Source organism: Salmo salar, chromosome ssa22 (assembly GCF_905237065.1).
Source record: "Salmo salar chromosome ssa22, Ssal_v3.1, whole genome shotgun sequence".
Classification (NCBI taxonomy): Eukaryota; Metazoa; Chordata; class Actinopteri; order Salmoniformes; family Salmonidae; genus Salmo; species Salmo salar.
Genome location: NC_059463.1, coordinates 28149111 through 28253552, shown reverse-complemented (window position 1 = coordinate 28253552; position 104442 = coordinate 28149111). Strand labels below are relative to the sequence as shown.

The 104442-nt window shown below is 42.4% G+C and overlaps 4 protein-coding genes across 8 annotated transcripts; 2 read left to right on the top strand and 2 right to left on the bottom strand.

Annotated features, from left to right (window-relative positions):
- Positions 1-2040: 2040 nt before the first annotated feature.
- LOC106583082 (S-adenosylhomocysteine hydrolase-like protein 1) lies at positions 2041-69308 on the bottom strand. Of its 3 annotated transcripts, none has more exons than XM_014166876.2 (17): positions 68786-69308; positions 26192-26303; positions 25906-26049; positions 22351-22451; positions 17665-17767; positions 15682-15776; positions 15442-15548; positions 15234-15350; positions 10255-10318; positions 9826-9914; positions 9435-9505; positions 9195-9289; positions 8903-9001; positions 8757-8825; positions 8019-8097; positions 5277-5397; positions 2041-5085 (listed from the first exon to the last, which is right to left on the bottom strand). In XM_014166876.2, exons 1-17 carry the CDS (start codon positions 68972-68974, stop codon positions 5079-5081), a joined length of 1662 nt encoding a protein of 553 aa, XP_014022351.1. In that variant the 5' UTR covers positions 68975-69308; the 3' UTR covers positions 2041-5078. The 3 variants fall into 3 exon arrangements, with proteins under 3 accessions (XP_014022351.1, XP_045561396.1, XP_014022352.1); XM_045705440.1 differs by lacking the exon at positions 68786-69308 and adding an exon at positions 38477-38580; XM_014166877.2 differs by lacking the exon at positions 68786-69308 and adding an exon at positions 32978-33439.
- Positions 69309-70779: 1471 nt separating this feature from the next.
- Positions 70780-79752, bottom strand: LOC106583083 (nuclear transcription factor Y subunit alpha). Its single transcript, XM_014166878.2, is given in 9 exon segments — positions 70780-72200; positions 72421-72597; positions 72682-72824; positions 73000-73108; positions 73314-73409; positions 73411-73446; positions 73581-73727; positions 76715-76839; positions 79482-79752. Coding segments are annotated over 8 exon segments (996 nt in total). The 5' UTR covers positions 76796-76839; positions 79482-79752; the 3' UTR covers positions 70780-71993.
- Positions 79753-83854: 4102 nt separating this feature from the next.
- On the top strand, positions 83855-89337 carry LOC106583084 (serine/arginine-rich splicing factor 3). Of its 2 annotated transcripts, XM_014166884.2 has the most exons (7): positions 83895-84128; positions 84986-85050; positions 85338-85548; positions 85991-86131; positions 87975-88013; positions 88276-88362; positions 88535-89337. In XM_014166884.2, exons 2-7 carry the CDS (start codon positions 85044-85046, stop codon positions 88560-88562), a joined length of 513 nt encoding a protein of 170 aa, XP_014022359.1. In that variant the 5' UTR covers positions 83895-84128; positions 84986-85043; the 3' UTR covers positions 88563-89337. The 2 variants fall into 2 exon arrangements, with proteins under 2 accessions (XP_014022360.1, XP_014022359.1); XM_014166885.2 differs by lacking the exon at positions 84986-85050 and having other exon boundaries at positions 83855-84128.
- Positions 89338-90445: 1108 nt separating this feature from the next.
- LOC106583085 (cyclin-dependent kinase inhibitor 1) lies at positions 90446-103531 on the top strand. 2 transcript variants are annotated; one of them, XM_014166887.2, is made up of 3 exons: positions 90446-91008; positions 100836-101323; positions 101476-103531. In XM_014166887.2, the coding sequence occupies exon 2, from the start codon at positions 100854-100856 to the stop codon at positions 101304-101306; it is 453 nt and encodes a 150-aa protein (XP_014022362.1). In that variant the 5' UTR covers positions 90446-91008; positions 100836-100853; the 3' UTR covers positions 101307-101323; positions 101476-103531. The 2 variants fall into 2 exon arrangements, with proteins under 2 accessions (XP_014022362.1, XP_014022361.1); XM_014166886.2 differs by lacking the exon at positions 90446-91008 and adding an exon at positions 99476-99683.
- The last annotated feature ends 911 nt before the right edge of the window (positions 103532-104442 follow it).

Genomic DNA, 104442 nt, shown 5'->3' with positions numbered 1-104442 from the left:
CAACTAATCACATCTACACTCTCTCCAACAAATATATGGATTTGGAGGTAAAGAGTTAAGACTGCTTCCTATCCTTCAGGTGATCATAAATCACCCAAGAAGGGAGATTTCCTCTGCCGTATTTGGAGGGCAGTGAAGCGAGTTAACCTATGGCTGCTGTAGACGTATCAGGAGCTAGGACTGAAATACAGTCATTGTTGGCCCAGTCTTACATTTTTTGAAACAGCCAAATCAAATATTTGTTATACTTGAATCTATATTTTGTCATTTAAAGCATTGTTTACATGAATAAAATAGTTTATTCATTCCATTTACTGTGTTTTTCAAATTTTCTAACAGTGTGTTAGAAAATATTATGCTACAGTGAGGGAAAAAAAGTATTTGATCCCCTGCCGATTTTGTACGTTTGCCCACTGACAAAGAAATGATCAGTCTATAATTGTAATGGTAGGCTTATTTGTACAGTGAGAGACAGAATTTTTTTTTTTAATCCAGAAAAATGCATGTCAAAAATGTTTAAAATGATTTGCATTTTAATGATGGAAATAAGTATTTGACCCCTCTGCAAAACATGACTTAGTTGCAAAACCCTTGTTGGCAATCAGAGGACAGACGTTTCTTGTAGTTGGCCACCAGGTTTGCACACATCTCAGGAGGGATTTTGTCCCACTCCTCTTTGCAGATCTTCTCCAAGTCATTAAGGTTTCGAGGCAGACATTTGGCAACTCGAACCTTCAGCTCCCTCCACAGAATTTGTATGGGATTAAGGTCTGGAGACTGGCTAGGCCACTCCAGGACCTTAATGTGCTTCTTCTTGAGCCACTCCTTTGTTGCCTTGGCCGTGTGTTTTGGGTCATTGTCATGCTGGAATACCCATCCACGACCCATTTCCAATGTCCTGGCTGAGGGAAGGATGTTCTCACCCAAGATTTGACGGTACATGGCCCCGTCCATCGGCCCTTTGATGCAGTGAAGTTGTCCTGTCCCCTTAGCAGAAAAACACCCCCAAAGCATAATGTTTCCACCTCCATGTTTGACGGTGGGGATGGTGTTCTTGGGGTCATAGGCAGCATTTCTCCTCCTCCAAACACGGCGAGTTGAGTTGATGCCAAAGAGCTCCATTTTGGTCTCCTCTGACCACAACACTTTCACCCAGTTGTCCTCTGAATCATTCAGATGTTCATTGGCAAACTTCAGACGGGCATGTATATGTGCTTTCTTGAGCAGGGAGACCTTGCGGGCGCTGCATGATTTCAGTCCTTCACGGCGTAGTGTTACCAATTGTTTTCTTGGTGACTATGGTCCCAGCCGCCTTGAGATCATTGACAAGATCCTCCCGTGTAGTTCTGGGCCGATTCCGCACCGTTCTCATGATCATTGCAACTGCACGAGGTGAAATCTTGCATGGAGCCCCAGGCCGAGGGAGATTGACAGTTCTTTTGTGTTTCTTCCATTTGTGAATAATCACACCAACTGTTGTCACCTTCTCACCAAGCTGCTTGGCGATGGTTGTGTAGCCCATTCCAGCCTTGTGTAGGTCTACAATCTTGTCTCCGACATCCTTGGAGAGCTCTTTGGTCTTGGCCATGGTGGAGAGTTTGGAATCTGATTGATTGCTTCTGTGGACAGGTGTCTTTTATACAGGTAACAAACAGATTAGGAGCACTCCCTTTAAGAGTGTGCTCCTAATCTCAGCTCTTTACCTGTATAAAAGACACCTGGGAACCAGAAATCTTTCTGATTGAGAGGGGGTCAAATAATTATTTCCCCTCGTTAAAATGCAAATCAATTTATAACATTTTTGACATGCGTTTTTCTGGATTTCTTTGTTGTTATTCTGTCTCTCACTGTTCAAATAAACCTACCATTAAAATTATAGACTGATAATTTCTTTGTCAGTGGGCAAACATACAAAATCAGCAGGGTATCAAATACTTTTTTCCCTCACTGTAAGTGGAAAACCCCCATACAGTTAGTTACAGAAATGGGACTTAACATCACACTTGGTAAAGAATGACTTGAACATTTTTGCACTAGCAGTTTAATTTAAACACAGAAACGTTTATTAAAGGGATAGGTATACATCAACCAACAGAAAGCAGAAACAGAAATAACAGCATCAGAGTGCATTCAAGTAAATCAATTTGAATTGAGACTCAGCCAGACTACACCAAATAATACACAGAAAAATAATACATAGTACTGTATAATCTAACACTATGATTTCATTTGCAAAGCTCAAATAAAAATCCTAAGGTAAAAAGTTAGTTTTGTCGAAACCAGAGATACATAAGCGATTCTCGCATCATGTTCGTCTCAGTGATCCTTGCTTCATAAAGGGTCAACATTTCAGCTCCTCACGCATCACTTGATTTTGAACACGGTTGTCAACAAGTGAAACTTGTCACTTGGTATATGGTATTTTCGAGATGAAATTATTAAAAATGATTACAAATCAATCACATAAGCATAATAAATGTATGTCACAAGAGTTCTTCACTATTTATGTCGGTTGAAGTGAAATTGCAGAGCACTGTTGCATACAACAGCCAAATGACCCTGGACTTGAGAACTAGTCAGATAAGAACTCTCTCCTGTTAGACAATGTTTCATAAACTGACTATTTGTCAGTTATTAGGACATCCGGCTAGTCCTTATCATTAGGACAGTATGAATGAATAAAAAATATGGAAGATTCATTTAACTAAAACTGAATTTGATAGAGGCATTGTAATCAATGCAGTGCATGTAAAGGAATTCTGGGAGATTGAGTCATTTTACTTCATGGCATGCTTTTGGTAGTGCTATACAGACAATACCCAAGGGAAAAAATTGAAAAATGTACTGTACTTTCAAAAACAATGGTATGTACAAAACAAGTGAATTCAAAGTACTTTGTTAACTCACAATGGAAGTAACTTTAAAATGTTGACACGTCAAGCAGTTTTGGTACCCCCCCCCCCCAATAAGTACAAATCTTTATAAGAAACCACTAGATTTATGCACATCTTTGTGCACAGCGATTATATTGCAGAATCAGAACACTGTTGGACAGCTTCCAAAGAGGAAGAGAGCAGACGGACATAATCCTACAAGTGATGAATATGTACAGTAGCAGATGAGTCACAAGGCACTGTCACTTGACCAGTAACCAACGTTACGACGCCAATACCCCGCCAACAATGTTCTTCTCACGCATATGTCCTTGCTTGTAATGCCCAACAGCTTTAAGTAGTGCAAAGATGAAAGCGCTTTCTCACAGTTGCATTAGCTAACATATACACAAATAAAATAGTATCTGTTTCACACAGCTAAAATGGTAGGACAGAGAAAAGCCTGAAAACCTCAGCAAAAACTAAAATTGTATGCACAGATGTGGTCTGTATTCAATGGACTCGGTGTCCCATGTTACTCAACTGAAAAACAACTCTCCCTTATGGAGAGTTGGTTGGCTGTGTAAGTTTCTTCTTTCTGCAAAAAACTGACAATAGTGACCATGTGATGGTGACATGAAAACAGGCAGATATGGATGCAGAGAACAGAGAAGGACAACATGGTGATTAGGAACATTAAGAGAAAACAGGATTCACGACACAAAAAATGATACCAGTAACAATAAACTATCAGCCAACTACAATATTTAAAAAATAATTTCAATAAACGTATTTCCACATAATTAGGACCAGAGTTGGAGAAATGTCAACTCCACTATTGTCATTTGAGTCCGATAAGACTCCTTTAATGCAAAACATTTCAGTGTTATTACCCTATAACCATGTGAGACTCAATCAAAATCAGTGCCACATTGGATAATCGCTCTTCTGGTTACACATACCTTTCTGTATCTACGTGTTGGTGAAGATAACTACATTTCTGTACTGTACATGCATACATGTACTATACAGAAAATACAATAAATGTCTGCCTTAGGAGGTTTAGTCAGTCAAAGTAATCATCTTTTCAATTCAATCACATTTCAGCTCTGTTTCAAAGGGAGAGAGATAGAAAAATGTACAGCTGGTAATAAACATCTATGTGGGTATCATGTTTCCAGTAGGAAACGTGACAATGTGTTGGCCCAGTGCAGTCAAACACTTGATTTCCTGTGATATATATATATATATATATCTAGACTGAGGTTGGAATAAGGCTGTAAAATTGTTAAAATTACAATAATGCCCTTTTAGTGTAAGAGCTGTTTGAAAAGACTGCCTGAAGTTTCAGCCTGTTTTGGTGGGATGGAGTTTTGGCCTGCCTGATGACATCACCAGACGGTAAGTTAGTCAATAGACCAATAAGAAAGAGTTCCAAACCTTTCTGCCAATAACAGCTAGTTTTCAGTTTTCCCCTCCCCACTCAGATCACTCCCTGACAGTCCTAGCAAAATTCTTGCTTGAGAAATTGCTCTTTGCTAAGAAGCTGTTTGCTTTCAATTAAAATAGTTTAAAAAAAAAGAAACAAATCACAGTAAGGTACATAATTGTTACCCAGAAATGATTAGATAGAGATAAACGGCTGCATTGGACCTTTAAAGGGAACATTTTGCGGTTGGGACTTTCTATTGTAGAGGCCATTTCTCCCTGTTCCCCTGGCTGGAATGTAATTGTTTGAGAAGCGTGTAGCGATGTCAATGCAGAAAACAAATAAAAATCTCAATCACAACTATACCCTTCCCTACACAATCATTTGGCACAATAATATAAACATAAATCAAGCTACTGATAAACCACCAAGAAAATGTCTATTCTAGTGGAGTGGGTATGAAATCAGACTTCTGTAGAAAACAAATACATCTCTAGCAGAGTTTAAGTGCTGTACTTTCAATTAGTCATTCATGGCCAGTGGGATCCTGCATGTTGGTTTCTTAGAGGTGTATATTTACAGAACTGATGGTGAAACTAAACACACAAAACAGCAAGTGAAACAGGGGAACATTTACTGAAGATGATGACGGAATAGAGGTTGATTTGAAAACAAAAACAGTGTCTCTAAAAAATAAAATATAGATTTCATTATCTTCTGGTCATCCAGGCCTTCTCCAAGTCAAGGAGTGCAGAGTTGTGGTCCGTTCATGCAAGCTAATACCTGTGAATACCAAAAATTAACATAAACCTAGCAGTCAAATGTTTGTACTGAATAGCATACCAACCTTTACTTAGCTCGATTGGACCAATGAGAACATGTATGTTGTGGCTGTGGGGATCCATTGCAGATAAATCATACATAAATCTGACATTTGTGTGTCATTTAAAGGGATCTTAGATGGATGATTGTACCTGTAGTAGTTGGGTTTGAATGGGCCATTCTTGTTGAGGCCCAGGTACTTGGCCTGCTCATCTGAAAGCTCAGTCAGGTGGGCATCAAAGGTGGGCAGGTGCAGGCTGGCAACATACTCATCTGAGACAATCACAACACACATACAATTATAGAAGTGATAAACAATGTTATATTTCATTGAATGTAACGATTTGTGTCAACGTAACGGAATGCCTCATTCATGTCATCAGAGGGCATAAGTAGGGCTTCAGAAACCAGTCGACGTGGTTTGAACAGCTTGTCCAAAACAAGCACTTGTGAAACAGTATCATTATGTCCACACTCTCAGAGGGAGTGATTAAACAACTAGAGCAGGAATTGCTGCGTGCTGTCAAATCAAATTTTATTGGTCACATACACATGGTAAGCAGATGTTAATGCAAGTGTAGCGAAATGCTTGTGCTTCTAGTTCTGACCATGCAGTAATATCTAACAAGTAATCTAACAATTTCACAACAACTACCTTATACACACAAGTGTAAGGAATGAATAAGAATATGTACATATAAATATATGGATGAGCGATGGCCGAACGGCATAGGCAAGATGCAGTAGAGTACAGTATATGCATATGAGATGATTAGTGTAGGGTATGTAAACATTATATAAAGTGGCATTGTTTAAAGTGGCTAGTGTTACATTTATTATTAAAGTGGCTAGAGATTCGAGTCAGTATGTTGGCAGCAGCCACTCAATGTTAGTGATGGCTGTTTAACAGTCTGATGGCCTTGAGATAGAAGCTGTTTTTCAGTCTCTCGGTCCCAGCTTTGATGCACCTGTACTGACCTCGCCTTCTGGATGTTAGCGGGGTGAACAGGCAGTGGCTCAGGTGGTTGTTGTCCTTGATGTTTTTGGCCTTCGTGTGACATCAGGTGGTGTAGGTGTCTTGGAGGGCAGGTAGTTTGCCCCCGGTGATGCGTTGTGCAGACCCCACTACCCTCTGGAGAGCCTTGCGGTTGTGGGCGGAGCAGTTGTCGTACCAGGCGGTGATACAGCCCGACAGGATGCTCTCGATTGTGCATCTGTAAAAGTTTGTGAGTGTTTTTGGTGACAAGACAAATTTCTTCAGCCTCCTGAGGTTGAAGAGGCGCTGTTGCGCCTTCTTCACCACACTGTCTGTGTGGGTGGACCATTTCAGTTTGTCCGTGATGTGTACGCAGAGGAACGTAAAACTTTCCACCACTGTCCTGTCGATGTGGATAGGGGGGTGCTCCCTCTGCTGTTTCCTGAAGTCCACGATCATCTCCTTTGTTTTGTTGACATTGAGTGTGAGGTTATTTTCCTGACACCACACTCCAAGGGCCCTCACCTCCTCCTTGTAGGCTGTCTCGTCGTTGTCGGTAATCAAGCCTACCACTGTAGTGTTGTCTGCAAACTTGATGATTGAGTTGGAGGCATGCATGGTCACGCAGTCATGGGTGGACAGGGAGTACAGGAGAGGGCTGAGAACGCATCCTTGTGGGGCCCCAGTGTTGAGGATCAGCGGGGTGGAGATGTTGTTCCCTACCCTCACCACCTGGGGGCGGCCAGTCAGAAAGTCCAGGACCCAGTTGCACAGGGCGGGGTCGATACCTAGGGTCTCGAGCTTAATGACGAGTTTGGAGGGTACTATGTTGTTAAATGCTGAGCTGTAGTCAATGAACAGCATTCTTACATAGGTATTCCTCTTGTCCAGATGGGTTAGGGCAGTGTGCATTATGTAGTGTGATTGTGTCGTCTGTGGACCTATTGGGGCGGTAAGCAAATTGGAGTGGGTCTAGGGTATCAGGTAGGGTGGAGGTGATATGGTCCTTGACAAGTCTCTCAAAGCACTTCATGATGACGGAAGTAAGTGTTACGGGGCGATAGTCATTTAGCTCAGTTACCTTAGCTTTCTTGGGAACAGGAACAATGGTGGCCCTCTTGAAGCATGTGGGAACAGCAGACTGGGATAGGGATTGATTGAATATGTCCGTAAACACACCAGCCAGCTGGTCTGCGCATGCTCTGAGCACACGGCTGGGGATGCCGTCTGGGCTGGCAGCCTTGCAAGGGTTAACACGTTTAAATGTTTTACTCACGTTGACTGCGGTGAAGGAGAGTCCGCAGGTTTTGGTAGCGGGCCATGTCGGTGGCACTGTATTGGCCTCTCAGCGAGCGAGGAAGTTGTTTAGTTTGTCTGGGAGCAAGACATTGGGATCCGCGACGGGCTGGTTTTCTTTTTGTAGTCCGTGATTGACTGTAGACCCTGCCACATACCTCTCGTGTCTGAGCCGTTGAATTGCGACTCTACTTTATCTCCATACTGACGCGTAGCTTGTTTGATTGCCTTGCGGAGGGAATAGCTACACTGTTTGTATTCGGTCATGTTTCCGGTCGCCTTGCCCTGATTAAAAGCAGTGGTTCGCGCTTTCAGTTTTGTGCGAATCCTGCCATCAATCCACGGTTTCTGGTTGGGGAAGGTTTTAACAGTCGCTGTTGGTACATCACCACCGATGCACTTGCTAATAAACTCGCTCACTGAATCAGTGTATACATCAATGTTGTTGTTCGATGCTATCCGGAACATATCCCAGTCCACGTGATCGAAGCAATCTTGAAGCGTGGAATTGTGTTGCTAGCTAGACCATAACATAATAATTATAACAACTACCACAACAGCCACTATTTCTCTGTATTCTCATGTAACGCTCCAAACACATGAGGATATAATAAAGACTCACCCATCTTCTTGGGCAGCAAGTAGACATCCTGTTTGTAGCGGCCCTCTGGAGCATTGTACAGCTCAATAAGGGCCAGAGCCTGTAGGAGAAATGAAGCACCATACACAATCATCGGTATACACACACAATCTCAGGAAGAGACACATATCAATAATCACATTATACAATGTACTCGTGTGAACACATAGAGCCCCCTTACATTCAAACAACATTTTATAAATACCCACACCGTTCCTGGAACCGTTGAATAACCACTGAACCTTTTTAGAAATGCCATGACAGCAGTCTAAATATACAGCTGTGCATGTAAATGTACTTTTCTTAATGTGCCAAATGAAAGGTGTTATTCGATGCACAAATTGTCACTGAATGAAATATGCACTAGGGGAGATGGCTACACTATGCCATTGCTTCCCCTGTCCTAGCTTGGTGTTCTACACAGTGCTCTGAGAGTCTATCTAATCTACATGAGACATGCTCAGTTCAGATCAGATAAGCCCTCCTTAGCCATTCCCCCCCCCGGAGGTTTATTATTAGAGTTGACACTGAGGTCAAGGCACACTCTTATCATCTACCATGGTGGCCTAATTCTGGGAGGGAATAGACCACATAATAACCCATAGACTCTATCTGGTAGCTAGTGTGGGGTTGGAAGAGGCAGTGAGGGTCTGTATTACCTGCTGCTTTCTGCAGCACTACTCTGTCTGGTTGTTAGCTACTGTGGGGAGTGTCTTTTACCTGGGTCGTGGCTGTGATTGACAGGACGAAGGTGGGAACTGTGGAGCAGCTGAGGTTCAGTAGACGACCCTGAGGAAGACACACAAACATGTAATTTGCTATGTGGGAGTATATGTGCATGCGTGTGTGTATGTGTAACTTCCCACCTCGGCCAGCAGGATGACCCTCTTTCCGTCAGGCCAGATGACGTGGTCCACCTGAGAGCGCACTCTCTCCCAGGTCAGTTCTGGGGTCCGCAGGCTCGCCTGGTTAGCAGGTCACACACACAAGGGTCATGGAAACACACTACGCACTCTCACTCACACTACTAAAAGTCTAAATATGCAGTACATTTTAAATCATCATCACAAACTTCATATTCCAAGAAACTTCAAAGATACCCTCCCTTGATTTTTACGTTTTACTGTAGCAACAAATTGGTTTGTCAAAGTTCCTCACCACGTCAATCTCAGTGTTGGAGTGTCCCATGTTGCACACGATGGAGCCGTTCTTCATGCGGTCCAGCTGGTCCCTGGTCACCACGTTCTTATTCCCTAGGACACCAGAGAAGAACACCAGTCTAAAACCTCCATATAGGGCTTAGCACAAACCCTCAGGGTGATTAGGTGAAATCATATATAATTGTCCAAAATAATATCACTATTGATTACATAAACACAGTAGTTTGATGTTGTTTACCAGTGCATGTGATGATGACGTCCACCTGGCGGATGACCTCGTTCAGCTTGACCACCCTGAAGCCGTCCATGCTGTTAAGACACACATGGGGAAAGAGCGGTTAGTCAGAACCGAGGGGGAGAGACAAGTGCTCTGCCTACCGTAAAGTGCCATTCAAATAATAAGGCTTATTGTTATATTCAAACGTTTATTAATAAATTGCTGTCCGGTTTCTATCGTTTTATCCTGAATTATAAAAGCCAGCTCAGGTTTTCCATTTATATTTTGCTGGAGTATTTTATGTTTCAAAGGTTTCTCTCAGAGCAGGACAGGGCCACGTTATTGTGTCATTTCTCTGGGTCAGCAGTGCTTAACATTTGGTACTTCCTGCTTCCTACTTGCTGTCCCTCACCAGGCCTGCAGGGCGCAGATGGGATCAATCTCTGTGACGTAGACGATGGATCCCATGGCTTTCAGTGCGGCAGTGCAACCTTTCCCAACCTGCAGGGAGAGCACATTGCATTAGCATTACATAATATGACCACATCACATTGACCTTGATAAACAGAAAAGGCCACAAATTACCCACTACAGAACATGCATACTGGTAAACCTTGACGTCCACATTAGACTCTTTAGAGGAGGATTACATTAGACTAAATACACAATAACTTAGCATGAGATGGCATTGAACTCTTATGTATATTGATGTACTAATATGTACTGTACAGGTGATAATCATTACACTGAGTGCACATATTCTCATTATAGCAGGTTTAGCATAGCCGGAAAAGACTGACTATTCAAACAGAACTAGATGTATATTATGAAACCTCCTTACCTCTCCATAACCACAGACAACAACCTGCTTTCCTCCAAACATCACATCTGTGGTCCTCTTCAGGCTGCAGACAGAAACATGGAGACAGAGACAGGGGAAACAATAGGATTCAGGATGTCAGCCTTTCTGTGGTGTGTTAAAACCCCAGGTTGAGTGAAATGGGCAGTAGCCGTCTATAAAAGCAACTTCCCAGGCCACTGGAGGCCACACAGGCCATGTTGTTACCCTGATTTATTGGCTTACACAGGCCAGAGATGCTTTGGTTGGGACACTGAAAATGCATCATATTTTGCCTTGGGGAAAAATTCAGCAGAACAGGACTTGAGTATATCAAATCAAATTGTATTTGTGGCAAATACAACAGGTGTAGACCTTATCGTAAAATGCTTACTTACAAGCCCTTAACCAACAACAGATCAAGAAATAGAGTTAAGAAAATATTTACTAAATACAAACATTTACTAAAGTAAAAAACATAAAAAGTAACAAAATTACATAACAAAAACGAGGCTATATACAGGGGGTACTGGTACCGAGTCAACATGTGGGGGTTCAGGTTAGTCGAGGTAGTTTGTACATGTAGGTAGTGGTAAAGTGACTATGCATAGATATTAAACAGCAAGTAGCAGTGTAAAAACAAAAGGGGGGGGTCAATGTAAATAGTCCGGGTGGTCATTTGATTAATTGTTCAGCAGTCTTATAGCTTGGGGGTAGAAGCTGTTAAGGAGCCTTTTGGACCTAGACTTGACACTCCGGTACCACTTGCCAGGCGGTAGCAGAGAAAATAGTCTATGACTAGGGTGGCTGGAATCTTTGACAATTTATGGGGCCTTCCTCTGACACCGCCGAGTATATAGGTCCTGGATTGCAGGAAGCTTGGCCTCAATGACGTATTGGGGCGTACGCACTACCCTCTGTAGCGCCCTACGGTCGGATGTCGAGCAGTTGCCATACCAGGCGGTGATGCAACCGGTCAGGATGCTCTCAATGGTGCAGCTGTAGAACTTTGAGGAAAAGGTGTTGTCGTGCCCTCGTCACGACTGTCTTGGTGTGTTAGGACCATGATAGTTCGTTGGTAATGTGGACCTGCCTTTCAAAGCACTTCATGGCTACTGACGTGAGTGCTACGGGGTGGTAGTCATTTAAGCAGGTTACCTTTGCATTCTTGGGCACAGGGACTATTGTGGTCTGTTTAAACATGTAGGTATTACAGACTCGGTAAGGGAGAGGTTGAAAATGTCAGTGAAGACACTTGCCAGTTGGTCCGCGCATGCTCTGAGTACATGCCCTGGTAATCAGTCTGGCCCGCGACATTGTGAATTTTGACCTTTTTAAAGGTCTTGCTCACATCGGCTACGGAGAGCGTGATCACACAGTCCTTCCAGAGTGCTCTCATGCATGCTTCAGTGTTGCTTGCATCAAAGCGAGCATAAAAAGGCATTTAGCTCGCCTGGTAGGCTCGCATCATTAGACAGCTCGTGGCTAGGTTTCCCTTTGAAGTCCGTAAATGTTTGCAAGCCCTGCCACATCTGACGAGCGTCAGAGCCCGTGTATTAGGATTCAATCTTTGTCCTGTATTGACACTTTGCCTGTCTGAGGGCATAACGGGATTTGTTCCGGATTAGTGTCCCGCTCCTTGAAAGCGGCAGCTTTAGCCTTTAGCTCGATGCGGATGTTGCCTGTAACCCATGGCTTCTGGTTGGGATATGTACGTACGGTCACTGTGGGGACGACGTCGTCGATGCACTTATTGATGAAGCCGGAGACTGAGGTGGTATACTTCTCAATGCCATTAGATGAATCACAGAGTATATTCCAGTTTATGCTAGCAAAACAGTCCTGTAGCGTAGCATCCGTGTCATCTGACCACTTCCGTATTGACCGAGTCACTGGTACTTCCTGCTTTAGTTTTTGCTTGTAAACAGCAATCAGGAGGATAGAATTATGGTCAAATTTGCCAAATGGAGAGTGAGGGAGAGCTTTGTATGCGTTTCTGTGTGTGGAGTAAAGGTGGTCTAGAATTTTTTCTCCTTTGGTTGCAGATGTGACATGCTGGTAGAAATGAGGTAAAACTGATTTAATTTTGCCTGCATTAAAGTCCCCGGCCACTAGGAGAGCCGCTTCTGGATGAGCATTTTCTTGGTTGCTTATGGCCTTATACAGCTCGTTGAGTGCAGTTTTAGTGCCAGCATCGGTTTGTGGTGGTAAATAGACAGCTACAAATAATATAGATAACTCTTGGTAGATAGTGTGGTCTACAGCAATACCTCGAAACGTCTTTAATATTAGACATGGCACACCAGCTGTTATTGAAAAATAGACACACACACCCCTGCCCCTCGTCTTATCAGACGTAACTTCTCTGTCCTGCCGATGCATGGAAAACCCAGCCAGCTAATTATTATCCGCGTCATCGTTCAGCCACGACTCGGTGAAACATAAAATATTACCGTTTTTGATGTCCCATTGGTAGGTTAGTCTTGACCGTAGATCATCAAGTTTGTTTTCCAGTGATTGCACGTTGGCCAATAGAACCGATGGTAGTGGCGATTTACTCACTCGTCTCTGAATCCTCATAAGGCACCCCGACCTTCTCCCTCTGTATCTCCGCGTTCTCTTCAGGTGAATGACGGGGATTTGGGCCTGCTCTCCGGAAAGCAGTATATCCTTGGTAACGGACTCATTAAACTTCTAGTTGGACTCACGAACTTCGTCCAGTTTGAGGTGAGTAATCGCTGTTCTGATGTCCAGAAGCTCTTTTCGGTCATAAGCCTCCGGCGCCATTATATTGTCTAGTGTATATGATTTTATGTATGTACAGTAAATCAAATCTAATTTTATTTGTCACATACACATGGTTAGCAGATGTTAATGCAAGTGTAGCGAAATGCTTGTGTTTCTAGTTCTGACCATGCAGTAATATCTAACAAGTAATCTAACAATTTCACAACAACTACCTTATACACAAAGGTGTAAAGGAATGAATAAGAATATGTTCATATAAATATATGGATGAACGATGGCCGAACGGTATAGGCAAGATGTAGTAGATGGCATAGAGTACAGTATATACGTATGATATGAGTAATGTAGGGTATGTAAACATTATATAAAGTGGCATTGTTTAAAGTGGCTCGTGATACATTACATCCATTTTTTTTATTATTAAAGTGGCTAGAGATTTGAGTCAGTATGTTGGCAGCAGCCACTCAATGTTAGTGATCGCTGTTTAACAGTCTGATTTCCTTGAGATAGAAGCTGTTTTTCAGTCTCTCGGTCCCAGCTTTGATGCACCTGTACTGACCTCGCCTTCTGGATGATAGCGGGGTGAACAGGCAGTGGCTCAGGTGGTTGTTGTCCTTGATGTTTTTGGCCTTCATGTGACATCAGGTGGTGTAGGTGTCTTGGAGGGCAGGTAGTTTGCCCCCTGTGATGCGTTGTGCAGACCCCACTACCCTCTGGAGAGCCTTGCGGTTGTGGGCGGAGCAGTTGTCGTACCAGGCGGTGATACAGCCCGACAGGATGCTCTCGATTGTGCATCTGTAAAAGTTTGTGAGTGTTTTTGGTGACAAGCCAAATTTCTTCAGCCTCCTGAGGTTGAAGAGACGCTGTTGCGCCTTCACCACGCTGTCTGTGTGGGTGGACCATTTCAGTTTGTCCGTGATGTGTACGCAGAGGAACGTAAAACTTTCCACCTTCTCCACTACTGTCCCGTCAATGTGGATATGGGGCTGCTCCCTCTGCTGTTTCCTGAAGTCCACGATCATCTCCTTTGTTTTGTTGACATTGAGTGTGAGGTTATTTTCCTGACACCACACTCCAAGGGCCCTCACCTCCTCCTTGTAGGCTGTCTCGTCGTTGTCGGTAATCAAGCCTACCACTGTAGTGTTGTCTGCAAACTTGATGATTGAGTTGGAGGCATGCATGGTCACGCAGTCATGGGTGGACAGGGAGTACAGGAGAGGGCTGAGAACGCATCCTTGTGGGGCCCCAGTGTTGAGGATCAGCGGGATGGAGATGATGTTTCCTACCCTCACCACCTGGGGGTGGCCAGTCAGAAAGTCCAGGACCCAGTTGCACAGGGCGGGGTCGATACCTAGGGTCTCGAGCTTAATGACGAGTTTGGAGGGTACTATGGTGTTAAATGCTGAGCTGTAGTCGATGAACAGCATTCTTACATAGGTATTCCTCTTGTCCAGATGGGTTATGGCAGTGTGATTGCGTCGTCTGTGGACCTATTGGGGCGGTAAGCAAATTAGAGTGGGTCTAGGGTGGAGGTGATATGGTCCTTGACTAGTCTCTCAAAGCACTTCATGATGACGGAAGTGAGTGCTACGGGGCGATAGTCATTTAGCTCAGTTACCTTCGCTTTCTTGGGAACAGGAACAATGGTGGCCCTGTTGAAGCATGTGGGAACAGCAGACTGGGATAGGGATTGATTGAATATGTCTGTAAACACACCAGCCAGCTGGTCTGCGCATGCTCTGAGGACGTGGCTAGGGATGCCGTCTGGGCCGACAGCCTTGCGAGGGTTAACATGTTTAACTCACGTTGGCTGCAGTGAAGGAGAGCCCGCAGGTTTTGGTAGCGGGCTGTGTCGGTGGCACTATATTTCCCTCAAAGCAAGCAAAGAAGTTGTTTAGTTTGTCTGGGAGCAAGACATCGTGGTTCGCGACGGGGCTGGTTAACTTTTTGTGGTCCGTGATTGACTGTAGACCCTGCCACATCCCTCTCGTGTCTTAGCCGTTGAATTGCGACTCTACTCTGTCTCTATACTGACGCTTAGCTTGTTTGATTGCCTTGCGGAGGGAATACCTACACTGTATTCGGTCATGTTTCCGGTCACCCGCCTTGCCCTGATTATGTACAGTATCTACAGTATTTACAAAATAAATCTAATTGATACATTGTTATGTAGTGCAAAGAACACTGTTGTAGTGACAACATTCACTTCACTTAAAGGTTCATTTAACACCTACCCATCCAGGATAGACTCTCTGCAGCAGTAGAGGTTGTCAAACTTCTGCTTTGTCACAGAGTCATTCACGTTCATGGCTGGCACACACAGCTTGCCTGCTTTGGACAACTGGTACAACCTGAAAGACAAAGAGGTGACTAAGTAACTTAGCTCAGAGTTGCCCGCTGGTCTTGCGTGTGTGACTGTGCTGTAATCAGAACTAAAATTACCTGTGGACCCCAGTCACACTCTCCTCCACAATGCCCCTGATCTTCTTGAAGACGTTGGGGTATTTCTTATACACCCAGTGGGTCAAGTCCCCTCCATCATCAAGGATCTACCACAGACACAGCAAGAAGGGACAACATTCTCAAACGGTGACAACAAACAGACATCAGTAACACAAAATGGTCTACAAGGACATTTGCCTTGTTGTTAAAGGAGGATAAATTATAGACTTATATGGGTACCATGTTAGGCTGCCAGCCCTCCATGTTGACGCACTTGTCGATACACCACCAGAAGTCATCCTCCGATTCCCCCTTCCAGGCAAAAACTGCCACACCTGCACAAATCACAAGGTAGTTAGGAGAATAGAGGGGTTTAGAAATTGCTATATTTCTCCAGATCAGACAGATATTACAAAACAGAGACAAATCAAAATCCCTTTTTAAACAACAGCACAGGGTCCTGAACCTTTAATATAAGCAAAATCATTGATTTGTGATGCAAAGACCCTTCATTCCAGAGAGCAGAACTGATCACCTTTGAACGCACGGTGCTCAACGTCCGTATAATCTGCTCTAAAGCCATATTAATATAATGGCCTGCAGCTTAACTCCAGATATCTGGACCTGCACAACAATCCAACCACAACACCACATAGCCAAGAACAGTGCTGTAGGCTCCTCCAGCAGGCAGAACACTTACACAACCCTGCTCACTAAAGACTTCAGCTCTCTAACATTAAAGCTAACTTCACACACTCATAATCATTCAGGAAACAGCTATCAATAGCAGCCATAACAATATTGACACGAGTACTGAATGATCATGTAGAATCGCTACTGTAGCTTATTAGGCTTAGTTACACAGTAGTCCTATACTGCTATGTGTCTTCATGACCAATTGTGGTGAACTGACCTAACATTTTACTTCCTTTCTGAGATGCTTATAACATCATAATGCAGGCTTTATAACACAGAGTCAAACCCTCTGTATGTCTGTTCTCTAAACCTAGAGGGGATAATAAGCTGGGTCTCTTGTCTCAAAAGCTGTTATCCTGTGATTTCTAGAAGAGGACCAGACATCAGGTGATAGCTGCAGCAGGACAGAAGGCCTCCTGGTCATTTCCACCCCAGAGAGAGTAGAGCAGACCAGACCAGACAGGCAGAAACGGAAGCTGCCAGAGGACACAGCCCTTTCATCTGTTAGCAGGGAGATTTCTCTCCATAAAAGACCTGGACCAACTGTTTATTAGAAAGAGATAATCTGACAGATGGAGCTTTACACAACTATGTGGGAAAGGGAGAGCTTATGTAAAACAAATAAAAAAATAGTGGTACACTAAAACACAATTCTGATTCCTGCTATTAGGTAGATTTTGAAGGCTCTATGGTTCCTCTGCCACGCTGCTCATCCTGTATGACCATACAGCTAGAAACACGCTATACAGCACCTGGGCTTACGATCTCTATCCCACTGACTTTTTCTTAGTTAACCTCATACCTAGTCCTCCAACCTCATCCCTGTAAGTATACACCTACGTACTACTATCTACTCCTTTCATCTGATCAAGTCTCCATCTCAGTAGGTTTCTGGCAGGCTTGCTGTATGGTATGAAGATTGCTGGCATAACTCACTCGTAGAAATGTCAACACTGCTGAGTGGGTTGTAAATGGTCAGAGGATACTGTGTGCGTAGGACAAGTTAATCAGCCCACAGCCTGTGTGCCAGTTCCTCTCCCAGCTTGAGTGGTGTGACTACTTTAATGCAGTCTGACTCTGTTGTGAACCTAACCGTCTAACAGGCCATGAACAAAGAGACCCCACTACGGAATCACATATACTTAACAATCACCCAGCAACCCAAGAGATATGCGTGTCTTGGTTCTGTAGTTCAATGACTAGAGGGCAAGCCTGATGTTCTGTGTTTTTCAGGACTTTATTGAGAACATATCGAAAAACGTCTCCTTGGTTTCAAAGGGCACAGGGAAGCAAATCACCCTCAACTCGTAGCACCCTTACAAGAAACACCCATTTAACAATCATGTAATTCATTACATATTAATACAAGTTAAAGTATGCATAGTACGCAGAAATAGTACTAATTAATATGAATGTGATGTACCACAACTTTCAAAAACCTCTTATGAAGTACAATCAGCCTCTCATTCTTTTCCATATAGAAGCTCATACTGTAACAAAGCAGTAATGTTGAAAGCTTTTACTTACCGATCTCTGAGAGGGCAGCTGCCACCTCGTTCTGTGTGGAGTAGATGTTACAGGCTGTCCAGCGACACTGGGCCCCCAGGGCCACCAGAGTCTCAATCAACACCTGAAGGCAAGAGAGAGAGGAGGGGGTTGAATGAGAGAGGAACAAGAAAAATACAACATATTACTTGTACATCTCTGTATGATAAATAGCCTTAGCTTTACAGTACACAAAAGAGAGCAGTAAAACTCAATATATTTTGTCTTCAGAAAATATTCACACAGAGTTCTTGTTTCACAAAGTGGGATTAAAATGGATTTAATTGTAATTTTTGGTCAGTGATGTACACACAATACTCCAATTTCAAAGTGGAAGAAAAATGTAACAATATTATTTTCATTCGTTTATGGTTATTGTTCTGCTGAAAGGTGGATTTGTCTCTCGGTGTCTGTTGGAAAGCAGACAAACAGGATTTCCTCTAAGATTTTACCTGTGCTTCGCTGGATCACATTTATTTTGTCCTAAATAACTCCCTAGTCCTTGCCGATGACAAGCATATCCATAGCATGATGCAGTCGCCACCATGCTTGAAAATATGAAGAGTGCTGGATTTGACTCAAACTTAACGCTTTGTATTCAGGACAAAAAGTGCATTTTTTGCCATATTTTGTGCACTATTACTTAAGTAGTGGCAGGTAGCCTAGTGGTTAGAGCGTTGGACTTGTAACCGAAAGGTTGCAAGATCGAATCCCCGAGCTAACAAGGTAAAAATATGTCATTCTGCCCCTGAACAAGGCAGTTCCTAGGCTGTCATTGAAAATAATAATTTGTTATTAACTGACTTGCCTAGTTAAATAAAGGTAAAATAAAAAAATAATTTTATAAAGTGCCTTATTGCAAACATGATGCATGTTCTGGAATATTTATTTTCTGTACAGGCTTCCTTCTTTTCACTGTCATTTAGGTTAGCATTGTGGAGTAACTACATCCTCAGTTCTCTATCACAGCTATTAAACGCTTTTAATCACAATTGGCCTCATGGTGTAATCACATGTGGTTTCCTTCCTCTCCGGCAACTGAGTAATGAACGACACTGGTATCTTTGTAGTGATTGGGTATATTGACACACCATCCAAAGCGTAATTGAGAACTTCAACATGCTCAAAGGGATATTCAGTGTCTTTTATTAATTTTTTTATCTAGCAACAGGTGCCCTTCTTTGCGAGGCATTGGAAAACCTCCCTGTGCTTGAAATGCACTTTTCGACTAAGGGACCTTATAGAAAATTGTATGTGTGGGTACAGAGATGGGGTAGCCATTCAAAAATAATGTTATTATTAAAAAATCATGCATCTTATTTTGTGACCTAGTAAGCTAATTTTTACACCTGAACTTATTTAGGTTTGAATACTTACCGATTTAAGACATTTCAGCTTTTCCTATTATATGAATAAAAAAAATGTGTATATTGGGTGTAGATCAGCGACACAAAATCTCAAGTTAATCCATTTTAAATTCAGGCTGTAAGAGGTGTGAATACTTTCTAAAAGGCACTGTAAATATATAAAAGCTTATTCACAGCATCAATATACAGTGAGGAAAAAAAGTATTTGATCCCCTGCTGATTTTGTACGTTTGCCCACTGACAAAGAAATTATCAGTCTATAATTTTAATGGTAGATTTATTTAAACAGTGAGAGACAGAATAACAAAAAAATCCAGAAAGACGCATGTCAAAAATGTTATAAATTGATTTGCATTTTAATGAGGGAAGTAAGTATTTGACCCCTCTGCAAAACATGACTTAGTACTTGGTTGCAAAACACTTGTTGGCAATCACAGAGGTCAGACGTTTCTTGTAGTTGGCCACCAGGTTTGCACACATCTCAGGAGGGATTTTGTCCTACTCCTCTTTGCAGATCTTCTCCAAGTCATTAAGGTTGAGGCAGACGTTTGGCAACTCGAACCTTCAGCTCCCTCCACAGATTTTGTATGGGATTAAGGTCTGGAGACTGGCTAGGCCACTCCAGGACCTTAATGTGCTTCTTCTTGAGCCACTCCTTTGTTGCCTTGGCCGTGTGTTTTGGGTCATTGTCATGCTGGAATACCCATCCACGACCCATTTTCAATGCCCTGGCTGAGGGAAGGAGGTTCTCACCCAAGATTTGACGGTACATGGCCCTGTCCATCGTTCCTTTGATGCAGTGAAGTTGTCCTGTCCCCTTAGCAGAAAAACACCCCCAAAGCATAATGTTTCCACCTCCATGTTTGACGGTGGGGATGGTGTTCTTGGGGTCATAGGCAGCATTCCTCCTCCTCCAAACACGGCGAGTTGAGTTGATGCCAAAGAGCTCCATTTTGGTCTCATCTGACCACAACATTTTCACCCAGTTGTCCTCTGAATCATTCAAATGTTCATTGGCAAACTTCAGACGGGCATGTATATGTGCTTTCTTGAGCAGGGGAACCTTGCGGGGGCTGCAGGATTTCAGTCCTTCACGGCGTAGTGCGTTACCAATTGTTTTCTTGGTGACTATGGTCCCAGCCGCCTTGAGATCATTGACAAGATCCTCCCGTGTAGTTCTGGGCTGATTCCTCACCGTTCTCATGATCAATGCAACTCCACGAGGTGAGATCTTGCATGGAGCCCCAGGCCGAGGGAGATTGACAGTTCTTTTGTGTTTTTTCCATTTGTGAATAATCGCACCAACTGTTGTCACCTTCTCACCAAGCTGCTTGACGATGGTCTTGTAGCCCATTCCAGCATTGTGTAGGTCTACAATCTTGTCCCTGACATCCTTGGAGAGCTCTTTGGTCTTGGCCATGGTGGAGAGTTTGGAACATGATTGATTGATTGCTTCTGTGGACAGGTGTCTTTTATACAGGTAAGAAGCTGAGATTAGGAGCACTCCCTTTAAGAGTGTGCTCCTAATCTCAGCTCGTTACCTGTATAAAAGACACCTGGGAGCCAGAAATCTTTCTGATTGAGAGGGGGTCAAATATTTATTTCCCTCATTAAAATGCAAATCAATTTATAACATTTTTGACATGCGTTTTTCTGGATTTGTTTGTTGTTCTTCTGTCTCTCACTGTTAAAATGAACTTACCACTAAAATTATAGACTGATAATTTCTTTGTCAGTGGGCAAACGTACAAAATCAGCAGGGGATCAAATACTTTTTCCCCTCATTGTATGTTAGAAGATAAAGCAGATTGTGTTAATTTCACCTGTCACATTATTTACATGATGAAGTTTTCTGTAGTTCCCCAGAACAGTTGAGCCAGTCATGTTGTTGTTTGTAAATAGCACAACTGGGGAAAGTGGGAGCAGGTGAGTCCAGCTGTGTATTGACAGCGGTTGTGTTTTATATGGAAAGTTAGTGTTTCTTTGCTTCAATAGAGTGATCAGGGACGTGCAACTATAGTTTTCTTTCACAGAAAATATATTAGTGAAACACATTCGGCAGAAAATAGATACATTTTCATCAGATGACAACAGAAGTGAAACGCTATTTGACTGGCAGCCACACAAGTAGGCCAAATGAGCTTTCAATGAAAAAGCAAGGTATTTTCTCATCATAGAAATAATGTAGCCAGATACATTTCTTATTGTTTTTAAAGTTCATCTTGCATTTTACCAGAGAAAAGGATTGTGGCTACACTGAGAAAAGTACCAGAGAAAAGTAGCTTCTTCATATCAGTCAGAGCGCTGTCTGCTGATAGAATGCCAGTTTGTGAATTCTCATCCGAGTGGAGAACTGCAACTGAAGCACAAGATTTGTCTGATGCCAAGCAGAAATTACAATAAGAAGCATTTTAGGTTTGCGCTTACAAAACACAGCAAGATATTGCTTATGCATTTACTTTTTTCCCCCCTGCGTAGAAAACTAAGAATTCTGCATTAACCCGACCCCTAAGTTTAAATTGCTAGCTATCTAAGTAAGTGGCTGAATTAATAAGGTGATGGGGCATCATTGTGTTGGCTTTCTGCCGTGTTTGAGAAGTCAAAGCCCTTCCGACGAACCATTGTGATTTCCTTGCGTTTTTTCTCCTCTCCATTCTCTGCCCATCTGCTTCTACCCCAACTGCTCCTTACCAATCTTCTCAGAGCACGCAGGCCCATTGCCCCAGACTCCACACAGACAGTGTATATACATTCGGCTCCAGTGCCAGTACTGTTCATTTGATCAATCTTTCTTTCAAATTCTCATAAAATGTCCAAACACACCAAAAATGACATTTGGTAGCTCCTACCTATATATGTATAATTTTAGGAGCTGGATTGCCTGTCTTTGCAATTATTTTTTCTCTCCTTTGCGCTCGTTAGTTAATTTTGTTAGCATTCTGGTAATATAATTTTTCCGCCCTTGTGTACTAAGCTAGTAATACCGTAAATCCCGGGATGAGAGAAGAACGGTACGAAGATGTGAAAATCTGTATACCGCACAACCTTATTCTGTAGTAGCGATACTGTGGGGAAGGGTCTTGGCATTGATATTTGGGTATGTCAGAGGGAGAGATGTTTCATTGCAGCAAAGCTTGGGTATTGGAGACAGTGTAAATTAGTGTAAACAACAGGGCCAACTTGGTTACTGCAAAAGTCTGTGTACGCTGTGACCTTCAAATCCTACTTTGTAAGGAGAAAAATGTCCTCCTGTAGCCTTGGCAGAGATATTAGGATAGGTAAGAAGACAGAGTTTTCTTACTGCAGTCTGGGCAGTGATGTGAGTGCAGCCAACAATTTTTGCCCCAGCAAGTGGCTTCTCTCCCTGGGCTCTCTTCCTGAGGGAGATTAATGCTGACATATCTGTGGGGAAAGAGAGAAGTGGGGTGATAGAGAGTGAAGGAGATAGAGAAACAGGGAAAGAAAGAGATTCCAAACGTGTTAGCTACATTCAGAGAGTAGACAAACAGAAAAGTGGTCTGAATATAAAGCCCTTCCAACTCTCCCATCTTCCACACAAATCTCTCTCAAAATTAAGGGACTCCTGCACCAAAACCTGAGCGCCGTAAAATTTAAATAACCGCAAATAAGCTATGACTTTGCAACCTGCCAATTCATATTGGACAAGGATGATCACTCCATATCAATCTCTGGAGTTGTTCTGACAGTGTTAAGGGTGTAGATTCAGCTGCCATGCTGCACACAACATTTAGGCCGAGGATAACACATCAAATCTAAGTTATTTGGGGAGTAATGTCTGAAATCAAACAATAATGATAAAATGAGAACTTTAGACAAAGAATTTGCTACATGGCAAAAACTGAAGGTTAGCTTCATCAAAGGTGTCAACTGGTGGTTAGGCCTAGGGCTGTTAAGGTGACCGTATTACCACAACACCGGCGGTCAGGAGTCATGACCTCAGTCAAATTCTACATGACCGTTTAGTCACGGTAACTAGGATTCTCCAAGCTCTGATGCTGCTAGTCATTAGTAGCCTACCAAACTTGCTAACTGCCTGGTACTCAGCACTCTATTGTCCCTGTAATCACTCTGACAACAAACATAATCGAAAATCAAACACTTCATGAAAGCCCATAAGCTCATGTTGCGCAACATTTCTATAGGCTATGCAATCGCGTGAGAAGACAGAGTTTTGATGGCCTCTATTAAAAATAGGAGGATCCGATTAGCTTTCTATAGGCCAGGCCTACTATATTTATTCGTCAACTTTCCTAATATTAAGCACATTGCTTCGCTTTACAACAGGAGTACAGCCTACCTGGCTGGCATGAAAGTGAACCATGGGAAAAGCGTCCTCCATTCGCTATTTTAGTGCATGAATAACATTTATTGTTTTTCCCCTGCCCCGAGACAGGTGCATGATAATGGTCCATTCTAAATCAAAACTAATTTCACACATATACACTATATATACACAAAAGTATGTGGACACCCCTTCAAACAAATGGATTTGGATATTTCAGCCACACCTGAAATGTATCATCACTTATGAATGATGCCCAGCATGCGCAGTAAGGCAATAATTTTTTGTGTGTGACTTTTTAAAATCATAGTCACACTTCTCATGTAGCCTAGCCCATAGGCCTATATGTTTTGATAAGGTTTGTAGCACAAATAAAATGGGCAAATAACTTTACAACCGGTGAAGAGCCTAACTGGCACACAAAGGCGGCGCGTGAGTTTCAAGTTTGGTGTAGATAATTTTCACCAGAGAAATGCACCTTTATAATAAAGCATTACTTGCATAATCGAATTTGCGGTTACTTTTGAGAACAGTGTTTTCCCGCTAATTGTGCGCATTGCTGCGTTTATAATCTGAAGAAATAACCTAATAGTTAATCAACATTTTAAGCTAAATGTTCTGATCTGTTGCATCAGCCTCATTGCTTTAAAACATTTTTTGATGCGAATGGTATTCATTTGGGATCTATCGCATCCAACAACTGTCCCAGAGTATATTTGGAATATTTATTTCTCGCACAGAAGGACAAGTTGACCAATAGAATAGGTCAACTTTTGTACTATGGGGGATAGTAGATAGGCTAGTGCTTTTGCTGTTCGTTAGGCCTACTCATCTTGTTGGCTGTCGAAAAGTAAATATGGACTGTTCTTCTAACATCTTCAATAGGTACCGCGGAATTCAATAAGAGGGACGCGCACAGTTGCGTCCCTGATGTGTCTGTCTTCACTTCTAGCCTACTTCAGTGTTGAGATGGCTGTGAGAAGGACCCGATCAAGTGACGGGCATTGGCTAATAAGAATTGAGGTATCTGAGAGAGCCATGTGAGTGAGAGGTGGCTGCCGGGAGAAGGGAATGATAATTATTGTATTCAGCCCAAGGGCACATCGGCCACTTTGGCCGCAAAATGCATGGATTTTTAGGGGGCATTACTGCCACACAAGGAGGATGCCGCTGGAATTTCGAGGCCTGAGGAGCATATTATCAAGTGCTTCTTAAATTGTGAATGAGAGACTGATGAAGTGTGTGCATACTGCAAAAGCAACAAAGCAGAGCTCATGCCTTCCATGACTTTTTTCAAGTCATCATTAGAGTCACATCACACAGCATTAGAATGTATAAATAATCAAAATATATAGCCCAACGTTTGTATCACAACAACATTTGCAGAATTAACTCAATTAAGCACCCATTTCTTTGTTAACCGCTCAACACAGAATAGTGCGCACTCCCTTGGAAATCGCTTGGAGAGAATATCCTTTCTTTTTTATTCAGCTATGTTCAATTGGATTCTTCATTCTAAAAAATTATGCCACGGAATTCTAAGCAAATCTTGTTTGCTAAATGAACTAGTGTAGCCCACAGCTATGGTATAGCCAGATCTGGCCCTAACATAAGGACAATTCAGAGTTTGCTATTCTGTTCTTCTGAAATTGACTACATTTTCTTCATATCATGTTTCTTTAGACCAAAGGTCTGCATCAGTGACTTGCAGGCTATGCGTGGAAGCCAAGAGATGCTAAACGTGTTAATTGTAATTAACGGTCAATTACCGTGAGACCGGCAGTTATTTGCTTGACAATCACCAGCTGACAACATTTCATGACCGCCACAACCCTAGTTAGAACTAGTGAATCTTAGATTTTTCTGCATAATGTTTTTCTCTCTCTGATATGACTTGTGTGAGTTACACTTCAAATGACTGATCAGCAAAACCAAAGAATAGCCTAATAATACGACACAGCAGTCATCTATGAAGCCCTTAAGAGCAGAAGCCATATCTGCAGAAAGATTGGTCGAGGTCAATCTGACTATAGATAACAAGCTTACTATAGATAACTAGCTAGACTCTAGCTGCTAGAGTATGTCAGTCATTCACAGAACTGAGCGAAGCTGTTCTTTTCTTATCCCAGATTCTCCCCTTCAATCAGTGTCTCGGTTAATCCGAGATTGCCAATCCTGGCCTTGGAGGGTGGGATTCTAGTACATTTCTGAGCAACAGGCCCAAAATCCTGGCAAGAGCAATATTTAGATATACTTTACTGTCTGTTCACAGAAATGTTTTTTGTTGCTCTTTTCATCCTGATTGATGCCAGTAGTGGTTTTATTAACATGTCCTAATATTACCTATGATCAAAGACTGTCAACCATTGATTAGTCTAATTGATTCATGCCATAAGACAGCAAATTTCAAGAACATGCTTTAAATAACCAACAACCAGTACCTTACACCTGGAGCCCCCTGGGAATGTTTTGAGGTTTATCACTTCTTATCGTCTTGTGTTGTTCTGTGTGTGAGACGTGAAGGTGTCAGGTTACAGAGCCATGCTATTGTACCTTGTTCTGCAATCTCAATCTCGCGACGACCAAATTCGGCCTGTTTGATGTTCTTCACACAGAAGTCACTGGTGCCCTTGGAGTTGAGCTGTGTTTTGTCCCGTGGTGAAGTCTCATCGTCAGAGCTGTCTGTGTAGGACGCAGCTGGGAAAGGAGACAGAGAGGGGAAAGTCAGCACGAAAGGGTCAAGCAATCTGTATGTAGGTAGGTAGGTAGGTAGGTAGGTAGGTAGGTATGTATGTATGCAGGTGTGCAGGTGTGCAGGTGTGTGGTGTGTGTGTAGTACCGGAGCTGTAGCTGTCCGTGGATGACTGAGAGATGGATCGAGACAGCGAGCGTCGGCCAGCCTTGGTAGGGAACCTGCTGAACTCCTGCTTGTCTTCCACAAACTGGATTTGCTGAAGGTGCAAAAGAGGGTACAATTTAGACTAAAGCTGACCCCATTTAGTCTACTGTCGATTGTTTGGCCGATAGGCTGTTGGTTAACCAAGATTTCATTAGTCGAGCAGTAGCAAAGAAATTCAAATAATTATAATTCATGGTGTACAAGACACCAGTCTGATTCACGCCTGTCTGAGTAGACTAATCCATTGTGGAGGCAGTGGGGATGGCACGTACTACAGCAATTCTATTGTTATATGATGTAAGAACAATAGTGCAACACTAATAAAGATATTATTTTATAACAAATGTGTTTTGTCCCGCGTTGGATAGTGGTCCCTGTCCACGGTTCTGAAACACATCAGTGCGCTGTTGAATTGGCGCCTTTTCCTAGACCATGTTGCTATGTGCATAATAGAAAAGTTAAACAGCATATTGGTGTTGAGAACAACGCGGCGGAGGCAGCAGAATAAGGAGACGAGAAACAGCCCTTGCCTTAATGCCTAACAAAAGTGAGGAAACACCAACTTAATTAGGTCTAGAATCAATAGCCGAACTGTTAAAATGTGCCTGGATTTATGAATAATCCATATACACTACCTGTCAAAAGTTTTAGAACACCTAATCATTCAAGGGTTTTTCTTTATTTTTTACATTGTAGAATAATAGTGAAGAGATCAAAACTATGAAATAACACATATGTAATCACGTAGTAACCGAAAAAGTCAAAGAAAATCAAAATATATTTTAGATTCTTCAAATAGCCACCCTTGCCTTGATGACAGCTTTGCACACTCTTGGGATTCTCTCAACCAGCTTCATGAGGTAGTCACCTGGAATGCATTTCAATTAACAGGTGTGCGTTCTTAAAGTTAATTTGTGGAATTTCTTTCCTTAATGCCTTTGAGCCAATCAATCAGTTGTGTTGTGACAAGGTAGGGGTGGTATACAGAAGATATCCCTACTTGGTAAAAGACCAAGTCCATATTATGGCAAGAACAGCTCAAATAAGCAAAGAGAAATGACCGTCCATCATTACTTTAAGACATGAAGGTCGGTCAATCCGGATCATTTCAAGAACTTTGAAAGTTTCTTCAAGTGCAGTCGCAAAAACCAAGCACTATGATGAAACTGGCTCTCATGACGACAGCCACAGGAAAGGAAGACCCAGAGTCACCTCTGCTGCAGCGCATAAGTTCATTAGAGTTACTAGCCTCAGAAATTGCAGCCCAAATAATTGCTTCAGAGTTCAAGTAACAGACATCTCAACATCAACTGTTCAGAGCAGACTGCGTGAATCAGGCCTTTATGGCCGAATTGCTGAAAAGAAACCACTACTAAAGGACACCAATAAGAAGAAGACACTTGCTTGGCCCAAGAAACACAAGCAAATGGACATTAGACCAGTGGAAATCTGTCCTTTGGTCTGGACTCCAAATTGGAGATTTTTGGTTCCAACCGCCGTGTCTTTGTGAGACGCGGTGTGGGTGAACAGATGATCTCCGCTTGTGTATTTCCCACCGTAAAGCATGGAAGAGGTGGTGTGATGGTGTGGGGGTGCTTTGCTGGTGACACTGTCTGTGATATATTTAGAATTCAAGGCACAATTAACCAGCATGACTACCACAGCATTCTGCAGCGATACACCATCCCATCTGGTTTGTGCTTAGTGGAACTATCATTTGTTTTTCAACAGGACAATGACCCAACATATCTCCAGGCTGTGTAAGGGCTATTTGACCAAGAAGGAGAGTGATGGAGTGCTGCATCAGATGACCTGGCCTCCACAAATCACCCAACCTCTACCCAATTGAGATGATTTGGGATGAGTCGGACCGCAGAGTGAAGGAAAAGCAGCCAACAAGTGCTCAGCATATGTGGGAACTCCATCAAGACTGTTGGAAAGGTATTCCAGGTGAAGCTGGTTGAAAGAATGCCAAGAGTGTGCAAAGCTGTCATCAAGGCAAAGGGTGGCTATATTTGAAGAATCTAAAATAAACATTTGTTTAACACTTTTTTGGTTACTACATCATTCCATAGTTGATGTCTTCACTATTATTCGACAAAGTAGAAAATAGTAAAAATGAAGAAAACCCTTGAAAGAGTATGTGTTCTAAAACTTTTGACAGGTAGTGTATATCTACAGAAATAAGACAGATCCTGCTTATATTGCTTGTTTGAGTGTTTGTTTAACTGCCTTCTGATTCCATGAGCACCAAGCCTCACGCAACCACCACATGTCGGATAAACAATTTCACAAATTTGTCTGTTTTTAAATCTTTGCTTTGCTGTAATAAAGGCTTTACACTTTTTTTCCGTTAGAACAGCCGCTCTGGTATTATTTATAATGCATTTATTGTTTACACTGTTCCAAATTGTCAGAAATAATATTTATAATAAAAACCCTCCTTTTTCTTGATCTCGTCGTCGTCATCATTATAATAATTAAATATAGGTGAAATAAAAATTTTAAAAAAAATTATGATTTGAAGTGCAATCAAGCATTTTAGTTTTAAAATAAAATAAAACAAAACAAGCCTTGAATAATTAGCCTAAACAATAAATAAACCGTTCCATTTCGGAAATTGCATTCACAAATGAATGTGATCGTTTTTCGTCTTTGCTGTAATAAAGGCTTAATAACTTATAAAAGGCTTAAGGTTGTTTATATTGTTCCAAATGGTCAGAAAATTATATTGTAATCTAACAGCACCTGTTTGGCACACAAAATATGCACGCAGCGCTTGCTCCTTAACTTATTTTTCTTGATCTCCAGTATTTTCCACAACTAGTCAGATTTTTTTCCATACATCTGACTACCCCTTTACCTCCTGTGCAACCAGTAAACATTCCCCCATTTGAAGCTTATTTGTCATGTCCTCTGCATCCATTTTGCTTTTACCGTGTTCGAAGTTTGATATAACCAATTTATTGATGCGATTATGATATGCTATAGGTCAGGCCCTATTGATCATGTGCATGCAACGCATACGTGTCACGTAAAGAGAACAAGGGTTGAGGTAATACGAATGTTTCTCCTAAACAAATGAGGGATTTCGGTAACAGAACTTTTCAGTCAGAAATGGCTGTAATTATGTTGCAGCTTCAGCAACATGGACAGCGCGATAAATACTGTTAATGTTCTGTGGTGGTCGCTGCAGCAGGGAGGAGAGAGAGAGAGAGAGAGACACACAGACAATGGGTGCTAGTCAGAGTCATTCGCTGTAAAAAAAATGTTAACACAGCGCAGCAAGTCTGAGCCAGGACCGGCACAATCATATCAATTGCGGTCTGACTCCCTCTAGTCATTTTTGTGTCTTAATTATTTCATTAAACAGTCTACTTAAAGCATCAGACAAGCTCAGTGCATATAGCTGATTTGATTAACACACATAGGATGTGTCTATGGAAAAATACACGTTTTAAAATTGCTCGAAAGAACAGATGACTCTTGGTCGACAAAGATTTATTTTCGTTGGACAGCCCTAATTTAGACATCCCCTAACTTCAATTCACTTGAAACCTGGATCAAAAAATGTAAATATCTGGTCGCAAGAAATCATCCGATACCTATAATAGTGGTTTGTAACTAATTCAAAGCTACAGTATGTGTGATCAGGGCTGTGATGAAACAAACATACTGAGGCATAAGACAAAAAACATTGTGTTGCAACTTGAGAGAATTAGTTTTGGCATATTATTTTTAATGTAAAAGTAGTCCAAAGTCAAATTGTGAATGGATATGTATGCAAGGGGATATATTCACATCAAGCTTTGAGATATCATAAGGACTCTCTGTTCACTTCTAAGAGAACACTTGAATTTTGAATGCCTTCTCAGAAAAACCACTCTGTGTTGTGGTGTTGGAGTTGAATCAGGTATGCAATTGTGGCCTAGAGAGTGTGTCGTATAGCCTAAATACATTGACACACATCAGGACAATACTATCCTGAAATGTTGAGCTTGTATTTTTATTGCAGAATCCAAAATATACTTTTTAGTTGTGCTAACCAACAGACGTCAGTTCACTGAGATGTGTCAGTTCATTGAGAAGTGTCGTCACTCAAGGTCAAAAGCCATATTTTGTGAAGTGACGACTTTCACTTTTGTAGAGGTTTGAAATACTGAGCTGTGGTGTGGACAGCATAGAAATAAGAGTTCCACTGAACTGGCAAGGCTATTCCAAGTGCAATTTCCATGGTCTTTCGAGTCGGACAGTATTATGCTTGTCAAGGAACATGATACAGTTCATGAAATATAGACTACTGTACAAATGGCTATGGTCTCAATTGCGATGTCACAATGTTTTGCGTTGCAATGGAGCCCAGTTTAAAAACAACAAATCATCTCTCCAATGTACAGAGAACCTCATCTGAAGTCCAGGCCTATTTACGGCTCTCAGAACTAGCTCCCTAAAGGGAAATGTGTCAAAACTACTTCCTGCACACATTCTTACAGATTCACGAGAAACACCTTCTGACATGTTGAGGTTTCATACAAATACAGGTTTTCAAACAAATACAGGTAATGTGTCATGAAGTCACGCAACACAACAATGTTAAGACAGGCTTGAGATAAAACATCTCTCAAACTAAGGTGCTTTAAAAGCATTATACAATGACATTATGAACAGGGTTTGTCCTACAGCTTCTTCGTTCTTTGGTAGCTACCAACGTTTTGAAAACTACAACTAATATTTGGATCGCTCATTAGCAGTCTGCAGTAAGCAGATAAGGTCTATGAAGGCATTACGCAACTATAACCCCTCTCATAGCCAATGCATGCTTTGCTAACCCACTATGTCCTGCGTGTGGTTACTGGGGAGGTCTAAACAGAGCCAGAGATGAATGTGGGTGGGATAATCGCCCCAGTATTTGAAGAATCCAGTGAGAACATAAGCATATTAACCTGGGTCTGGAGGCCAGAGAGGGACACTGGATATGGTGTTAAAATGCCAGTGGGTCTTTACACAGATTGAGGGCAGTGGGACCATAAATTAACCAACTTCACATTTTACCAGAACATTCCCCAAACAATTGTGTCTGTATAAAGGCTAAAGCACCAATAGCAAAATGACAAAGAGCAATCATGTGAATCCAATCAATAAAGCTCTATTCAAGGTTAACACAGTTGACAATGGTGGAAACTAATTTAAAATGCAGCCTATTTCATAGGTCCCTTTTTTCAGATCATTGTAGACTTCAGAGACTGAACCACAAGGCATGCACAGAGTCACCGACGCACGCACACATATGCCTACACAGATTCAGATCATCCTCATGATTGCAGCCCACACATTTCTCAGTGTGTCTGACACAAACAGTATAATAGCGAGTATTAATAATTTTGATTTTGTTTTTGCTGTCTAGTCGAGGCAGGACAAGTGCCAAGTTGGCAGTGTCCCAGAGATTCCCGGGGTAGCAACCTATCCCTGGAGGTTGAGTCGGGGTCACACAGTTCTGGTTGAATGTGCATACCTCCACATGCAGGTGAGGACCTGGTTGGGTAGTGACAGGATACAGAGAATCACCAATGGACATGTTTATGTTTGGATTGTATCTTCCACTGTCAGCACATTTTGTGCTTGTATTACATTTTATGCCTGCAGGACACTGGTTCCCAAACAAACAGCCTTTAAAAAAAAAAGGTTTATTTTTTTACAAAGAGCCAGTGATCTCTGCATGCTTTAAATCCACCCAACCTGAGATTTGAGATGAATACCTTGCACATCAGCAGCTGTAACTATATCCTCCTCCCTAAGTCGAGGCAGGGAGGGATGGATTGGGAGGTTTCTCCACAAACTGGCTTTGGAATGCAAATCTTTTCATTCCCGCAAAGTGCACAAGCCCAATCCTTTCTTAAATTCAGCCACAACAGAGACAGAACAGACTCCGTGTTAAAAAGAACAAGGGCTCAAAGTCCAGAGGCACTCTGCCAAAGCACGAGTAGTACAAAGAGATTAAGATTGTTTTCTTGGTTCATGTGTTGTTGTAAAGGTATACAGTATGTGTAAGAGCATTTTATTGTGTGGGATGCAGAGATAAGTATGTGTCTCTTCTACTACTTGGCATACACAGGATATGCTCCCCTCCATTACCTATATTTCCTTTAACTGAGGGTCAACTTGAGTCCATGGCAAGACTTAACAATTTTTTTCACTGTTTCTCTCTATTCTTCAGTTGGCCTATTCTATTCCCCTTTATGCTACGAATAAGAATGAGGGTTTCCATTCCAGACTACAAGCAAGAGGACTCAGCCTTACTACTTTCTCTATTGCATTCAGTCAATTATCCACTGCATCTGTGTAGAGAACTGGGACAGCACAACAGAAAAATTCAGTACACGCCCATAATCCTCTTTCAGAAAGTTGACCTCTATCAACTGCAAACAAACAAAAACATTTGACAGCATATGCTTAGGAGAGATTGTGTCTCTCTACCTTAACCACCATAATTGAGAAAGTCCTCATTAAATGGCTGGCTGCATTGTAACTTTTCTACAATGTGACTTATATCACCTTAAGGGTGTTGAAAGCTCCCAACAATAAACTAAGAACAAAAAAAGGCTCCAAAAATTACACTAAGTTCAAATAATCTTCCTTAGCAAGGTCAGGCAGCAGAGCACAAACAGAGGGTTTCTATGGAGCGGTTCTCAGACCATCCCCTCACCCGCTCTGGCCAATCTCACTCACCCTGTGTTTGTGTGCCTGTGCCATGGCTCCCGCTTGCAGCTCCATGCCTCCCACTTGCCGTACAGGTTCCATGTTCATCCCTTACCAGTGTTCAAACTCTTCTCCTGGTTGTTACGTACAGCGCCTGTTATCATGGAAATCTCCACACCAGGAGGGCAAAAGAGGGCCGTGCCATAGCCCCCACCAGCAGCCACCTGACAAATTATCTTCCCTTTCTTTTTTTCTGTGCTTTACTTGAGTTGTTTTCTGCTGTTTGCAGTATCGTCTCGGTGTCTTTCCCTCTCACCGTCTCTCTGCTAATGTTCTATTCCATGGATTTTTCTGCCATTTGTAATCCTTGGGCTGGCAGCCTAAGCGTTTTTTTTCTCCTTTTTTTTTTTCAGGTCGCCTAAGTCCAAACAGTCTAAAAATACGTATACTTCTTTTTTTTGCAATACATTTTCGGAATGGAATAACTCTTTCAGTGTAAACGTAAATGGCTAAAATCAGATAAAGTATGTAAAAACGGTAATGGACTATATTTTTTTATAACCAATGAGAATTGAAAATTCCCTCAAATCTATTTAGCCGTATTGATTTTATTATGTTTGAGCAAAAAAACACAGCATTAGCCATAGCAAAATGCATAGACTTGCAGAAAACTAGCTTTAAAACTGCAACATTTTCTCTCAGCTCCATGGCAGAATATGTATAATTGGAGGAAATTAGGTTTAAAACTGCACAAATGTATCTTAGGTCCATGGAGACAAAAAGGTAGGATTGAGGGAATTTGGCTTAAAAATGTACAAATGTCTACACTGCATCAAAAATCCTCTAAAATGTAGCTGCGCCCCTTGCCACACCCATAAACAGAAAAAAACACTAATTTGTGGAGTATCGTGACCCTTTCCATCCAATGTAATCCTGGCAGTAGCTGCTTGCTAATAGATAGCTTGAGGTTGATGGCTAATAAAAATGATGGAAAGGGAATTAAAGCCTGTCTCCATAAGCCTAAAATCACTCCAGCAGATCTGACCAGGCCCACAGATCTGGTCCAGCCTAAAAAAAAGAATACTATTCTGACCCATCTTACCTTATTTACACACTCAAACAAACCCCCATGCACCCCCCCACACTAAAATAGGGTATAGGATGTAGTGGTACACACCAGAGTATGGGTTTTAGAATGAGCAGTCAGTCACTAGACATTTAATTCCCCACGGCTAATACTAATACCCGCACCTGGCCGCCAAGCCAATGGCCAATAAGTCAGCATGCTCCTCTATGCTATAATGAGGATCAGTAGTGACCTCATTACATTATAAACCATAATAAAACGCACTGCTGCAGCAAAGGGAGCTTTAATTTAAGCACGCTTCACGCTTCCCTGGGTAATATCCATCAATTAGCTTTTTAAAGACAAGTGTATCAAAACGCCAAAAGTGCTAGGTCGTTAGTATTTCAGCACAAAGTTTGTGATCAATATCACTCGGATATGATGATTCTGAAAGAAAGCTTCTAAGAACAGGCTTCTGAGAACAAGCTTCTAGGTAGGCTAGATAAGGGGAATTAGCATCAGGCAGTGATGAGCTGTATTTAGCCCTGGTCAGGCAGGGGACTTCACTGTGGATGAGCTAAGGTCATCCCCTAGGGTTGCCTTCTGGATTTAGCTCACACTACGTTCTGTCACATTTGATGGACAGGTGTTCCCTTCCACTGAGCAGTGAGGTCACGCTGCCGTCTCCATGATAGATTCCATGACGCCTGCCTGAATTAATCTCCAGACAATTCGTCTGCAGAGTGTTCTGGGAAACAAGCTGATGCTGCACTCACGACTGACTATGTATGTGAACAACAGACACACAAAACAAAACCCTCCCCCAAAAGCAAGTAACACGGCTCAGTTGGTATACTGCTCACACCTGTAACTGGATAACACTGACCAGCGTTCCAAGAGGAGGAAACAAATGAGAGCTCAAGACCAAAACCTCTGGTTCTTGAAGGAAATCCCAAATTAACAGAAGACAGATGAAGTTGTCAGTATCAACTCTGGCATGGATGAGTAATAACGTTTCTATGTCGGCAACAGCACAGCACCAACAAGTCACCAGAGGGTAAGAGTCGAGAAGCTAAAGAAGTCACTGGATCAAGAAGAATGTTAAAATAGTGACTTCACCTGTGCACATAAAGTAAAGGAAATCCCAGTTGCTTATAATCTCTCCCTTGTTAGTCAATTTAGGCATCCTATCCAATGGTACACCACATGACCAAAAGTATGTGGACACCTGCTCGTCGAACATCTCATTTCAAAATCATGGGTATTAACATGGCGTTGGGCCCCCCCTTTGCTGCTTTAACAGCCTCAACTCTTCTGGGAAGGCTTTCCACTAGATGTTAGAGCACTGCTGCAGGGATTTGCTTCCATTCAGCCACAAGAGCATTAGTGAGGTTGGGCACTGATGTTTGGTGATTAGGACTGGCTTGCAGTCAACGTTCCAATTAATCCCAAAGGTGTTCGATGGGGTTGAGGTAAGGGCTCTGTGCAGGCCAGTCATGTTCTTCCACAACGATCGACAAACCATTTCTGTATAGACCTCGACTTTGTGCACAGGGGAATTGTCATGCTGAAACAGTAAAGGGCCTTACCCAAACTGTTGCCACAAAGTTGGAAGCACAGAATCATCTAGAATGCCATTATATGCTGCAGCGTTAAGATCTCTTCATTGGAACTAAGGAGCCAAGTCCGAACCACAAAAAACAGCCCCAGACCATTATTCCTCCTCCCAAAAATGTTACAGTTGGCACTATGCATTCGGGCACAGATTTGTCCGTCGGATTGCCAGATGGTGAAGCATGATTCATCAATCCAGAGAAAGCGTTTCCACTGTTCCAGAGTCAAATGGCGGTAGGCTTTACACCACTCCAGCCGACACTTGGAATTGTGCATGGTGATCTTAGGCTTGTGTGCGGCTGCTCGGCCATGGAAACCCATTTCATGAAGCTCCGAACAGTTCTTGTGCTGACGTTAATCCAGAGGCAGTTTGGAACTCGGTAGTCAGTGTTGCATCCAAGGACAGACAATTTTTACGTGCTACGCGCTTTAGCACTTGTCAGTCGTTGTTTGAGCTTGTGTGTCCTACCACTTCCCGGCTGAGGCCGTTGTTGGTCATAGGTGTTTCCACTTCACAATAAAAGCACTTAGTTGACCGGGGCAGGTCTAGTAGGGCAGAAATTTGATGAACTGCCTTGTTGGAAAGGTGGCATTCTAAACTCAGCAAAAAAAAAGTAACATCCTCTCACTGTCAACTACGTAAATATTTGTATGAACATAAGACTCAACAACTGAGACAAACTGAACAAGTTCCACAGACATGTGACTAACAGAAATTGAATAATGTGTCTGAGAACAAAGGGGGGTCAAAATCAAAAGTAACAGTATCTGGTGTGGCCACCAGCTGCATTAAGTACTGCAGTGCATCTCTTCCTCATGCACTGCACCAGATCTTGCTGTGAGAGGTAACCCCACTCTTCCACCAAGGCACCTGCAAGTTCACAGACATTTCTGGGGGGATAGGCCCTAGCTCTCACCCTCCGATCAAACAGGTCCCAGACGTGCTCAATGGGATTGAGATCCGGGCTCTTCAATGGCCATGGCAGAAAACTGACATTCCTGCCTTGCAGGAAATCAGCCATACTGCTTGTTCTGTGCGTGGTGGCATTGTCATGCTGGAGGGTCATGTCAGGATGAGCCTGCAGGAAGGGTACCACATGAGGGAGGAGGATGTCTTCCCTGTAACGCACAGCGTTGAGATTGCCTGCAATGACAACAAGCTCAGTCTGATGATGCTGACGCACCACTCTAGACCATGATGGACCCTCCACCTCGATCCCGCTCCAGAGTACAGCCCTCGGTGTAACGCTCATTCCTTCGACGATAAATGCGAATCAGACTATCACCCCTGGTGAGACAAAAATGCGAGTCGTCAGTGAAGATAACATTTTGCCTGTCCGGTCCAGCGGCGATGGGTTTGTGCCCATAGGCGACGTTGTTGCCGGTGATGTCTGGTGAGGACCTGCCTTACAACAGGCCTACAAGCCCTCAGTCCAGCCTCTCTCAGCCTATTGCGGATAGTCTGAGCACTGATGGATTGTGCATTCCTGGTGTAACTTGGGCAGTTGTTGTTGCCATCCTGTACCTGTCTCGCAGGTGTGACATTCGGATGTACCGATTCTGTGCAGGTGTTGTTCCACGTGGTCTGCCACTGTGGACGATCAGCAGTCCGTCCCGTCTCCCTGTAGCGCCGTCTTAGGCGTCTCACAGTACGGACATAGATAGCAATTTATTGCCCTGGCCACATCTGCAGTCCTCATGCCTCCTTGCAGCATGCCTAAGGCACGTTCACACAGATGAGCAGGGACCCTGGGCATCTTTCTTTTGGTGTTATTCAGAGTCAGTAGAAAAGCCTCTTTAGTGTCCCAAGTTTTCATAACTGTGATCTTAATTGCCTACTGTCTGCAAGCTGTTAGTGTCTTAGGGACCGTTCCACAGGTGCATGTTCATTAATTGTTTATGGTTAATTGAACAAGCATGGGAAACAGTGTTTAAACCCTTTACAATGAAGATCTGTGAAGTTATTTGGATTTTTACCAATTATTTTTGTAAGACAGGGTCCTGAAAAAGGGACATCTCTTTTTCTGAATTTTATGACGGTGCCACGTTGAAAGTCACTGAGCTCTTCAGTGAGGCTATTCTGACAATATTTGGCCTATGGAGATTGCAATGGCTGTGTGCTCCATTTTATACACCTGTCTGGTACTGCTTGTAGCTGAGCAGTCTAGCTTTGATTTGTGATTGAGATTTAACAAACTCTACGATTTTAAAATATATACGTCCATGATCTTCTCTACATACTTTATAACGTTCCCCCCATTTAGGCATCCCAAAAAACGCTTAAGCGGCCCACCCCAATGATTTCAATGGCAGAATAATCCCTCATTCAGGAATGGAAAAAGATTACAGGTAGGTGGCATGATAAGGTCTGACAAATACAAAAATGTATTTTCCCCAATCGTACTACAGAAGGGAGAATCAGCATCTGTAAGCTTTCAAAGTGGATAAGACCACAGACTAGCAAGATTTAGGTGGGAGGAAAGATGGGAGGAAATCAGTGGAGGGGAAAACCAGTGACATTTGGTGCGGTAGAGCAGGGAGGGAAACAGACGGGCTAACAAAGTGTCAGGAGTAGTGCGTGGCTTTTAAGAGTAATGTGTGGCTGTATTCTCTTTAAACAAATGCAACATTGGCGCAGCTGTGTTGTATAACTTCCAACTGAAAACTAACACAGAGCGAGCTAGAGCTAAAGCACACCCACACACAGCTAAGGTCAAGTCCCAGCATTACTGGTCACCCACAGTTCCTGGTCTGTCTTTCAGTTCCCTAAAAATGAATAATATATACACTTTACTGGAATGATCATTTCAAATAGGCCAACACATGTAAAACGTAACAAAAACTCTCACATTATGTCAGCTGCCCACTCTGAAACTGTATGTCGATTTCTATTGCGCCCGCTCTCTGAAGAGCCCAGAAGGCTTCATTTCCTGCTGGACCAGCGTTGCATAACGCCCACAAAATGTGTGTGTGTCTTTTTGTGAGTGTGCGTACACATGCATTTGAGTGTAACATTACACCTCCGGCTTGCGTAATATGACAGGCTGCTCCTGGGAGCTAACGCAGGAGAGAGCTCCAAGCTAATGTTTATTCAGAGGCAGAGAAAATTCTCTCTCTAATGAGATCCAAGCAAATTTTCAGAGTTAATTATTACTGTTTTTGGGAAGATTATTTCTATAACATCCATGCAAAATGAGAGAGAGACCTACACACTGTTGAAAATGAGAAAAAAAATCCAAAACTGAGGCTTCAATGCAAAAATATAAAAAGGTTAAAAACAATATTTATGCACTATGAACTTTGCATTTAAATCTTGCATCTGAAACCGACAATATATTTGCAATAAGAACTTTTAAAAAGCGTTGACGGCCTCCAATCATTTCTATGATATCCGTGCATAAACCTATAAGCCAGGAGGTTTTAGTAGCTACTAGGGCACTTTTTGATAAGTCACTGGTGACACAGGATGTGGCACCTGCTTCTTGGCAGAGCCAGTGAGGTTTATAGAGCTGCACAGCGATGTTGCGCAGGTGTTACTAATGTAGCAGATGTTACAACAGGGCCTGAGTTGGAGAACCCAAAAACAATCCTATTAGTTCCTGACCGGTGAGAGGGAGGACTATTTCCAGTTTCTCAGCGTGTCTCCCCCACAGTACATAGGATAGACTCAACCCTCTCACATAACGGAGTCGTGAATTACAACCCCTAAGCTTTATTGCAGGGATCGTGAAGGCTCTCTTAAGAATTGGGATTAATTGCAGTGCATGTAGTTCCCTTTTTGATAGACTTGCAGACACAGTTTGCTTATAGGCAAACCGAACGAGTGTGCTCACATACTCCCTTAAAAAGACCTTCGCTTGAAAAACAAGAAAATCACACCCCTTCACGGACGAAGGGGCGTAGACTTCGGCTCCCAAACTTCGGCTGGCCTTGGGAAAAAAATAGAGTGTGCCCGAACAGCCAAAAAAAACCTTACCGAAGGGACAAAATGTCGTCATAATATATGCACAAACCCAACTGTTTCGGCTGGGAAGCATGCGGACGCCTTTAATGCCACCTTATCATGCTGTTTCAAGAAGACAGCAGACTGGTTTTCAAAATTCCAACGGCCAACTTCCTCCTTCCTTGGTTTGAGAGACAATGAACATTGAGAAAACTCTCGTCATCAGGCATCGAAATTCCCAGGAGCATCGACAGCCATGGATGGCCCCCTTGTGTGGCTGTAATCGATGCCTGACTGCCAAAGTGGCCGTTGCGCCCTTGGGCTGAATATAGTCATCATAATTCTTCTCCCGGCTGCCAAACGCCCTGCACTGAAGCACCTCTCACTCACATGGCTCTCTCAGATATCTCAATTCTTATTAGGCAATGCCTGTCATGCAATCGGGTCCTTCTCACAGGCCTCACAGCTCCGAAGTAGGCTACTAGGGAAGACGGACACCTTGGGGATGCAACGGCGGGCGTCCTCCTTATTGAATTCCCAGGCGCATACTGAAGATGTTAGAAGAACTGTCCACATTTACTTTGTCAGCTAACGAAATGAGTAATGAACAGAAAAAGCACTAGCCTATGTCAATCTACTATCCCCTGTAGTACAGAAGTTGACCTATTCGATTGGTCAGCTTGTCGTTCTGCGAGAGGAACAAATATCTCAGACTGTTGTGGGATGATAGATCCCAAATTATTACAACCACTGAACATCAACAAAAAAACCTTTTAAAAAGCAAATGAGGCGTTTAGCTTAAAATGTTAAACTATTAGGCCATTTCTTCACATAAGCACAGCAATACGCAGTAAGCGCAAATGTTCCAAAATGAAATTAGCAGGAAAACACTGTTCTCCAAAGCACACAACAAATGAGAGCGGTTTAATGACAGATATGAAAATATGCTTTTGAAATTTAGAAAGAGGGACGATCTAAAGCAACAACGGGTTAACACTTTAGACCCCAATAGAATTCTAGAATGCTGCTGTAGATTACTGAGAATGTTCAAGATAAAGCTCATTTTCTCACACATGATAATTACAAGTTAACTTGTGCTCTTTAAAACCTAACATTTTCTTTCATGACACCTCATTCAGGTCAACAGGAATAACACTCCTTTATTCTTCCATTGTGTAGACACTATCAAAAAAACGATTAACACTTAACATTTTTTTTGTCAATTTGACTAAATTACTCAAATCGAAAATGTGACCAGAGGACAATATTCAGAAAGTATTTCAAAACCCACACAAGTAGGCCATTTGATTGACAACGATTCTTACTTCTGTAACAATATACTGAACAAAAATGTAAACAAACATGTAAGGTGTTGGTCCCATGTGCTGAAATAGAAGATCCCAGAAATTTTACAGGCGCATGAAAAGGTTCTCTCTCTCAAAGTTTGAGCACAAATTTGTTCACATCCCTGTTAGTGAGCATTTCTCCTTTACCAAGATAATCCATCACCCTGACAAGTGTGGCATATCAAGTGGCTGATTAAACAGCATGATCATTACACATGTGCACCTTGAGCTGAGGACAAAGAAAAGGCACTCTAAAATGTGCAGTTTTGTCACAACACAATGCCAGAAGTCTCAAGTTGTGGGAGTGTGCAAATGGCATGCTGACTGCAGAAATGTCCACCAGAGCATTGAATGTTCATTTCTCTACCATAAGCCGCCTTCAACGTAGTTTTAGAGAATTTGGCAGTACATCCAACCGGCCTCACAACCGCAACCCCGTGCACCCACGCCAACCCAGGACCTCCACATCCGGCTTCTTCACCTGCGGGATCGTCTGAGACCAACCACCAAGACATCTGATGAAACTGAAGAGTATTTCAGTCTGTAGTAAAGCCCTTTTGTGGGGAAAAACAAATTCTGATTGGCTGGGCCTTGCTCCCAAGTGGGTGGGCCGATGCCCTCCCAGGACCACCCATGGCTACGCCCCTGCCTAGTCATGTGAAATCCATAGATTAGGAGTGTAATGAATTTATTTAAAATTACTGATTTCCTTATATGAACTGTAACTCAGTAAAATCATTGAAAATGTTGCATGTTGCGAATATATTTTTGTTCAGTATAAAAATACAAACAACTATTCAAAGACCATTTCAAAATGTAGATGACCTCTCTCAATAAGATTTAGCACAGATTAGGCCTGCCAAAATGTTGAAATAGTAGCCTACTTTGACAATTCAGTGAATGAAACAAGTATTAGATAGAGAATGGCAGAAGAATTACAACATTTACCCTGGCGCTAACTTTGCAAATAGCACTGCTGGGTGATTTGCAAAGTCACAGTCAATCGATCAACAATATAATAATACTCTTAGCAAAAAAATGTATCTATAATTTATAATCTGTAGGAACTATAAGAATAGAAAGGTTCAGAACTTTTGTGAAACATCACAGCAGAAAAATATATGGCAAATACAAATCAAAACTGGATGGTGTTCAGAGATAGATGGGAGAGGTGGTGTGGAGCTGAAGGGTAAGACAAAAAATAAGATTACCAATGTAAAATATACTGTGTCTGTAAAATGTATATACAGTGCATTCAGAAAGTATTCAGACCCCTTGGCCTTTTCCACGTTGTTACATTATAGCCTTATTCTAAAATGAATAAAAAGAGTCAATCTACACACAATACCCCACAATGACAAAGCAAAAACAGATTAAGAAATGTTTGCAAATTTACATGAACATTTTTTATCACATTTACATGAGTATTCAGACACTTTACTCAGAACTTTGTGGAAGCACCTTTGGCAGTGATTACAGCCTCCAGTCTTCTTGGGTATGATGCTACAAGCTTGGCACACCTGTATTTGGGGAGTTTCTCCCATTCTTCTCTGCAGATTCTCTCAAGCTTTGTCAGGTCGGATGGGGAGCGTCGCTACACAGTTATTTTCAGGTCTCTCCAGAGATGTTCGCTCGGGTTCAAGTCCGGGCTCTGGCTGGGCAACTCAAGGACATTCAGAGACTTGTCCTGAAACCACTCATGTGTTGTCTTGGCTGTGGGCTTAGGGTCGTTGTCCTGTTGGAAGGTGAACCTTTGCCTCAGTCTGATGACATGAGCACTCCAGAACAGGTTTTCATCAAGGATCTCTCTGTACTTTGCTCCGTTCATCTTTCCCACGATCCTGACTAGTCTCCCAGTCCCTGCCTCTGAAAAACATCCCCAGAGCATGATGCTGCCACCACCATGCTTCACCGTAGGGATGGTGCGAGGTTTCCTCCAGACATGACGCTTGGCATTCAGGCCAAAGAGTACAATCTGGTTTTCATCAGACCAGAGAATCTTGTGTCTCGTGGTCTGAGAGTCCTTTAGGTGCCTTTTGGCAAACCCCAAGAGGGCTGTTATGTGCCTTTTATTGAGGGGTGGCTTATGTCTGGTCACTCTACCATAAAGGCCTGATTGGTGGAGTGCTGCAGAGATGGTTGTCCTTCTGGAAGGTTCACCCATCTCCACAGAGGAACTCTGGAGGTCTGTCAGAGTGACCATTCGCCGGATCACCTTTCGCTTGATCACCTTTCGCTTGATCACCTCCCTGACCAAGGCCCTTCTCCCCCGATTGCTCAGTTTGGCCAGGCGGCCAGCTCTAGGAAGAGTCTTGGTGGTTCCAAACTTCTTCCATTTAAGAATGGAGGCCACTGTGTTCTTGGGGACCTTCAATGCTGCAGAAAGGGTCTGAATACTTATGTAAATAAGGATTTTTTTTTATACATTTCCAAAAATATGTGTCATTATGGGGTATCGTGTGTTGTGTGTAGATTGCTGAAGATTTTAAGGCCATTTTAGAATAAGGCTGTAATGTAACAAAATGTGGAAATAGTCAAAGTGTCTGAATACTTTCCGAAGGCAACGTATAAAACACATACATGCAACAACTGTTCAGTGTCAATAAAAGATTTGTAGGACAAATTCATATTTCACACTGTCACTTTTGTTTTTGCATTTAGTCTACAACATGTCATGGAACTTCTGGAAGAAGCAGGGCCCCATCCTGCAAAGAGCACCCAAATGAGGTTTCTACACATCTCACACTCTTTGCCCTGCGTCCACTCCGGATGCACACCACACCTTCCCTTACGCCCTTCAAACTTAATCTGCTTTCAAATGACGTACAACTCAGTCCACACGCCCTGGCGCCACACTCTTGGCTCCCCTCTTCCTGCCACTGTAGCCATATCACAAAGGTCCACATTTACAACTTACCAGTGCCTGTGGTTTCTGGGAAAGGGACTTTGCAGGGTCCCCCACACAATGTACGCATTTATGATGGCAATGTTGAGCATCCCCCAAAACACATACTTCAACCATTTTCTGCCTGTGTGCACAACATTGTAATAGCTCCTCAGTGAGTCAAGATGATCAACCCCACCCATTTTTTTGTTGTAACCATTACAAGTTCTAGAACAGATATACAGTTGAAGTCGGAAGTTAACATAAAACGATTTTTAATGGCTCCAACCTAAGTGTTTCAAACACTCCACAAATGTCTTGTTAACAAACTAAAGTTTCGGCAAGTCGGTTAGGACATCTACTTTGTGCATGACAAGTAATTTTCCCAACAATTGTTTACAGACATATTATTTCAGTTAGAATTCACTGTATCACAATTCCAGTGGGTCAGAAGTTTACATACACTAAGTTGACTGTGCCTTTAAACTGCTTGGAAAATTCCAGAAAATTATGTCCTGGCTTGTAGACCTCCAAAAGTCTGGTTCATCCTTGGGAGCAATTTCCAAACGCCTGAAGGTACCACCTTCATCTGTACAAACAATAGTACGCAAGTATAAACACCAAGGTACCACGCAGCCATCATACCGCTCAGGAAGGAGACACGTTCTGTCTCCTAGAGATGAACGTACTTTGGTGCGAAAAGTGCAAATCAATCCCAGAGCAACAGCAAAGGACCTTGTGAAGATTCTGGAGGAAACAGGTACAAAAGTATCCACAGTAAAACGAGTCTGATAACGACATGACCTGAAAGGGCGCTCAGCAAGGAAGAAGCTACTGCTCCAAACCCGCCATAAAAAAGCCAGACTACTTTTTGGAGAAATGTTCTCTGGTCTGATGAAACAAAAATACAGCTGTTTGGCCATAATGACCATCGTTATGTTTGGAGGAAAAAGGGGGAGGCTTGCAAGCCGGAGAACACCATCCCAACCGTGAAGCACCCCCACAAGAGCATCATGTTGTGGGGGTGCTTTGCTGCAGGAGGGACTGGTGCACTTCACAAAATAGATGGCATCATGAGAAAGGAAAATTATGTGGATATATTGAAGAAAAATCTCAAGACATCAGTCAAGAAGTTAAAGCTTGGTCGCAAACGGGTCCTTCAAATTTTATTTGTGACATACACATGGTTAGCAGATGTTAATGTGAGTGTAGCGAAATGCTTGTGCTTCTAGTTCCGACCATGCAGTAATATCTAACAAGTAATTAACAATTTCACAACAACTACCTTATACACACACAGGGTATGTAGGGTATGTAAACATTATATAAAGTAGCATTGTTTAAAGTGGCTAGTGATACATTAATTACATTCAATTTTTATTCGTAAAGTGGCTAGAGATGAGTCAGTATGTTGGCAGCAGCCTCTCAATGTTAGTGATGGCTGTTTAACAGTCTGATGGCCTTGAGATAGAAGCTGTTTTTCAGTCTCTCGGTCCCTGCTTTGGTGCACCTGTACTGACCTCGCCTTCTGGATGATTGCGGCGTGAACTGGCAGTGGCTCAGGTGGTTGTTTTCCTTGATGATCTTTTTGGCCTTCCTGTGACATCAGGTGGTGGTGTCGGTGTCCTGGAGGGCAGGTAGTTTGCCCCCGGTGATGCGTTGTGCAGACCTCACTACCCTCTGGAGAGCCTTGCGGTTGTGGGCGGAGCAGTTGCCTTACCAGGCAGTGATACAGCCCGACAGGATGCTTTCGATTGGGCATCTGTAAAGCGGGGTGGAGATGTTTCCTACCCTCACCACCTGGGGGCGGCCCGTCAGGAAGTCCAGGACCCAGATGCACAGGGTGGGGTCGAGACCCAGGGTCCCAGGATCTCCTGCTTAATGACGAGTTTGGAGGGTACTATGGTGTTAAATGCTGAGCTGTAGTCGAACAGCATTCTTACATAGGTATTCCTCTTGTCCAGATGGGTTAGGGCAGTGCGCAGTGTGATTGCATACTTCCAAAGTTGTGGCAAAATGGCTTAAGGACAACAAAGTTAAGGTATTGGAGTGGCCATCACAAAGCCCTGACCTCAATCCCATAGAAAATTTGTGGGCAGAACTGAAAAAGCGTGTGCGAGCAAGTAGGCCTACAAACCTGACTCAGTTACACCAGCTCTGTCAGGAGGAATGGGCCAAAATTCACCCAACTTATTGTGGGAAGCTTGTGGAAGACTACCCGAAACTTTTGACCCAAGTTAAACAATTTAAAGGCAATGCCACCAAATACTAATTGAGTGTATGTAAACTTCTGACCCACTGGGAATGTGATGAAAGTAATATAATTATTTAAGCTTTTATCTACTATTACTCTGACATTTCACAATCTTAAAATAAAGTGGTGAACCTAACTGACCTAAGACAGGGAATATTTACTAGGATTAAATGTCAGGAATTGTGAAAAACTGAGTTTAAATGTATTTGGCTAAGCTGTATGTAAACTTCCGACTTCAACTGTAAGTTGCTACCACTTAAAAACAACTACAAAACCCCACTGTCACTTTAGTCCCAGGCTATGTGGTACAAGGGTGAATGGTGGGACTTGGGGCAGACACACTCCATAGAAACGTTGGCTCCCCTCTCAGGTTTACCCTCTCTCACTCCACTATCCCTCCAATCATCTCGTACTCCTCTTCCTCCCTGCCTTTTGCTGCTGAGCCCTGACTCTACAATTTCCCTGGCCTAGAGAAACAGAGTACCAGAGGGAGAGGAGCAACAAATAGGACACAACAGTTTCCAAATTAATTGTGTCGGTAGAAACAGGACAAAACAAGCAACTTGTTAGCTGGCTATGTAAACAAATATCCAACTCACCATGAGGTCCACCGTGCAGGCATCTTTCCTAAAACAACAACTAAGCTGTCAAATCACAGGAAACGAGACAATGAATATCTGCACCTGACGAACATGACAATCCACAACCTAAGCCCAACAGATATACACAAATTACTCTAGCCTTCATTTCGGTGGATAGTTAGCTGGTTGTCTGTATGGCTAGCTAGTGAAAGTGACAGCGGAACTTGACGCTTCGTGAGCGCAGCTCAAATTTACTGCTACACACAACTTTTCTTGCCAGACAGACTAACTAGCTTACTAGCTAGCTATAGCAAGCAGCTTGGGCTATTTCCATAGCAATTACATCGGTAGAAACAAGACAAAACAACCAACTAGTTAGCTGACTATATACAGCTAAACACCGCAACTATTTCCATGAGACAGAGAGCAATCATGCGATCTCCACCGCTGATGTGCTCGCCTGTACCAACCAAGTTATAATGGCATGACAGCACTTGCTAATCTGAGAGCTAAAGTTACTCCAAGTTTCACAGCATCAAACATCGACAATACCCAACATACAGCACCAGTCAAAAGTTTGGACACCTACTCATTCAAGAGTTTCTTTATTTTTTACTATTTTCGACATTGTAGAATAATAGTTTTGGATGTCTAAACTATGAAATAACACATATGGAAACTATTAACCAAAGAATTATGTTAAATAAATCAAAATATATTTTAGATTTGAGATTCTTCAAAGTAGCTACCATTTGCCTTGCTGACAGCTTTGCACACTCTTGGCATTCTCTCAATCAGCTTCATCTGGCATGCTTTCCCAACAGTCTTGAAGGAGTTACCACATATGCTGAGCACCTATTGGCTGCTTTTCCTTCACTCCGAGGTCCAACTCATCCCAAACCATCTCAATTGGGTTGAGATCAGGTGAATGTGGAGGCCAGGTCATCTGATGCAGCACTCCATCACTCTCCTTCTTGGTCAAATAGCTCTTACACAGCCTGGAGGTGTGTTGAGTCATTGTCCTGTTGAAAAACAAATGATAGTCCCACTAAGCACAAACCAGATGGGATGGCGTATCGCTGCAGAACGCTGTGGTAGCCATGCTGGTGAGTATTGAGTATTGAATTCTAAATAAGTCAGTCAGTCATGATTGTCATTGTCACCAGCTAAGCACCCCCACACCATCAAACCACCTCCTCCATGCTTCACGGTGGGAAAATACACATGCGGAGCAAATCCGTTCACCTACTCTGCGTCTCACAAAGACGCGGTTGGAACCAACAATCTCAAATGTGGACTCATCAGACAAAAGGACAGACTTCCGAAGGTCTAATGTCCATTGCTAGTGTTTCTTGGCCTAAGCAAGTCTCTCATTATTGATGTCCTTTAGTATTGGTTTCTTTGCAGCAATTCGATCATGAAGGCGTGATTCATGCAGTATCCTCTGAACAGTTGATGTTGAGATCTCTGTGAAGCATTTATTTGGGCTGCAATCTGAGGCACAGTTAACTCTAATGAACTTATCCTTTGCAGAAGAGGTAACTATATGTCTTCCTTTCCTGTGGAGGTCCTCATAAGAACCAGTTTCATCATAGCGCTTGGCGGTTTTTGCAACTGCACTTGAAGAAACTTTCAAAGTTCTTGAAATGTTCTGAATTGACTGACCTTCATGTCTTAAAGTAATGGACTGTCGTTTCTCTTTGCTTATTTGAGCTGTTCTTGCCATAATATGGATTTGGTCTTTTACAGAAGATTGGCTCAAACACATTAAGAAGGAAAGAAATTCAACAAATTAACTTTTAACAAGCCACACCTGTTAATTGAAAGGCATTTCAGGTGACTACCTCATGAAGCTGGTTGAGAGAATGCCAAGAGTGCAAAGCTGTCATCAAGCCAAAGAGTGGCTACTTTGAACAACGTCAAATATAAAACACTTTTTTGGTTACTACATGATTCCATATGTGTTGATGTCTTCACTATTATTCTACAATATATAAAATAGTAAAAATAAAGGAAAACCCTTGAATGAGTAGGTGTCCAAACCTTTGACTGGTACGGTATATCTTATTTCACTCACCTCGACATCATCGCTTTTCAAAGTGAAAGGACGTGTCCGAATCACCAACCAACATAGATATAGGCTCTATCCACCTCATCACATAATTTCTGGTCACAAATTGTAGACTTGTTTACGTGCTGCTGTGCATTTTGTTGCTAAACTTACTTTGCTACCTGCCAACTTTACAGTTTTTACTTTTTAACCTCTCTGGGCTAGGTGGGACGTTTGCGTCCCACCCTAGTCAACAGCCAGTGGAATCCCGTGGCGCGATATTCAAATACCTTAGAAATGCTATTACTTCAATTTCTCAAACATATGACTATTTTACACCATTTTAAAAGACAAGACTCTCGTTAATCTAACCACACTGTCCGATTTCAAAAAGGCTTTACAACGAAAGCAAAACATTAGATTATGTCAGCAGAGTACCCAGCCAGAAATAATCAGACACCCATTTTTCAAGCTAGCATATAATGTCACAAAAACCAAAACCACAGCTAAATGCAGCACTAACCTTTGATGATCTTCATCAGATGACACTCCTAGGACATTATGTTATACAATACATGCATGTTTTGTTCAATCAAGTTCATATTTATATCAAAAACCAGCTTTTTACATTAGCATGTGACTAGCATTCCCACCGAACACTTCTGGTGAATTTACTAAATTACTCACGATAAACGTTCACAAAAAACAATTATTTTAAGAATTATAGATACAGAACTCCTTTATGCAATCGCGGTGTCCGTTTTTAAAATAGCTTTTCGGTGAAAGCACATTTTGCAATATTCTGAGTAGATAGCCCGGCCATCACAGGCTAGCTATTTTGACACCCACCAAGTTTGGTACTCACCAAACTCAGATTTACTATAAGAAAAATTGGATTACCTTTGCTGTTCTTCATCAGAATGCACTCCCAGGACTTCTACTTAAACAACAAATGTTGGTTTGGTTCCAAATAATCCATAGTTATATCCAAATAGCAGCGTTTTGTTCGTGCGTTCAAGACACTATCTGAAGGGTAAAGAAGGGTGACGCGCCCGGCGCGTATCGTGACAAAAAATGTGAAAATATTCCATTACCGTACTTCGAAGCATGTCAAACGCTGTTTAAAATCAATTTTTATGCAATTTTTCTCGTAAAAAAGCGATAATATTCCGACCGGGAGTCGTTGTTTTCGTTCAAAGACAGAAAGTAAAATGGACTCTTCACGTGCACGCGCGCACTCGTCTCATTGTTCTCAGATCGACCACTTACCAAATGCGCTACTGTTTTTCAGCCAGAGACTGGAGAGTCATCATTCAACGTTCTGGCGCTTTCTGAGAGCCTATGGGAGCCTTAGAAAATGTCACGTTTCAGCAGAGATCCTCCGTTTTCGATAAAGAGGCTATAGAAGGCCAAGAAATAGTCAGAGAGGGTACTTCCTGTATGCAATCTTCTCAGGTTTTGGCCTGCCATATGAGTTCTGTTATACTCAGACACCATTCAAACAGTTTTAGAAACTTTAGGGTGTTTTCTATCCAAATCAAACAATTATATGCATATTCTAGTTACTGGGCAGGAGTAGTAACCAGATTAAAATCGGGTATGTTTTTTATCCGGCCGTGCAAATACTGCCCCCTATCCCCAACAGGTTAAATTACCGTTTATATTTTTAGTTTCTCCCTCGCTCGACTTTTTTCATTCAACTTTTTCACTCTGGTAAGTAGTAACATTAACATTATGCCTTCTAATTGCAGTCGCTGTACTCATAACATACAGGACAACGGTTGCCTTACGGCGAGGATAGCTGTGCTGCAAGCCCAGCTTCAGACGCAATCGTTAGGCAAGGGTAATTTAAGTGTAGGAAAGGATGAAACAGCATCTGTGCCACCAGTAAGTACAGATAGTAGTATAAATCCCCTCGCACCGGTCCCCGCAGCCGGACAACTTTCTCATGGCTTCTGGAAGGAAATGCTGTAGAAATGCTCAACCGGTGTCGCTCATTCAGCCGGCAGAAACTTTCAACCGGTTCTCCCCATTAAGCAGCGAGTCGGAGTCAGAGGACGAGCCTTCTCTGGTGTCTACTCCTCCCATCACCAAGCGCAACATAGCTTCAGCGTGTAAATAAGCTAGAAAGATGTGTCGGCATCGAGTAATTATCTCTGGCCCCCTGCCAGTTAGGTGTAGTGATGAGCTCTACAGCAGTCTCACAACTCAATCGCTGGTTGAAAACTGTTTTCTGCACCTCCCAAAAGAATTTGTAGATAATTGGCCCTCTTTCTGGGACTCACCCACAAACAGGACCAAGCCTGGCCTGTTGAGGAGTGACGGACTCCATCCTAGCTGGGGGGGGGGTGCTCTCAACTTATCTACGAACATAGACAGGGCTCTAACTCCCCTAGCTCCACAATGAGGTAGGGTGCAAGCCAGGCAGCAGGCTGTTAGCCAGCCTGCCAGCTTAGTGGAGTCTGCCACTAGCACAGTCAGTGTAGTCAGCCCAGCTATGCCCATTGAGACCGTGTCTGTGCCACGACCTAGGTTGGGCAAAACTAAACATGGCGGTGTTCGTCTTAGCAATCTCACTGGAATAAAGACCTCCTCCATTCCTGCCATTATTGAAAGAGATTGTGATACCTCACATCTCAAAATAGGGCTACTTAATGTTAGATCCCTCACTTCCAAGGCAGTTATAGTCAATGAACTAATCACTGATCATAAATCTTGATGTGATTGGCCTGACTGAAACATGGCTTAAGCCTGATGAATTTACTGTGTTAAATGAGGCCTCACCTCCTGGTTACACTAGTGAAAATATCCCCCGCACATCCCGCAAAGGCAGAGGTGTTGATAACATTTATGATAGCAAATGTCAATTAAATTTTTTTGTAAATAAGTTTGTCTTTTGAGCTTCTAGTCATGAAATCTATGCAGCCTACTCAATCACTTTTTATTGCTACTGTTTACAGGCCTCTTGGGCCATATACAGCATTCCTCACTGAGTTCCTATCGGACCTTGTAGTCATGGCAGATAATATACACATTTTTGGTGACTTTAATATTCACATGGAAAAGTCCACAGACCCACTCCAAAAGGCTTTCGGAGCCATCATCGACTCAGCGGGTTTTGTCCAACATGTCTCCGGACCTACTCACTGCCAGAGTCATACTTTGGACCTAGTTTTGTCCCATGGAATAAATGTTGTGGATCTTAATGTTTTTCCTCATAATCCTGGACTATCGGACCACCATTTCATTACATTTGCAATCACAACAAATAATCTGCTCAGACCCCAACCAAGGATCATCAAAAGTCGTGCTATAAATTCTCGGACAACCCAAAGATTCCTTGATGCCCTTCCAGAGTCCCTCCACCAACCCAAGGACGTCAGAGTACAAAAATCAGTTAACCCCCTCACTAAGGAACTCAATTTAACCTTGCGCAATCCCCTAGATGCAGTTGCACCCCTAAAAACATTTGTCATAAGAAACTAGCTCCCTGGTATACAGAAAATACCCGAGCTCTAAAGCAAGCTTCCAGAAGATTGGAACGGAAATGGCGCTACACCAAACTGGAAGTCTTCTGACTTGCTTGGAAAGACAGTACCGTGCACTATCGAAGAGCCCTCACTGCTGCTCGATCATCCTATTTTTCCAACTTAATTGAGGAAAATGAGAACAATCCAAAATCTCTTTTTGATACTGTCGCAAAGCTAACTAAAAAGCAGCTTTCCTCAAGAGAGGATGGCTTTCACTTCAGCAGTGATAAATTCATGAACTTTTTTGAGGAAAAGATCATGATCATTAGAAAGCAAATTATGGACTCCTCTTTAAATCTGCGTATTCCTCCAAAGCTCAGTTGTCCTGAGTCTGCACAACTCTGCCAGGACCTAGGATCAAGGGAAACACTCAAGTGTTTTAGTACTATATCTCTTTACACATTGATGAAAATAATCATGGCCTCTAAACCTTCAAGCTGCATACTGGACCCTATTCCAACTAAACTACTGAAAGAGCCGCTTCCTGTGCTTGGCCCTCCTATGTTGAACATAATAAACGGCTCTCTATCCACCGGATGAGAACCAAACTCACTAAAAGTGGCAGTAATAAAGCCGCTCTTGATAAAGCCAAACGTTGACCCAGAAAACAAATTTAAAAAATAATAATACAATTGGCCTATCGAATCTCCCATTCCTCTCAAAAATGTTAGAATAAGCTGTTGCGCAGCAACTCACTGCCTTCCTGAAGACAAACAATGTATACAAAACGCTTCAGTCTGGTTTTAGACCCCATCATAGCACTGAGACTGCACTTGTGAAGGTGGTAAATGACCTTTTAATGACGTCAGACCGAGGTTCTGCATCTGTCCTCATGCTCCTAGACCTTTGTGCTGCTTTTGATACCATCGATCACCACATTCTTTTGGAGATTGCGCAGAAAAAATAATCCATGCTTTTGTCACTTCTAGGTTAGACTACTGCAATGCTCTACTTTCCGGCTACCCGGATAAAGCACAAAATAAACTTCAGTTAGTGCTAAACACGGCTGCTAGAATCTTGACCAAAACCAAAAAATTTGATCATATTACTCCAGTGCTAGCCTCTCTTCACTGGCTTCCTGTTAAGGCAAGGGCTGATGTCAAGGTTTTACTGCTAACCTACAAAGCATTACAATGGCTTGCTCCTACCCATCTTTCCAATTTGGTCCTGCCGTACATACCTACACGTACGCTACGGTCACAAGACGCAGGCCTCCTTACTGTCCCTAGAATTTCTAAGCAAACACCTGGAGGCAGGGCTTTCTCCTATAGAGCTCCATTTTTATGGAATAGTTTGCCTACCCATGTGAGAGACACAGACTCGGTCTCAACCTTTAAGTCTTTATTGAAGACTCATCTCTTCAGTAGGTCCTATGATTGAGTGTAGTCTGGCCCAGGAGTGTGAAGGTGAACGGAAAGGCACTGGAGCAATGAACCGCCCTTGCTGTCTCTGCCTTGCCGGTTCCCCTCTCCCCACTGGGATTCTCTGCCTATAACCCTATTACAGGGGCTGAGTCACTGGCTTACTGGTGCTCTTCCATGCCGTCCCTAGGAGGGGTGCGTCACTTGAGTGGGTTGAGTCACTGACGTGGTCTTCCTGTCTGGGTTGGCGCCCCCCCCCCCTTGGGCTGTGCCGTGGCAGAGATCTTTGTGAGCTATACCCGGCCTTGTCTCAGGATGGTAAGTTGGTGGTTGAAGATATCCCTCTAGTGGTGTGGGGGCTGTGCTTGGCAAAGTGGGTGGGGTTATATCCTGCCTGTCTGGCCTTGTCCGGGGGTATCGTCAGACGGGGTCACAGTGTCTCCCGACCCCTCCTGTCTAAGCCTCCAGTATTTATGCTGCAGTAGTTTGTGTCGGGGGGCTAGGGTCAGTCTGTTATATCTGGTGTATTTCTTCTGTCTTATCCGGTGTCCTGTGTGAATTTAAGTATGCTCTCTCTAATTCGCTCTCTTTCTCTCCCTCTAGGACCATGCCTTATGACTACCTGGCCTGATGACTCCTTGCGGTCCCCAGTCCACCTGGCCGTGCTGCTGCTCCAGTTTCAACTGTTCTGCCTGCGGCTATGGAACACTGACCTGTTCACCGGACGTGCTACCTGTCCCAGACCTGCGGTTTTCAACTCTCTAGAGACAGCAGGAGTGGTAGAGATACTCTGAATGATCAGCTATGAAAAGCCAACTGACATTTACTCCCGAGGTGCTGACCTGTTGCACCCTCAACAACCACTGTGATTATTATTATTTGACCCCGCTGGTCATCTATGAACATTTGAACATCTTGGCCATGTTCTGTTATAATCTCCACCCGGCACAGCCAGAAGAGGACTGGCCACCCCTCATAGCCTGGTTACTCTCTAGGTTTCTTCCTAGGTTCTGGCCTTTCTAGGGAGTTTTTCCTAGCCACCGTGCTTCTATAACTGCATTGCTTGCTGTTTGTGGTTTTAGGCTGGGTTTCGGTACAGCACTTTGTGACATCAGCTGATGTAAGAAGGGCTTTATAAATACATTTGATTGATTTCACAGTGAAAAGTCATGTCCGCTTCAGCGCTGTCATTCTGAGTAATGAAGTGAAAAAAAAAAGGAAAAAAGAAAAAACGCTGTAAAATCAAAATGACAGCATACCCTGTTTTCGGTTGATGACAACCGCCACGCGAATACGACAACAGGTTGTTGGCAAATTAATTTTGCGATATTGACAGACAATGTTAAAAAACAAGGCCACAATAGTAATTTAAAGAAAGGCCAACGACGGGATCTGTCTTAGGCTGCTGAACAAAGAAAGAAAGTTGAGAACATTAAATAAATACTGGTTTCAATGACATGAGGAAGTGTTTATAAAATAATCCCCTTAACATGTCTATGGTCGGAACACGGTAAGATATGACTCATAAAATGACAAAACGTCTAGATTTTAAACAATTATGTTTATGGTTCAACAGTTTCAAAATGTTGACTGCCTCCACTCAGACTGCAAGGTGGGTGATGCAGTGCGCAACAGGAACTGGCCATTCTCTCCTATCTGAACAAAGAGTGCCTCAAGTATGTCGACAAAATCAAGCATTTAGATATAAGGATCCTACATTATATTTGTCAAACATGACAGGCGTTTAGCCTATATACGTGATTGAAAGTCATTAAAGTGAGACTACATTTCCTGGCGTTTCCCTCCTGTCAGCATTGGTCTGGAGATGATAGCCTAGATATTTTGGCAACAGTCTATCACCTACACATTGACATGTGTTAGGTTCTTATTTTTAGAGTAAATAACTCACAGACACTAGAAAAGCTTAACCAAGTTGAATTCTTCCCAAAGGGTCGATACAGCTGTATTCAGACAAAAAACATTTCACACAAGCACTGATATTTAACCCTTTCTCCTAGGCTGAGTCTCCTCCTCCACAACTAAACAGCCAATGCATCTGTTGCTAGACAGAACCTTAGTGATATCGGTTCTTCCTCACTTCATCTAACCTGACCTCTACTCCAAAGTGCTCACTCCACCCCAACTCAAGGCTGTCATGGTTATTGATACCAGACCGTGTCTCTTCTCCTCCCAGAGGATCTCTGATGGCTAACAATAACATACACTGACATAATGTAAACGTTATACATTACCCTCTCTCCCTCAGTGACATGGTTAGTTTCTAAGATCTCCACCCATCTCCCCTTATCAATGCCTTCCACATGCAATTGCTTCCCTGCACTCAACACATTCCAAGCTTAGTTGCACCCACTATATACACACCATCCTCCTATAACCCTTAACTTCTGGTGTAGATCTCTAAACCTTATATCACTGATGGAGTGCTAAGTATATTTCACCTTCTCAAAACCCAACACATGTAAGCTAATTATTTATGTAAATTGACATACACTTATGGTTTTCTAAACAGAATAGCTAGTGGGTTTTTTTAGAATTCAAAACAATTTAAAATTGTTAATTTTTGCTAATAGCCTTGGTGCCTGGGCAGATGGCCTTGGTGCCTGGGCAGATGGGGCACCTCTTGAAGGCCAAATGGCCTTGCCCCTAAAATCACAAACTTACAGGCCTGCAACCAAAACCTAAATCAAATCTCAAACAGCGGTGTTGAGAATCACTCAACATTCCTGTTAGCCACTGATCCACACCACCCATCTCCTGTTGCTTGGCCTGAGTGGTCTTGTCTTGAGGGACTGGGTTCAGGCCAGGGTGTACTTGGCTGGTATAGACAAGTCTAAGCCTACCTGTGTCTTTCTCTATTCAAGTCTTAAAAAAATTCAATATGGGTCCAATATCAGTGTAATTGACTTAAAGAGGCTCTAAATAACTTTTGTATATTTTATGTCAGTAGTTCTGAAAGCAGCGCCCAGGAGCCAAATAAGGTCCTACGTCATCACGTAATTGCTCTCAAGCTCCTGCAGCTGTGCACAAAGATATGCATGTGCTTGGGCTCACCACACAACCTCATTGGACAATGCTGTGCCAATCTGATCCTGCCTCCCACTTTAACCTTGCAACCTCATTGGACATAATTTCCGACTGACAATCAACATCGCCCCTCAATGTTTGGTTCAGTCTGGCTAATTCCTTGTGGTACTGTCCTTGTTATCTGGGATCCTTGGGAAGTCCCAATCCCATTAAAGTTTACATTTTAAATTGTTATGGTAAAGGTTAAGGTTAGGTAAGGGTTATGGTTAGGCAATTGATTGTGAGGATGTAATGTTACATAATGGAAAAGTTAAAGCCTACTTATAGGATTGCATCAAATATCCTACTCCTTGAAAGTCGTGAAATGAATACAGTACCGTTCAGAAGTTTGGGGGTCACTTAGAAAGTTCTCGTTTTTGAAAGAAAAGCACATTTTTTTGTCCATTAAAATAACATCAAATTGATCAGAAATACAGTGTAGACATTGTTAATGTTGTAAATGACTATTGCAGCTGGGAAAATTATTTTTAATGGAATATCTACATAGACGTACAGAGGCCCATTATCAGCAACCATCACTCCTGTGTTCCAATGGCACGTTGTGTTAGCTAATCCAAGTTGATCATTTTAAAAGGGCTAATTGAGCATTAGAAAACCCTTTTGCAATTATGTTGACACAGCTGAAAACTGGTGTGCTGATTAAAGAAGCAATAAACCTGGCCTTCTTTAGACTAGTTGAGTATCTGGAGCATCAGCATTTGTGGGTTCGATTACAGGCTCAAAATGGCCAGAAACAAATACATTTCTTCTAAAACTCGTCAGTCTATTCTTGTTCTGAGAAATGAAGGCTATTCCAGTCGAGAAATTGCCATGAAACTGAAGATCTCATACAATGCTGTGTACTACTCCCTTCACAGAACGCAAACTGGCTCTAACCAGAATAGAAGGAGTGGGAGGCCCCGGTGCACAACTGAGCAAGAGGACAAGTACATTAGAGTGTCTAGTTTGAGAAAGACGCCTCACAAGTCCTCAACTGGCAGCTTCATTAAAACCTCTCTAGGGTAGAAGGGACGAAATCGTCCCGCACTATTCAACAGCCAGTACACAGAGCGCCAAATTTAAAACCACAAAATGTCATAATTCAAAGTTTTCAAACATAGGACTATTTTACACCATTTGAAAGATAAGACTCTCGTTAATCTAACCACACTGTCCGATTTCAAAAAGGCTTTACAGTGAAAGCAAAACATTAGATTATGTTAGGAGAGTACATAGTCAGAAATAACCACAGACATTTTTCAAGCAAGCATATATGTCACAAAAACCAAAAACACAGCTAAATGCAGCACTAACCTTTGATGATCTTCATCAGATGACACTCCTAGGACATTATGTTAGACAATACATGCATGTTTTGTTCAATCAAGTTAATATTTTTATCAAAAAACAGCTTTTTACATTAGCATGTGATGTTCAGAACTAGCAACTAGCATACACACCGCAAACTTCCGGTGAATTTACTTAATTACTCACGATTAACATTCACAAAATGCATAACAATTATTTTAAGAATTATAGATACAGAACTCCTTTATGCAATCGCGGCGTCAGATTTTAAAATGGCTTTTCGGCGAAAGCACATTTTTCAATATTCTGAGTAGATAGCCCGGCCATCACAGGCTAGCTATTTTGACACCCACCAAGTTTGGCCCTCACCAAACTCAGATTTACTATAAGAAAAATTGGATTACCTTTGCTGTTCTTCGTCAGAATGCACTCCCAGGACTTCTACTTCAACAACAAATGATGTTTTGGTTCGAAATAATCCATAGTTATATTGAAATAGCTCCGTTTTGTTCGTGCGTTCAGGTCACAAGCCGAAGGGTGACGCGCGAGCGCATTTCGTGACAAAACATTTCAAAATATTCCATTACCGTACTTCGAAGCATGTCAAACGCTGTTTAAAATCAATTTTTATGCAATTTTTCTCGTAAAATAGCGATAATATTCCAACCGGGCGACGTTGTATTCATTCAAAGACTGAAAGAACAAAATGGAGAATTCACATGAACGCGCATCTCCAGTGTCACTGTCCCCAGGCAGGCCAGTAACAAACTCTGTTGCTGTTCTTTGCCCAGAGACTGCAGACATCTCATTACACTTTCTGGCACCTTCTGAGAGCCAATGGAAGCCTTAGAAAATGTCACGTTACAGCACAGATGCTGTATTTTCGATAGAGAGGCTACAGAAGGACAATAAATTGTCAGACAGGGCACTTCCTGTATTGAATCTTCTCAGGTTTTGGCCTGCCATATGAGTTCTGTTATACTCAGACACCATTCAAACAGTTTTAGAAACTTTAGAGTGTTTTCTATCCAAATCTACTACTTATATGCATATTCTAGTTTCTGGGCAGGAGTAGTAACCAGATTAAATCGGGTACGTTTTTTATCCGGCTGTGCAAATACTGCCCCCTAGCCCCAACAGGTTAAATAGTACCCGCAAAACACCAGTCTCAACATCAACAGTGAAGAGGCAACTCCGGGATGCTGGCCTTCTAGGCAGAGTTGCAAAGAAAAAGCCATATCTCAGACTGGCCAATAAAAATAAAAGATTAAGATGGGCAAAAGAACAGACACTGGACAGAAGAAGATAAGAAAAAAGCGTTATGGACAGATGAATCTAAGTTTGAGGTGTTCGGATCACAAAGAAGAACATTCGTGAGATGCAGGAAAAATTTAAAAATGCTGGAGGAGTACTTGACGCCATCTGTCAAACATGGTGAACGCAATGTGATTGTCTGGGGGTGCTTTGGTGGTGGTGAAGTGGGAGATTTGTACACGGTAAAAGGGATCTTGAATGAGGCCATCAACCCATTCTGCAACGCCTTTTCATACCCTGTGGACGGCGCTTAATTGGAGCCAATTTCCTCCTACAACAGGAAAATGACCCAAAGCACAGCTCCAAACTATGCAAGAACCATTTAGGGAAGAGGCAGTCAGCTGGGATTCTGTCTATAATGGAGTGGCCAGCACAGTCACCACATCTCAACCCTATTGAGCTGTTGTGGGAGCAGCTTGACCATATGGTAAGTAAGAAGTGCCCATCAAGCCAATCCAATTTGTGGGAGGTGCTTCAGGAAGCATGGGGTAAAATCTCTTCAGATTACCTCAACAAATTGACAAATAGAATGCCAAAGGTCTGCAAGGCTTTTCATTGCTTTCGTCAAAGAATCGTCCATTTGTAGCAAAGTTTGAAGGACAATTATTATTTCAATTAAAAATCATTATTTATAACCTTGTCAACATCTTGACTATATTTCCTACTCATTTTGCAACTCATTTCATGTATCTTTTCATGGAAAATAAGGACATTCCTAAAGTGACCCCAAACTTTTGAACGGTAGTATATATTTTGCATTTGCTTACGTGATGACTGACGATCGCAGGCAATCAACTGCATTGATGGATTAGCGATGCACATTTATAAAGACAAATGGCATGGAATTATTTTATATGGATGGATGGCTGACAACAGAAAGTAGGGAGATATTTTCGTATCTAAAAAGTGGGTGAAAGTTTGCAGTATACATTTATATAGCGCATCAAATTATGTGTTGTGTCATGATTCGTGCCTGGTAAAAACCTTAGTCTATTGTGCAATATTCCAAAATACTAACTAAATAAACCAGCGACACCATTAAGCAGACACAGGTTGTGAGCATAGTGTTTCTGATCAGTTTGACAATTGTATTCTAATGCATTTGTCTGGCTAACATGTCACCTTCTTTCACATAATTTTCTGCTTGGTTTCCAGAAAATGTAGCCTATTGAAAGAGAGAAATTTAACAACTCCCGGGGTCTAATAGATCTAACTTCTAATTTCAAAGTTTTCTAATTTATGATGCATGGATTGGTATTATTGGCCACCGATTTTTTTTTTTTACACCTTTATTTAACTAGGCAAGTCAGATTAAGAACACATTCTTATTTTCAATGACGGCCTAGGAACGGGGGTTAACTGCCTTGTTCAGGGGGGATTCGGGGATTCGTTTTTGCAACCTTCCGGTTACTAGTCCAACGTTCTAACCACCTGCCTTACATTGCACTCCACGAGGAGCCTGCATGGCAGGCTGACTACCTGTTACGCGAGGGCAGTAAGAAGCCAAGGTAAGTTTAATGCTAGCTAGCAACTTATCTTATAAAAAACAATTAATCTTAACATAATCACTAGTTAACGACACATGGTTGATATTACTAGTTTATCTAACGTGTCCTGCGTTGCATATAGTCGATGCGGTGCCTGTTAATTTCTCATCGAATCACAGCCTACTTCGACAAATGGGTGATGATTTAACAAGCGCATTTGCGAAAAAAAGCACTGTCCTTGCACCAATGTACCTAACCATAAACATCAATGCCTTTCTTTGAAGGCCGTAATTAATTTGCCAGAATTGTACATAATTCTGACATAACATTGAAGGTTGTGCAATGTAACAGGAATATTTAGACTTAGGGATGCCACCCATTAGATAAAATACGGAATGGTTCCGTATTTCACTGAAATAATAAACGTTTCGTTTTCGAAATTATAGTTTCCGGATTCGACCATATTAATGACCAAAGGCTCGTATTTCTGTGTGTAATTATGTTCTAATTAAGTTATGATTTGATATAGCAGTCTGACTGAGCGATGGTAGGCAGCAGCACGCTCGTAAGCATTCATTCAAACAGCACCTTCGTGCGTTTTGCCAGCAGCTCTTCGCAATTCTTCAAGCATTGCGCTGTTTAAGACTTCAAGCCTATCAACCCCCGAGATTAGGCTGGTGTAACCCATGTGAAATGGCTAGCTAGTTAGCGGGTGCGCGCTAATAGCGTTTCAAACGTCACTCGCTCTGAGATTTGGAGTTGTTGTTCCCCTTGCTCTACATGGGTAACGCTGCTTCGAGGGTGGCTGTTGTCGATGTGTTCCTGGTTCGAGCCCAGATAGGAGCGAAGAGAGGTACGGAAGCTATACTGTTACACTGGCAATAGTAAAGTGCCTATAAGAACATCCAACAGTCAAAGGTATATTAAATACAAATGGTAGAGAGAGAAATAGTCCTATAATTCCTACAACCTAAAACTTCTTACCTGGGAATATTGAAGACTCATGTTAAAAGGAACCACCAGCTTTCATATGTTCTCATGTTCTGAGCAAGGAACTTAAACATTAGCTTTTTTACATGGCACATATTGCACTTTTAATTTCTTCTCCAACACTGTTTTAAACCAAATTGAACATGTTCCATTATTTATTTGAGGCTAAATTGATTTTATTTATGTATTATATTAAGTTAAAATAAAATAAGTGTTCATTCAGTATTGTTGTAATTGTCATTATTACAAACAAAAAAAAAAAAAAGTTTTTAAAATCGGCATGGGCCTTTTTTGGTCCCCCAATAATCGGTATCGGCGTTGAAAAATCATAATCGGTCGACCTCTAATTGGGATGACATATTTTCGCTGTTATCAAAATAACTAATGGTAAGCGCATGTGGCCAGGCAATTCCGCTCGCTGTAGAGCGTGCGCTCACTAGGCTAGATGACATTAACAAGCGCGCATCTTGTACACTAAATTATGCCAGGTAAAAATGTAAGTATTCTGGGCCTTTCTCCGCTGGAATAAGACTGTAGATGGTTTATTATGCATGTATGAACCATACATTGACACATGAAGTCCAAAACAAGAGGTTACAAATTTTTTAATTTTTTAAATGAGTTATTTCAATCTTCTGGAACGCCTTTATAAGGTAAAGCTGTCATTTGCCTCATGACTCCTGCGGGCTTTGTTGACTATTAACTTGCTTGTTTACACGACCGTGGGACAGACTGTTTGTTCCCTTACTCGGGACTCTGACTCTCTATGGGTTACACAGACTCTTGGCCTCCCATCCTATTCTAACCACCTCTCGTCAGCTTTGTATTCATGTTAACTGATGAAATTGCTGTACAATATGATCTTTCTGCCATCTAATGCACATTCAAATGTCATAAATCAACACTGCAGAGCTCTCCCTGTCCTCTGCCATGCCCTGATTTTATAACTGCCGTCTCAGCCACTGCCTGACACCAAGGGAGTACCCCAAGGCTGGATCCTCGGCCCCATGCGCTTGTCAATTTACATCAACAACATAGCTCAGGCTACTCCCGCTACTCTCTCCTCTTCCATCCTATCATCTCTTCCCTCTGCTCAAACCTTCTCCAACCTATCTCCTGATTCTGCCTCCTCAACCCTCCTCTCCTCCCTTTCTGCATCCTTTGATTTTCTCTGTCCCCTATCCTCCAGGCCGGCTCGGTCCTCCCCTCCTGCTCCGTGGCTCGACGACTCACTACGAGCTCACAGAACAAGGCTCCGGGCAGCCGAGCGGAAATGGAGGAAAACTCGCCTCCCTGCGGACCTGGCATCCTTTCACTCACTCCTCTCTACATTCTCCTCTTCTGTCTCTGCTGCTAAAGCCACTTTCTACCACTCTAAATTCCAAGCATCTGCCTCTAACCCTAGGAAGCTCTTTGCTACCTTCTCCTCCCTCCTGAATCCTCCTCCCCCTCCCCCCTCCTCCCTCTCTGCGGATGACTTCATCAACCATTTTGAAAAGAAGGTTGACGATATCCGATCCTCGTTTGCTAAGTCAAACGACACCGCTGGTCCTGCTCACACTGCCCTACCCTGTGCTTTGACCTCTTTCTCCCCTCTCTCTCCAGATGAAATCTCGCGTCTTGTGACGGCCGGCCGCCCAACAACCTGCCCACTTGACCCTATCCCCTCCTCTCTTCTCCAGACCATTTCCGGAGACCTTCTCCCCTTCCTCACCTCGCTCATCAACTCATCCTTGACCGCTGGCTACGTCCCTTCCGTCTTCAAGAGAGCGAGAGTTGCACCCCTTCTGAAAAAACCTACACTCGATCCCTCCGATGTCAACAACTACAGACCAGTATCCCTTCTTTCTTTTCTCTCCAAAACTCTTGAACGTGCCGTCCTTGGCCAGCTCTCCTGCTATCTCTCTCAGAATGACCTTCTTGATCCTAATCAGTCAGGTTTCAAGACTGGGCATTCAACTGAGACTGCTCTTCTCTGTGTCACGGAGGCTCTCCGCACTGCTAAAGCTAAGTCTCTCTCCTCTGCTCTCATCCTTCTAGACCTATCTGCTGCCTTTGATACTGTGAACCATCAGATCCTCCTCTCCACCCTCTCCGAGTTGGGCATCTCCGGCGCGGCCCACGCTTGGATTGCGTCCTACCTGACAGGTCGCTCCTACCAGGTGGCGTGGCGAGAATCTGTCTCCGCACCATGCGCTCTCACCACTGGTGTCCCCCAGGGCTCTGTTCTAGGCCCTCTCCTATTCTCGCTATACACCAAGTCACTTGGCTCTGTCATATCCTCACATGGTCTCTCCTATCATTGCTATGCAGACGACACACAATTAATCTTCTCCTTTCCCCCTTCTGATAACCAGGCGGCGAATCGCATCTCTGCATGTCTGTCAGACATATCAGTGTGGATGACGGATCACCAGCTCAAGCTGAACCTCGGCAAGACGGAGCTGCTCTTCCTCCCGGGGAAGGACTGCCCGTTCCATGATCTCACCATCACGGTTGACAACTCCCTTGTGTCCTCCTCCCAGAGTGCTAAGAACCTTGGCGTGATCCTGGACAACACCCTGTCGTTCTCCACTAACATCAAGGCGGTGACCCGATCCTGTAGGTTCATGCTCTACAACATTCGCAGAGTACGACCCTGCCTCACACAGGAAGCGGCGCAGGTCCTAATCCAGGCACTTGTCATCTCCCGTCTGGATTACTGCAACTCGCTGTTGGCTGGGCTCCCTGCCTGTGCCATTAAACCCCTACAACTCATCCAGAACGCCGCAGCCCGTCTGGTGTTCAACCTTCCCAAGTTCTCTCACGTCACCCCGCTCCTCCGCTCTCTCCACTGGCTTCCAGTTGAAGCTCGCATCCGCTACAAGACCATGGTGATTGCCTACGGAGCTGTGAAGGGAACGGCACCTCCATACCTTCAGGCTCTGATCAGGCCCTACACCCAAACAAGGGCACTGCGTTCATCCACCACTGGCCTGCTGGCCCCCCTACCTCTGAGGAAGCACAGTTCCCGCTCAGCCCAGTCAAAACTGTTCGCTGCTCTGGCACCCCAATGGTGGACCAAGCTTCCTCACGACGCCAGGACAGCGGAGTCAATCACCACCTTCCGGAGACACCTGAAACCCCACCTCTTTAAGGAATACCTAGGATAGGATAAAGTAATCCTTCTAACCCCCCCCTTAAAAGATTTAGATGCACTATTGTAAAGTGGTTGTTCCACTGGATATCATAAGGTGAATGCACCATTTTGTAAGTCGCTCTGGATAAGAGCGTCTGCTAAATGACTTAAATGTAAATGTAATGTAAATTTGGCAGTACGCTTAGACCTTGTTTTGAGAACGAACTAAAGAGCTCTCTGTTTCAAGGTCTCAGCTTAGAGAGAAGCCTCGTGAGGAAATGGTCTGTAATATGTTATGAACCAGTATTGGCCGGTCACATGGATGAAACAAAATGGTAATGATTAAATCATGCAAATATAACTTCTCTGTGTATAGCCATAAGACAACTGCTGGGACTGCCCAAGGAGAGCTTCTTATTGACATGTGTACTATGGTGCATTGAGTTGGAACGTCCCCAGCGCGCTGACAAATAAAGGATGATTCATTTAAGATTGACCGAGTGTCCCTGTGTAAGAATTTCCACGACAGCCTCACTCCCCCCATCTGAGAAACCTACCGCAGCCCTCATTCTCCACATACAACACCCGTTCCGCCAGTCACATTCTGTTAAAAAGGTCCCCAAAGCACACACATCCCTGGGTCCTTCCTCTGCAGCTAGCGACTGGAAAGAGCTGCAAAAAACACTCGAACTGGACCGTTTTATCTCCATCTTCATTCAAAGACTCAATCATGGACACTTACTGACAGTTGTGGCTGCTTCGCGTGATGTATTGTTGTCTCTAGCTTCTTACCCTTTGTGCCCAATAATGTTTGTACCATGTTTTGTGCTGTTACCATGTTGTGCTGCTGCCATGTTGTGTTTCTACTATACTGTGTTGCTGCCATGCTATGTTGTTGTCTTAGGTCTGTCTTTATGAAGTGTTGCGGTGTCTCTCTTGTCGTGATGTGAGTTTTGTCCTATATTTTTAATCCCAGCCTCCATCCCCACAGGAGGCCTTTTGCCTTTTGGGAGGCCGTCATTGTAAATAAGAATTTGTTCTTAACTGACTTGCCCAGTTAAATAAAAGGTTAAATAAATAAAAAATAATTGAAAGAAAATATAAATAAACGCTTTCTCTGTTAACAATCAGGCAAGCGCACAGTACAGTGAAAGGCTCACTTGAAGCCTACCAGTTACATAACGCAGTAGATTTTGTCTCAGAGACAAACTATGAAACTCTGCTCTAAAACAACTGCTCTCACACAAAGATGGGAACTTCAACCCTGCTGAAATGTTATGAAACCAGAGATGTGTTACCTAGTCTGTGACATGATGTATTATCATGATTTGACATTGGTGGAATTTGTTCATTCATTACTGTCAAGCTAACCTACACAAACAATGTTCATTATGATATTAAAAATGCCTATGGTCTAGTAAATCTCAACAACAAAAAATGTGGCTACTTTAAATTCGGGTTGAATGAAACCTTGTGTGGAACCAGGCACAGAAAAAGCCCATACCCTACAGCGGTAATCAAGTGCATTTGAGTTAATCAGAGATCAAAGATATATCCAATAACATGTAGCCACAGAGCCCAGGACAAGGCAATACAAAGAGGGGGGGGGGGAAAGTGATTTTGTGGGATTGTCACAGAATTTAATCCATAAAATGGTCCTTTGGAGGAAGGATTGTTGACATATACACTACATGACCAAATATATGTGGACACCTGCTCATCGAACATCTCATTCCAAAATCATAGGCATTAATATGGAGTTGGTCTCAGCTTTCCTGCTATAACAGCCTCCACTCTTCTGGGAAGGCTTTCCACTAGATGTTGGAACATTGCTGTGGGAGCATTAGTGAAGTCTGGCACTGATGTTGGGCGAGTAGGCCTGGCTCGCAGTCGGAATTCCAATTCATCCCAAGGTGTTTGATTGGGTTGAGGTCAGGGCTCTGAGCAGGTCTTCCACACCGATCTCGACAAACCATTTCTGTATGTAACTCATTTTGTGCACGGGGACATTGTCATGCTGAAACAGGAAAGGGCCTTCCCAAACTGTTGCCACAAAGTTGGAAGCAAAGAATCATCTAGAATGCCATTGTATGCTATAGCTTTAAGATTTCCCTTCACGGGAACTAAGGGGCCTAGCCTGAATCATGAAAAAAAGCCCTAGACCATTATTCCTCCTCCACCAAACTTGACAGCACTATGGAGTCAGGCAGATAGCATTCTCCTGGCATTCGCCAAAACCAGATTTGTCCGTTGGACAGCCAGATGGTGAAGCGTGATTCATCACTCCAGAGAACGCGTTTCCACTGCTCCAGAGTCCAATGGCGGCGAGCTTTACACCACTCCAGCCAACGCTTCGCATTGCGCATGGTGATCGTAGGCTTGTGTGCTGCTGCTCGGCCATGGAAACCCATTTCATTAAGCTCCCGACTACGTTATTGCTCTGATGTTGCTTCAAGAGGCAGTTTGGAACTCGGTAGTCAGTGTTGCACCAAGTACAGCTAATTTTTACACGCTACGTGCTTCAGCACTCGACAATCCCGTTCTGTGAGCTTGTGTGGCCTACCACTTCGCGGCTGAGACATCGTTGCTCTTAGAGGTTTCCATTTCACAATGACAGCACTTACAGTTGACCGGGGCAGCTCTAGCAGGGCAGAAATTTGACGAACTGACTCGTTGATGTCGCCACGTTGAACTGCACTCTACTGTGCTCATTATAGACCTGGGTTCGATCACAGGCTGTCTCGCAGCCGGCCGCAACCAGGAGACCCACGAGGCGACGCACAATTGGCCTAGCATTGTCCGAGTTAGTGGAGGGTTTGGCCTGCCGTGATATTCTTGTCCCATCACGCTCTAGCGACTCCTTGTGGCGGGCTGGGCGCATGCATGCTGACTTGCGTCGCCAGCTGTACAGTGTTTCCTCCGACACATTGATGCGGCTGGCTTCCAGGTTAAGCGAGCTGTGGGTCAAGAAGCAGTGCGGCTTGGCAGAGTCGCGTTTAGGAGGACGCATGGCTCTCGACCTTCGCTTCTCCCGAGTCTGTACGGGAGTTGCAGCGACGGGACAAGACTAACTACCAATTGAATATCACAAAATTGTGGAGAAAAGGGGTAGAAAGTACCAAAAATAAATAAATAAATACAATTCCATTGAATATAAATGTGATATAAAAAGTACATAATTTTCAAAATCATATCAAATGTACATTTAGATCTTGCATAATGAAATGTATTACTGATTTTAGAACATATTGATGTTTCAAATGACATCAACATCAAGTTCAACAGTAACGGTGTCTTGCAATACTCCTGGGTTGGGTCAAATTGTCTTAAATAGGCCAACTTTGATTCATTATTTCTCAATATGCTTTAAAATATAAATGTCAAATATATGTCAATAAGCATTCCTCCAAAGGACCATTTTATGGATTACATTTTGTGACAATCCCCAAAAAGTCACGTTCATTTTTTGTTCTACTTTCATGAGGAATCGCCCCCAGACTGGCGAATGTGCACTGCCTTCTCAATGGGATCCTGAAGTTGAATTAAGTGTGCAGATGTGTTTGTTTGTGTGAAGTTTCTCCACTTTAAATGCATACTAGGTCTAACTGTAGCTGACAACTTGTGGCCAATAAATCTAATTAATTTAACACTGCCCTACTCTGGGTATATGGGGGTGGATGACGTACTGCACCAACAGCGTTCACATACAATAAATAGTAAATGCATTGAAAATTAATGGTTGGACTTCAGAAGCTGCTAACGAAGTGAATATAAGTGAATTACGTTATGCTTAGAAGGGACATCCTGAAGTGGGACATGATGTGATGACCACCCAGACAATAAAAGAAACCAATCAACTCATACGTAACTAGTTGTTCACAGCTAGCTACGTAATGAATGCGTCTTACCTTTTTAACAGGTTTGTGAATAGGGACCGCACTGAACGCAGCAGACGACACTGACAGTTCACCCATGGTAATTTCGCTGTTCTTGCTCACGGTCATGGCTGAGTATTTTTCAGCCACGTTCTCGCTCTCCTTTACTTCTTTGCTGGCTTGTTTCAGCTCCAACTTTCCGTCCCCCGGAGTGTCCGACATTTCGATAAATAATTAAAACGTACAACAAATTAGTTAGCCCGTGGTATAGCTAACGTTAGTTAAGTTAGCTACAGAATTCGAGTTGCTCCCCACTGTTCGGTATTTTGCGGAAGAGGGATTTTTTTGTACAGCTGAAGACTGCAATTCACACGATTTAGAAACAATTAATTAACAGCCGTTTGGTGTATCAGTTAGTAATTCTATGTTTACAAACTACAGTGTAGTAATTGCTGTCATAAAACGGTTCGTTGCCTGCGCAGTTCCTTCGCGTGTAGCAAGTTGTGAACGGCCTGTTTAGCCTAGCTGTCACCTGAAATTGTGGGCGGGGGATGCGCGCCTCCCCTCCCTTCGTTTGCTCAAGCATCTAGTAGTCGAGGTTGCTATAAAAACATTGATTGAGAATCAGCTTCCCAGCCTACTCCCCAGTGGCGGATTTAGGTATAGGCTACATGGGCATACGGTCAAATCATGCAGTGTACATACAGTATGTGTACAGTACAGTTCGGGCAATATTAATTACAAAACAAAATGTTGGAAGTTGGAAAATGTATTCATTGTATTTTCAGAGGCATTCTTAACACATACAGAACATTTGATAATGCTGTTTCCTTTTATTTATGGAATAAAAAAGTTGCTAAAACGCTATTAAAAAGCATCTACACTCTTACAAGACTGTTACAACACAATATAAAAAACTGATGCAGGTAATTAGGCATTTCATTATTGCTCCTTTCAAATAGAATAACCATAGGAAATATATATTTTTAAGTCTGAGAAGCTTTAAAATAAGTGATGATAGTTACATATCATGAAGCAGAAGACAATTTATCTGTGCAAAAGAAAAACTACTAATTCATATTTCTGAAGAGCATCAGGAAAGGAAGAGGGCTATCATAACAACCACTTTGGACTCGTGGCCTATAGGAGGTTGTGTTCATTGATCAAGTTCTTGTGGCACATCCAGAAATAAAAGTAACTGACAAGAAACAAGTTAAGGTTACTTTGGAAGGAACTTTCTTGTGGAACTTGTGCTGTTTCTTAAAAGACATTTCCTCCAGAAGGGCCCAATTGTTCTCCAGTGTTACCATGGTTACAGTATATCTGTATTTGCAGTACCTCCGTGTGCTAGCAACCTCTTCACCCAGTCTGTCCTGCTCTCTACCAGACAGGGGACTTGGGCAGCTTGGGACTGGTTGGAAAGCACTGGTTGATTTATGTGTGGGACATCTGATCTTAACCCCCCCCCGCAACCATTCTCACAGAGACAAACACATAAGCACACACACACCTCACAGGGCTTCTAGAGGTTATGACACACGGATCACCTGCCCGACTGCTTCCTCTCCAGCATGTGGTTGGTCCGCCTGTACCTGGAGGAAGAGGAGCGGTTCGTCAGCCTGCGTAATGACCATACCACAACAACATGAATCTCTCCCAGGTATAAGCAGCTAAAGTGTCTAAGTATAATCCAGTCTAGGGGTTAGATTTCAATCAGACTATACCATAATCTAAATGCTCACTGTTTTTGTTAGGATTTGGTCTGGGAGGTGATAGTGTTATTGGTCAAAATGCATGTTTCCATCATACCAAAAGGAGCTACACAGCTGAATGTATTAGATAGGGATTCATTTATGTGCTGTTACAAGAAATTGGTCAATATTTTATTGATTTATGAAATCCATCATTTTCAAAACATCTTAATTGTTTTGAATCGTTTAAGTTTAGTGGACACAGATTTTTCATAATGTAAAATTTTTTTTGAAAAGATTGAAAGCCAAGTCTTTATTCATATTAAAAACAATACCAACAGAAAGAGAAATGTTTAATTGTATATACACATGTCACAAATGTGAATGATGGGCAATGAGACAGGTGGCAGTCGCAGAAAAATGTCAGCAATCAAAAAAACGAATAGAAAACAGAAATCATACACAAACATTATACACAGAAAACACACCGCCTCATTCTTAATCTGTTACATGTGGTTAGCCATTACCAACTTCCCAATAAACCTTGCATGGGCATAAATAAAACTCCTGCAAATTCAGGCTTAATATGTGTATAATTATTGTATGTTCAGCATTGGTGTATATTTCTCTTTCTCCAAGGATGGTTGGATGTATAGCACCATGTTTAATATTTAAAATTAGGATAAATCAACCTACATTGAGGGGTGGGTCTGATCCAAGACATTCATAATATGAAGCAACATTGACAAAGGTTAGGAAAATAAATATTTGTTTTATAGTGATCTTGTGTTAAATTCATACAGTACCTTTAAACCATTGCCATCCTAGCCCTGCAGCTGTTAAATGAACACAGGTGTTAGCAGAGATGTTTACACTATAACATGGTACAAGTTTAACAAGACAACACAACAGCAAGGAAGCAACACTGGGCAAAAACAGCAACATTAACATTCTTCAGCTTGCAACATGAGCTCACACAATGCCAAGACACATTTCAAATGATATTGGAGAACATTTTACTGAGTCAGTATCAAAGGAGGTTGGTGGCACCTTAATTGGGGAAGATGGGCTCGTGATAATGACCGGAGCAGAATAAGTGGAATGGTAACAAATACATCAAACGCATGGTTTCCAGGTGTTTGACGGCATTCCATCTGCTCCGTTTCTGTTCTGGACATTATTATGAGGTGTTCTCACCTCAGCAGCCTCCTGTGGTCACTATGTACAGCTCTATGTGAAAGAACAAGCTTTTGAACTCAGCGTGGTTTGCCAGAGACATGGTTAGGGATCAAGTGGTTGGAATACAACAAAAGGTACACATAAAAATATGCTCGCATCTAAAAGCACCCCTGTTTATATACTCAAAAAACAAGTACAAAAAAACATTACTTGTAAAAAACTATACTATTTTTTGATACAAAACTACAAGGTAACCAATATAATAAAAACATACAAAGATAGCAAGGATGACCGTTTTAAGAGTGCAGGGGAAATGAGTGGCTGCGGTGGACGTGACAGAGTGAGGGGTGGAAATGGCTGCTACTTGTTGGTTAGCTGAGGGAGGCAACAGAAGTAGGTTGCCAATTAGAGTTGAGTTCAACACCTCCAAACACGTCCTCTTGTTTGAGGGCACCCTGAGCCCTCCTCACCTGCATGGCCAGAGCCATCTCCTCCCTCTCCTTCGGCGAGAAAAAGCGTCCGCCATCACCCCTCTTCCTCGCCATGGCGTGCTTGTGACGAGACTCGTGCAGGTATTTCTGAGGGACAAGTAAAATCACATTCACAGACAAGCACATACTTTATTGCCCACACCATTTCCTCTTCCTAAAACTGTCATCCTGGAATATTCCCCCTCTCAAACTCACATAGATTCTTACAGACAAATACTGTGTGTCTAAACACACTCGCAGCAGTTCTCGGTCTTCATAAAAACAACAACCACACATATATACATCTACTCGTGTCACAGACACTCACCCTCCTCTCCTTGGGGATCTTTCCCTCTGCCTCCAGCTTGGCGCGGGCCTGCCGTCTCTTCAGGATGCGGTGGTACTGCTTAGCGTTGACATACAGAGGCTCCTCCTCCAGCATCTCCGCCCCCGGCAGGGGGATACGCTGCATGGTGGGCACACTGCCACCGCCACCTGGAACCATCTAACACATACACACACTGGTCAGACTGATGCATAGCATACACACATGCCAAAAAGTCTATATTAATGTCATTAGGGACCTTACCATGACCATGCCACCTGCGTTGACCATGTTGCCAGGCAGTGTGACGGTCACTGTACCCTGACTACTGTTTGTTGTGTTGGTGCTGTTGCCTGCCTGAACTATCTGAGCACCAGCCAGACTAGAGGCAGGGATTGTGATCATACCTGGGGGAACCACGAAAGGGTTAAGTTAATATCAGCTATCATAGATTAGTGATCCAGAAGTGTGAACCACTTTGCATACAGCCACACATAACTGATTCAGTTCTAAATCAGCTGATAATCAAAAAGGGGACAATAGCCACAGTAGGGATCCCAGCTATGAGTGTGAACGTGTTACCTTGCTGTAGAATGGACCCATCAGCATTGACTGGCTGGTACACAATGGTCTGGCCGTCTGCAGTCTGAGCCACTTGCTGCCCCGGCTGTAATGTAATCTGCTGCTGGCCCTGAGAAACAAACATCAACAATCCTTACCACCCAGTTATACACCACACAATGTGGTGGGTTTCTATGGTGTCCATAATATGTTTTATGAATTACAGCTATTTACATCATAAATTACAAGTGGGCCTATTCTAAACAATGGAAACTATGCGTATGTGTTCTATTGCAGAACAAAATATTGTATAAAGAGTGTGTGAGTGTCTATACCTGGTTCTGTCCTGCGGTCACAGCAGTTTGGGGCTGCTGAATGATGAACTGCTGGGTCTGGCCTTGCTGACCCTGGACCTGTAGAGTCTGTCCCCCCCTGGAGCTGGATCTGACCTGGCTGCACCAGCTGGATCTAAAGCAGAGAGCAGGACAGTCTTAATCAGCCAGTCTGCTTTATCATATCTCGCTCAGTAATATCTTGTTAGAGAGATATGTTTGCTAGGTTTCAGATAGGTGTGGTGTACAGTTGTACAACAGTTCAGTCACCTGTTGGAGCCCCTGAGCTCCAGACATGGGCACCTGCATGATGGTCTGCCCCTGCCCCCCCTGCCCCCCCATGACCATAATGGGCTGGCCTGATGAGGTGATGAGCTGACCGCCGCTCACCTGCACCATCAGAGGCTGCCCCTGCACCTAGGAGAGAGAGGGGAGGGAAGGAGTGAAAGAGACAGGAAAAAAGTTGGGAAACTGATAAACATGGTGCTGTGATAGTTTGATCTCCACAAGATGCTGAATGAGCGCACATGAAAACACAAATGACAAGAAGGGAATCATAATAGGGTCCGAGCGTACTGTAATTTCAGCGTATGCTATATTCACCGGGATATTTACTTGAGATTTGAAAAAGGCAATGTAGGAGTCTGGTCAATCTTAAACTCAGCAAGGAGAGCATTATATGCCGCTCAGAATATTGTTGTAGGTTACAAAATAATACACATATCTATAGATTCATGACTTGATTGTGGTATAACTGTACCACCTGTTGGACAATGTGAGAATAACACAATTGACAATCTCAGACTGAAGACAATGCAGATAGCAATATTAATATTGGAGAGGGACATGCATGGAGTTTTTCAGCCTGGCTGACAGCAACTCATGACAACACTACGATCACAGGCGGCTGTAGTGTCAGAAATGTTGACATGCATCTGTACACAACAGTGTAGCAGTGAGGCCCAGGGGCCAGAGGATATGATGAGGCGACATGTAGGGAGTAGTGTTACGCGGTTTATTCACCCACACCTGCTCGCATTTGCGAATAACCCATTCGCCCAACTATATGTGATAAGGTGAAAATCTGCAGTTCGCACCAGACCTTAACCCACTAATAAAAAAATGCTCTGTAAGCTACAGTCAGAAAGTGCAGAACTATTTTTTTGATGGGGGTTCAAGATTTTTTGTTGTTGCCTGATTTAGATATGTTTCTGATTATAATTTCTGATATTTTGGTAGGCTATTTGTTAGTCATCTTGTCTATAATTATAATGCAACTTTTCTTCTGTCATTATGAGTTGCCCTAGAAGACTAAATAAACCCTTGCTCACCAGAATAATGTCATAAATCGATAGAATGTATGCTTTCTCTGACATATCTGCTTCTTTCGTGGAGCAAAGACGTTTACGGACCGGAGAGAAAATGAAATAACAAAAAAATATATACATGAAAAGATTTTCTGTACAAAATGTCCAAATGACATCAGTTTGACCTGTTGTAAGGAAATAGATTTCAGTTTGGCTTGGACACATATTTTATGTGGTTGAAATAATATCAGCTTTTATGATGCTGATAAAGATAGCACTCTACAGACCGTATCTAACTGCACAATCGCATTATCTCAAGATGTTGAAAGAATTAAATATTTCTCCACTCATGTTCCCATGTTGAAATGTAGCCTACATTTGGTGTATCATTTTACTGCAAGAAAAGCTTAATTCTGCAGGAGTTAATAGTAAGCCTGTGAGAAGTTATAGACCTACAGTCATTGTCCAGATTTCAGTTTCCATTTAACCCATTTGAACAGTAGGCTACAGTTTCATTGATATGCCATAGGCCTATTTGAAGTTCTGTCTTGTTTTTTTTTAACCTTTATTTAACCAGGTAGGCAAGTTGAGAACAAGTTCTCATTTACAATTGCAACCTGGCCAAGATAAAGCAAAGCAGTTCGACACATACAACAACAGAGTTACACATGGAGTAAAACAAACGTACAGTCAATAATACAGTAGAAAAATAAGTCTATATACAATGTGAGCAAATGAGGTGAGATAAGGGAAGTAAAGGCAAAGGTGACTGTAGAATTTGTATATCCTATCATCAAACATAACATAGCTGGCACTGCTATCATCCTCTTTTACCACTTCACCAAATCTTTCCCAAACATTACTTTTTTGTCCCTCCCTTCTCTTTATTTTAAAGTCACCATTTTGCAGCTTTTCTCTTATTGATTTAAACTCAGATTGTCCTTTTTGCCTTTGTGGATTGACGTAAAATTTTTCCGCCTTTGGCAACTTGCCTATAGGCTACTTGGCTCGCTTACAGTTAAGCTTTAGGGCCTAGGCATACACACTAATAACAGATAACCTAAAATAATGAATTAAAAACCTCAATGTAGCCTATACATAATACATTGCACAAGAATTATAAAACATTTTAAGGTGTTGTTTTCTCTTTATTCAACCTGCGGGGACTGTGGGTTATGACTCAAAGCATCACCAGCAGGGAGACAAGCTGGGTAAATGGGGTAGAGATATGGTAGGGGCTCGGCGGTCCCACCACTACCTGGAGTGTCTGAACATGTTGGCCTCAGCCGGTGGCTGCCTGGGGCTCTGCTTGCAACTGAACCGCAGTCACTGTGCCAGAGATCGGTGTAATAGACAAAGTTACACAAACACTTCTCCGTGTGGTTTTCAGCAGTTAGCTTCGCTTGTCGGTTGTCTGCGTGTGAACAACAATTCCGACACTGTTTAAAAATGTCAATCATAGCTTGGGAAACGGTTTTCGAAACATTATGATATGCCCATTATCTTTCATATCAGCGATAAATAATCTTTCAAATAAAAAATATACACTTACTGTAGCAGTTTTACACAGATTCATACGATGTGTGTGCCTCAAATTGACGAACCACTTACACACACCTGTTCGGACCACGCGAGATGGCTAATAAGCACAGGTGGCCGCCTGTCTTCTGTCTGTATTCCGTAAACAAGCGCTGAAACATGGAGCTATGGCCACGCGGGAACACTAACCCTATAAACGGTGTGTACTCATTTAACCTTTTTTTCTTGCTGATATGAAAGATACGTTCCTTATGTTTCCAAAACCATACTGCAAGCGATGCGTTTTAACATTCAGAACGAGCGTCGGGGCTCTTAACAAACCTCCCCTGGCCAGAAGATACAACCTTCAATAGGCGCTAAAGGTAGTTAGCTTCTATGAATGGGTTAACACACAGCTACTATGGCCAATGCCCAGGAACTTTCACCACACAATGAATAAAGCTACAACCTAGCCCAAACTCATGGCATTAACATTCTTCCGTAGGTACATTTCTCCTAACCCCCTTCCGATACACAAACACACCATACATAACACATGAACAAACCCTTCCTTCTTACCTGTTGTTGGATCTGCCCAGCAGCAGTCTGAACCACTATCTGTTCCCCTGTAGATGTGGTGGCGGTAGTGTACTGCTCCATGGTCACTGAACTCTGAAAGGCCTCAATTCAGTCTACTGCTACAGCTGTGAGGGGCACATAACTGGATGAGATGACTATCCTCGATTGGATAGTAAGATACTTTCTTACTTAAGAAGAATAATGTGAAATGTTGAGGCATTACAGCAACATGTAAACACATTTACAGTAAGGTGGTGGAACAAATGTAACAGGACGTCATATCTTGTTATCAAATTATCTAATTTGTAAGGGCATATTCGCTAAGGCTCATAATAATCGTACCAATCAATACTACAATCACATGTAAGTACAGTGCCTTGCGAAAGTATTCGGCCCCCTTGAACTTTGACCGTTTCCCACATTTCAGGCTTCAAACAAAGATATAAAACTGTCATTTTTTGTGAAGAATCAACAACAAGTGGGACACAATTATGAAGTGGAACGAAATTTATTGGATATTTCAAACTTTTTTAACATAAACTGAAAAATTGGCCATGGAAAATGATTCAGCCCCCTTAAGTTAATACTTTGTAGCGCCACCTTTTGCTGCGATTACAGCTGTAAGTTGCTTGGGGTATGTCTATCAGTTTTGCACATCGAGAGACTGAAATTTTTGCCCATTCCTCCTAGCAAAACAGCTCGAGCTCAGTGAGGTTGGATGGAGAGTGTTTGTGAACAGCAGTTTTCAGTTCTTTCCACAGATTCTCGATTGGATTCAGGTCTGGACTTTGACTTGGCCATTCTAACACCTGGATATGTTTATTTGTGAACCATTCCATTGTAGATTTTGCTTTATGTTTTGGATCATTGTCTTGTTGGAAGACAAATCTCCGTCCCAGTCTCAGGTCTTTTGCAGACTCCATCAGGTTCTCTTCCAGAATGGTCCTGTATTTGGCTCCATCCATCTTCCCATCAATTTTAACCATCTTCCCTGCCCCTGCTGAAGAAAAGCAGGCCCAAACCATGATGCTGCCACCACCATGTTTGACAGTGGGGATGGTGTGTTCAGGGTGATGAGCTGTGTTGCTTTTACGCCAAACATAACGTTTTGCATTGTTGCCAAAAAGTTAGATTTTGGTTTAATCTGACCAGAGCACCTTCTTCCACATGTTTGGTGTGTCTCCCAGGTGGCTAGTGGCAAACTTTAAACAACACTTTTTATGGATATCTTTAAGAAATGGCTTTCTTCTTGCCACTCTTCCATAAAGGCCAGATTTGTGCAGTATACGACTGATTGTTGACCTATGGTCAGAGTCTCCCACCTCAGCTGTAGATCTCTGCAGTTCATCCAGAGTGATCATGGGCCTCTTGGCTGCATCTCTGATCAGTCTTCTCCTTGTATGAGCTGAAAGTTTAGAGGGACGGCCGGGTCTTCGTAGATTTGCAGTGGTCTGATACTCCTTCCATTTCAATATTATCGCTTGCACAGTGCTCCTTGGGATGTTTAAAGCTTGGGAAATCTTTTTGTATCCAAATCCGGCTTTAAACTTCTCCACAACAGTATCTCGGACCTGCCTGGTGTGTTCCTTGTTCTTCATGATGCTCTCTGCGCTTTAAACGGACCTCTGAGACTATCACAGAGCAGGTGCATTTATACGGAGACTTGATTACACACGTGGATTCTATTTATCATCATTAGTCATTTAGGTCAACATTGGATCATTCAGATATCCTCACTGAACTTCTGGAGAGAGTTTGCTGAACTGAAAGTAAAGGGGCTGAATAATTTTGCTCGCCCAATTTTTCAGTTTTTTATTTGTTAAAAAAGTTTGAAATATCCAATAAATTTCGTTCCACTTAATGATTGTGTCCCACTTGTTGTTGATTCTTCACAAAAAAATTACAGTTTTATATCTTTATGTTTGAAGCCTGAAATGTGGCAAAAGGTCGAAAAGTTCAAGGGGGCCGAATACTTTCGCAAGGCACTGTACCATGATGATGATGACTGCCTTCACAAATGACTCTTGGACTCATTTTCAGTTGTCAAAAAATCTGTCCTCTCCTTCCCTTGATCTGCACTGATTGGAAAATGCTTGTTGACAGGAAAAAAACAATACATCTCATTAGGCAGGCTTTTACCTGGTCAGCTCTTTCAGATCAGTGCAGATAAGTTGGACAGAGCCCAGGGACATGGTTGGTTTGGTGTTCAAAAAATAAGATACTCTTCTTGCCACTTTAAAACAGATTACGAAAATATATGCCAAATCACAATATTGTCCTAGACAATTGGTATGTTAACTTTGATAACAGGCCTACACTACTAGTGTAGTGACTGACGGTTTTAGTCACATTTTTCAACTGAATATGCAGCAGCCCAATGCATGCAAGCCAACAGTCAGTAGACCAGCTAAGTAAGTAACGTTAACTGAGTCACGCACCTCCTCGAATATTGTTTTAAGTTTTCATGTGGCATTCTAGCTAGCTATAATATGAGACATTGGTCATTGTAGTCTCTCACCCAACCAGGCATTTGTCACTGTGCCACCACACATAACTAGTTAACGTTAGTTATCTTACAGAGCTAGCTAGCCAGCCAGCTAACAATGAGCTATGGTGATTAGTGAGTTAACGTTTAGTTATATTTTAGCCAACTAGCTAGCTTTTAATTCTTGCATTTAACATAGTGGAGTTAGTAATTTGGTTGGTCAATGACACACCAATCCCCTGCCACCGGATCACATTCCTCCTCAGCCGTGCAACCTCTCACCGTTTGTCCGCCGCCCGGTTTCTCTGATTGGCTCCAATACCCACACACAAAACCCAATCACGGCGCTCTCGACATGTAGACAAAATGGCACTTGTATGAAAAACTACCACCAACAACAAGCGTCTTCTTCTCCAACCAACGATATATGCGCATGCGCATTGTGTAGTATAAGGCGAGAGGGAGGTGAAACTGAACGTTTTAGCCAAGGTTTCGGGAATTGATGGCTTTATGGAGTAGCCTACAGCACCACAGTTGTCGCATCGGGACACTGGTAATTTTTCACAAGGGAGGGACAACTGTATCATTATTAGTGATGGGCTGATTGATATCGAAGCTCCGATGCAGTATTTAAAGCACTATGTAACATTATCACGTGTTCAATGACGTCCGAAGTACAAGGTTCTAAACCCGGAGGCGCAACATCGCGAGATTTCCGGGAAACCGTGCAATAGACCAGGCCAGGGTTTTGGGTTTGAGAAGTGAACCATTTAAAACATTCTTCCTGAGTTGTTCATTTTCTCGAAATCTAAAGGCACAACCTAGATTCGGGACGATGTCTTAGGTAGTTGAACATGTTATTACTTTGATTTGACGGCATGCGCATTTCGGCGCAAGACGACCCTTAGAACCGATGACGTGTCTCTGTGCGTGAGCTTAGCTAGCCAACGTCGCTATGACATCGCCTACAAGTGTGATCAGGGATTTATATTGGAGAAGCAGTTTTAGCCCATCTTCATGTCTTTGGTAATACGAGTCAATTGCCGCGTTCATCTGCCAGTCAGAACTAGGCAACTCCGAAATGTCCGACTTGATAATTGGTTGTAGTTATACACTTCAATAAATCCATTCCAATAAGGCATGACATAAGGTATAGATACAACATCCTGCTGAAACAAGGCTTGTATCGCTCTGTTGTTGAATGGGACCAAAAGAGAAACAAATCTTTCCTACTGATGAGTCAACAGGGTCAATGGAAGGTAGGCTCTGAGGGTCAGGTCTTGACATGTTCCTGAATAATGAAGCAACACCTGAGGGAATGGCATCTAAAAGAATTGCAAAATCTTTAGGTGTTACAGGGACCTTGTAAAGTGATAAGAATTCCTTATAACTAAGTAAAAGGCCCTCTGCATTTACCAGTTGGCTCACCAATAGGATATTATTTCAGAACCAATATTCTAAAAACAAAGTATTTGTATACAATATATCCCGATTGTTCCATATACAATATCTGTGTGGAGAAAAATTATGCTTATAAATTAAGGACCATGACAAGAAAACCTGCCGATGAAAAACAGAAAGTGTCACTGGAACTTTGTCAATATTATAATTGCAAACCAACATGAAGTTAAGGCCACCAAAAGTAGAGAAGACATGATGAGGAATAAAATTCCACATAGAAGTGGGTCTTCTTAGGAATTGTTTTATCCAATTGATCTTAAAAGTATTATTTAAGGTAGTAAAGTCCAGAAAATTCGGCCCACCATTCTCATAAGTGTTCATTACAACAGTTTTCCTAATGTGATGGGTACGGTTTCTCCATAGAAAGTTGAAAAGCATCTGGTCTATCTCCTTGCTTATTTTACCGTCAAGATATAAAGATAGAGCGCCATATGTTAGTCTAGAGATACCTTCAGCCTTGGTTATTAGGACTCTTCCTTTTAAAGATAAGTCCCTCTGTAGCCATTGATTTAGCTTCTTCTGGGTTTTTTAATAAGAGGGTTAAAGTTTAGTAAGCCTCTAGACTTCTGATCCTTTGGTGTGCAAAAGAGCAGTAAAACAAAAACAAATGTGGGGATGAGGTAGGGAGTTGGTTGGATGGGCTATTTACAGATGGCTGTGTACAGCTGCAGCGATCGGTAAACTGCTCTGACAGCCGATGCTTGAAGTTAGTGAGGGAGATATGTCTCCAACTTCAGTGATTTTTGCAATTCGTTCCAGTCATTGGCAGCAGAGAAATGGAAGGAAAGGCGGCCAAAGCAGGTGTTGGCTTTGGGGATGACCAGTGAAATATACCTGCTGGAGCGCGTGCTACAGGTGGGTGTTGCTATGGTGACCAGTGAGCTGAGATAAGGCGGAGCGTTACCTAGCAAAGACATAGATGACCTGGAGCCAGTGGGTTTGACGACGAATATGTAGCGAGTACCAGCCAACAAGAGCATACAGGTCGCAATGGTGGGTAGTATATGGGGCTTTGGTGAGTAGTATATGGGGCTTTGGTGACAAAACGGATGGCACTGTGATAGACTGCATCCAATTTGCTGAGTAGAGTGTTGGAGGCTATTTTGTAGATGACATTGCCGAAGTCAAGGATCGGCAGGATAGTCAGTTTTATGAGGGTATGTTTGGCAGCATGAGTGAAGGAGACTTTGTTGCGAAATAGGAAGCCGAGTCTAGATTTCATTTTGGATTGGAGATACTTAATATGAGTGGAAGGAGAGTTTACAGTATAACCAGACACCTAGGTATTTATAGTTGTCCACATATTCTAAGTGAGAACCGTCCAGAGTAGTGATGCTAGGCGGGAGGGCGGGCGGGTGTGGGCAGCGATCGGTTGAAGAGCATGCACTTAGTTTTACTAGCATTTAAGAGTAGTTGGAGGCCACGGAAGGAGTATTGTATGGCATTGAAGCGTGTTTGGAGGTTTGTTAACACAGTGTCTATTTACCCAATATGTCATGGTTAGCTGTTGTCTTCTTAACTTTAACGGCATTTCTAACCAACTCTACCTGCATCCCTGCCACCGGGGAGGTCCTGCGTACTCCACAACATATTTTTAGGGCTTGGGACTGGACTACATCCAGCTTTTTTAAAGATGTCTGAGCAGCTGATCCATATGCTACAATTCCATAATCCAGTGATGACCTTAACAGCGTTAGATATAGAATGGCATTGAAAATGCTATCTGCCACCCACTCCGTTAAAATTTGATTTCTATTTTTTTAATTTAACCTTTATTTAACCAGGTAAGCTAGTTGAGAACAAGTTCTCATTTACAACTGCGACATGTCCAAGATAAAGCAAAGCAGTGCTACACAAACAACAACACAGAGTTACACATAGAATAAACAAGCGAACAGTCAATAACACAATATAAAAAAAGAAAGTCTATATACAGTGTGTGCAAATGGTGTGAGGAGGTAGGCAATAAATAGGCCATAGTAAAAAAGTTATTCACAATTTGGCATATTAACACTGGAGTGATAAATGAGCAGATGATGATGTGCAAGTAGAGATACTGGTGTGCAAAAGAGCAGAAAAGTAAATAAAAACGATATGGGGATGAGGTAGGTAGATTGGGTGGGCTATTTACAGATGGACTATGTACAGCTGCAGCGATCGGTTAGCTGCTCAGATAGCTGATGTTTAAAGTTAGTGAGGGAAATATAAGTCTCCAGCTTCAGCGATTTTTGCAATTCGTTCCAGTCACTGGCAGCAGAGAACTGGAAGGAAAGGCGGCCAAAGGAGCTGTTGGCTTTGGGGATGACCAGTGAGATATACCTGCTGGAGCGCATGCTACGGGTGGGTGTTGTTATCGTGACCAGTGAGCTGAGATAAGGCGGAGCTTTACCTAGCATAAGCTTATAGATGACCTAGAGCCAGTGGGTCTGGCGACGAATATGTAGCGAGGTCCAGCCGACTAGAGCATACAGGTCGCAGTGGTGGGTGGTTTAAGGGGCTTTGGTGACAAAATGGATCGCACTGTGATAGACTGCATCCAGTTTGCTGAGTAGAGTATTGGAAGCTATTTTGTAGATAACATCGGCGAAGTTGAGGATCGGTAGGATAGTAGGTTTTACTAGGGAAAGTTTGGCGGCATGACTGAAGGAGGCTTTGTTGCGAAATAGAAAGCCAATTCTAGATTTGATTTTGGATTGGAGATGTTTATTATGAGTCTGGAAGGAGAGTTTACAGTCTAGCCAGACACCTAGGTATTTGTAGTTGTCCACATATTCTAGGTCAGAACCGTCCAGGGCAGTGATGCTAGTCGGGCGGGCGGGTGCGGGCAGCGAACGATTGAAAAGCATGCATTCCCTCCGATTTGACACCCTGAACTCTGTCTGCGAAGTAGTTGAAACAGGCGAGGCAGTCATTTGAGAAACCAAGGCTATTGAGTCTGCCGATAAGAATACGGTGATTGACAGAGTCGAAAGCCTTGGCCAGGTCGATGAAGACGGCTGCACAGTACTGTCTTTTATCGATGGCGGTTATGATACTGTTTAGTACCTTGAGCGTGGCTGAGGTGCACCCGTGACCAGCTCGGACATGTTCTATTTCTGTGCCAGAAATATGGGAGGAAAGGGAGTGATTGTTATTAGATTTGAGGAGCAATGGGGTTGAACAGCCAAGATTAAGTGAAGTGCTGGGGAAATCTTCAGGAGATGTAGTATTTAATTATGTATTTCGTTTCCTTAGGGAGAGGAGACTGTTGGGTAAGATTTAGGCCTTGACTGTCTCTGGTCCAAACTCCAGTCCAGTTGGTGGCGGTAATGCAGCTTAAAGTTGGTTGCCAACCGCCATATAAAGCTCACAGAAGAAGGTTTCCGATCTCCATTTTATTATAGCTAGCAGCTCATGTCGCAGGTTCAGACAGGCGTTTCGACGGAAGACTGCAAACGGATCGAATATTAGTGTTGGTTTTACAATACGGTAAATAACACATACCTAAATAATGCAAAATGTGTAATGAATTTCATTTTTCAATTCATGTTTATTTTATATTTACTGACTCTTGCATTTATACTAGCTAGCTAATGTTAGTTAGCCCACCGAAGAGCTAGCTAGCTAGGGACGTTATCCATTTTCAGTATTTTCGCAGCTAGTTAGTGAAGTTAGCTGAAATGGCTAAACCAACTGTACTACATCATGTAATTGTATTGACAAATGTTTAAGTGAATTTGCAGCTATACTCGGGCCTCACACGTAGCCCATGGCACGTAAATTAAAAAGTGAACTAGGAGGGAGCAAGCCAAGCAAATGTCGTGAGGGTTTTATCTCGTCAAGGCCCCAGCCCGGGCTTCTGCCATTTTGCATAACTACATACGGGCAGCTAGTTAGTAACCTTAGTGAACGATGCAAAGGGGCTGTGGGCGATTTTGACCAACGTTGGATCAGAAAACAAGCTTGTTCTAACATACTTATTATTACTTTGTTGTAGCTGTAATGGCAGAACCTGTTAATCTTTCACGGCAATTATATATTAGAAGAATTACCGCAATGCATTTCCATGTGCTATACATTTCCACACCACTTGATTTATGCCCTGTATTAATTTCTGGCACTATGTTGCCTACCTCAAATTCAGCCAGAACGACGCAAAACATCTGATTGCGTGTTATAACAAAAAAACACCTGGCTGTTTGAATGTGGCTTTGTAAATTGTATGTGGAGGGAAATTTGTAAATCTGCGTGTTATGAACATAGACTATAGTAAAGTCCTACTTGAATATAAATTGTGTGGAAAATGTGTACTACGTGAAAATCTAAATGGACAATTCTTCTTTCAGTTTCTCATTCACGTTTGCGGAGTATCAATTTTTGTTTTGAAAATTGAGACCTGTTGAAATGGCAGGTAATTACAAAAGTTTTCGTACCTTGCATGCCAGTACACTTGACAGATTGACTGTTTGACACAAGAATTTCAAATAATTAGAGGTGTGTTTGTTCCAGAACTGCTTGATGTAGCTTTTCTGGTTCATGTCTATATAAGGTTCCCTTTGTACATTGGCCATTCTGCTGCCTTTTGAAGCATGATTCCTAGAAAGCAAAACTAGTCAGATACTGTGAACCATCAACTCTAATACCAAAGAGTGAGTGGAACCTGATGAATTCTATACATTCTGCTTAATATTTTTACAGATCCAGCCATGCACCGAGATTGCCCTCTCGACTGCAAGGTCTATGTGGGAAACCTGGGAAATAATGGTAACAAGACAGAGCTGGAGAGGTCCTTTGGCTATTATGGGCCACTTCGCAGTGTCTGGGTAGCAAGGAACCCCCCAGGCTTTGCTTTTGTGGAATTTGAAGATCCAAGGGACGCAACAGACGCAGTGAGGGAGCTTGATGGAAGGTAAAGCCTAAGAACAAGTTTCTGGTATAAAAAAAAATAACTGAATGATAGAATCAGGAAATTGAGAACTGTTGAAATGAGAGGCAATCACTAAAGTTTTTGTTCCTTGCATGCCAATATACTTGACAGATTGACTGTTAGACCAAAGAAATTAGAGACATTCCAGAACTGTTTGAAGTTCTGTTTTTGCTTTATGAATGCACATTTTCTCCATGTGCTTTTCACTTTATAAAATAACTATGACAAGCCTAGTTTGCTTGGAGATCCTTGTTTCCAAGCAATGCACTTACTCTGATATTTGGAAGGACTATATATTAATTTCAGTTGCCACTGGCTTCCGTTTAAATACCCGACAGGTGGCGAAAAAAGTCCATGTATGCCATAATGTTTTGGTGACCGTTAAACAGTATACCTGTGGTAACATCCTTATTGATCTGCACAGGACACTAAGTGGTTCTCGTGTGCGAGTGGAGCTGTCCAATGGTGAGAAACGCACCCGCAACCGGGGTCCTCCTCCCTCATGGAGCAGACGTCCTCGAGATGACCATCGCGGGCGTCGTGGTAGCCCGCCCGCCAGGCGCAGGTAACCCGTCTCCCGTACAGGGCTTTATGATAGCAATGCCCAACAGACTACGAATCCCTTTCTTCCCCTTTTCCTATTTAAACTATTTTGTTTTTACCTGTGTCTTTCCAAAATGCGTCTCCTGTTTCTCTGCACCATGTTGATAGTTCAGCTCTGACTGTTTGATAACCCTTGCTTCCATGGTAGTCTACAGCGGTTACTGTGATGTGGTGCTGAAAACGTGCTGTTTTCATCTTCATTATCATTGATCAATTTAACGAGTTCCAGGGAACTTTAGATCCAGGGGGTGGGTACAGTGTGAAATGAAGTGTGCTGCTTTGTATGCCAAGTTAGGTACATTTGCATTTACTGCTGCCACATTTTCTCTAAATTTGGATTGCAAACTTTTCACTGTTGCCTGAAGCACTGAATGTGTTTTGTAAGTGTTCTATACTGTGTGCACTTGCAAGATTATTTTAAGATTTGACAAAGTGTGAAAATTGCAGCTAGCTTTTTAAGTAGGTGATTCGTATTACAAAGCAGTACCTATCTATGAACCCGGTGGGGTGGGAGGGAAGCTTAATGATGCTAGATTGGTTGTTTTTGTTACAAATTGAGGTTGCTTTTTTATTTACCATTCATATTAATAAAAATGAACCCCCGTTACAGAGTCATCACCATGCCTCTTCTCACCACCCTCTGAGTCAGTCAACTAGTCCTCTTTCAGCATCATGTGACCTCTGACCAGCGTGCCCCAATCAGCTTGGCTGGTGTCGTGTCACATGACCCAGGCATGGCCAGTCGTCAGGTTGCACCAGCCCATTGGTTCCTGCGCATGCAGTTCTCAGCCTCCTCCTCCAACCTTAACCAAATCGGCAGCGGCCCACCTCACATTCCCGACCAATCAGCGTTTTACGTCCCCAAATGTCTACACTACAACCTACCAGCAGCAGCCTTCGGCTAACCAATAAAAGCAGGAAAAATCCACAGCCAGCCCCCATCCGCCAGCCAACTAATCACCTCGCAGCATCTGGCCAGTCCTTTTCAGCCAAATCTGCCTACCCGGCCGACAGTCTGCCTCCCCTTCGTCATTTCTAGCTTGTTGAAAACCAAAAGACTAGTAAGTTTTTCCTGCTTCATACAGTACACTGCTGATTACAAATTTAAAAGTGAAGAGAAAGCTGCTTTTAAAAAAAGGTTCTCCTTTATTTGAATCAAATAGGGTTGGTATTTCTCACTCATTACTGTAATCCGTTGATTTAAAGGGGCATGGCTCTGCATCCAGTGAGTCTAGGACCCTGTCATTTTGACATGTGAATTATTAAATTGTGACTTTCTAAATGTTCAAAGGAGCTATTCTGATCAGTGCTTCCCCTTCCAAAGTGTAGGTCCCTTCCTGGTTTAGGTCGCAGTGGTCCCATCTTGTGTGTACTTTGCGGTTGTGCATAATATGTAACCTTGATTTTACTGCAGCATTAAGAGGCCCCGTACCCAATGTTTTACCATTAGTTATGTTACAACCCTTCATTTTCTTACCCCTCCCCATTTGGTATAAATGCACTTCTTTCCCAAGCACTTTTTTGCCATTCTCTCAGCTGGCAGTATTAACTAACCATGACCTTTTAGGGGAGGTGATGACTGAATTTCGGATTACAAATGCCTTATCAGCGGTCACCCATTCTCATCCCTTAGGAGGGGTGTAGACTATAACTTTGTGCCCACTGAGGGCCAGTTTTCAGTGGGGACTGTAGGGTTTACTTCAGGGGAGTACAGGTAATTTGTGGGTCGGATGGGTTTGGTATCAATGGGTCACCAATGTATTATGCTCTGCTTTTGACACCCTGTCACACCCCCACCCCACCAGATCTCCACGAAGGAGGAGCTTCAGCCGCAGCCGAAGCAGGTATGTTGACAACCATAAGTGTTATTGTAAAATTGAACGGCCATACTGTGGGCAACTAAGAGCAAAACAGATTATTGGTCATGGAAGCATGGACTTAAGGACCCAATTTTCAATCATACATAAAATAAATAAATATATATTTTTAACACAGCTTTCCAGAGGGTAACTGACAAACGTGTCAATGATGACATCCTCTTGTCAACAGAGGCCTCAGTAAGATGCAGGTTGCTTTGGTTAATTCTGTGGTTCCTTCTGTATGCAGGTCTCTCTCCAGAGACAGGAAGAGGGAGAGATCTCTATCCCGGGACAGAAACCATAAACCCTCAAGATCATTCTCTCGTTCAAGGAGGTAAACAGGAGAGGTTTTATGAGACAGAGCAAGGATCTTATATCTTGTCTTAATATAACAATGAAACCACTTGTGTTAGTACATGGCTGTAACATTGTTCTGAGAGTGCATGAATGCTCCGGGTAAAGTTTATATTAACATTCTGGCTTAACTGTTTTTCCCCTTTTCACAGCCGCTCCAGATCTACTGAGAGAAAGTAAGAAGATTCACGGCAATCGATGGATGAACAAATACAGGCATCCCTCTAGCGAGTTGTTTCATGTGATGGACTTTAAATGACCTCTGGTCATATTTGTCACTTTTTTTTTTAAACAATCAAATATGTTTAGTATTTGCTTCTTTGTGGCTTTCAAGGTATCTATTTCCTCTGTATTTTGTAAATAAGTGGGTATGCAGGTGTAATACGTTACTGAAAGGGCTGAACTCGAGAACCAACTTCTCATTCAAAATACCATATAAGACATCGATGTTAGTCAAACATTTATTCCAGTGCCAAAATTGACAAAGAAAATGCAAGTGGGTACTTATAAAGTCAGTATCGTCCAAAACAGACTTGTGAGATTTGTGTGCAAGAGTTCAGCATGACTTGAGTGTTTGAGTCTCTGAATGTCTAAAAGTACAAGGTCAAGGAAAGGCCCTGTTTTAAATAGTCTAGTGCTCACGTCACATTTCCATGTCAGCAAGATTTGTCTGGAGGTGGTAAAAGGCTATGGTCATCTATTATATGTTGATTAATATATGTATCTTGTCGTCTAACTGATCTATAGGATTTTCGCTGTTCTTCCAGTTCCTGTTGGTAAATATTTGTCAATGGGAATAATGGCACCCTTATTCAGGATATTGGAATCTATTTGAGAAAAGATATGCAAAGTACTGAATACAATTATCTCAATTTTGGCTCTACAATATTCCACTTTCTTTTCCTTTGTACTATTTGTAATGTTCTCTGAATTAAAAACTGGTTGTAGAAAAGTCTTCGGTTACAATTTTGTTGGGAGATATAAAATATTAAACTGTCTACAGACGTCAAAGATGTTCTTGCTTTGGATGTAGAATCATTGATATGAAACTAGAATACATCCAACTATGCCCCCCATCACAAATCAACAGGGAAATGCTGGGCTTCATGAGTGCTTATATTTATTTGGTATTGAGGCATACAGCGGATTTCCAACAAGAGGTTGGGAAATGTATTTCTTTGATTTGAGCAAACACTAATAGGTCAGAACAAATGTTTGATCTTTATTCTACAAATGTGCATACTTGATACTTTTTTTGTTTGTCTTCAGATTTACAAGAGGTAGCTGATTAAATGGCATGATCATTACACAGATGCACCTTGTGCTGGGGACAAAATGCCACAGATGTCAAGTTTTGAGGGAGTGTGCAATTGGCATGCTGACTGCAGGAATTTCCATCAGAGCTGTTGCAAGATAATTGAATGTTCATTTCTCTACCATAAGCTGCCTCCAATGTCATTTTAGAGTGGGAATGTTGCTGGGAGTATTTCTGTCTGTATTGAAGCTCTTTTGTGGGGGGAAACTCATTCTGATTGGCTGGGCCTGGCTCCCAAGTGGGTGTGTCTAGGCCCACCCATGGCTGCACCCAGCCCAGTCATGTGAAATCCATATATTAAGGCCTAATGAATTAAAGTTGACTGATTTCTTCATATGAATTGTAACTCAGTAAAATCTAATTGTTGCATGTTAACAAAAATATAAACTTAAGTATATTTGCACAACCATTGATTACAAACGATTGGCATTATGATTGGCTGGGCCTGGCTCCCAAGTGGGTGGGCCTATGCCCTCCAAGACCAATCCATGGCTGTGCCCCTGCCCATGTGAAATCCATAGATTAAGGCCTAATTTATTTATTTAAATTGACTGATTTCCTTATATGAACTGTATCAGAAAAATATTTGTAATTGTTGCATGTTGTGTTTATATTTTTGTTCAGTATCGTTTTCCTTCAATTCGTAAGAGGCTGAATGTATCTCACCGAAGAAAGCATCCAAGCGAGCAAAACAGCGCCCCTCTGTATGTGTAGGCCATCTATCTGATGCCGTCTGGTCATAAAGAGTATGACATTGTTGCCTCCAGTAGCATTGAATGCAAGGGAAGCCAACGAGCAATTGGCCTCAATGAGCATTGAGCTAAACTGAGTGAGCTCAACTGTGAATGGTCCTGGAGCACCAAAAAAAGCCTGTTTTGGATTTGGCTTCACTCCTATTACATCGAGAAATACGTCATTGACAGAAACAACTTGAATTGTTCAATTTCATTGTGTTCTTGCCCTCTGGTGGCAAGCTAGCTAGCTAAAATTGTCCCTTTCCTAAATTAGCCATGTAAGGAGATAGGGATTTGGACTTGTGGTTTTACTTAATTCTCTACTGGCCAATGATTATAACGGCGATTCTGATCCAACCGTAAATGTATACATTGGACTCAGAGGATGGAAGTTCAATATGTAGCTAGATGTAGAAGAATAATGTTAACTAGCTAACGTTGCCTATAAGAGGAAGTTAGGCTAGCAAGCAATCATTTTAGCCAGATTAAAATAAAAGCTTGTACTGTATGACAGAGCCATAGACTGTTTCGTCAACATGAAAGAAAGGAGGATGGCATTGGCGTCTCCACAAGAAGGGTGAGTCAACATATTTTTTTCTACTTGCACGCACACACAAACAAATCAATCATGGACAGCCACATCATATTTACCTTATGTTGATTGTTTTTGGTATCTTTTAGTTGATGTTGAAATGGTGCTGGAATAGTGGAGGCAGCTCCTGTTTTCTTTGCGACTTGCAATATGCTTTTTGGACTTCACCGGACAGAGGTTGCTCTCCAGTTTAGTAATGCAACAAAGGTGTGGTGGAATTTATTCTGCCACTACATCTTATTGTCTCGACCTTACGCGTATATATCACGGTGTCAAGGTATATGAACTAACAGGTTATAGAGCAAACAATGCAATTATCACAACACATAAGTTGTAATATGTACATTCTTTCTGGCTTCCCCAGGGATTTTACCCACACACCGCTACTGTAAGTTAGTTCTGCCATTAGGTTCCAGAAAGGGGAGAGGAGGTCAGTTATACCTTAGGTTCCAGAAAGGGGAGAGGTCAGTTATACATTAGGTTCCAGAAAGGGGAGAGGAGGTCAGTTATACATTAGGTTCCAGAAAGGGGAGAGGAGGTCAGTTATACATTAGGTTCCAGAAAGGGGAGAGGAGGTCAGTTATACATTAGGTTCCAGAAAGGGGAGAGGAGGTCAGTTATACATTAGGTTCCAGAAAGGGGAGAGGAGGTCAGTTATACATTAGGTTCCAGAAAGGGGAGAGGAGGTCAGTTATACATTAGGTTCCAGAAAGGGGAGAGGAGGTCAGTTATACATTAGGTTCCAGAAAGGGGAGAGGAGGTCAGTTATACATTAGGTTCCAGAAAGGGGAGAGGAGGTCAGTTATACATTAGGTTCCAAAAAGGGGAGAGGAGGTCAGTTATACATTAGGTTCCAGAAAGGGGAGAGGAGGTCAGTTATACATTAGGTTCCAGAAAGGGGAGAGGAGGTCAGTTATACATTAGGTTCCAGAAAGGGGAGAGGAGGTCAGTTATACATTAGGTGCTATGATCCACATCTAATATCCCTTCATTCTGTGACTGAATGACAATTTAGTTTCAATAATATCACAAAACAAACTTTACTGTCAAAATAGCTTTGTCTTCGGCTTCATAAACTTAAACTCATCTCCTATGATCATATGAATGGCCTCCATCTGAATGCCCTCATCTCATAATAGAGTAAGCTACTTTGGATAAGTATGTGTTACATTTATAAAATGTATCGCATGTCATAGGTGTAAATGTACTAATGACAATGGTTTTAAAAAGTCACACCTGGACATCACAATTCTAAAATTGTAAACAAAATCCTATAACTGACTACAACTGGTGGATAAGAGGGGAGGTTGACCAATTCGTAAATTAGTGATTGAAGTGAATTTTTATTTAACTAGGCAAGTCAGTTGAGAACAAATTCTTATTTACAATGACGGCCTACCCAGTGGCGGTTCTAGACCATTTCAACTGGGGGGGGCCAAGCTGTGGCCAGTTGTACTGTTAGAGGGGCCAGTTACATTAGACGTTATTGTTGTCATATCGTTTTCTTCACTGCATTAGCAGGCAAAAGACCATGTTCATAATCATCATCGTTGCCACTGTCTAATAACGGATGTAAAAAAAGAACGATAGCAAAAATGTATGTAAAAATTATTTCATACTCCACATTTATGGGGGCCACAAGGGGGTCCAAAATTGTTGTCACAGAGGCACTGGCCCCCCCTCAGAACCGCTAGTGGGCCTACCCCGGCCAAACCCAGACCACGCTGGGCCGATTGTGCACCTCCCTATGGGACTCCCAATCACAGCCAGATGTGATACAGCCTGGATTCGAACCAGGGACTGCAGTGACACCTCTTGCACTGAGATGCAGTGCCTTAGACCACTGTGCCACTCGGGAACCCCTGGTCCTCATGAAAGTACTATAAAAAGGTAACTTTAATTGTAATATCACAAGAACTTTACATAACTTACATTTTAAAAGGGTGGTGACTGTCAAAGTTCCCTGTTGAATTCCCTCCATTATTACAAAACAGGAGTATATTCCAGCCTTTCTGGGTGTCTGTGAAAGCTCTGGGTCTGGACACCACCCTCTGCAACTGGGTCCTGGACTTCCTGACATGGACCAACAACACCACCACTCTTGTCAACAGCGTCTCTACTTTCTAAGGCGGCTGAAGAAATTCAGCATGTCACTCCAGTCCTCTCCAAATACTACTGCTGAACCATCGAGAGCGTCCTGACCAGTTGCATCACGGCCTGGTAAGGGAATTGTCCTCATTGAAAATGTGTGGGTTGAATTGAAGAGGCCAATCCATAAGCGCAGAGGCAGGATACCAAGGACCTGGGAAGATTCTGTATGGAGGAATGGTCTAAGATTCCTCCCAATGTGTTCTCTAATCTCATAAAACATTTTAGAGGAAGGCTCAGTGTCATTATCCTCGCAAGGGGAGGCTGCTGGAGTATTAATCATTTTTAGATGTTTTTTTAAATTACTTGTTTGACTAAATCTCTCTCTGAGCAATTGTATTAGTATAAAATAATATAATTTTCCCATTTTTGTGAACATACAATTTAGTTCAGTATGTGTATTATTTATTTTATACAGTCGTTTTTGCTTACCTTTGTCAGGGGTGCCAATAATTTGGGACCTGACTGTAATACCCTCAAATAAAAGTTGACACTGTACTGTCACCTCATATAAAACATTTGATCTCAAATCCAAAATGGTGGAGTATAGAGGCAAATTTAGATTGCAGATTCACTGTCCAAATGCATCTGGAGGGGAGTGTACCTTCTCGTTTAAAATGTCATAACTTGCAAAGGAACCAAGAGCCCCTGTTAACCTCCTGCATTGCTAAACAAATGGGTTACTGTCCCATGAGGCTGAGATTCTGGTCATTAAACACTCTTTCATGAGAGTAGGTCAACTGTCAGGGGTCTTTTATTTGCGGCTGCAGTGGGAAGGAACCGGGCAGGACGCCAGCAGCAATGAGGTTGGCTGGGGCGATCTGTGGAATAGAATGGAGATAGTGTGGCAGCCTGATGTTTTGGCTGACATAAGCAAGCCTGACTTCGAGAACAGGTAGATCAGTCGGAGCTAGCTCAAATTTTGGCACAAGATTGATCCACGACGTGGAGCTGTGGTTCCTTAAAAGGGTCAATCTGTAGTTGCTACATCCATTTTTTGACAAAAAAATGAATTATATATACCCATTGATTCTTTAAGAATATAATGTTTAAATGCCTCATAAGCTTAGTTCAACTGTCAAACCCCATCAGAACCCCAAAAACACTGTATAGCCTCAAAACATTCTTAAAACTAAATGTGATATCTTGGATGGTCAGTTTGTCGTTGCATAGCACAGTCTATACATTTCAGAGTGGTTGCATTGTATACACGCATTGGCTGTAAGTCGCTTTGGATAAAAGCATCAGGTAAAGGTCATTAAAAAATATATATAAAAAAATAATAATCTCCAGGCCCATCCCTCAGCTTTTTACCAAAACAGAAGCAGGGTGTCCGCTTTGTTATTGTTTCAACTAAGGATTACCCCTTTAAATACACTACAGTCGACATAGGCCTTTGCCCTGCGGCCCTGAACATGTGCTTCTGGTATTCTTTTGTTTGGTATTCTGTAATTCTTTTGTTTGGTATTCTGTAGTTCTTTTGTTTTTACACCAGAGTGACTCAAGTGCCTCTGCAACTCACTTCATGACATATATAGGCCTTGTCTTGGTGTGCTTGGACCATGTTAGTTTGTTGTTGATGTGGACACCAAGGAACTTGAAGTGCTCAACCTGCTCCACTACAGCCCCGTCCATGAGAATGGGGGTGTGCTCGGTTCTCCTTTTCCTGTAGTCCACAATCATCCCCTTAGTCTTGGTTACGTTGAGGGATAGGTTGTTATTCTGGCACCACCCGGCCAGGTCTCTGACCTCCTCCCTACAGGCTGTCTTGTCGTTGTCGGTGATCAGGCCTACCACTGTTGTGTTGTCTGCATACTTAATGATGGTGTTGGAGTCGTACCTGGCCACACAGTTGTGGGTGAACAGGGAGTACAGGAGGGGACTGAGCACGCACCCGAGGGGCTCCAGTGTTGAGGATCAGCATCGCAGATGTGTTGCTACATACCCTCACCACCTGGGGGCGGCCCATCAGGAAGTCCAGGATCCAGTTGCAGAGGGATGTGTTTAGTCCCAGGGTCCTTAGCTTAGTGAGGAGCTTTGAGGGCACTATGGTGTTGAAGGCTGAGCTGTAGTCAATGAACAGCATTCTCATGTAGGTGTTCCTTTTGTCCAGGTGGGAAAGGGCAGTGCTGTATACAATAGAGATTGTGGCATCTGTGGATCTGTTTGGGTGGTATGCAAATTGGAGTGGGTCTAGGGTTTCTGGGATGATGTTGTCATGGTTCCTCCTGGCACCAGAGGGCGGCAGAGACCGCCCTAGAGACTTTTATTGGACTCAGGTGTGTCTTATTATTTCATGATTGTGTGGTGCTTTGCAGAAGCTTGAATTGTTTACTGTGTGCGGTCGTTTTCTGAGTGATTTTGAGGCTTGGTATTTGTTATTTTTCTAGTGTACTGTGATCCTGCCCCTACTGTTTCTCAGTAAAGTATTTATGTTTATCCTTATCCACTGATTCCTCATCTGGTCTCTTCTCTGCACCTGGGTCCAACCTCTCCACGTCACACATGACCAGCCTTTCAAAGCTACAGACGTGAGTGCTACGGGTCGGTAGTCATTTAGGTAGGTTACCTTGGTGTTCTTGGGCCCAGGGACTATGGTGGTCTGCTTGACTCACTCATCACTTAAGGAGGCAAACATATTGAGTGAATTTGTTTTTCCCAACTAAATACATTCTCTGTCCAACAATACTCTATTGTAGTTCTTTGTTTCCACAAACATTCAGTCCAGGTTTTTTGTTTCGTTGCAATTCTCAATTAGCCTTTCAGAGGCTTTGACGGTCCTTTTTGGTTGTTCTGCTGAAGCACTTATTGAAGCAGTTGAACAGCATTCATTGTCAGTCAGGGTGTTCTGACTTTTGTCCAATGCTGAAGGAATTTGACACTTAAGTAATGTCCTCCTGATAATCCTCAGTCCCTTGAGTAAACAGCTGAAGCCTTAGAGCCACTTGGTTTCCTCTAAGTTGTGATCCATGCTCCGTTTGGCTCTCATAGGAATGCGGTGCAACTTCTCTCTGCACGTGTCCTTGCTACATCCAGGTTCCCGTAGTGATGTCTGAGTTTTTGGTTTTCCTTTCAATTAAAACCGACAACCATCTTCTCTTTGTCTTCGATGGGGTTAACGGCAGTTGGCAACAGAGCGAGAAAGTTGCATTACCACCACCAGCTGGATGGGATATTGAATAAGAAACTAAAAAACCATTGCAGAAAACGACATCATACAAAATAAAACATGTCAACTAAGAAAACCCATCCCACTTCATCAATCCCAGTCCACTCCAAAATACATCCCTATCCCTCGGCTGTGAAATCACAGACCCCAAAAAAATTCAGCAGCAATCATAATACCAATTTGATAAGATTTCTTCTTCGCTTGTACTGTACAGTTTACGACCATTGCAATAAATAATACAAAGTCCACCTTTTTAACATGTAGCTTTTCACTATCCCTCGGTTGATGAGAAACCTTCACTGATCTTGGTGGCTCTACTGCTGTTGTTTCTTCCTCGCTACTCGTTCCTACCAATTTTCTCACCGCCTCCAGATAGGAGACACGCTGGACACTCCTTACCCTTGCCACCTCTTTCACCTTAACAGGGCACTCCAGAAATTCAGGTGCATGTTCACCTCCAATTGCAGCATTTCCCTTCATCTGGCATACGATACTCTTCCCTTCTGCACACACTTGACACATGGACAAATATTTTACATTTATAACACTGAAGGGGCTTGTGCACAAAAGCTCTTATAGGGTATCTCATGAATCCTAACTTTGTATGAAAAGGGAGAGACTCATCATCAAAGAACAGAAGCATGGCTGAATTGAATTTATTTTCTCCATACACGTTAGTCGATTTGCACCAACCACTCCATCGATGTCTTCAGTTATATCCTCTGCCTTTATTTCTTGCACCACCCTAGAAATATCCCCCTAGATAGCACCCTGCTACAAAAATCCACACAGGAAACATTCCACAACTATCTTTTTGTGTTTTAAAACACGCTTCTTCTCCTCCGCAGACACAAAAAATCTAAATAAGACCACTTCTTGTGACTCACCGACGCCACACTTTCCTCCAACACATTCCAGATTTTCCTGGAGACTTTAAAACCTGTTGTGGATAGGGGGGCAGTATTTTCACGGCCGGATGAGAGAAAAAAACAAAAAAAAAGCATACCCGATTTTAATCTGGTTACTACTCTTGCCCAGAAACTAGAATATGCATATTATTAGTAGATTTGGATAGAAAACACTCTAAAGTTTCTAAAACTGTTTGAATCGTGTCTGTGTATAACAGAACTCATATGGCAGGCAAAAACCTGAGAAGATTCCAAGCAGGAAGTGGCCTGTCTGAGAATTTGTAGTTCTTCTTTTGGTTCTCTATCGAAACTACAGTATCTGAGCTGTTACGAAGCACTTTCTAAGGCTTCCATTGGCTCTCTAAAGCCTTCAGAAAGTGGATTGAGGCGTCTCCTGTCTCTTTGGCAGAGTATACTAGCACAGTTTGTCAGTGGTCTGCCTGGTGACAAAGAGATTGGATATGCGAGGTCCCGCGACCATGCTGTTTTTTATTTTCCCCTTTGAATGAATACACTATTGTCCGGTTGGAATATTATCGCTATTTTACGAGAAAAATACCATAAAAATAGATTTTAAACAGCGTTTGACATGCTTCTAAGTACAGTAAAGGAACATTTTGAATTTTGTTGTCTCGAAATGCGCTCGCGCGTTACCCTTTGGATAGTGACCTGAACGCACGAACAAAACGGAGGTATTTGGACATAACTATGGATTATTTGGAACAGAAACATTTGTTGTGGAAGTAGCAGTCCTGGGAGTGCATTCTGATGAAGATCGGCAAAGGTAATAACATTTTCTAATAGTAATTCTGAGTTTAGTGAGCCCCGAACTTGACAGGTGTCAATATAGCTCACCGTGATGGCTGAGCTATGTACTCAGAATATTTAAAAATGTGCTTTCGCCGAAAAGCTATTTTAAAATCTGACATAGCGATTGCATAAAGGAGTTCTGTATCTATAATTCTTAAAATAATTATGTATTTTGTCAAAGTTTGAGTAATTTAGTAAATTCACCGTAAGTTTTGGGTGGGAATGCATGTTCTGAACATCACATGCCAATGTAAAAAGCTGTTTTTGAATATAAATATGAACTTGATTGAACAAAACATGCATGTATTGTATAACATAATGTCATAGGAGTGTCATCTGATGAAGATCAAAGGTTAGTGCTTCATTTAGCTGTGTTTTGGGTTTATGTGACATATGCTTGCTTGGAAAATGGCTTTGTGATTGTTTTTGGCTATGTACTCTCCTAACATTGCTTTCGCTGTAAAGCCTTTTTGAAATCGGACAATGTGGTTAGATTAACGAGAGTCTTGTCTTTAAAATTGTGTAAAATAGTCGTATGTTTGAAAAATTGAAATTATAGCATTTGAGGTTTTTGTATTTCGCGCCACGCTCTACCATTGGATATTGGCGAGGCGTTCCGTCTGTCCTTAAATTGATTTCCTAAGTAGCATTGATCCAAAACCCTCAATCCGATTAAAAAGTAGTCTCGTTGTTTCCTATTTTCCAATACTGCTTTACTTCTCTTGTTCCCCTTTTTCTTCGCCACTGTAACCCACCATTCTCACTTTCTGTACTATTAGCTTCATCCGACTCACTAGCAGTTTCAAACAAAACCTCAGTTTCCCACCATCTTCGCAACCGATGATCTTTCGACCTAGACAACCAGGGGAGGGGAGTTCCTTACTAATTAGTGACCTTAATTCATCAGTCAAGTACAGGGGAGGAGCGAAAACCCGAAGAGGTATGAGTTTGACACGTGACATAGATCTACCCTATTTTAGCCCCTATTAATTTACTGTAGTTAACTCTGTTTGTATTGTTGCCTGACATCAGACAAGTTTTCATGAAGATAGTTTGGAGTGAGATTTATTTTCTTTAATCTGTAAATGTCTACCATGATCTGTGCGTATATTCAACATGATTCACAAATGAAACTATGATCTATGAATATATTTAGGAAATAAAACCAGGATCTGTAAACGTGTAAAAATAATTCACTAATTAAATCTTGATCTGTATATGTATTCAACATAGCTCACAAATAAAACGAACATTTTAACAAATATAGAACGATGTGTGAGCAAATGTTCCGAAACATTTACAACTGTGGAATGTGCAAACTGCTTGTGGATCTCTGTATTTTGTCAAAAACGCAGGTTATGGGTTAACACTGGTACCTAGTGGTTATTTGTAGTACTACAACCACAAGAGTTGACGTCCAGGACTTGTCTTTACATGTCGCTGTAGGGGTTTGCCCAGGCATGTACTGTACTAGATCAGGATAGTAGGAGGGCTTTATGAATCATAGTCTGATGTCAAGCAGTTAAATACAACTGCAGCATCCTGAACACACAGTCCAGTTCCTCCTTTACACTGATGAAGTGAAGTACAGTTGGGATTTTGAGAGATTTACTTGTTCATAAATGGTAAGTTCTTTATTGGTTGGGGTAGGCTAGCTATACAACTTCTTACATCTTGTTGCATTAGATAGTAGTGTTTCAGTGATTATGGTGTGATATTTGGTTGTTATTGAATTATATTGGAATATCTGATTTATTGATGCCATTTACTAATGTTTGTTTGTTTGATTGTTGGTGATAGGATCGGCCGATTTAAGAATTTAATTGGGTTACTACCTTAGTTTAAATCTGAGAGAAACAGTCTTGGTCTTACATAGCAATAATCTATCATATTTACCTTTGTTCACAAGTTCAGAGGCATCTGATTGCAGTGAAACCTTTTTAAAAAATCTAACTTCAGCGCTTTTAGATATGCTATTCTGTAGAGTAGAAGACACAAGAAAGGGACTTGTTTCACATACTCAGGATATTTCACCAAACTGTCAACTCAGACAATATACACTATATTTACAAAAGTATATGGACACCCCTTCAAATTAGTGGATTTGGCTATTTTAGCCACCCGTTTCTGACAGGTGTATAAAATCGAGCACACCGCCATGCAATCTCCATAGACAAACATTGGCAGTGGAATGGCCTTACTGAAGGGGCTCTGACTTTCAACGTGGCATAGTCATAGGATGCCACCTTTCCAACAAGTCAGATCATACAATTTCTGCCCTGCTAGTACTGTTATTGTGAAGTGGAAACGGAAAGGTGGGAACAACAAGGCTCAGCCGCAAAGCGGTAGGCCACACAAGCTCACAGAAAGGGACCGCCGAGTGCTGAAGCACAGAGCCCCGACCTCAACCCCATCGAACACCTTTGGGATGAATTGGAACACTGACTGCGAGCCAGTCCTTATCGCCCAACATCACTGCCCGACCTCACTAATGCTCTTGTGGCTGAATGGAAGCAAGTCCCTGCAGCAGTGCTCCAACATCTAGTGGAAAGCCTTCCCAGAGTGGAGGCTGTTATAGCAGCAAAGGGGGGACCAACCATATATTAATGCCCATGATTTTGGAATGAGATGTTCGACGAGCTTTTGGCCATGTAGTGTAGATCAGGTGTTTTTACATGATCTTATTGATGACGTTACTGTTTGCTCTTGCTGTGCTCTGTAAGTAGATATCCGTCTGCTTAACTAACCATGCTGTCCTCTCCCTTTGTCCCCTGCAGTGTAGAACCAGAACAACCATGGCCAGTCGTAAGCGGATTCTGAGCGCCCTGGGGAAAGGTCCTGCCAGACGGAACCTGTTCGGCCCAGTGGACCATGAGCAGCTGCAGCAGGAGTACCAGAATGCCTTGCGCAGAGACCTGGAGGACGCCTGCCACCGCTGGGGCTTTGATTTCCTGTCAGAGAAGCCTCTGGCTGGGGGAGACTTCCAGTGGGAGGGGGTTCTAGGCACCAAGCTGCCGCTCCTCTACCAACCCTGCCTTTTGGGTCAGGGAGAGGCACAGAGGGAGGGAGGCCTGGCGGCCATCACAGGGAGGGGCGGGGCAGGGCCATTGCACCGTGTCAAGGAGAATATCCCTTGCACCCCTGAGAAGTGCGGAGCCAACCACCAGAACCTGGAGAAAACACCAGACAAGAAGGAGAACACGAACCACAATGAAAACAGACTGAAGATGAAACAGACCGAAGACTAAACAGACCAACCTCACAGGTAGGAGCGTTGGTGTCGCGTGTGGCTGTAGGGGTTGGTTATTGAGGATGGGTTATAAGTTGGTAGGGTTGAACTGCTGGTTTACTTTAAAATTAAGTTTTGAATACGAAGTCCAATGCTGACAAGGCCTCTATTGGTTTCTGTCTCTGCAGATTTCTACCATGCCAAGAAGAGTGGTGGGTACGCAGTGTAAGTCAGGCCAGTGATTTCAGGGCACACAGTCACAGCTGCCAGGGAGCCAACAGTCGGGACAGAACCACAGCAAATGTTACGCCCCTGAAAAAGGGGAGAAATAATCACGAGAGTGATACGGTATTATTTCCTCAGTGAGAACTTTTACTGTAATGAAGAAAAGACCGCGATTTCCCCGCGAACTTGGGTGGAGACCAGAGCAATCGATCTCAGGCTCATAGATTAAAGAGCATTTAGTAGATCACAGATTAACACTTTTCCCCTTCAATTAGGCACCACAAAATAAAGTAATCAATATAACGTTTACACATTCCTTTTACAATTCTTACCTTTTGTACGCTTGATGGATTTTAACTTTAACACAATTATGAATGTTATCAATCTCTATCAACTAATACAGAATGCATGATCTTTTTAACCTTAGATGTTTTAAGATCCTCACATACTATGAACTTACTAATACTTTTGAATGTATAACAGGCTATGAGTATTTCCTTTAACCTGTCACACAAACACTACTTCTCGCAGGAAGACATACACTGCACAGACACTGGACACATAGAGTGCATACTTACCTGGAGGAATACATAACCAATACTCTAAACAAATGCAGGGGGAAATTAAACACAACCTCTTTTATTGCATCCATTACCAATGCATACTGTAAAAAAAAAAATGTATATCCATGTATGGTTAACTGATGTGCTAATGATTTCAATGTAAGGGGGCTTGTGTTCTTCCTGTGGTAAGGGAGGGACATTCAAGCGGTTCAAATGATGCATCCATGTTCATTTGTGAGTCATGTAAGGACATCCTCTAAAACCCTATGACCTTTTGGTGTAAAGGGGACTTTTGCTATAAGAGCTCACTGTCTGGACAGGTAAGTTCCTGTCCGACATTCCACAGCACTGAAATGGACCAATCAAAGCCCTGCCTCTGGGTCTACCCTTAAACCGTCTTGTCTTGATGACATCTTGAAATGATGAAACCATACTCTTTATGGTAGAGGTTGAATCTACTACAATATACTGTCACATTGAGAGGACTCATTGAAAAATGACCACAACAACACAATAGTATTTTACAAAGTCTTTCTGGTTCATATGTCCAAATGTATTGATTGATGTGGTTTTATTTCATGTTTTTTCATTATGCTGTATTTCTTGTGAAGAGTGCCAGAATCATGTTATTCTCTGTCTTTTGCAAGCACTTCCTGCCCAAGTATGTATTTTTGTACATAGTGTGTAAATTTGTGAAATCTCAACATGTACTCATAGGAAACTAGTGGAAGAGTACCGTAATGAATGAGACTGTTATGCTTATAATGCAAATTCCTATATAGGAAATGTCACCAATTTCCCCCACCTTCTAACTAGGCATTTTGCTATAATATTCCTGGGAATGTGTTGATGGGTGCCTCCCCAATGCTCTTTCATGCTTTTCTGAACACAAGGCCAGACATGAAAGTTTCCTTAGAATAGTTTCAGAGATGTATGTTTTCTTTCAGTATTGCTCAATATTTTTAATGTAGCCCACAGCAGGTGCATCAAGGGACTCAAATTAGTCAAGTGCATGTATGGTATTTTAATCTAAACAGGGAAATTGTGTCCTCAAAAACACAGCTATTTTAGAGTAAGCTACAGCCAAGTGTAAGTGCAGTAAAATACACATGAAGTGTTTTTATCTGCCTCAAACTGAGGTCCATCACGGACCATGGTTATTTTTTGTTATGATGGCTGATCCTTCTGCTATTGGTCATTTGAATGGGGGTTAGACAACATCTCTGTCATGACAATTCTTCCAAACTAATCTAATAGCTTCACAGACCCTGACATTCTGCTAATAACATGCATTACACCAAAAAATGCACTTGTGTTTATAGATGTTGGTGCACAAGTCCTACATAGGGTTTATGTTCAAAGCTACAACTAAAATATTATTTATTGTGAAATAAGGTAGATATGTGTAATTGGTTATTAGGAAAAAATTGAAATAAATACAGTATGTATATATTAACCTGAAGTACATTGTTTTACCTTGGGTGTCATACATATTTTGACCTGAAGATAAGTAAACAATATTTATAAAAACGTTTCTCTCCACCTCACGGTCAGGTATCGATTCTCAATTCCAGAGGAACAAAATATTTATGTAATACAGATCGGAGTTCTGTGGAGCCATATTTATACTGAATAAAAATATCAACGCAACATGTAAAAGTGCTGGTCCCATGTTTCATGATCTGAAATAAAACATCTCCGTATTTCTCTCAAATGTTGTGCACAAATGTGTTTAGATCCCTGCTAGTGAGCATTTCTCCTTTGCCAAGATAATCCATCCACCTGACAGGTGTGGCATATCAAGAAGCTGATTAAACAGCATGATCATTACACAGGTGAACCTTGTGCTGCGGACAATAAAAGGACATTCTAAAATGTGCCGTTTTGTCACACAACACAATGCCACAGATGTCTCAAGTTTTGAGGGAGCATGCAATTGTCATGCTGACTGCAGGAAAGTCCACCAGAGCTGTTGCCAGAGAATTTAATGTTCATTTTTCTACCATAATCCACCTCCAACGTTGTTTGGCAGTACGTCCAACCAGCCTCAACTGCAGACCACGTGTAACCACGCTAGCTCAGGACCTCCACATCCGGCTTCTTCATTTTTGGGATCGTCTGAGACCAGCCACCCAGACAGCGGATGAAACTGTGGGTTTGCAGAACCGAAGAAGTTCTACACAACTGTCAGAAACCATCTCGGGGAAGCTTATCTGCATGCTCATCGTCATCACCAGGGTCTTGACCTGACTGCAGTTCGGCGTCGTAACCGACTTCAGTGGGAAAATGCTCACCTTCGATGAGCACTGGCACAATGGAGAAGTGTAATCTTTTTTTAAAGTATCTGTGACCAACAGATCCATATCT

Coding starts and splice junctions, on each gene's coding strand:
- LOC106583082 (XM_014166876.2), bottom strand. CDS start 68,974: ATGTCGGACACTCCGGGGGACGGAAAGTTGGAGCTGAAACAAGCCAGC. Junction 9,915..10,254: donor TTGTCTGTGGTTATGGAGAG/GTAAGGAGGTTT, acceptor CTCTCCCTGCAG/GTTGGGAAAGGTTGCACTGC. Junction 9,290..9,434: donor CGTCATCATCACATGCACTG/GTAAACAACATC, acceptor CTGGTGTCCTAG/GGAATAAGAACGTGGTGACC.
- LOC106583084 (XM_014166884.2), top strand. Junction 85,549..85,990: donor GTGAGGGAGCTTGATGGAAG/GTAAAGCCTAAG, acceptor TGATCTGCACAG/GACACTAAGTGGTTCTCGTG. Junction 86,132..87,974: donor AGCCCGCCCGCCAGGCGCAG/GTAACCCGTCTC, acceptor CCACCCCACCAG/ATCTCCACGAAGGAGGAGCT.